The sequence below is a fragment of the Pyrgilauda ruficollis genome, unplaced genomic scaffold (genome assembly GCF_017590135.1).
Source record: "Pyrgilauda ruficollis isolate IOZ18807 unplaced genomic scaffold, ASM1759013v1 scaffold130, whole genome shotgun sequence".
Taxonomy (NCBI): domain Eukaryota; kingdom Metazoa; phylum Chordata; class Aves; order Passeriformes; family Passeridae; genus Pyrgilauda; species Pyrgilauda ruficollis.
In genome coordinates, this window is record NW_024511433.1 from 205,938 (window position 1) to 350,116 (window position 144,179).

Consider the following 144,179-nt stretch of genomic DNA (forward strand, 5'->3'; position numbering starts at 1 on the left):
TGGAGCGCTGTGATAGATGGCTGTAAACTTTTCAGAAGGGATGGGTGAGAAAGGAGAGGTGGGCAGGTAGCCATGTAGGTTAGGAAGAGTTTTGGTTGTCTCAAGCTCAATGATTGTAACAATAGGGTTGAGTGTTTCTGGGCAAGAATCAGTGGGAAGGACAGAAATGAAGATATCCTGGTAGGAATTCATTGTAAACCACCAAACAGAAGGGAGAGGCAGATCAAATATTCTATAAGCAGTCTCACAATTTCTTGCCCTTCCTCTCTAGGGGAACTTCAGCTTTCCAGATGCCTACTGTCAATACAATATAGCAGAGAGGGAAAAAAATCCAGGAAGTTCCTGGAATATATGTAAGACCATTTTCTGACACAGCAAGTCAGCGAAGAGGAGGCACCTGTTGGACCTGTTCTTTGTGAACAGAAAAGAACTCGAGGATGATACGAAGGTCTGAGGCAATCTTGGGTACAGTGATTATGAAATGATAGTTTTCAATTCTCAGAGAAAAAAATGAAGCGTGCCAGCATAACTGCCATCTTGGATTTAGGAAGGTCTGCCAAGTGCCCTGGATGTCAAAATGCCTTAGGAGGCAGTCCTGAATGGAAAAGGAGTCCAGGTTTTTCCAGAAGAAAGTCTTCAGGGTGCAGGCTGTTCTCATGTACCAAAAGACAAGCTGATGTGGAAGAAGGCCATCTTAGCTGAACAGAGAACTTTGGCTGGAATTCTGGGTAAAAAAAAGAAGATAACACCTTTGAAGGAAGGGGAAGGCAACTTAGGAGGACTACAAGGATGTTGTGAGGTTATGCAGGGAAAGAAATTGAAGGGACAAAACCCAGAAATTAATCTGGCTACTGCTGCAAAAGACAACATAAATGTTTTTATGAATACACCAAATGTTTTCATAAATACATAGAGAAGTGTTTGGACAATGTCCTCAAGCACATTATATAGCTCTTGGGATGTCCTGTGCAAGGCTAAAAGTCCCTTCTGACTCAGCATATTCTGTGATTAGGTGATCACAAAAAAAAAGGAGGGCTAAGGAGGATCTCCTTACCTCATAGATGTGGGGAGGGGGAGATGCATCATGACAAAGGATAAGGAAAAGGCAGAGGTACTTAGTGTCATCTTTGCCTCTGTCCTTAATAGCAAGATGGGTTGTTCTTTGGGTCCCCAGCCTCATGAACTGGAAGACAGGGATGGGGATCAGAATGAAGCCTCCATATTAAAGGGGTCATGACCATTGACCTGTTATACCACTTAGACACACCCAAGTCCATGGAGCTGGATGGAATCCACTGAAAGTTACCGAGGGAGCTGTCAGCAAAGCTCACCAAGCCACTTTCCATCATGTACCAGCAGTCCAGGATAACTTATGAAGCCACAGATGACAGAAGGTTGGCAAATATTATGCCAATCTACAGGAAAGATTGGAAGGAAGATTCAAGGAGCTATATGCCTGTCAGTCTGGCCTCAGTGCCAGAGAGGATCATGAAGTATATGCTTTCACTTGGCATGTATGGGGCAACCAGGGGATCAGGCACAGCCAGTCTGGGTTTAAGAAAGGCAGGTCCTGCTTGACTTACTTGATCTTCTTTTGTGACAGGATGACCCTACCTAATGGATAAGGAAAAGACTGTGGACTACCTGGACTTTGCTAAAGCCTTTGACACTGTTCTCCACAGCATTCTCCTGGAGAAACTGATTGCTCAAGGACGGGGCACTCTGCCCTGGGTTAAAAACTGGCTGGATGGCCAGGCTCAGAGAGTGAAGGTGAATGGAGCTATGTCCAGCTGGAGGCTGGTCAGCAGTGGTGTTCCCCATGGCTCAGCGTTGGGGCCAGGCCTGCTAAACTGGTTTGAATGCTCCCTCAGTCAGTTCAGAGATGACACTAAGTTGGATGGGAGTGCTGATTTGCTGGAGGGTAGGAAGGCTCTGCAGAGGGATCTGCACAGGATGGATTGATAGGCCAAGGTCAGTTGGGTGAGATTCAACAAGGTGAGGTCCTGGGTCCTTGGGCCACAACATGCAGGAGTTGGAGAAGAGTGGCTGGAGAGCTGCATAGAGGAAAAGGACCAGGGGGTGCTGGTCATCAGCAGCTGAACATGAGCCAGTGTGTGTGCAGCTGGCCAAACAGGCCATTGGCTGGTGGTGTAGACATGAGTACCAGGGCAGAGATTGTCTCCCTGTACCAGGCAAAGGTGAGACCACACCTTGAGTGCTGTGTCCAGTTTTGGGTTTCTCACTAGAAGAGAGACCTTGACTCTGGAGCATGTCCACATTCTGGAGTGAGCCCAGAGAGGGACAATGGAGTTGTTGAATGATCTGGAGCACAGGCTCTATTAGAAAAAGCTGAAGAAGCTGTGGGTGTTTATCTTGGAGAAAAGGAGGCTCAGGGGAGACCATATGTCTCTCTACAACTGCCTGAAAGGAGATTGTAGACAGGTGAGGGTTGGTCTCTTCTCCTGGGTACTAAGTAATAGGATGAAAGGAAATGGTCTCCATTTACACCAGGGGACTTTTAGACTGGATTTTAGGAAAAAGTTCTTCACTGAAAGGGTAGTCAGGCATTGGAACAGGCTGGCCAGGGAAGTGGTGGAATCACCATCCATGAAAGCACTCAAAAGGCATGTGGATGTGACAATTGAAGACTTGGTTTAGTGGTTGGACTCAATGATTTTAAAGCTCTTTTCCAACCTAAACAATTCTACGATTCTATAAAAACATCCACTACCAAAAAAAATCATCATAGGAATGTCTCCAATAGTGGTTAAAACACTCTGTTTGGCAATTGGATCTGGTGATGTTCTCTCATATACTTCACTGCTCCCCAAGTATCCTTTGACTTCTGCCAGGAGTCCAAATAGCCCACATCATATCTGAGCTATGTTTCTTAAGGTAGGTGGAAATCCTGCTGTAAGTCAGGAGTTAGGAATTGTTTCTAGTTCCAGATGTGCCATAGACTCATTCTAGATTTGATTGAACAACCAGCTCTTCAAGAAGATAAAGTTGATTTAAATTTACAAGAAGATGGCAGCCTTTGACATAACCTCAAGATCTGAAATGGACAGGTTTCAATTATCATCTATTTCTTTCTACTTTAAGGCAAAAACCTAAATAGTTTATCACACAGATTCCTGTGGTAAGGCTACATGTTACATTTTGTGAGTAATGTGGTTAATACCAGATTGGTGGAAATCCCATTGTTGAATTCATTTGAGTTACTCTGTGGTTTTTAAAATGCCCTCTGACTCAGTCACAGTCATTGCTAAACACAAAGTCTAAGAGAACTCCATCACAAACACACTTATTGTAACCTTGGAAATAGAGCACAGAACCTGAAAATAAAGCAAAGGTGGGAGCCAAGTTAAAGAAATAATAGGGCAGAGGCAGTTCTGCTGTGGTTTGAAAATTACCCTACTATTGCAATGATCCTACTAACTTTTCCCCAAATTCCAAATGAGCAGTTCAGAGTGCACAAGTATAATTCTATTAGGGCAGATGTACATAGGGAAGAAGAAAACATGTTGTACATATTTTTATAAGGATTGTGAAAGTTAGTGGTAGATACAAATAGCAACACAGTGCCCATATCTGACAGTTTTCTTAAGCAACTACATAATACCACACAGCATGGCATTATGGTTTTAAATCCCTAAGGAGAAATGGCAGAGAACATTTTGTAGTCTCTTGAGAGATTGGTTATGCTCCAGATGACATCAGATCATCTTACACCTTATAAATCAGTCTAAACAGAATATGATTTTCCCTATGGAATAAGTTTGGTCCAGAAAGCTGGTTAAGGGAAAACAGATCAATGAACTCTTCTTAAGGTCTGTGTGTCCTTCTCTCTCTTCCCAATTCCTCCCCTCCTCCCCAGATTATGCACTTGAAACAACTTGTGACTCCATGAATTTACTTTTCCTCTCTTTTCCTTGTCAAAGTGGCTGCTTTGCTACCAGTGATCCCATTGTGGCTTAAGGAAAGGGGAGTATAGATAGATACATATTGAACTACATCCTAAACTACGATACCATCTCTCAATCTCTCAATTCTCTGTCTAAAAATTGATTCAGTTTGTTTAATTTGAAATTATTGTGTCTTCCGCTGTATTTCCCTTGCTTACAATAATTATCTATCTGGAAGGAGATATTCACCTCTGCTTTATTAGATGTTATTACTACCAAGAAGCCAATCTCAGGGAAATGAACAGTGTATTCCCATATGATTTTTGCATAAGGATGCTTCTTTCCCTTCTAAGCTGCTATGTACTTGGGCATTGTCTTATTGGAGTTGTTTTAATTCCAAAGACTACAATGTGCATCTCCTGCCTTTTACAAACTTGAAAACTCAGAAAATAAAATGAGACCTATGCACAGCATCTTATTGTTTGCCTTCATTGCACTGAGTTAGACATCAAGCTAGGAATCTATCCACTAAAGGCACTGTCTATTTAACAATGTTTCTTCATCTACATCTGAAGTTGTCACAGCTCTGAGGAAAAAAACCACAATAGCTGTCCTTTCATATTGTATTTTATACTTATAACTGCTTCCACAACAAAGGCCAATTAAAAGGAAGTAATTATAGAATTATTACCATGTGGCCTGGAAGAGGCAAAGACAAGAGCCATTAAATATTATGACTTTTAAGATGTGAAAGTATGCGAAAGACCATGAACATCTGAGGCTTTATCGGGTGAGTTAAGAGACGGGAGTTTTGAATATGGCAGACCAAAGCTGTATTGGGGCACAAGGCTGGCTAGCTAGCCAGCTGTAGCAGGACCACCACTCTCTTGTCTGCCTCTATTTCTCTGCTCCTAGAAGGGACACACAATGCTGATTTTTCCCTTGTTTGGTATTTGCAAATACTTCATGCAAAGTTCCACAGTGAAAATCAGTATAACATAGCCCTTCTGAAACACAGACTAGGAGTACAATAGATCATAGCACTGTAAAACAACGGGCAGAAAATTGAGATCTTTTTTCCCAAACTAAGCTCCCACATTTTTATATAAAAATTGTTGTGGGATTCCTGTCCAAAATGGGGACTTAATATTAGATAACTTAAGTAAACCACAAGGTATTCAGTTTACCTTCAGTGCTTTAAAGCAGTGAGGAACAGTCAGTCCTGGCAAAAGTCAGATCTGTGGTTCCAGAAAGTCTACATATTCCAGTTACAAGACCACTGAACTGTTCCTCCTGGCTTAAAATGAACTTCTGCATATGGCACAGAGCTATTCAATCCCACTGCATCATTAAAGCATTAAAAAAAGAGAGAGAAAATAAAAAAGATACATTTTTGAATTCTTTTCCAGACAATTTTCATTAACCTTTTAAAGACCTCCTATAAGAACACAATTGGACTATATCCATCCACACTATGGTAGAATACAGATTTGGCTCACTTTAGGGCAAAAACCAAAAGAGATGGACTAAAGAAATATAGACCAATGCTTTCTGAATAAATATTCAAATATCCTTAAATACATATTTGCACCAAATGCCTTACAGTTGCTGCAGCTCTTTTGAGTTGGCATGGCAGGATAGGGAGATGAGAGCAGTGGATGTTGTCTACCTCAGCTTCAGCAAGGCTTTTGACATTGTGTCTCACAGCATCCTTGTAGGTAAGCTCAGGAAATGTGTGTTAAATGACTGGACAGTGAGATGGATCAAGAACTAGCTGAATGGCAGAGCTCAGAGGATCCTGACCAGCAGAGCAGAATCCAGGTGGAGGTCTGCAGTCAGTGGCACTCCCCAGGGATCAGTACTGGGTACAGTGTTACTCAGCCTGTTAGTCCATGACCTGGACGAAGGGACTGAATGCACCCACAGCAAGTTTGCTGATCTACAAAACTGGGGGGAGTGGCTGATCCACCCCAAGGCTGTGCTGACCTTCAGTGCAACCTTGATAGGCTGGAGAGCTGGGCAGAGAGAAACCTAATGAGGATCTAGGAGGGCAAGTGTAGAGTGCTGCACCTGGGGAGGAATAACCCCAAGAACCAGAACAGGCTGGGGGCTGACCTGCTAGACATCACCCGCTCTTTTTGTCTGTGTGCATACAAATGTGCATGTGCTATAACAAATGTGGGAGAAATGCTGCTCTCCTAGATTTTTAACTGTATAAATTGCTTAAGTTATAGGTTAAGTTAAATGCTGTTGAATTGAAGTACTGTTTTAAATGCTCTTAAATTAAGTGCTGTTGGACCTTTGGGCTGTATTCCCCTTTATCCTTCCCCATTCTATCCTCAGTGTGCCTTGACCATCGGGTAAGTAGTAAAGAGTGCCTATAGAATCTATTATATTTAACCTGTTTTCACTGATACTTTTGCTAGTGATTCTTTAAACAATCTTAAAACACTCATTCATGACATGGGTGCAAGTGCAAACCAGTAAGAGATGAATGGATGTCTGAGAAATCGCAACTTTTTAGTATTCCTATTTAGTAACAGAAAAGGTATTAGGATAAAAAGTGGTATAATGGTGCACTTGACTGCACCTTGTCAAGTTAGCTTCATTATTTATTGTTTCTAAACTATCTTTCCTGTGTTTCTTCAGTGAGGGTCTGAACACAGAATCATACATGGTAGAAGAAGCCTCCAGGGCCTACAAGTCAAGTCCAGCTGGAGCAGGTTGCCCAGTTGAGTTCTTAATGTTCATTCTTCTGATTATTCATTTTAAATATTCATTTGATGCAGCAAAGTGTGAAAGAAAACACTTTAAAATAGGTCCAAGTTGTAAAACCAGAGAATTGGCAGCAAACCTGAGCAGTGCATCCAATACTTGCATCAAATGGAACTTTATGAAATGAGTAAGCAATTGTTTAGGCTTCCAGACGCCCTTGCTCATTTTCCCTGAACAAACTTTATAAAATTCTGCTCTTGGGGGAGATTTCCTAGAACAAAAAGGTATGTTGGGTTTTCTTCAGTGTGGAGCAAAACACTAATTTTTCTTTTCTAGCCAAGTAAATTTCTTGCAGGAATATTGGGATTTTTTTTTTTTGTGTTTTATAAAAGCACAGAAAACCAGATGAAATAGTTGAATATAATGTATTTCATCCCATTAGCGTGAACAATAGCTTGAAAAATGTAATGGCCATTCATAACAGTGACTGTGGGTCCAGCTTCTTGTAAAAGTTTGTCTCAGTTTAAGACAATTTAAAAAGTGGACAATCTGAAATGAACTACCTCCCCTTATAGCTTTAATCAGTCAATTTCTACCATAAGGAGAAACAAATATGAGTAGGTGTAAGTGAAAAATGAATGGTTTACTAACATGTGGAACAGAAATAGGCAAAAAATATCAGGAATCACCACTAGATACGTAACTGCTAAATCTCACTGGCCCTCCCAGAATAAAGAGAAACTTAAAATGGTGGAGTGACCGCTCCTCCAGGATGGTGGCCCCCACAGCTGGCAATGTGGTTTGAAAGACGAAGGGAAGCTGGTGACAAACCTGTCCTAGGACGGCAGGAGCTTACAAAGCAGCTCTGGCGGCAGACAGAAATCACGGACATTGCTGGGGTGTGACTCTGGCCCCGCTGTGTCAGGCTCTGGTTTGCTGGGTGTTGGTGATGCTGTCTCTCTGTCTCCTGTCATCCACTGGACTCCGCTGGCATTGGTGCTACTATTCCTGAGCCACCGGTGTTTTGGGAGGGAGTAGCAGGGAAGAAACAGTGTCTCAGCACTGAGGTTGTGGCGACCTGACCCTCACTGGCTCAAGCTTTGCAGTTGACAGGTGTTGCAACTTTCACTATGAAACAAGTTCTGATTGTAAAATGCAGCTTTTTGGGTTGCGACTGTTGTGAGCCCAGAAAAACCCATCTGAAACAACATCTGCCTTGAGCAAATGCCATGAGGGAAGAGAGCACTTTGCTGGGGTGCTCCAGGATTTTAAAGGGATTGGCACCACCTCCACCTCCAGTGCAATTCTGTTTCTGGCTGTGGTGCTGGGCCTTAAAGTGTCAGTAACTATTTTGGGCACAGATAGATATGGAATCCAATAACATTTTGGGTTACCCAAGACAGAGTATAGCACAAATGTGTTTTAAGTCTCAGGCAGGAATTCTCTGCTTTCAAACTCCTGTTGGAATATGGCCATGTCTCTCATGTTTGTTTTTTTTTCTGCTAAAGTTGCTTCTGAAGGCCAAGTCTGTTTAATCAGACATAATCTTTTCAGATGTTCTGGCTGCAATGCTGACTATATTGAATTTTACCCTGCTGACTAAATTCCCTTCAGTTAGTTATGGCAGATTTCAGCATATATGTTTATAAAACATTTCTTCACAGCACTCACAAAAATTTCCAATCTTTTTCCACCTGTCTCTTGATGTTACCATAATTTATTACTATTTATTACCTTTGTGACACAGCTTATAAACCTTTGCAGCCACATTCTGAAGAAGTCTTCAAAAGACTTTTAACATTTTTAGTTGGTTTCCTAGGAAAACAAGGCTTATGCAGTTATGCTACCTGTTCCTCTGTTTGCACATCCCATTGTCTTTGATCCTGTTTTTCAATTTCAGCCAAATCTGATGGAAAATAGAGGTCTCACAGACATTACATCCATTCAAGTAGAGTAGAAACATGCAATTCAATGCTTGAAAGTTAACAATTCTGTTCATTTAGCTTGAGAACCTTGTGCTTAGCTTGAAACAAGGCACGGTGTGCTCTGTGTCTTATGCAGGGGAGTTCAATGGTGTGGGACGGGGTGGGACTTCAGGAGAATTAGCTGTGCACAGGTTGTTTGGGGAAGGCAGGAACTGTAGATTCCATGGCTGTTGAGGTGAACACTCCATGTCTGGAGACACGAAGTTTGACTTTATTTTTTCAGAAGGCTGATTTATTATATTATATATTATATTAAAATACTACATGAAAACCATACTAAAAGAACAGAGAGAAAAGAATGATCAGACGGCTACAAAGAAGGGAATAGAATAGAATAGCAAAATCTTGTGACTCTCAGAGTCCGATGCAGCTGCATCTGTGATTGACTCTTAATTAGAAACAACCAACATGCACCAATCACAGATGCACCTGTTGCATTCCACAGCAGCAAACAGTTATTGTTTGCATTTCTTTCCTGAGGTCCTCAGCTCCACAGGAGGGGAAAAATCCTAGCAGAGGATTTTTCATAAAATATCATAGCTACACATGGCCTCCAGAACAATTTGCTGTTGCTGTAAGGGCGACAGCTTGCTTTGACAAGCTCACGGCCTACAAACAAGGATGGTGCTGACAGGTGTTTTAGGGCTGATGGTGCTTTTCCACGTGGGAACAAATGTCCCTGTGGAGCCTGAGGGGCTGAACAGCATCACACGGTGAGGGCTCAGGGATGAGACTCAAGGATGAGCACTCGTCCCGGCTGCCTGCTGGTGGGCGGCTCGGGCCCGTCCAGCCGGGGGCTCAGCCGCAGCCCTTCGGCCGCCGCCGCTGCGGGGCCCCGGGGCAGCGAGCGCCCTCAGCCGTCCCGCGCCCGCCCCGCAGGGGCAGGCTCGCCACCTTCTCCCGGGCTACCAGCCACGGGGCGAGAGGACCCAGCCTCAGGCTGCGCCCGGCGAGGTTCAGGCTGGACCTAAGGAGGAGTTTCCTCACTGTGAAGTGTGATTCGACATTAGAATGGATTACGCGGGGAGGTGGTAGAGTCACCGTCCCTGGGAGTGTTTAAGGAAAAACTGGACGTGACACTCCAGTGCTGTAGTCCAGCCGACATGGTGGTGCCCGGTGATGGGCTGGAACAGGACGATCCCAGATGTCTTTCTCCAGCAAGTTCATTCCGTGATTCTGTGGGTTCGCGCTGTCCTCGCTGAGAGCGGCACGGCAGCGCTTGGCCCTGCCAGGCCGCCATCGAGGGCGGGCCTGCGCCGTAGTCATGGCGGCGCCCGTCGTGCCGGAGAGCGACAGGTACCGGCGCTCCGGCGGCGCCGGGCCGGGCCGGGCGGGGCGGGGCGGGGCGGGGCGGAGCAGAGCAGGTACCGCCACGATGCCGGGGCGCAGCGGGGCCAGGGCCCCTCTGACACCCCTCCCTCCTTCCTCCCAGCATCCGCAGGGCCGTGTCGCTGCTCAACGCCGTGGACCCGGGCCGGTTTCCGCGGCTCCTCTCCCGCCTTCTCCAGAAGCTGCCCCTGAAGGTTGGCGAGGCGCAGGGAGCCGGCTGGGGGTCGTGTGACGCTGGGCTGAGCGGGGCGGGGCGGGAGCGGGGACTCGGCGGTGCTGGAGGACGCGGGGCCGGGCCCGGCCGGAGTTTGGGCAGCGCGGCTGCGGAGCCGGAACGCAAGCCCCAGCCCGCCCCGCTCCTTCTTAAGGATTTTAGATCTTGATTTCAGTCGTCACTAGTTCTTCAGAACTGTATCGGGGGTAGGAAGTAAAAGCCGGAAACGCGTGGCGTGAGAAGGTGAATGGCATGCGAACTAGTGATGCCTGTTGTAGCCTGCCTCCTCCAGGCGCTGGTGCCTCCGAGAGCGCTGTCAGAGGACACGCGAGTTGCTTGGCTTTTTGCACAAACGCCCCCTCTGCCCTCACGAATGTTGTCCACAAAATTCGGATTTGATACCCGGTTTGCAAAAAGCCAGTGATTTAACACTCAAGTGAGACATTGATTGTTTATTTCAGAGTTGTGCAGGCCCGATTTTCAGTGGCATTCCCCAAGGCAAGTGCCCCAAGCATCAAAACTTTTTACCATTTATACATTTTAGCAAACAAAGGCTTTAGTGTTCATTGGCAACAAGTTACATAGTGCTTATTTGTTAATATTCTGTCTTCTGCTGGTTAATGATTCTCTCGCTTCCCATGCTAATTAGTCGGCATGCTCATTCTTTCTCTTCTCTTGAGTCACTGGGCTCCTTGGGCTTGTGGTCTGTGAGCCGGTGGTCGCAGATTCCCCTGCGGGAATTACCTTTTACCCAGTCGGAGCTGATTTCAGCACAGTTGTTGAATTGGCCTTATCAGTTTCTCCCTTATCTTGGGAGTTCTGCCAAATGTCCTTGAGGCCCATAAATTCTGCATTCGTTGTGTTCGCTATCGGTGGTACATCCTTCTTCCCAGGTTTTGTTACCCTTCCCCTAGGTCTGAGGTCACCGATGCATGTCAAGCCCTAAGACTTAACAAGGCAATCCTTCCAACAAGTATTTTGTCTTTCTAAGACCTGAACGTCACTCAGAGCTTGTTAGCTGCTCTATGTTTCATGGGTTAATTCACCTTTCTTCTTGATTAGGCTTGAAAGTATACAAAGATCAACCATCAAAGAACATCCTTTCTTAAGAAAATGTTACATGTTCTGCTTTTTGCAACACAAAGAAAACACTAAATAGATGTTTTATGTATTTTTCTGTATTTGTGGATGTCCATCAACTAAAAACACCTGTGGACTTGAAGATAAAAATTAAATACAGAGCTTTTAGTGAATATTTCTGTCATCTTTGCAGAAGATGATTATTGATTGCAGAATCAAAAGAAATCAATAAAAAAAGAGAAAGTAAATCAGTAGTCACTTTAATTTGAGCACTTTAAGTGCTCAAATGTCAAATGCAGACTAACTCTAAACTTCGTACTAAATATTGCATTGAAAAATGAATCTTACACCAGAAATTACTTTCTTAGTTTCATTGTCTTACTGTGTCAGATTTTGTTTATTCCATTGTTTTGTATTTAGAAAAAAGTATAAAAAGAAACACAGAATTTGTTTTCTATACACATATACATACAGACTAAATGGTAAAATAATGCAGAAGCAGCATGGAAAAAAATGCAAATATGTTAAAGATTATAAATGTGAGACTGTAAGGACTCATTGGTTCAGCTGCTGGTTTGTTTGGTTTTTTTTTCCTATTAACATCAGTAGCTTGGATGCCACTGTTATTGCAGAGAATTTTCTCTGTTTTGCATGGATATTAACTGTTAGGTAACGGGAATGCATCACCAACTTTTGTTTGTTTGGTTTGTTCTTTTTCACTACTCCATAGCATTTTAGTGGCTCTTCACAGTTTTAATTGGCATTTACATGAGCTGAAGTGGTTATTGTGGTTCAGCCCACTCAACTGCATTAATAGTTTTACTTTCTAAAGTACCTAAGTAACTAGTTAAATTGCTGGAAGCTTGAAATGATCTTCATTGCCTTAACAAAGCAGACACTGGGAATTCTGCAGTTTGCTTTTAACAACTAATGATTCAAATAATGTTTGCATTTTGGTACTCTTGTTATAAACGTTGTGATCATTGAAAGTTTTGTGTAATTGCCTCATTTTTTTATTTGGACAGCTAAATTGTTTTGCTTGTCTAGCTTTGCAGTTTTGGATTACTAAGGGGTCTAAATGTGGTGTTTGTTAGTAATTGGGTTTTAAAAGAAGGCAATATCTGAATTTTAAATTACTATTTAATTTGCTGTAGTATAGTAAATACAACTGCTGTAATTTAAAAGTACAACACATTTTCAATTGTCTTCAGTAACTAGTAGGCTATAGATTCAAATTTAACTTTCAAAATAAATATATATTAGGCCTTTATTTCCCTTGCAACAGCATGGGTGATTTTTAGAAGAGTATCCAGGATGAAAGACGCATACATAACTAACATAACTATAGTTTTGCTTTCTGTTTTCTGGGGTGTGATTTAAGTAATGCAGTTCATATTTACCTTATTTTTATTTATAAAAGTTTGTTGGAGATGATCTCATTACTGAAAGAATAATATTTCTGTAGTGTCTATGAGGTACAGAGAGAAAGCTTTTTCTTCTGATGTATGTCAGATAATCCTGTGGTGCTGTGTTAGCTTTTAATTTTGATTTTCAGTGAAAGGAATTGCATCTGCCTTGTAATTTCTGTTTATAAACAACTGTTTATAAAGATGAGGAGAAAGTTTTTGTTTTGATAAATATGTTCTTGTTCCTTAAATTAAATGTCAGGACTAACCATATTTGTGCTTCAGGCTGAAAGTACTTTCAGTGAAGAGGAGGAAGAAAAACTTCAAATAGCTTTTTCATTGGAAAAACAGGATCTTCATCTGGTTCTTGAAACTATGTCGTTCATTTTGGAACAGGTATTTTGTTTTCACCATTAGGCATTAATAAATGTATTTTTTTATCCAGCTATAGATTTCAAAAATAGGACGGTGAAGTTAAAAAGGAATTAGTGAAAATATATCTGTAGTATATTTTGTATGTTTTAGGGTTGTGATTTAACTGCTTTTTGTTTCATGCCTTTCTGACTTGGATGGAACTAAGTGCCTTTGTGCAGTGGTTTTTCAGCTAATGTAAATATTAATAATATAAGTGAGGTCTGCAGTTCTCAAGGGAACTCTTGATAATTACGAGATATATTATTCTCTCTTATGCATCGTATCAAGCCAGCCATGCATTTTTTAAGTTTTTGTGAGGAAAATCCTAGATAACAATACTGACCACAGCTTAACTTATATTAGGAGTCAGTGATGGACAGTTTTCACGCACAGAAGCCTTCTGTACTGAGGTGAACAGGCACAACTAATGCAGCTCAAGAATTTGGCGGAGTGGATGACTGCATGGTGTAGCGTGGTGCAGTCACCTTATAAACAGAAAAGGTTTTCTTGTTCTGTGGTCTACCTCTACAAAAGCTGTGAAGCTGTTGTATTACCCAGTAAATATGGTAACTGTTTTAAAAATTGTTACGCCTATGCTGTTATCCATCCATTTCATGCAAATATAGATAGTGGAGTCTTATACAGAGGGCATGCATAATGATGGACTTTTGGTGGATTTAAATCTGGTCCTTTCTTACACATGTCAATTTATGATCAGTTCACTTAATTAGCATATTCCACTGCATTGGAAAGAAAACAAACTGTCCTCCTTGTGGCTCCCATCCACCAAAAAATCAAAATAAGACCTAAGGTCACCTCCAGACTGGAATTTTTAATTTTCATCTCAGCAAAACAGGAAAATTGCTTGTTTACTGCCTTGTCCTGATTTCTTCAGACTGCTTAATTTGTATTATAATTATTGAAGATGAGCAGATAAAGCAGTTAGTTCTCGTCATGATTCTTTTGCATTAAAAAAAAAAAAAAAAAAGAGGGAAGAATATGAATATCTGCCAAAAAAAGAGTCCAAAGTGGACTACATGTTGTATGAGAACTCTTTGTTTTCCTGCTGAAAACAGCTGTGCTTCTTGGAGCATCTGCTTGTTCTGTCAGATTATAACTGTTTTAACAGCACTTTGCTCTGTGAAGGCATTATAGATAAAAAGACTGTCATACAGTCGTTGCCATATATGTTGCTTCTTTTTTTAACCTGACCTGGTGGTGACACAGTCCTGTTTTGAAAGTGAAGAACCATATAGAGTGTCTTCCACAAAAAAATTGACACTAGTAGGGAGGTAATATCTAACCCATTCAGTTTAGGCAAACTGTTCTTGGTTTTTCAAAATAATGCCTTGTAGTTTAGTTTTGCTTGAACAGTGTGAATTTGGAAAAGTTCTCCTTTCTTGATTGTCACAAAGATGGCTTCAAAGCCCATCTGATTTTCATTGATAGCTATTTTGCCATTCTGTACAGTGGAAACCTGTACATATACTCAGATCTGACTTGTTCTATATTTATTTGGTAGTGTGTCTATCTTGAGAGGAGTAATTTGTAACACATTTTTGGTACAAATTTGTTTGTTAATTTGTAATCACATTTTGAGATAGTTATAGTTTTTCATCTACCAGGTAAGAGGGTAAAGATGAAAAGGATGCAGATAGTTCCCCTAGTGGAGTTGCTAGTAAAAATCTTGTGTGAACACAGTGGTCAGCTGTGCTAATACATATTTGCTATGACTTGTAGAACAGCACTTAGCAACAGCAGTTATTTTTCCTTTAACAGGCAGTCTATCACAATTTGAAGCCTGCTTCACTGCAACAGCAGCTACAAAGCATTCACCTGGATCAAGAAAAAGCCGAAGCATTTGCTAGTGCATGGGCAGCTGCAGGTCAAGATACGATTGAAAAGTTCAGGCAGAGGGTTTTGACCCCTCAGAAGGTAATGTGTATGGTTTCTCTTCTGAGAGAGAATAAAGTTGTATTAGTTTGGTTTAAAGCAAAGAGTTTTAAACTAAGGTGCAAAGTTTGTGGCAAGCCAGGTCACTTATAGGTACTAGATAAATTTGATCGAGACAGTTGAATTCTGGTGTCTTAAAGAGATGTTACGTGTTAGCTGAGCTGCTGTAACTGCGGGAGCCCAGCTATATATGCACTATTAGCAGCCTGCATACTGTTTGTGAACAGGACAACATGCCATGGGGACAGTGTGTTCATGAGCATTTGTGGTGATGGAGCTCATCAGGTTGGTCATTCTGTGTGCTTGTATCTGAGCTTCTGCCATCTTTAGTTTTGTAAGCTGGTTATGTAGTGAATTTTGCAAAATACTTACTATAATTTTCTGGTGTTTTTCTATGATGGCATATAATTTTGCTTCCTATATGCCTGTTGCCACGTAAAACTTGCTACAAGCTTTGGAAGTCTCATTGTATCTTTAGACATAGATGTCTGTATCTATTACAAGGTATAATAACATCATTTTGTTGATTCATAATAATCCTTCAAATGCATAAGGAATTGTATATAGAACACAGAATTGTATATAAGATCAAATTGTTAGAATTGTGAAACACAGTTTCAGTTATTCTGAAATTGTTAGATTTAACAATTAAATTATTTTGTATAATAACTGAGTTAATGTTAAATTAACTCAATTATTCTTACTTTATTTTTATCGTTGCTTTATATCATGTTGGGATAAGATTCAGTTTGTTAATTAATGATTTGGTCAATAAGATAAACATAGAAAATAAATTGTATATATTAAGTATACATGATGCACAGAGAGAACTATAACAGTGTAATTTGTACCAGCCTGCTTGCTCCTGAATAAATCTAGAATTTCACTTAGGTGTAAAATTCACATTTTGAGAATTTTGAGAAGGTGAAGTATATTTATGGAACAGGCTGAAGATACTCTGAATTACATCACTGTTGATTTTTTTCAAAGTATTTAAACTTGATCCTTTGTAAAACTGGGTAATTTTAGACACAAAACTTACAGGATTCTGATGTGCAAAATTATAATAACTCATGAATCTAACAGTAAATGACTGATAGTATAAGCATACAAAAGAAAAAAAAAAGAATCAAGAATCAGCAAGATATTTTGTGTTTGGGTTTTTTTTTTTTTTTTTTTTTTTTTTCTGAAATAATGTTACCAGTGTCAAGTGTTCAAGTCCCAAAGTTTAAATGGTCAGTGGGCCAGTAAGTATGGTATGACGGTCCATTGAAGGAGGTAAGTAATTTGAAAACTTACCTCTTTGAATTGAAGTGAAATAATGAAAGATTATAAGGTAAATGTTTCAACATACAGAATATATGTGCAGAATGGAAGGCATTTCTGAATACAGCATGCAAATCAGATGTCTTTAAAAATTTTCTTCAGGCAGACTATGCATTAATACATGTTTTAGTGCTGGCTCCTAGGCCTATGAGAAACCGCTTAAAAAACCTTTCATCCTCTTTCATTTCCAGTTTGAACCATACGTATCTGAGGTTCTTCTGTGACCTACCTGGTTTGGGAATGACATTGCTCTGTTACTTGTCTCAGGTTTTGTCAGCCCTGCAACATACAATGTTTCTGGTGTATGTTACAGTTTTGGAGGTTCATTCTAACTTCAGCACCATCTGCTAAGGCAGTGGTGTTTTCCTACTATATTGCATCCCATATAAAGAAGTTTTAAACTGTGTCTTTAATTGAATTTGCAGGTAAGCAACTGCAAAAATATTGTAGTGCCATTTACTTGTTTTTTAACATGAAAGTGGGTTTAAATACAGGTGTGTGCCACTACATACGCTTAAATTGTCATTTTCACTCCTGCCTTTTTGCTCAGACAACAGGTTGAGTTTCAGTTTAAGTGTAATTTGAGTTGAAACTTGAATTTGCTTTCTCAGTTTGTTTTGAAAGTCTCTGAAGTATTACTCCTGTAGACTTGAAGTTTATGAGAGTTTTCCTTAGAGATTAAGTTCACAAAACTAATTGCTTAATAAATAATTAATTCTGCTAGCAAGAAGTAAAATATTTTAAAAATTGCATTGTAATGGAAAAACACCTTGCTATGTCCTTATAATCTTCTGAATCTCTTTGTAATATCTTACAAGTGCAGTAGGTGACTGCATTGTTTCCTTCAATATTGTCTGTAATTGTATATCTGCATGTATTTTCTATATTACCTTTCTGTACCTTGAAAAATAGTGGTCAGAATATTCTGTTACTTGTTGTACATTGCTGTACCATCCAATTTTCAGTAATGTTCATCATCATCTCTTCAACTGAAGTTAGAAAAGTTATAATCCTGACAAGTACTTATGGAAGGGCGATTGCTTTTTTGATTACGATAATATACAATCTAAAATTTACAGTTTTAGATTACAATGATATACAATTTAGGTATTGATATTGATTTAGAAATTATATTAACTTTCTTCTTTGTAGAAAGAGATGTGTAGTCAATTATTAATACCCTCTTCAACATGTAAAAATACAGGTGTAATGTATTAAATAATTGATATTGTAAATATCAGTATTTATTTACATGGCCATATATTAATTCCCAATTTACATTGTTCACTTCTCTTCCAGAAGCAATATTCTGAACAGAAAAAGAATGACTTCTATGTTATCACAAGTTCCAGCAACATAGTCACAGAATAGTTGAAGCTGGGAGGAACTTCTGGAATGTGTCTGATCCACCCCCTCTGCTCAAGCAGGGGCATTTAAACCCAATTGCTCAGGACCATGTCCAGACAGCACTTGAACATCTGTGAGGATGCAGATTCCACAGCCTTCCTGGGCACCCTTTGTCAGTTCTTGGCCACCTCTGAAGTGCCTAAATGTTTTCCTGTGTTCCAAGAGAGGCTCCCATGTTTTAGTTTGTGCCTGTTGCCACTTGTCCTGTTACTGGGCCTTACTGTAAAGAGCATGGCTCAGTCTTTACAGCTTTCCTTCACATAAGGAGTTAAAAAGCTCTCTTGTGGCTTCCTCTTAAATGTGAGGTGCCCTTCCCTATCCCTTCCCTGCCCTTCCTATCCCTTCATCATCTTGGTGGCCTTTGCTGTATTCTTTACAGTACCTACATGACTCTTATACTGTGGAGCCCAGCACTGATTATGCTACTCCAGGTGAGGCTTCACCATTGTTGAGTGCAGGGAAGGATCATTTTCTTCAGTCTGTGGGCAGTACTCCTCCTAGAGCAGCCCAGGATGGCTCATGATTGACTTGGTGTCCGCCAGGAGCCTCAGGTTCTTTTTCACAAGGCTTTTTGTCAGCTGGACAGCATCCAGCTTGTACTGGTGCTTGTCCCCTCCAGTGCAGGACATTTCACTTTCTCTTGTTGAACTTCATGAGGTTCCTGTCAGACCATTTCTCCAGCCTGTCCAAGTCACTCTGGATGGCAACACAGTCCTTTGGTGTATCAACCACTCCTCTCAGCTGTTCTCAGACCTCACCTGGAATATTGCATGAAGGGCTGGCTGAGGGGCCCCCAGCATGAGACAGACTCAGATCTGTTGAAATGAGGATCCACAGGAGAGACATTGAAGTGATGCAAGGGCAGGAGGACCTTTGCTGTGAAGACAGACTGAGACAGTAGGGGTTGTCCAGCTGGCAGAAGAGAAGGCTCCAGAGAAATATTATTTTAGCTATTCAGTACTTAAAGAGGGCTTACAAGGAAGATGGAGAGAGATGTTTTACCAGGGCATGCAGTGGCAGAACAAAGGGCAATGGATTTATATGAAAGGATTATGGATTTAGACTGGATTAAAGAAAGAAATTCTTGATGAGGGTGGTGAGATACTGGAGCAGGTTGCCCAGAGAGGTTGTGGATGCCCTGTCATTGGAAGTGTTCAAAAGACTGGATGGGTCATTGATCAACATGATGTAATGATCAACATGTTCCCAGTCCATGGTGGGGAATTTGGACTAGATGATTTTCAGAGGTTCCTTCCAATCCAAACCAATCTGTGAGTCTTTGAATGCTAGTTGTTGGTTGGTTTTTCTTTTCTCTTTCACGTTCTTTTAAAACGGTCTTTTTGGTTATCATTGCATATTTGGTATGGACTGCTGCTGACCTGTTGAGGTGGTGTGCAGCACTACGTATGAATTCAGAATTTAGTTCGCAGGGGATTCTTTTGTACTTTTGCTTACCGTGTGCTTCCTGCACATTAGTAACTCTGGATTTTCTTTATTAGAAGCTTTAGTGGGTGTGTAAAGGGTTTGCTTGTGTGGATCCAGGTGCAGAATCAGGGTCATGATTAAAATTACTGAGGTCTCAATAGTTCTGTCCCAACACATACACAGTGTCCCTGCAGACATTCACAAGACAGAGTTTATGAAATAACTAAGATCTGTTTGGAATTTTATATTGTGTTTTACTAAAGTCTGTGTGACAAAATAATTCTAAGTCTTTCCTGACACCTGATACTTAGAGGTTGTCTGTTTCAGGAGTATTGAAATGGTGGCAGTACAGTATTTTCTGTCATGTACACAAGGACTGGGCTGTAATCCATTGCTATTTCAAAAAAATTAAAAATGGCAGACAGTTTAATTTTTTTTTTATTAGGGGTATGGTTTACATATTAAGAGAACTTTGGAACCTGTATGATTGATTAGGTTATGGTCAAAAACTAGTGGGTAACTGAGTGTCCAAGTTTGTTGTTTCATAACAAAGCAAAAAATTTTACTTATGCCATATTTGAGAGTAGTCCAGTGCATCTTTTGGCTTGCAGAAGAGTTCAGGTTTGGACTCAAGGCCACTAGTTATTATGAGAAATAATTTAATATTTTTTTCTTTATTGATGAGCTATTTCTCTTAATTCAGATTCTTTTCTTGCCTGCAAACTACAAGTTGTTAAAAGGTAGTATTCTGAGTTCTGCATCTGTCAGTTCTGAGCAGGAGGTGTAGGTGGTAATGTGCTGGTTGATACCTTCATTAGGCTGACAAGTCAAATTGTGTTTATTAGAGCAGCAGAACAAGTATTTCCTAGAATACTGATTAGGTGAAGTTTTCTGTGTCATATTCAACACTATTTCTAATTGTTTGAGAACAACTATTTTCTGAACAGTGCAGACTGCTTGGTAGATAGGGATGTTACTAACTTGAGAAATTAATAAAAAGTGTGGAGTTAAAGCTGTACTGTTTAATACTGTTTCTCACTTAATCTTTTCATTTTTCTTTGCTGAATTATTGGCAGTCTTCAGCTGCACAGAGTTATTAATTATGTATATTCTGCTGTTGCATTAATTGGTTCTTTGGTCCTTACTCATATGGCAGTGCCTTTATTATATTATTCCTGTTGATGATAATACAATCCTAGTCAATTAAAATGATGGTATTTGTATGAGGTTTTTCTTTGAACACATTCTTAATCTGGCCTTTAAAATGATAGGCTGCTGATAATAGTTTGATAACAATCTGATCCAGTTTTTAAGTCTTTTCTTGGTAATGTACAAGTTTAGAAATGGGGGCATGCTGATCAGATTAAAATATATTTTTTCTTCCCTGTACAGAAGAGCTGGATTTTTGGTAGGTTTCGCTATGAATTCTCATGGCAGTTTTACATCAGTTTTGTTGCTTTTCTCCACTTCTCCTCCCCCTAATATTATGTTCTCTGTATGTGTTTTGGTATTCTGTGCAAATCTTTGTTTTAAAGGCAGATCAAGCTAAGTGCTTCATAGCTTTCTGGTTTTGGAAAACTATTCAGGGTATTGTTAAAATATATAATGAAAAAGATAAAAGTCCTATGTTGCCAAGCAAGAGGAGTTTTTTATAGCTTTCAGACAGCATTGCTTAATATAATGATGCGTGGGAATGCAACTAGTGAAATTATGTACCTAAAATTCTTGACAGAGCTGTCAGTTCTGTATCTTGATTGCCTGTTTGAAGCCATATGGGAAAAACTCTGAAAGTAATTTTCCCAGAAACTGGCCTTCTTGCTAATGGGTGTATATGTAATGTTAATGTGCTAAATTCCCTCTGCTAAATGCTGGCACATCTACAGAAATACTCTGAAACACACGCATCCTGTGGTTATGCCAAAAAAAAGAAGGGAATTGGTGTGCTCTGTGTGTGTATGTCGTGGCAGAATGTTTTTTCCTGATATCAGAAGAATGCAAAATAAGGAGGAATACAGCTCAAACTATAAGAAATAATTTTACAGTTTCTTGTTACTATCTGATTAACTAATTGTTCTTACAGTGACAAGCTGAACAGTGTTGTACCTGTGGGCATTGTCACAGTGAATTGTGAACCAGCTTGCATAATGTGATGCCAGTGCACACACAAAGAGACTGCAAATGATGAAATACAAAGTAAAAACACAGTTTTATGCCTAATGAGATTATTTTAATCACCTGCTGCAGCACATGTGAGTCTTATTCTTTCACTCACTCAGCTTTATTAGTAGAATTTTAATTATTTACAGTTTTTAGGTACTACTTCTTAAGGATTTTTTAATGAGTTGCTTCCTATCCTTGCCCTCTTCTGTTTTCTACCAAGAAGGCACAAGTTATGAAGGTTGGAAGAAGGTACATTCTGAGAAGGTTTCGAAGATCTGTAGGTTTTGTTCTGTTCCTACATGTAAAATAGAATTTTAAGAGATTATAAAAATGAGTACTGTCCTTGTCTTGTATAACTGCCTGTGTAATACAAAACATAATTTTTCCTCAATATGTAAAAGAGCTTTTGGAACAAGAGTGTGGTTGTGATTTCAAGGCTTGAAATGACAGGTATCTTCTGAGGGTTTTTTTGTGGTTACTAAAAATGTTTGCCTTATCTCTAATTAAAAACTGTCCAACTTAATCTTTCCTCCACTGGATCTTGTTATATTTTCTGTTAGATAAAAACACCAGTCAGCCATGACTTAATAAAGATGGTCATAGACTGGTGTATGTTTTTGCTGCAGCTGTGCCCACAAATTTTCCATAGACAGAGCACAACAGGAGTGCATTTGCCTTTTGCACTAAATGCTACAGTTTTTGTGGAATGTTGTTTCTAATGTTTATCATAGAGTCTCTTTCTGTTTGCTTTCAAACTAGCTGTTTATCAGTAAAAATCAGTGAAAGATGAAAACTTGCAGTAACTTCAGTTAGGGGAAAGTCTTTTGAAGTTGTTGCAGCTTAGCACTAGTTTTACTCTACCAATGTCTCTTGTATCGTTCCTTTTGAAGCATACTGATTCTTTTTTTCTGATTTTCCTGATTTCCAAGGTTAAAGAGCTGAGGGAGTTTGATTTGAATATTGAACAAAGAAGTCTGAAAATACCACTTTTCTTGGTATACATGCTAAGAAAAGTGTGCTGGAGAGAAAAATTATTTTATCCTTGAAGACAAAAATGGGAAATCAGAAGAAATTTTCCTCCAGCTAGTCTGAGATGAAGAGTCTAGTTAAACTTAAATATTCACTAATAAGGTGGATTTAGGTGCATAGCTTGTGCATATTTTCCTTTTAGAGTTAAATCCTAGCCTCTTCTATTTTTAATATGCTCCTGATATCTTCTCTGAGAGGTAAGTGAGGTACTGGCTCTTTGTTTTGCTCCTGTTGCTTTTTCTAACATTAATTACAAACTGAAATGAACAGTTTATAGAGATAAAAAGCTTACTGCTCTTATTTTTTTTTTTTTTTTTGCTGCCTTCTTAAGTTACTGATGTTCTTTGGGAAAGTTATGCTGGGGGTTCCAAGAGTTGCACAGCAAACGTGATGTGTTTGTTCACATTAGCGAAGATGCTTCACATTCAGTGCCTCTATCTTGCTTGCTTGGTTTAATCACTTGACAGTGTCTTTGACCTAACTTGTTTTCAGGCTCTTGATCATAACAGTGCCTTCTTTTGAGGCCAAGATACTTTTCTTTCCCTCTGGGAATTGTGCTCCATTTGATAAATATTTTACATGATTCTGTAAATTCACTGTCTGCCTAGCCCAATCCAACTCTTTCCTTGCCTTTATACTACGGCTACTTTTATGTCTAGTTATTCTTGTCTGTTGGTGAAAAATATAGTTCCTCCTTTCTTTTTTTTTTTTTTTTTTTTTTTGTTTGCCTGTTTGCCGATGGCCTCACAATATCAACAAGATTAAGGCAGAATCTGGTTTAACATTGCATTCTAGTATTGTGTCTAGGTAGATAGGATCCATCTGGTGAGTCTTACTTTCTTTTGCTTCATGACTGAGAAAAAATATCATTAAAGTTTCAAAGTCCAGTCTTAAAAATTTAGTGTGAGTCACTGCAGTTGACTATGCCACTTCTGCTTAACTTGACTGTGCATATGTGTTATGACTGACTGTAACTACAGACTTGTAGTTCATAAAAATCTTCACCTTATTGTACTGAATCTGTTATGTGGCTGAGTAGTTGTACCTACGGTTTTGTTGACAGTTGCATACCATTTTATGGGGACTGCTTTTGTGTTTATTTTGAAGATTTGTGTAATACTGTCAGCTGAAGATGCTAGTCACTCATTTTGTAATTCATATATATAGGTAAAATATGAATGTTACAAATTTTAAACCTGCCATGAAAGAGTACTTATCACTGAAGCTACAAAATGCCTGAGAAACTGATTTAGAAATGAGGATGCTGAATTTTATTGAAGTTGAATGTGTTTGTCCAGTAGAAGGACAGTTTTTTAACTACTGTATACTTTATTTTCTGTTTTCTATTAAAAAATAGAAATCTTTTTCTGTGATTGTTAAAAATGTGGTAGAGGACTGCAGTCAGAAATTTCATGCAACTATATGAAAATCCAGCGTTTCACAGTAGGATTGCTCACCTGTGGAGCAATTGTTGCAGCAAGACCTGCTTGAAAGAAGCTGCAGCATCCAGAACTCCTTCAGAGGTATTCATGCCACCTGAGTTCAACTGATGTCAGTAGCAACAATGGAGAATAGAAATCAATGTGTTTGTGCAGTCATTTCCCAAGCTCACAATGCTTCAGTTTCCTATCAGGAGAAAATTGGTGTTTGATCTGGGGCTTATATTAAAGGAAACACTCTCTTCCTGATTACAGATTATTTCTGTGATGAAGACCCTACCTATGGTGATTGGCAAATTTTGCCTGTCAATTATTGCCTTCTCTTAAAAATTTGCCTTTCTTTTTCTGTTTTAATGTTCATTTCCTGTATTGAGTACACTTTTGGCTGCATCCTGCTGCTATCTCCTCTGCAGTAATATTCTTTTCTTGAGATGGAGAGAGTTTTTGAAGGAGTTAATAGTCAGTCAATATTTTGTCACCTTTAAATCATTCCTAAATAATTTCCATCACCACAGCTGGCAAAATTGATGTTTTCATGTCTTATTTTGATTTTTTGATTCTGGAGTGCTGTGTTTGCTGATGAAAAGTGGAATTGGCACCTTCAGCTACAAATTTTAGGGAGAAGAATTAACGGTTTCCTCTGGTTTTGTGCTGGTGTGATTACACAGGTGTGAAGAAATGCATTGTAGACCAGTGGGTTTTTTTTATATATAATGCACATTTGGTCCTCTCCCATCATACAAAACTGATAGTTAATATATTAAAACTATACGTACATGTATAGTATACATACATGTATGTACATAATATATTAAAATTATACATACATGTTGCAATACTTTCTTTAAGAGAAAATTATTCATTTATTTAACTGTTACTTAGTGTATTTTGTCTAGTTGATTATTGAAAGGTGCGGGAAAGACATCCTCACACTTTAAACATGGGTATTTTGATTTTTGCTTTTTCCAATGAATGGAGGAATATTTTGTCTTCAGTGCAGGAACTAAGTGTGGCAGTTACGCTTTCAAGAATTAAACTGAATGAAAGGATGGCCATACTCGTTTTCTTCTAGGTTATTTGCTTAGAACAACCAAAAACATATAAGTGAAAGAACTGCGTTAGAAAACTTCTTATGTTGTGGAGTATTTATTTTCTTGAAATATTTTGTTGAGTGGAAAATGTTTTGTTGTCAGTGTGATATATACTACTGTAATAATATGAGAAAAAGATTTCCTGAAGATGTCTTTCTTATCCCATTGTCTCTTCACTGTTCATAACAGTTCCAGTTAGGGTAGTATCAATGGCTTAAATTTCATAAACAGCTCTTTCAATTATTCAAGGAAATGTTTCAATTTTCAAGTTGGACTATTCCTCTGAAATTAGGGGGAAAAATAACTGAAGTGAATGAGTTAATAGCTGAGATAAAATGACAAAATTATGATTTCATTTGTTAAAATCAGATGTAATTTCTCTCCTTTTGTAATTGTTGTATTTGGGACATTATAGTCCCTTGCTAAGCTACATTGGGCAGAGTCATTAAGTTGTTCATTTTCCCCATTACTGCAAGCAGCAAAATTATGAAGTGCACTTTTTCAGTTTGTCAGACTTCATTTTTAAGATATAGTTTTTGCTCACACTGGGGCTATTCAAGGATAGTTCCTTTTTTCTTCAGCTGTGAGAAATCTACTTCCTCAAGAATAGGCTGAAGGTTGGGTTTTCATCCCCCTTTTTTGCACTCTTCGACAGTGTTATTTATTCATTCTTAACACTAAAGTAGTAGGCAGGCATTTAGACTTTGCAATCTTAAGATGTCAATATTTACTTTTAACTATGAGTTAAGGTAGCCTGTTAAGTAGGGGTTCTTGATGTAGTGAAGCTGAACTTACCTCCAGAGTAGCTGCTGTGTGTAAACTGAAGATACACCACATTTAGCAGAAATAGATGAGGAAACTGTAAGTTTGAAAAATAGTGCTGTGCCCTTGTGCATTATTATGGTGTTTTTAATAGATAGAGCTTCAAGCGTGTCAATTTCTTTCTCAGGCTATGAAAAGCATAATCTGATGTTCAGTAACACCGAAGATATTACAAATACCAGATAATTTTGAACTAAATGGTCTCTAAAAATAAGGATTAAATTATTTGAAAATAAATGGATGAATCTGTACACCAGTGGAGCGTGACACTAATTTCTGTATTGCTGTAACTGACCTACTTTATCTGCTGTAGTTCGTTAGGCTTGAGCCTAACGAATGGAAGACTGTTTTCTGTGGTACCTGTAAAAAAATGAGCCAGTAAGAAGTTATTGGCATTCTGTTCCCTTTATGCAGTTTTAAAAAATCTCAGAAAAAATGAAGTCAGTTTCACTACTTCAGCATGTCCTCGAATTAATCAGACTCCCTGAGAATGGAAGTAATTACAGATGCACTTAATCTACCCTGAAGTCAGTCTTTGAGTATGGACATAAAGTCAGGAGACCTGGATGTTATTTCTTAGCTATGCAAGTCTACAGGAGCATTCTGTACCATAGAAAGCTGCTGGCAACTAAGAGCAGGGGTGTTCATGTTAATTAAGTCTTTCAGCACCACCAGTACCAGGAGGAGCTGACCCCACAAGGAGAGCCTGCAAGAGAGCTGGAGAAGAACTTTTCACAAGGGCGTGTAGTGATAGAATGAAGGGAAGCAACTAAAACTGAGAAAGGGCAGGTTTAGTTTAGATGTTAGGAAGAAATTCTTTACTGTGAGGGTAGTGAGGCACAGCAGCATGTGGCCCAGAGGAGCTGTGGATGCTCCATCCCTGGAAGTGTTCCAGGCCAGGCTAGATGTAACTCTGCATAACCTGGTCTAGGGGAAGGTGTCTGTGTATGTGTAGAGGAGAGGGGGATTGGAACTAGATGATTTTTAAGATTCATTCCAATACAAACCATTCTATGATTAGAAGCACTTAGCTTTCTGCCAAGATCTGAATATGCAGAAGGAATGGTAGGATCTATTTTCATTTGTGCTCATGTTACTGGCTTTTCATTCTGACTGTGGGCTACAAGCTCAGTTTGCTTTGAAATTCTCCTCAGTCATGTTAGAAAGCTTTAGCAGTTCCTTAGCAACTTTGTGGTAATGAAAATCTTTTTTCTACCTAAAAAGGCACATGTTGAGGAGTTTTCTTGCTTTAACAAAGTTCAAGCAGATGAACTAAACTGTAGCCCATTGACAATGGAAGAGATACTGAATTGAAATGATACTGTTGAAAAACTATTTTATACCGTTAATTTTCAAAGATTCTTATTATATGGTAATGTTACCACTTTTATTTACCAATTACCTTTAAGATACACTGAAAACATTTGTTGTGGTACTAGTAGTAGGCTTCTAAAATTGGATATGTTAGTTTGCCTATGCTATTTGTTCCTTTCCCATCCAGCACTTTCCTAGCCTTTTTTCTTTCATAAGCATGGAACTACAGGACACTTGCTGTCAGTTTAGAACTCCTTCTGCATTCTCTCCCCACCAGACTTGTTATGTGGTTCAGCCCAGAATTGTGTTTTTCTCCCTTTTTAGGTTTTAAGATGAAACACTGGTTTTGAGCATTCTTCTTGCTCTTTGCTAACTGCTAGTCAGCATTTATCGTTCTGCCAGTAGAAATGCTCCTGGTCATTTCCTTGCCAGAAAGACTAATACTGGATATGACAGGACCTTTATACTGTTTTTCTGTAGCCAGGTTATCTGTAGTGGATTGTTAAGTAGCGTTTAACCTGCAATGCTGATTAATTTTCTGCATATTTTGAATCAAGTATGTTTTCTGACTATAACATTTTATTCTATTTAGTGAAAGCTAGGTGTTCTGAAAGCAGCAAATCTTGCCAAGAAAATGGAGAGCAAGAGCCTGAACAAAAAAATTAAATCTTTTTAACTAGTTAAATTTGATCTGTAAAGTAATTTGCTGTTTCATAACTGTCTAAATGCCTGGTGTTATAAAAACCTCAATGCTGTTGATTTTATGTGTCCAAACTGGATTTGTGTAGTGTAGTTCTTGCAGGTTCATTGCTGTGTTGAGCAACTCATTTTTGCTCTTACTTTCTGTGAGTCTGTGCTTAAATCTCCTTCTAAGGGACAAACAGGTGCCAAATCATGGATGAGAAACAGTGGTTTGCAAGGTATTGTGGCATCCTGCTGGCACTGTGGTAAGAAGTAAGCTGCCAAATCAGTGAGTTCTGAGTGCCATATAATACTTGTCTTCTGTAGTTTCTTTAATGATATGTTACAACCCTTCTAGAATCAGGTAATTTACATGAAAATTGCAGTTTTCAGCTTTAAAATTAAAACAGATTTCCAGTCTTTATGAGTGTAGAGACAGACAGGAGGTGTGATCTCAGTTTATCAGCCAAGACCAACTGAAAAATATCTTCTTTTCCTCCTCTGGTACTGACTGAGTATTTAAACCCCTTTTTTCTGTTGTGCTTTAAAAATACTGGATCCTGCTCCAGAAGTTTGGCTGAAGTTGGAGGTATTAGGTAAGAAATTTTAGGTGAATACATATTTTCTGAATTCTGTTCTACTTCATTGTCCCTGTTTCACTATGCTTCCCCTTATTTTGTTCCTTCAAATTAGGCCCTTGCCAACCATTTTTTAGTGTCAGTTTCTTGTTCACTTGGGCCCTGTTCTTGCTCTTTCGGGTTGAAGCCCTGCAGAATGCCCATTATTGACGTTTGTTCTGCTTTCCTTCTCAAAATTGTAGTCCTTCATTTTAAGTCTGACAGCCTGTTTTTTTTATAGTTGAGATGATTAGTCTGAATTTCTTTGCCAAAGAATGTTTATTTGATTTCTCATTGAAGAGTGTAAAATAAATATATGTGTAGTTGAAAGAAGTAATTTTTGACAACTAATATAGAAACTTGTCCTATTTGACAGACTTCTTGAATTTCTTCTCAGTTTAGGTTTAATTTGTAATAATGTTTATGGGCAGCAAAAAGTGGAAGTAAGGAACTGTGGTGAAGATATGCTAGGAAGAGACAATAGAATATGTCAAAACACAATGGGTTGTAAGAGAAATGGTGGATTCTGTGGGTGTTAATATTGACTGTATGAACCTTGATTTAGCTGGAGATTGTGCTTCACGTTTATATCAGCTGTAAGGGTTGACTTGACATTTAATGCACTGGGCTTTTTCAAGAGAGTGACTTTCACACAAATGTTTTACCATAGTTATGTTAGATTGGCAGTGGTCTTGTCTTACTCTGTAAAATGCTATGCTCTACTATTTAGCATGTCTGCTGGATAGGGCTTGAGTTGGAAAATCCAGTGTCTTACACCGGAAGAAAATTACTGTGGCCATCACAGACAGACCGGATGATGTTTTTATGTACCTATAAAGATGCCGCTCATTTTCAGTAGAAGGGTCAGATCTTCTTATAGTAGGGGAACTAGCTGCTTTCCATTGTGGATCTGCCCTGGGACAGCTATGGGTCACCACTGAGAAGCACTGTGGTGAAGGAGTACAGAGCTGGTTCTTCATGCAGTGACATCTTACCTCTTCTACAGCCAGTACAGAGTGAGTGCTGGAAGGGGGAGGTACTAAAGGTCTTCCATGTCTGTGAGTCCCAAGTGCCATGGTAATCTCTTCAGAAGCCTCAATGAAACAAAATGGACACAACAACTGAGGATTTGCAGGGGTTGTTGAAAGCTTCCTCCTATCTTTATTGCCTTGACTTATTTGCCAGAGGGTTCATAGAACAGATCTGAAGCATTTTCATATGTTCTTACTATTGGTTTTGTTTAGTACTTATGTTTATTTCCCTTCCTTTTTTTCCAGCTTGCACCTGTTTACTTTTTGTTGTGTTTTTTTTTCGAAACATAACCTTGAAGTTAAATAAGTGCCAGAGATATCAGTGGGGATTTACAGCAATAAACAGTATATTTTCAACAGTACTTAGTGTTGAAGTGACAAGGTAGCTTGCATATTTCTAGCCTGCTGATAAGAAATTGTGAGAAGAAGCTAAAGGTCTACACTAGCTAAAAACATGGCTTTGTTCTCATGCTAGGCATGGAGAAATACTTCTCCTCTGCTCCAGTAAGTGCTTTTCAGTTAGTATATCACAGATTCTGGCACTATTCTTACATAATTTTTCTTTTCTGTAACAAGTTTTATACGAGAAGTAAAAATAATTTTATAGTCCTTTCATATTTGAAAAAAAATGCCCTAAAGTATGTACCACCTTGTGACTAATAAATACTTTGCCTTGACACAAATGCCATGCAGAAATGTGTCACTACTCTCAAAAGGTTAATTAACATTGCAGGATGTTGAATGTCTTCTAAGTAAACAAACACAAAAATTGCCAGATATATGTTGCATTTTTCTTTCAAGAAAATGAACCATTTTGATGCCTTAGGCAGCATGCTATTTATTAATTAAAACTTATTCTCATACAGCTATGTTTAAAACAGAAAACAGACTTAAATTGTACACGAAAACAAAGTAATTTTTAAGGCAAAGCAATATAAAACAAGAGTTACAGCTGCTCCTCAGCTATAAACTCAGGCCAGTGTGCTACCACATGTATTGTATTTGTTCTGAGCTCTCTACAGTATTCTGGGATAGATGTGTATTTGAAGTGAAATTTGATTTTTTTATTTTTGGTGGTTTGTTTTTCAGTCTACACAGAGTACACAGTATTTAACAGCTTCAGAAAAGTCTTAAAAGTCAGGCTTCTTTCTATATTGTTTTTGTCTCTAGTGGCATTATGGCATTGTCTTATGATCCTGGGTAAGCTGCTATCCTGTCTAAGGCTTGGTTTCTGTACTGGAATAATAGACTGTTTAAGTAGCTGGTAGAAAGTCCTTTCTAACTTGAGGAGCAGAGGGGTTGAACCATAGTGGTTTTTGTCCTTAGTGGTTAGGTGTTCTATCAATAGGTGGTACTATTACCAGTTTCCTGCTTTGGCCTCCTTACACCCCTATAACCCATAACTTAGGATCTGAGTCCTTTTCTGTTGACCATTATCAATTTTCTTGACTGAACTATACTTTTTTTTCTTGATGAAAACCAGAAAGTTATTTAGTTTGGTTTTTTTTTTTTTTTTTTTTTTTAATTTTTATTTTTAAAGTACTGTCTTTATGCTTCTGAAAGAGTCAGTTTCTTAATTTCATTGAAGCTTGTGGAGAGAAAAATGTTTTCTAGTTTTATCATTCTTGTATAATTTCCTGGAAAATACAGGCTAGCACAGGGACTTGGCAGACTTGTCCTTTGGTGTGATTGACTTTAGCATCTATGCAGAATACACTCTAGATTGTTCTGTGCTTTTGGGTGGGATGGGCTATGCACTATTATTTTCACTAACCAAGATGTAATCAAGTTAGAGAAACTCAAAGCAGAATTATGATTAAAAATTCAACTGCTTTTATTAGTTATGTAAATTTTCTTTAAAGCATCTTCTAATTCATAAGCTGTGGGCCTACTGTTATTAAAGCTATGCTCAAAATGAGGGGGACCAGGCTTGGAACATCTTCACTGGGTCCCTTTATGTGGTCTACATGCTTTAGTGGATTTTATAAAATGTAAACTTCCTTATTTTTATAACAAATTGAAGTTTGAATGGTGCATTGATTGCAGAGCAGCTGACAGGCTGCAGGCTGACCTGCTGAAGTTCTTCCTGCTGTCCTGTTCCTATAGTTGTGCACAAGGTCAGTCTGAGATGGTGTCTTTCCCTTATCTGTGGTCTTGACTAAACTCCCTAACCATCTTGTACTGGCCTTGGTGGTTAAGATATATCGTGATACATAGTTTTCCTTCTGGTATGCTTAGTTATGTGGTGGCCACTGCTTGTTACGTAGTTCTGCTATTCATCCTGCCTACAGATAAATGCAGTATAACATACATTAGTTTGTAACTGTAAATTGTATAGCTGCAAGAAATTTTGGAATTTCTTGTGTTTGAGCTGTGTCCATGGGAGAAGCTTTTTGCCACCCTTTCCTATCTTTCATCTAGAGATTACTGTCACTGTAGGATGCAGGGCATGTATTGCTATTCACAGTACAAGGTCTTTGGCATGGCTTTATTCTGTTAATGATTTTAGCTGAATTTAGCTATTGGATTGGTAAGAGATTAACGAAGATGTGGCACTCTTTTGCTTTTCTAAGTCAACTACAATATTTACTAGAAGAGGGGAGATGCTAGATTAAAAAGAATTTGTGTGTAAATTATCTTGGCAGATGGTAAGATTTTGTATTTCCACTTCTTTTTATTCACTAAGGCCAGGAAGATAATTTTGTGGAAGCCTTGTGGTTCTGTTGTTGTGTACTTCATTTGTGCGTGAGCTGTACCTTAATAATGCTTGAATATAATATCAGATTAATGATGAAAAAAGAATTTGAACTGTATTTTTAAAAAAAATTATATTAAAAATTTTATTGCTCACATGCTTACCTGGATTTTGTCCTTTCAGCATTTATGATTCAAAAAACAAACTTATTTTTGTTGTTAAGATCTGCATATGGTACAGCACACATGAGTAGATCTGTGGATTAAGAAATCACTATTTTTAGGTGGTTTACTTTTTTTTTTTTTTTTTTGTTTTTGTTTTTGTTTTGTTTTTTTTTAATCCTGAAAGTAAAATAAATATTAAATTAAATTGAATAATTGAATCTTCAACTTTGCTGATAAACTTCCACAAGAAAAGGAAGCTGCTATATTCTGGATCTGTAGTTGTGTTCTATGGATTTTGTCCATCAGATCTGAGACATAGGAAGTTGCTCTATTTGAGTGGTCGTAGGCAGTTTGAATGGTAATTTTGACAAGAGAAAAGCACATCTGTCCTGGAGTCCAGAATAATTTGAGGGAAATGCATTGTATACAAATACTTAACATTTGTAGAGTGTGATACTGTTCACTGACTCAGACCACTGGCAGTTCTGAGAGTTGATGTCAGTGGTTCTGTACCAACTGATTGTAATCTAAATTTGTGTTTTATAGCTTGAAACAGTTGGATGGCAGCTTAATCTTCAAATGGCAGAGTCCATGCAAGCAAAGCTGAAGTCTCCTCAAGCTGTGCTAGAGCTGGGAGTGAGCAATGAAGATTCAAAGGTAAGGAATATGTAAGTCAGCAGAATTGGAATGAATTGTGGTGATGGCCTTATGTTAAAGCTCTGTTAAAGGCATCCATTGGAACTCTTAAGTGTTGTTGTTCTTGTCATTATTTTAGTTTTTGTATTTTATATAGGTTATAGTAAACACTTGGAATTGTGAAATACTGATATAGTAGCATAAATATTCAGCAGACTGAGAGCTGTGTTACCAGCTCTTTGGACTGTAACAGGAGAGATAGGGAATATGGTTATTTTAGATCTCTAAAGTTTTTTGTAGATAGTTTATTTTTATCATGTAGCATGTGATTGTAGTTCTTATGCTTTTAATACATAGTAGGTTGCAGCCTTCTGCCATGTGTGTAGTTATGTAAGACATTGCTCATCGCTTACAACTTTTCTGTGCTAATGGTGTATATATTTGAATGATGACACTATGTGAGGCCACAGAAACCCAGTATTTGGGGATTTTAAGGTAGAGTTTTAAGTTCAAGGATTCTAATGACTTGGTGGCATATCAGAACCCAAACTCACTAAAGGACATAATTTTTTATTCATAAAATCTGTGTCTTTGGTTAGCCAGTGTGTTTCAAATTAGACACATGATTTGCTTTTAACCTTATCATGCTATGGAAATTGGAATTTAGTTCTGTGGTGTCTGTCAGAATGTTTGACTGTGTCAGTGTTTACCTATGAAAAATTCAGTATAAGGAGTTTGAGGGGGGAAACCAGAACTCAGTGCTGCTTTAGCATTGCATTTAATTCAGTAATTTTACTAATGTGAGTGGAATTTCTGATTTGTGGTGAAGTAAAAGAGAATACACAGCTTATGTTTGTGATTTGCACTAAGACTTGCAGCAGTTATATTTTTTTCAGCGTTTCATTGCTGCAGATACAGGAACTGGACAAAATTTTATGCACAAGCCACATTGGCGAGCATTGAATACAGATTCAGTTCTTAATGGTAAAACTATTAAAAATATAGATGGAAAAATGTCACTTTAATGTAAGACAGAAAGTTCTGTTTATTGTACAAACAGAATTCAGATAGTGGACTTTTTCTACTATTTCCTCTCTTATGTCTTTTTGTGGATATGTTTAGATACCAAGATCAGAATTACTTTGAGATAATTACAAGCTCAGAATAAACTTGTGGTGGACATTTAGATGAAACAATGCAACAAGAAAACTGATGCTCTCACGGTACAGACACTAAAATTTAAAAATCTGGATTGGTGTGATGATATCTACAGGATTATGTCCTAGTACATAAGATTGACTAATATTTACTTAGTGTGGGTAATTTTTCTGCTCTATCTTTCATCTTTGTGATCTCTTGGAGCATTAAGTATTGTGTCTGAAAATCGTAGCTACTGAATACTTCTTCTTTTCCTCTGTGAAATTATGTATGTGCCTTTTGTGCAGAAATGTGGTGTGAATTTAAAATGTATATTCTTAATGATTGGTTTATTTTTTCACTTTTTTTCATAATTCATGAATGTAATGATTTTTTTCAGGAATTACACAAAATGATGTTACAGAAGAGCTTTTATGGTCTGGCTCATTAGGGGGCAGTAGTGCTCTTTGTCACCCTGGTTCTTTGCTTTTTTTGAGATAATACTCAGAATCAATTCTGAAGTCAGTCATTGTGGGAAGTGTTTAAATGTTTACATTTCTAATCTGTATATGACAATAGAAGTTTCTTTTGTGTATAGAAAAAAAACAAAGCCTATTAATAAAAAAACCATACTGAGCAAGGTATATGAAATGGGCTATAATTTTCACTTTTGCTAACTAAAATTAATAATACCAATACATTTTTGTTTACTATGAATCACACTGCTTAAAGAACACTTAAACTGTTCTTATTCACAAGATAACATTTAAAATTAGTATTTAAATTATCTCGTCAGGAGGTAATCATAAAACCTGTGGCTATATGGATGTTACTTGTGTGTTGAGAAATAAAAAGAAATTATATGCTGTATAAATATTTACAGCATATACATTTTGTCAGCTTCAGATGAAATGCAGAGTCCCAGAGGAATAAATCCATCGCAATGCAAAAATAAGGTGTTCTTTATTTCTTTCAGGTGGTTCAAGCTGCTAGTGACATTTGTATTTCCCAGGAAATAAACTGCTTGTGACTACCAAGAGTTGTGATCAGAGCTCATGATTTTTGTTAAGCTGTTTTTACTGGGTTTTGTTACAGATTTGCTGTTTGCTTGTACTCAGACATGGAATTATGCTTGTGTTAACCCCAGTGTGAGCAGGGGGTGGATCAGGTGGGCTGCCAGACACAGCCTTCCAGCCCAAGTTGTCCTGTGATCTAGGCTGCTTTGGTTGCTGCTGGCATTTTGTATCAGAAAGAGAAAAAAGAAGTTTCCAATTAAAAATCCAATTAACAGTGTTTTATTACAATGATTATTTTTTCAAATGTTTAATTCATCTCAGAATCTGAGGGAAGTGAAATGTCAAAGAACGAGACATATGAAACAAACTGGTAGAATAGGAAACGTATTTTTGATTTGCAAGATCCCTTTGCTTCCCTTATAACATTTTGATGAGTTTAGGTGGCATTTGAGAAGTAACGTGTAACTTATCCACTGTGTAGAGGGGTTTTTTTTAATAGTAAATTTGTTTTCAGATTTTTGGGCTGTTGATTGCAACATGACAATCTGGAGATTCTGTACAGGGTATCATTGTTTTTATGGCTATAGGTTCAATTGACCAGTAGAAGGAGCACAAATTAACAATCCTGACAATCTGTGTTGCTAATTTAGATTTTTGATTTGCAAACAAAGACTGATGCCAGGAAGTACTGTGTTTTTTTAGTATTTCTTTCTTCCAGTAATCTATTTGGTAACTATGCACATAGACACACACTCTCACATTCCTTCCCACTGTTAGTAGCAGTAATTCCTTAGGCTATCTAGTCACAGACTTTTTTAAACTACTGTGATAATTTTTTATAACAATAGGAGAAGCCACACAAATAAATAAATAAATAAATAATATCAAAGCGTGTAGAAAGATTGAAGGGCTTCAGAAATGTCACACAACTGGTGCTGAATATCTTCACAAGGAATATGGGAAGTAGGAGTGTGTTCTTAAAGAGTTGTTGCTATTACTCATCATTAGGAAGATCCAGTAAGGCGCATTACTATATAAGGTATTTGTTACTGTGTATTTTCACACATGATCTGTAGTTACCATTTATGCTGAAAATCGTTAGGATAAATAAATTATTCTTGCCCAGTGTTGTCTCTCGATAGTTATCCAATTTTGTTCTGTAAATCCATTCCACAGATTTTATTAGATTCAGCTATCTAATTGCAGTTTGTCCTATGGAAAGCTTTGCTCTTTTCTTGTTTTCCTTCTCCTTATTTAATCTGTGAATTTATTCTTAACCATAAAGAACTTCTTGGGAGAGCTCTATTTTTAGAGAGCTATGTAGATATTCCTTGTGAAAAATCACTATTTTTGCTTCTTTTGTTCCTTCTTTATAGATGTATATGAAACATTTTTACAGGATTTTGTCTGCTAGTGCAAGATAAAAAATAACTGATAATTGTGCTGGTTTGTTGTATCTGCTAGTATACTTTTGGCAAATAATACTTTTGGCAAAAGACAGATAATATTATCTTGATTTACTTTTATTTCCTTTTAAATAATTTCCCCTAACATCAAGATGCTTTATCAGGGGAATGTAACACATGAGAGACTGCAACAAATTAGGAGAGATGGGTAATCACTAACCAAATTAATTTTAATCAGGACAAATGCCAGATTCAGCACCTGGGATGGGGCAACCTTGGATGTACGGGCAGACTAATGAATGAGATGCTGGATGGCAGTTCTGTGACAAGTGATGTGGAGGTTGATGGCAAGTTGAATGTGAGCCAGCAGTGCCCTGGCAGCCAGGAGGGCCAAACTTGTCCTGGGGAGCATCAGAGACAGCATCACCAGCTGGGCAAGGGAGGGGATTGTCCTCTGCTCTGCTCTGGGGTGGCCTCCCCTGGAGTGCTGGTTGCTGTTTTGAGCGCCACAATATAAAATAGATACTAAGTTATTAGAGACTGTCCATGGGAGTGCAGCAAAGATGAAGAGTCTAGAGGTGAAGTGATGTGAGCTGCAGCTGAGATGAATAGATGAGCTCTATTCAGCCTGGAGAAGGAGAGACTGAGGAGACATCTCGTTGCAGTCCAGAGCTTCTTTGTGAGGGGAGAGGAGGGGCAGACACTGCTCTCTTCTCTGTGGTGACAGTGACAGAACCTGACTGAACATCATGAAGCCGTGTCAAGGGAGATTTTGGCTGGATATTAATAAGAGGTGGTTCACCCAGGGGGTGGCTGGGCCCTGGAACAGGCTCCCAGCGAAGTGGTCACAGCACCAGGCCTGACAGAGCTCAGTAAGCTTTTGGACAATGTTCCCAGGCACATGGTCTGATTCCTGGGGCTCTGAAGGGCCAGGAGTTGGAGCTGGACTTTGATGATCCTTATGGGTCACTTCCAGCTCAGGATGTTCTATGATTCTATGAAAATCAAACTGCAGTCTGATTACGTTTGAAACTGAGGTGATACTACATATTCATCATTCTACAGAGGAAGTAGAAATCTGGAAATCTGGAATTATTATCTTTTACTTGTTAAAATAACAGCATATATATTGGGCTTTTTTTTTTTTCTCCTGTTTTTTACAGACTTTCTATATATTTCTGAACAGTGAACAAAATTTATAATTTTTTGCTCTGTTTACTTCAATAAGTACGCCATTCTGCTTTCGGAGTTTGCCATTGTGATCACTTTTCCCATCTCTTAGAAAAAAACCCAGAGTAAAGTAAATGAGAACTCTTCTATCAGAGCTACATCAGTAGCTGCACATTGATCAATGTGTAAGGAAAAATGGTGGTATGTCCCCTTCCACCTCAGTTTAGCCTTTGTTTTTCTCTGAAAAGAATTTGTGGAGCGGCACAACAGTGGTGGATGCTAGTAATACGATCCCACTTCTGAGATGTAGGAAGTGGCAGAATTGAGCATGTTCTCCTTTCATTTGTCATTTCAGTCCTTGCCTTTGGGGATGATGCATTTATGTGCTTTTTTTTTTTTTTTTTTTCCCAGAATAGAGGAGTAATGTTTATTTGTAGGGCCTTCAAAAGAAAGGACACTTGAAAGTAATAATGCTGAACTATGATGAGGTCCAAAGATGAAACAATTGTAAATTCCTTCCAACGTTCATCAGTTCCCTCTCAAGCACTTTCTTTTATGATGAGAACATCACCTTTTTCCTTCTCACAGCACAAACAGCCTTGTATGTACACCCTGGAACTGAGCTTAGTTTTCTCATCAAGCATATTTGTAAGCCTCTAACAATTGCAAAAAGAAAGTCGGACAGGCCTTGGATGAGTGCAAAAATATTTAAGGATTAGATTGAGAGAAAAGTTTTCTTCATTCCTATTCAGAGGAATTAATTGGAGTCCTGGATAGCCTCAGTCAGCACAGTCCTGGTTCAAGGTTTTTCTGTGCTTCTGAACAGGCAATGTTGCTGCTTTTGGCAAGGTGTACATCATTAAATGATTTTTGTTTGGAATATTAAAGCCCAGTAAGTAGTGCTGCTGTTAGGAAAGAAGAAAGTTCCCTAAGAGGAGATTTCAGAATATGAGAAAGGTCCTCATATTTTTAGGAGTGGTAGTAAGAATGACAGTATAATCTTGAGTGTGTGGAAAAATTCAGAAAAATGAGACTGCGATGTATAACTTGATTCCAACAGTCAAATTGCTACGGAAAGATGACAGAAATTTAATTGCTCCACCGTGAGTGATGGAAATTCTGCACTTATGATGAAGAGCAAATCTTGCATTAGACTGTTTAGTTTTGATCTATCGTAGCTATTACCTCTGATTAAATCCATTTAAATAGAGGAAAAAATGAAGCTGCAGTCCAGAATTTTTAAAATGCTGAGAGGACTTTATTTTCTTACTAGCATAGAAATGGATGCCCATATAACTTGTGTTCTGTAAGTTTGGAGTAGTTTGACATTTTTCCTAGTAACCATTTGTCAGATGGTGTCGCTCTAGGAGTATGCTCTCACCTCTGGGAATTCTACTGCAGCATGTACTTATTATCTGACTTCATTTGTGATTTTACATTATTTAATTATCCTGCTTATAGTAAGGATCTCTTTTCGGTATACTTACATTGCTTTCATCTGGCTATATGCAAAATTTATGAATACAGACTCTATCACATAAATTTACAAGCCCTGTAACTGGTTACAGCCTCTACACGTGCTCTGTTCATGGCAGAACATTCTTAGGACTTTCTCCTTGTTTCTTTGTGTCTTGGAACTAAAGAAGAAGATGGTGCCAGTTGACTGTTTATAGTTGGTTGCAAGCCTTGGGCAGCCTCAGCTTACAGTTAGAAATGAATCTCTTGTTTTGTGCAGGAGTAAATTTAATTGTCTGTAATGTGTAGCTGTACTGTTGTCAGTCCCAATAAACAGCTGAAAAGTAGTTCAAATACTGAAATTTAAACTTGGTGACCCATTTCATTGCCAGGCAGAGTTGAACTTTAGGGTGTTGAGGGAGTTTGAAAAACAGAAAGATCTGGTGAGCCTTTCTTATTTAATGCAGTTGTTTGTAACTTCTTTTTTCTTAGAAAACTTTTTTCCTGTTTGCCCCAAACTGGTTTTGTAGGCTTGGTACTTCAGTCTTTTCAGATGAAGACAAATCCCTGGGATTCATGACAAATTCTCAAGCATTTATATACTTTATTGCCTATTAGTCTCAGAAACTATGCAGTGCCTTAACAGATGAACTGTTGCTTTTATTTGTATGTAGCAATAGAAGATAACCCTATTTGTTCAGTACCTTTGCTATGCTTTTGCAGAACTTCTGAACATTATTTTTCCCTTTGCTTTTACTGAGACAATAAGCTCTGTGGTACCTTCACACATATGTTAAAAACCATAATCTCTCCCATGTCTGTTTCTTACCAGCTTTATGGTAGAAAGATAAGATAGTCTAAGAAATGGGTGAGGTTAGGGAGAGATGAATGTGAAAGTTGGACTTGCTCTAACAGCAAATCTAAAGTTACCAATATTGCTCTTCTGCCTTTTTCTCTGTCACACTGATGATGACTGCTGCCTTTGAGAATTGAAGGCGGAGGCAGAAGTGGACAAGGTATAACAAAAAGAATGGCAGCAGAGCTGGTGAGGGGTCTGGAGTCTGATGAGAAGGGGCTGAGGGATCTGGGGATGTTCAACCTGGAGCAAAGGAGGTCAAGGGGACACCTGATGGCTCTCTACGACTGCCTGAAAGAAAGTCATAGCCAGGTAGGAGTCAGTCTCTTCTCCCAGGCAAGATAGGATGAGAAGAAATTGTCTCAATTTGCACCAAGGGAGGTTTAGATTGGATATTAGGAAAAATACCTTCACTTAGAGGGTAGGCAGACATTGCATATGAATCTGCTTAATTTGGGTTAAGAAATTACAGATTCTGTTACTGTGTAAAATAAGTAAAGGAAAAGTACTGTGCAGCCCAAAGGAGAAAACCTGATCTGTATCAGAGCATTTGCATCTTTCCAGGGTCAGGCCCCACAGCTTACTTTGAGCCCACTTTGGGGCTGTGCATCCTGTACCTAGTCATGTTTTCTCCTCCGTACACAATCTGTCACTTGTCTTGTGGAAAGATATGTGCTTGTCTTTTCTTCCTGATAGTGTCAATGCTCATATCAGAAGAGGCTGTGGAAACAGTTGAATGGATGACAAGGAGCAGCTGCCAACCCAGTTCAGTACCGTGCAGATCACACCTTGCTTTTGTGTCATGTACCTTTAAAAAACATTATGGTGAGGAGGACCATTTCCAGTTACTCTATTGGTTCATACCTTGCCAGCAGTTCTGTCTTGCTTAGACTATTGCAAACTAATTAGGTGTTTTATGTGACAGGCATCTCACCGGGTCTGCTCAGAGCAGTACAGAAAGAGCCCACACTTCTTCATTTGCATTCAGTTTACATTTCTGTTCACCATTGTAATTCTCTCCTGTGCTTTACTTTTTCGTTGTCAGCTCTTTAAATTCATTGTTTTGTGAGTTTTGGTACAAAATGGTACTGTCAAGGAAAAGTAATCTTGTGGTAATGAGTTTCAAACCAAGCATCTTTGGGGGTTAATAGCATGGTATTGAATTTAAAAGCAATTTTATTGCCCACTTTGTCGAATTGCTGGACTTGCATTCCTGCTCATTTGCTAATTTTTCAGTCAGTTTGTAACTAATGTAATTGCCAAATCTGGCTTTCTGGAGAAATAGTATGTCTGTTCTTGAAAGAGTAGAAAGTTAGCATCTCCTGTGTTGCTAACATCATGTCCTGCAATAAAATGCAGTACATGCTGTCAAACAGTATCAACGCTGAGCATTTGACATCAAACAGGTGTCTAACAATGTTGTGACACCCTTTCCAGTTCCTCTCCAGGTGGAAGAAGGTAGGTCATCACCTCAATCATATGCAGAGGAGACAATTTTCACTTGTCTTGTTTCCTGTTGTTTACCAGTGATGGGAGTCTGGTATCTGAAACTCTGTAGAATCTCAGTTTGTGCCACTTGGCTTTGTCTGAATTTTTAACAAACTTTATAAGCTACTATGACAAGTGACCTTTTTCACTGGTTGAAATACATGAAATATGACCACAACCCACAGCATGACCTTCAGCTGAGAAAATCTTGTTCAGTGTGATTGTATAAAATTACTACTAATGAAATAAAACATATTTCTAGAAGTGCATGCTCAGTGGCAAGACAGCAAGAGAAAGAGGTTTTAAGGGAGAGAGAAAAAACATTTTTTTTTCCATATTGAGACAGATCCTGTTACTAAGAATACATTTGGAAGCCTTGGAGTAATGAATGGATAATACAAAAGGCGAAAGAGAGCCAAAGCTACTGAAAATGCTTGTCTCTCTTTTTTAGTAATGTGTGATTTTTGTATTACCTCTGGTGCATAGAGGCAGGCAGCAAACTTTTAACAAGGTTAAAAATACTAGATTATTTCTCTGTCCTCTTTTGCAATGTCAACAGAAACAAGAAGTTGGGAGATACCTGTGCTTGGAAATAAGTCATGTTATGAGACTGGGAATTTGACAGCAAAACAACTTGCCAATATGTAGATTACTATGGAGCTCTACTACTACTACTTCTCTCCTGTTGGTGTGCAGTTCTTTGATTAGGTACTTCAGCACTAAAGGGTTGACTTGTCTGCTTCATGACATGGAGTAATGTATTAAAGAATCATAGAATCCTTAAGGCAGGAAAAGACCTTCAAGATCATCAAATCCAACCAGTGACAGCGTTTCTAACCCGTATCCCCAATGCCACATCCACGTGCTGTTTGAACATTTTGGGAATGGTGATTCCACCATTTCTGTAGGCAGCCCATTCCGATGCCTGATCATGTCAGTGAAGAAGTTTTTCCTGATATCTTTAGGAGAGTCACAGGCTTAAGCTTCTGGAGGATGGACACATTTCCTTAGGGGCTCCCAACAGGCAATTTAGATGTGCCATCATACCTAGTAGTTCTGGAAGTTTTGCAGGCTGGAACTGAGTGTAGCATTCAGTAACTGCACACAGGAGTTAAATTTCATGTCATCTTTACTCCTCTCTTCTGAATCCTAAATAAAGGAATTTCAAAATCTACACACGTGAAAGCAAATATATATTTTGTTCAGGAACAAGTGCATTTTCAGGCAAACACTGCCTGAAAATACCTGAACTCACTACTGGAAAGTAAGTGCCTTTTATTAGAGGATCTTAAGAATATTCAGGAGGAGAAGGTTTATTTGAAGATGCAGTTAGAGGGGAAGAAAACCTTCTGTAGATTCTGGAAGGTCCTTCTGACTACAGAGAAACAATTCCTGAGCTGTTTTGCTACCTTGTTGTTATTTCTAGATGACTTTGCCACTTCACATTCCCATTCCTTCTTCTTTTTTGTCATCTCATCTTCATAGGAACAGATGCATTGTTCTCCTATAAAAGAAACAGATTCCTTAACATTTTTGAAATTCCTCAAGCATCAGGGTTGTCATTCAAGTGGGCCAGAATTCCTCAGTTTGATGCTATGTCTAATAAATTCTGTACAAACTCTGAAGGACTGCCACATATAACTAGTAGCTTTTTTTAATGGTTGTTTCTGTTTCTTTTATTATTGAATAATGGTTAAGTAATATATCATTATAATGCTTTATTAGATTGGCTTCCTTTGTTGTTGAGGCCTTAGAGCCCTTCTTATGCTGTAGGGTATCTTTTGCTCCAAAAGGATGTAAAGCACAGTGTTATATAAATGTAAGATGTTTAGGCAGTTTTTACACAGTTTCAGAGGTCCTGGGTGGTAGTATATTCCTGTCTGTATTTTTGAATCCAGGCTCTTGAGTGAGCGTTTTATTTTCCTCTTTCTGAATTTGTATCCCATTTAGTGAAAACGAAAGTCTTTCTTGTGAGGACCGAAATGGGTTGGTAATAATACCGATGAAATGAAGAAAAGCCAGGTTTTAGTATTGAAATTGATTTCTTTGATGTCTTTCCAAGTGCGGATGTATTTGAGACACCATACAGGAGGAAAAGGTAAACCTTTTCAGGAGAGCTACTTTGCTGTAGTAGCAAGGAGCTGTTCTGTTAGAGTGCTTTAATTTGCCAAGGGTACTGTAGCCAGGTGGAGTCAGGTAAGCTGGCACAGTGATGTTGAAAATGGTATTACACAGAGCAGAAGTGCATGAAATAGATATGGGGAGGTGGAGGTGGTAAGGGCAGTGAAGAGCACAGAAATGCAAGAAAATAGTGTTCACTGAGAGCTACCTGAAGTTGAGTTGAGCCTGAAAATGTTTTTTGGAGTAAAACTGAAGATAATTATCATGGAGGAAAATTATGCACTCTGAGAAGGGTTATGCAGCATGATGCAGTGCTTTTTTTTTTCAAGCACTGAACGGTCATTCTGAAAAGCTCTTGAAAATTCAACTCAATCATAATTTGATTTTACTTTTTTAGTGAAATTGGTTTAAAATTCACATTACCATTTCAAACTGCAATTGTATGCTTTTGTGGCCTTCAGGAAGTCACAAAGCACTTGAAACCATGCTTGACTTTGCAGTTGAGGCCTTTGATGCTTGTCTAGGATGATGGTATAAGTAAGTTGTGTTTGCTACTTTCAGAAGAGAAGAACATTTTTCTCAGGGACTGCATTCCAAGGGTGAGCCACAGACCAACAGCAGATCTTTTGAGGAAGTGTGGAAGTAGTAAGACAGAAGAAGGATATGACAATAAAAAACTCCAAAACCCCCCCAAAATTATCCAAAAAAGGCGTCTAATATGTCTGTTCTTTATGGATAAACAGATGAAATATATTTGTTAATGCAGAGTATGTGAAGTGCAGTGCTGTAACTTAAGCACCACAGTGAGGCATCAGATTGTGGGTACTTGTTCTAAATTCCTTATTTCCTTCTTTGCAATAAAATAATTTGTTTTCAAAACATTCTAGTCCAACTTGACAGACTGCTTGCTTTTTGGAGTGATGTGGCTTTAGATGCTGGAAAAAGAAATAAAAAAGGGAATTCTGTTCATCCCACTGTTTTATGACGCAGTTCAGTCATGTGCTTCCATCATTGGCCTTTTTCCTTTTCCCTTTTTTCCTCTTTCTTTTTTTATAATAGAGATGGAAACAAAAATTGTAGACCAAACATGGATCAGCATATAAAACTGCAAAAATAGCCTTGCCTGTCAAAACCAAAATGCTGTTATTTTAGTATGTGTTTTTATATGCAGATAAGCACGTCCCATTTGCAGACTTACGTGAAATCAATACATGTTTAATTCTGTCAAAAAAGGTTGCAGGAGTAGGGCGAGTTTGAGTGTCAGGAAGACTGCACATTAATACCACTGGAAACAACATCCAGTAGCGTGCTGTTCTAGCAACAGGTTTGGAACAAATACAAAAGTAATCTGTCATTGTATTTGTACATGTGTTAATATCTTCACATTACCTCAGAGCTTGAAAAATTAAATTATTCTTTGGCTTTGTGGAGGCAAAGTTTTTTTTAAGAAAAGTACCTGTTTACATGGAATCACTGTTTCCTTATTTGCATCTAATTCCTAAGCTTCCCTTAGAGTACTCTCTTCAGTTAGAGATTTGAGGTTTCTTATGTGAGTGGTTTTTTTTGGTGTTTTGTTTGCTTGTTTTTAGAACTTTTTTTGTGGGGGTAGTTTGGGTTTGTGTTTGGGTTTTTTGGTTAAATAGTACTAGTATCCTTACTGAATGTAAAAGTGTTGAGAAGAAAGCCTTTGTGGCTAGAAAAGTGTCTTGTAGCTTGTGCCACAAAATGACTTCCAAGTTTAATTGACCTAAACTGTATAAAAATCACCATTCCATTTCTACCAATGGTTTCTCATAAAACTCCTGGATTTTTACGCAAACATGAAGTCATTATGAGCATTCTGAGTTAAGGTCAGAACTTTGATGTCATTAAACACCACACTCTTGGGCACTGTGGGGAGTGCGTAGTCCAGGTGCTGGAGATAATGCACCTTGGAGCAGAAGAGGGATTGATGCTGCTTCCTTCCTGCCTTGAATCTTAGTACAGGGAAAATCAGCTGCCTTCTCTCCACTTTCTGAAGTTGGTGTATAAAATAATGTAGAAGATGATGGCTGATAATTCCACAGGTGGGTGAACGCTCAACAGAAAATAAAAAAATCCAACATTTTCAGGGAGTATAAAATAGAAAATATAAAACAAAGAATATATAAAATGACACACCCATACTAGCAAAAAGATGGGTGAGGTGACCAAAAGAATTCTCCCTGTAATTTTTTTGATTGTAATAAAAGAATTTATTAACACAAATTTTATATCTATATGTGAAAGTAGTAAGGGACTGCTTGTGTGCTAGTGACAGTAAAATCTGTGTTGCTGTCAATTATCTTCCTCTGTCTGTGGCCTGCATGGCACGTGGAAACTACTTCAAAATGGGGCAGGAAATTCTAGACCAAGGAGGAGAAGATTACCTCTGGAACAAGCATCGAGGAAAATAGCCTATTGTGGTGGGTTCAGTTTCCTTGACTATTATTGTTAGAATGTTGGAGATGTTTTTAATCCTTAATGATGCTTAAGTGGTATTTTTTTGCATGTGAAAGTAGATACTTTTGTCAGCAATTGTCAAGTATCCTTCAAGGCTAGTACAAAAGCAGTAGAACAAACTGTGATTGTAAATAGAAACCTTGGAAATAAAAACAAAGCTAAATCCCTTTTTCCTTCTGGCAGTTGAGAATTGTGTTGATTCTCCCTCTAAATACATCCAACCCCTAAGTGTGTGGTTTTTTTTCTGTAGAGGGTGAATGAAGTTCACATTCTCATAGTTGCACCTATTTGTTTATAAAGCTGTGCTGCAAAATGGAGCCCTGAAATGAATTAGAAAATGAAACAAAAGTGATGGCCTGAAGGTTTTTAGAAATTATGAGACCTTATGTTTCTGGTGGGATCTACAGAAAAATTGTACTGGTACTGAAAGGAATAGACTGCACCACTTTGCAGGTGGTTGTGAGTTGTTAGCATGGAGTTGGGTGTGACATAGCAAAGAAAATACAGCTTTAAGCTGTGCCCTGTTTTTAGCTGTTAACACTTCTTTTTCACAAAATAGCAGTCATCTCCCATATTTTAAAGGGCATTTAAAGACTATCATTCAGCTTTACAGATGTAGATAAAAGTGAGGCTCTTAAATATGTATGTTTGTCCCTTTAGTATTGCTACTAATGCAAAGATTAGGATGATTCAAACCTACTCTTTTCGGAGGCAGGAAAGATAAATTAATTGGATGGAATATGTTAAAGTTGAGGCATTGGCATTTCTTTTTGATGAAATCAGTTAGAAGGAGAGAAAACTAAGCATTTTTAAAATTCCCACAAATTGAAAAAGCAGGAAATTGCTTGGCACCTCTTTTTTTTTTTTTTTGTAATCATGTTGTCCTTGTTTATCTGAAGTGCTATTTGATTAGATTGTTTTTCTGCTATTAGTAGTGTTGTTCATACACTCAACCTTAAAATGACATAATTTTTACTCCAAACAATTCACTTTAAAAGATCTGTGTGTATAAACTTTTAGAGATGAACATATTTTGTGCTGCTTTAAAATAATAGCTGTTTTAAAATAATTTTCCATTGTGTCCAAACATAAGCCAAAGAATACAATAAGAATAATTTGATATTGGTACATAGAACTAAAAGGTACAGGTATGAAATAGCAATGGTAAGAAAGAAAAGCGTATGTGGCTGTAAACAGCATGCGTTATGAAAGAGAAAGCAGGAGAGGAAGAAGAATAGGAATTAAGGAAATGTCAACGTGGACCACATTTAAAGTAAATATTGGGCAAATTAGTAGTAGATAAGATAAAATGAAGCCAAAATGCTTTGGTTAAAGGATTAAGAGTGACATGAAATGTATGAAATTGATCAAGGCAGGAAATGAGTGGCTGAGAATCAAACTCCTCTTTGAGCTGCAGCAATTAGCCTACCCTTTGTTTTTGCAGCTAATAATCGGTGTGTATCTAAGGGAGCTAAAAAAATAATGGATGAGAAGGATATTGCTCATAATATATCCAGTGATTAAAAAAGAAAAAAGAAAAAGAAATTATAAAAGTGCCCGAGAAAAGCCAAAAAAGGGTTGCAGTGATCAGGGCAACTGCAACTGAAATGAAGAGATTCTTGTCTACGATTATGGTGATTATTATCAAAAGAATTTCAATGTATTCCTATAGTATTTTAAGTAACATTTTTGAGGAGGGGAAAAAAACTGAGAACATCACTGGCAATGGCTAAATATGGTTTGGAAGAAATGGTTTCAAACTTTGAAAAGTTTGAAATTTGAAATTTTCACACTGTGAAAGTGCTGTCCTCAACTAAGATGTGAGAAGTAGACATTTGTGGGGTATATGTTGAAAATTCACTGTAAAGCAAAATACTTGGACTTGCAGAGGTATCCCTGCTTTGAGCAGGGAATATGGGGATGGTTGGTCCAGATGGCTTCCTGAGGCCTGTTTTCAAGGTAAATTTTTCTTCAGTTATGCAGAGATTTCACTTATGAAAATGTAAATTGGATCTTAAAATGTAAATAGGATCTTCTAAAGAACCCTGGAAAAGAGGTTGAAGAGATTAATGCTAATTTTGTGTTTTATTTTCTCTGTTTTGCTTCAACAAGAATAGTGAGATAGAGTGTGTGGGTTCCAAAGATGAACATTTGTGGAAGGTGCCTAATTTGTTTTGACTCTTTCTAAAAACCATGTTGTACTGGTCAGTTGGTCACATTTTCCATTTTGAATTTCTTGTTAAGGTGTCCAACTGAATTTTCATTAGAAATGCTGCTTAATGGGAGATGTAAAAAAAAAAAAACCAGAAAAACAGCAACCTATAGCGTTGCAGATGAGTTCTTCCATTAAATTTATTCTCATTAAAAATCACTCAGTCTCTATTAGATAATGGAGAATAACAAGTAGCTCATAACCTGGCAGACTTGGGACCAATTTCAAACATATGATAGTTAGTGTAGCCTGGCATTATAGTAGTTATGTGAAACATGCACAATGAGGAGCAGTTTGACAAGAATGAGCACCTTAAGTGAAGTAAAATTTATCCTTTATCCTGTTTACAGGATAAAGGACCAAAGGCAATACTTGTTCTGTGCCTAGACTGCAAATTCTGTGGTATCCCATATTTAATGTTATGTGAAAATAGCATTTGGGTATATATTTATGGTTGCAATTACTCTGGGCATGGCTTGTAGTTTAAAAAACAAACAGCTTCAGACCTGGATTCTGATCTCTTGTGACTCTTTATGATTATGGACTTAGTTTATTTTTACTAGTGTAATACTAGGGCTTTAAGTTTGTTTAGTACCAATAACCAGAGTAGCATTTCAAAGAAACTTTTTTTTCTGTTTCTTCTATGAGTCTGTAATCTGATTCTGCATTTTACAGTGAATGAGGCGCGAAGGTTAAATATTAAAATTAATTAATTTTTTATCCCGGAAAATCTTCAACATTTTAAATGTTGACCTTAATTTTGCTGCATATTCCTTTCTAAACTCTGCAGTGTTCTGTGTGGAGAAAATACGTTGTTGTAATTGGTAACTTATATTATTAATTTCCCTTGGAAGGTCTGAAATTAGTGGTAGATTTGTTTTAACTTGTTACTTTGTGTGTAAATAAGATAAGCATGTGTAAATTCCTTGCAGCCATGATCCATTTTTGTTGTACTTAAAAATAGCAGATTTTTGCCACAATTGGAAAGGGTTCCTTCAGACTACTGCTAAAGGCAGTTATTGATTTTAGTCCAGCACTTTCATATTTCCTCATATCAGTGTTCTAGTCTGTTTACTGTTACACCTTGAATTCTCTCTGCTGCTTTCTTTAGATACTAATTTTAATGCTATGCTAATGCTCTCTAGAAAAAATGTGGAAATGCTGTGGAAGTTTTGGATTCTGCATAGCTTTGCCTCTCTTTTTCACAAGTAACAAACAGCAGCGTTCCTTATTTTAATCCACTGGCTGCTAAAATTGCATCTCGACCGTACTTCAGTGTGACAAGCTGCGCGCCCAGTTAACACCTGTGCCCAAGCTGGTGTGTGCCATGGGGTGGGTGGGCACACGCCTGTGCTGCGCTGCCAGCTCAGGGCTGCTCGGCAGACATGTCTGGTTGCTGAAGCCATCGGTGGGATGCGCAGTCCCAGAGCATCCTGTGGCACCTGGCACTGCACCTGTGCGTCCGCAGTGCCTCCACAAGCAGCTCAGGTGTCAGGAGTGTGCTAATGGGGTTTCCCTTAGAGGTGCAGCCAAAACATGTCACTTCTTTCAGTATGCTGCAAAACACCACCAGCTTGAGCATGGTGAGTGCGGGCAGAGAAGCTGGGCAGCTTGCTGGGGAATGTGGAATAATGCGTGGCTGCATTTCTGTGGCAATGATGGGTGGTGTATGTAGGATCACTTTTTAAACCTACTGAAGGTGTTTGTAAAAAAAAACTTACAAGTTGTAAAACAAATGTACGGTTGTTGGACTGAATTCACATTTAGTTTTCAGAAAGTGTAAGGAACAGAAAGATGGTAGTAAAATGTTACATTGCTATAGTTAATAAATAAAAGTTTTTAGAAAGTGTATTATAAAATAAAAAATATTGATTATTATATAACATGTATTGATTAGGCTGGGCTTGGATGCAGGATTTTGCTTGGTTTTTTTTTTTTTCTTTAACTGCAGTAATCTGCCAGTAGAAGGTGCTCATCCTAACATGCAATGCTTACTGGTGGTAAAGGTATGTTGTGCTTGTTACAATACATAGTGGCAATAGTAGTGCTGTTGCCTTCCTTACTTATTTATCCTAATAAAAATTATTTTTTATTTTAAGTAAAAAAAAAATCACATACTGAAATATGTGCCCTATATCTCTTATATCTCTTTGGTTACTGTTTATAGATTTATTTTATTGATTAAAATATAAAATTAAACTTTTCAAAAGTTTTGGAAATGCAAAATTAATCCTTTCTTTCTTTATCATACGAAATAACCTTTGCAGTGAAGGCGGAGTTGAGTTGTTTTTTTTTTTTTCTCTCTTAATACTCTTGTGAATTAATAATTGAATCATTTTTTTCTGAGAATGTATTTTTGCGTAAAGTCATAGATTCTAACGTTAAGTTTTCTATATTATTGCTATTTGTAAATGGTTAAAAGTAAAAAAAAAAAAAATCCCAAACCAGAAAAACCAACCTGAATTCTGTAATCTGAAACAGACTAATGCACAGAGGTAAAATATTAGCAAAAGGTCATGCTGCATTTTGGTGGTAAGTTCAGGAACAGAGCCCAAGCACTTTCTCCTGGGAAGCAGGATGTCTTAATTCTACTTCTTGTGAATAGAAGGGAACAACAGAGCCTCAACACAGTTTGACCCTGATTGGTCATTAAGTCAAAACAATTCATATGAAACCAACGAAACAGTCACCTGTTGGATAAACAATCTCCAACCACATTCCAAAGCAGCAATACACAGGAGAAGCAAACGAAGCAAATGAGATAATGTTTTCCTTTTTCTCTGAGGCTTCTCCGCTTCCCAGGAGAGAAATCCTGGGTAAAGGGATTTTTCCAGAAAATATGACTGCCACACAGACGTATATTTTAGTTTTTTCATGTGTATGAATGTAAGACTCTACACCTTTGTTTTCTTTTTTTTTTTGTTGGTTTTTGTTGTTGTTGTTGTTGTTTTTTGTTTGTTTTTTTTTTTTTTTTTTTTTTTTTTTTTTTTTTTTTTTTTTTTTTTTTTTTTTTTTTTTGTAGTAGTGGTAATGCAAAAGGTTAAGGAACATTTTACATCTGAAATTGTGTTTCTGATAAACTCCCATGTTCCCATAGCAATTTTAGTAACCACGCGCTATTTGACTGGAAGAGCAACTTGAGGATATTGCCTGGTTTCTCTCTACCTCCCATGGTAAACCTTCTGTTTGTTTTGTGAGTTTAGTAGTCAGAGGTGCATGGATAAAACTTGCCATCTCCTACTTAATGACATTTCACAGCCAGCAAGGCTGCCAAACTGCTATACAAGTTCCCTTTTTACTTCATTAAGCAGCACAGAGGAACAGAACACAACAATTATTTTCTACCATAATACCTCATGTTGACTGAAACATTTAAGTCTTAGAAATAGACCAGTACCATAAAATAAAAGGCTTAAATGGGAAATGGACATCTTCACAACTCCAAATAGGTCTAAGGGGAGAAAAAGTGCAGAGACCCAGGTTAAGAAAATTGAGCTTTTTCAGATGAGTGAAGCATGAATTGAAAATGGTGAGAAAATGTTAAGCTATGCTTGTCATAATATATTATATTAGAGATAAAATCTAAATTTTTTCTTTTGGCAAAACCACACTGAAGGAACAAAATGGAGCTAAGTGTTTCAGCTTTCCCTAGTGGCAACATTTGAACCGCTGTGACACTTAAAATGATCTGTGTGCTCTTTTGCAAAGAACATGATTGTATCAAAAGTTCTTTAGTAACTGACCAACCTGCATCTGTGATGCTCTAAGGGTAGAGCAACAGTAGTCTGATAATCCTCTTCAGATACCAAAATGGCTTGCAATATGAATTGTTTCCTTGTTGTTATGGAGTTTGTGATTTCATATGTGCATTTTGGTTTTCAACAGCTGTAATTAAAAAAAGAAAGAATACATATTTCCTTCTTTCTCCCTGTCCCTCTCCAATAACAAAAAATTGGCCCCCCATTCATCTGTAATAGTGGTTTTGACACATGGTGTTACGTTTGTTAAAAGGGAAATAGACTCAGTGCTTGTGTTGGCCTGCCTTCAGGGTTTTTTTCCTTGAAGCAGCAGATCAGACAAAATGTTCAAGAAGAGAAGATGAAAAGTGGACAGTAAAAAAGTGTTCTGTCTGCAGATCACTGTATCCATTTAAAACTTTTGTGGCCTTGGGAGTATCCTGCAAGTCAGTTAGAATAAAAGTTGATCTCCGCAGTATGTAATAGCAAATCGTTAGTACATATATGTGTCTCAAAAGTGTTTTTTCTGTTGTAGGTGGGCATACAGTTAATGGCTAGAGATAATGGTGGTGGTGGTGTTAACTGAGGTTGTGTCTTGCTGGGGACTTACTTTGCTTGTGAGTTCAGATATCACTGGAAATTGGGCAGTCATTGTGATTATGCATTTGCAGAAGAAAAATTGCCACTTCAATGGGCTTACAGGGTGATTGTTACAGCAGAGGATATATATATAATGGCTCCTTTTTTTTTTTTTTTTTGTCTTGCTCTCCTGTAAGGAGAGTAGGTTCTGGTGCTTTGTCCTTGTAACTTTTCATTGGCTGAAGACTTGTGTTACTACTTAATTTACATATTGATGGAAGCTCCCACCAGCTGCTTTCAGAGTTAAATCAGTAGCATGCAGATTACTTTGATAATACTACCTGAAAATACTCCAGAACATGCTGCTGTGGGATAGAACACACTGAATTAATCTTGCACTTGAAAATTAGTGCTCTACAATTCTGATTGTTTCTGTCCTTCAGACAAAGCAGGACAAACACAAAATAGGAGAACTGACTCTTACAGAAAGCAATTTTGAATTGTTGTCCCAAATTTCCGCTATTTCTTTATTTATGTTTGTTATTTTAACCTGCTTATCACTTTAAATTTAGGTGATGGTGTCTAAAGTAGTGTCTAGACTGTCAGATTGAGTTATTTTGATAAAATAATTTTAGCTCTGAAAATATGACACTTCATTGTCTGAGATTCTGTTACTTGTTCTGGCTTCATAAATTTTACCCTGATCATCTGGCCATTTCAGCTTATTTCTCCAACACAAACCTGAAATAATGAAAATACTGAATTATTTGAATTGAAAATGTAGAAATTGGGCTTTGTGCAGCAAGGTGAGCCATAACTTGATAAGTAATCAATTTCGCTAATTCTGCATTGAGTTAATTGTAGAGGAAACCACTGGGAATTCTCTTCTGTATTTTAGGATTTTCCCTGCATGATTTTCTGTAAGGAGTTGACAGAAATCGCTTTGTTAAGTAATGGGTTAATGTAATTAGTTGAGTAGACATAAGTTCTTCTTCTGCGTTTAAACTAATGAAACTGCAAAGAGGCTGATTGTATTCCCCTGCTGCAACAAGCAAAACCAGGAGATTTTTTGGTATGAAGAAAATATGTAAGTGCAAAAGCTCATTTCTGTTACTATAATAAAGGCATTACAGATGCAAACTCCTCATTAGTATGATACTCCATAAAGCATGCAGGTCTATACAAGTCTGTAATATGTGCTGACTGACCCAGTGATACCTTGGAGGACTCATGCAGTGTCCCAGAGCTGTGGTGGATAGAGTGGAAGAAGACACAAGCAATGAAGAGCAAAAGGGAGCAAGTTTTTTGAACAGATGATGTACAAAGCTTCTCCTGTTAAAATACTGGGCATCATTTGCCTACTGTGTGTCTTAATCATCTGCAAAATACTCAGTCATGCTTCTTAAGAAAACTGAAAGATGCCAAACCAGAACCAGACCTACCACTGAGCTTCTGGTTTATTTTTATTTTCTGGCTTCAGGAGGTTAAAAAAAATCACCTACTTCTGCACCAGGAAAGGAACCTATAGAAACAAGTATGCAAGAGCCAGTATAATAAGGGTTCGCAGTGCAGTCTGTTAAGTAACATGAGAGATCAGACTGAAAATGTTAAACTTTTTAAATAGAACTTTTAATATTCCATTGTCTTCTTAATTAGACTGTGAATCAGGAGTTGTTTGAATTATCACTAGTGGTTTTATAGAAAAAGTATGAGCTGATGCCTTATTAGTGTTACTGTGGTGGTTGACAAATCTGGAAGCACCAAGGACAAGTTGTAGAACCCCATTCATTATTAAAGACAAACTTAGTAGTTCGTAGGATACTATGAATGCACTACCAGTCAGTTTCCTTTGTTGTTAAGCTCAAGTGTATCCATTGTGAGTGTTAGAAGTGCCTTGGCTCTGATTAACTTAGCCTGTAGGGAAAGAGCTGTAAGGTAAGAGGAACAAGTACACAAGTGGTTCCTTACAGTTGCCAAGTTTTTCTCTAAGCGCTAAAGCTTGTTTTGTATAAACTTAAAGAATGATTATAAAGCAAAACCTAAAAATGAAGGCAGTGAGGATCTTCATGCTCAGACTTGGTCTTTCTTATGACTTCGTTGTTCTGAGCTTGAAGTACTACATGTTTTTACAAAGTAAAAGTGTTGTTTTTTTTCCCCACATTTGCTGGAATATTGCATTACTGAAGAACTTTTTTTAAAAAAACCCCAGCCCTATGAAAGGTGACTGGATATTGAGGACTAAAGTAACATTTGCACCACTGGTCTTTTACTTCCTTTCGCTACATTTGGGTTTGAAAGATTTCTGAAAAACACTATGTCTGAGAATCCTGGAATGTTTTGCCCTAATTTGATATTTGTTCAGTGCTTGCACTGTACAGTTCAATGTGAGAAGACATGATTTTGGGAGACCATGCAGTATTTGCATTAAGTGCTTTTAGTGCAACAAGCTTTGGTGTTTTTAACGTGAATTTTTCAATTTGCCTTTATTCTCGCAGGTTTCATGTGAGAATCTTAGATTTCATTTCATGTGAAAAGGAGGGAGCTCTTTTTGAACTGAAACTTAAGTGCCTTTTCTTGTTCAAAAGGAGTTTTTTTCCCATGGTTGCCAGACAGAAAGATGACAACCTGCATACTTGTTTGCAGTGTTTCTTTTAATGTTGACATAGCTATAACTTGATTACTCATAAGGATTAACTATTTGCCGGAAAATACAGAATCTTTTCTTTTATGAAGAGACTGGTGGATAAAAAGAGGTAAAATTGAGATGAGGATTTATTCCATCTTTTTAAAAGGTTGAAACTTTCAGATCAGAGATTCTATTTTCATGTTGTCTCTGAGTCGGTTCAAGAAAAAAATAATGTGTTTATAGCATCTATTAATAAATGTTTGATCAATTGAGCATTGTAATGTCTGGAAGTTGGATAAAATACTGAAACATACCTGGATAGCTATGCAGCCATTCTTTATTTTTTATTTACAATTTGAAGTGATGATATTTAAAGTGCAGATAATCTACAAGTAAAAATCTGTTTCTGTGGAATAATGTAGTCTTCTTAAAATAAATAAATTTATAGTAATGTGTCAAGACTGTATTGAGAAAATAGACCCCAGCCACCTTCCTTGAAAAGTAAGCAATAAATCACTCAGTATTACCATTTTTTTAAAAAAGTGAAAACAATGCTAATGTTCGGATCAGAGTGGGATTTTGTGGCACATGTCGCAATCATAAACCCAACAAGCTTCCATTGTCTGGTTTCTTCTACTTTCTTGTTATTTGCATTTAATTGGGTTTAATGTTTAAAGTGTAAAACTGGTTTGAGGGATTTTTTACATACTGTAATTTTGAACTGCACATGGGAAATACTGAACAGTACATAAAGAAAGCTGCATGTAGAACCCATTTACTTTGATACACCTAATTATTTGCACATAAAAAGGGCAGTTTTAGTCTGGAAAACTGGTATTCATGCTTTCACCTCTGTGCAGTGAAGAACTGTCTGCTGTTTCATTAATGTCTGTTTCAGACAAATGTTTTTTCTCCTTGTTTCAGTCATTGCTGACACTACCCCACAGGTGGTAAAGCAGTGGAAAGTGAACTTTCATCATCTAGAACCACTAAATACAGGAAAGAGAGAGAATGATGCATTTAAAATGCTCCTATTTAAGAAATGTAAAGCAGAATTAAAATTTGTTTTTCTATCAAAGTGTAAGGCTTCAGTGCCTGAGCTGACTCCAGAAGCAAAGCAGTGTATGAAGCAGTGCTGCTTTCAGGGAGGTTTAGCAACACACACCTAAGCTTCTTGTCTTGGTGTCTGCCTTTCACAAACGCATAGAGTGGCCTACTTAATTCTTCCAATTATTTTAACAGATTTCCAAATGCTTGCAAGCAGTGGCTGCTATGTGGGAAAAAATATTCACCCACAGCAAACTCAGCTGAAATGCAGTTACAAGTTCATCAGCTTTTTCCTATTTTAACATCTTTTACAGTATTTCAGCTTAATTAGTTTCAGAACTCTGTTTGAAAGAACACAGCTATATTTCATATCCATTGAAGCTTTCATATTTCTTTGAAGTTTTCACAATGTCTATAAAGAGTGGGAAAGGAAATACTTAATGAAATTTTGCAATGAGAATAAAATATTAAAAATACTTCATTAATTATAAGAAAGATTTTTTTTCTGATTTTTTTCTTTACTTTCATGTGTACATTTTAAAATTATAGCTTTAACTTCCACAGTGCTGTTATTAACAGTATTATTAAGAATGTGTAATAAACTATTCAATGGATTTCTGAAATACAGCAAGGATGTCCAGTGTTCAATACAACACTGATTTTAATTATATAGTGTTCTTGTCATGCATTTTATTCTAGCCTATCTTCTTGTTAATGATGTATTTGTTGGAATTTAATACCATGACACATGTTTTTGATTTTAGAGGTTTTTTTGTTTAGTTAGTTTTTCTTTGTTGCTAAGGAACAGTTTGGTGCTCCTAGTCAAATTTCATGGCTTCCAAGTTAAGTTTCATATGAAATGTAGGAAGGAAAGATCATTATGATGCTTATGTTTTCAAAAGAAAGAATCCTAGGAGGGAAGCCTTTCTTAGTAGCATCCAGAAAGCAGGAGGTATTGAATTCACATGTTTTGTGTTGTGCTGTATACCTTTGTTTTGGCATTTGTTATCACATGGCAGTAGTCTCCATCAAGGGCTATGATTTAAGGTTACTGGTCTGGATGCTGTTAGCCACATATTGTTCATCTCCATCTCTGCTATCTCAAAAGTATCACATCAGTCTTTACCTCAGAGGGACAGTCCTGGTCAGTCACTGTAGGAGGCATCACGTTGTCTACGCAACAGCCTCATCCCAGTGAGGGAGGTGTACTGGTGCTTCCTGTGCTTCCAGGTGCACAGGAACTACTCTGCCTAGAGGTTTTCTGTGCTTTAAGCCAGTGCTGTTTGGAGTAGCTTTACTGAGATGAGCTTTTGTCCTTTTATATTCCAGCTTGAGGAAAAGGAGTATTGCAAAGCAAAAGTGGAATTAATATATGTTTTACTTCAGGCTAAATATTGAACCATGATCTACGTAGTAATTACAAGTTGAACTCTACCACAGGTAGTCATGTTGGTCTTGCAGAAGAAGGACATTATGATTTTTTTCTGGTCATGGGCTTGTGCTAAGTTATGGAACAATTGCTTTGGGTGGAATAGCAGTAGACCAGGGCACTTGGGTGTGTGTTTCTATTGTTTGTAACAATTTGTCATTTTACCTGCACCATCACTTCATCTGAAAGTAATATATTTTATTTAAGCTGGGCATTGAAGTGGTGTACATAAGGTAGTACATACTCAGGCACCTTGAGAAAAGCACTGAAACTTGAAAATTGCAGTGGAGATGTAGCCAGTTTCTCAAAACATTTTGCTGAGTGTTTCAAATAGGAGTTCTGGACGGAACAAATTGTACTTAGAAAAGAGAACAAAAAAAGGCAGTCTGTTGTAAGGCTGTCATCTTAGGGTGCAGATACATATTTTTAGGCTGCTGGTCTGAGATTGTCCTGTATATAGCCACCAGAAGGTAGTGGATATTAATAACGTGGACAGTTTTAACAGATACTGCTTTCAGATAAAGCTGTCTTGCAGTTGTATTACACAGTTTTTATGCCACTGAGAAATTTAAGCACATGGAAGAAACCACCAGAGGGTGAATATCACAGCTCCTGATACCCTACCGATCCTTATTGTGATTTAAATAATTGTAAATGCCTAGTTGAATTGCCATAGGGCAGAGCACACGTATAGCCTGTATTTTTAACCTTGTGGTTCTTCTTGTGTAAATACTAAATTTTCTAGTTGTATTCTCTTGTATTGGTATTTTCATGTTTTCTATCCACAGATGTGGGATATGCTTTAGGAATTTAGGGAAAGAGCTACACAAAGAATAATTAGGTTTTTCAATGTCACATTTGATTTAGAAGTTTGCTATATTATTTTAGCCATTTTCCTCAATCATCATCTCTTTTCAAAGACTGTACCATTAAAATAAAATCCCTCTTCTTGATCTATTTCAAAACTGATGGACAAACCATACAACAGGAAAATCACATGTTGTCTTTTTGTAGCTCTTACACTAACGGGAATGTCTTTCTCAGATTGGCAGCAGAAGGAAAAATGACAATGAAACAGAAAATTAGTGTTGGTGTTACTTTTGAAAGGTAACTTTTAGGTGACAATTTCTAAGGAAAACATTTTCATTTAAATTATTATTATTATATCTTCGTTTGTTGTCATGGAATCATTCATAATGTTAATTTATCGAGTAACTTCAGTAATCAAATATTTCTTGTCAAATGAATGATTTTTAGAGAAACAGTGGAAATGCTGGTGTCTACTGAGATTATTGTATACTTCAAAAGAAGACTAAATATGTTTAAGCAGAGAATGCTGTTTTGCCTGAAAGGACAAATCTCACAGAGAAAGGTTATTGCCAAAGATACCTAATAGTCTGGTTATAGGTGAAGGGCTGCATGCTAGCAGAATGGAAAAGGAATCCAGCATGTATGCTACTCAGTCTAATTATAACATTACAGATGGCCATTACATAAGGAATGCCTCCAAATCAATATCATCCATGCAGAGAAACTTTTAAGTGTATACCTGATACTGAAAGAGGAGGAGCTTGCTATTTTTCCGCAGGAATGTGGCTCTTGAAGCAGCAAGTAAGACCTTCCCTCCTTCCCTTCAAAGTTACCTTCTTGGTTGTGTTGACTTGGTATTTACATTTGATTTTCTCTCCCTGATCACCATGCTACCTTCCTTAACATGGTTTTCTTTTTATTGTATGCATGCATCAGGCTGAACCATATATTAGATGGAGACAGTTATGCTTTATTAAAAATGAATTATGTATACCCTAGTTAGGATTTTTTCATTATAAAAAAGAATATGGTGATGCAGAGACTGAATTTCGCTGAAAGGGAGTAAACCAAGCTAGCAAGGAAATGAGGTACAGAGACAATAGTTGCCCAAGCTAAATATGTCTTTAAGTGCCTACAGAAACTGACAGTGAGCTTTCAATAACAGCAGTAATTAAGATTAGTGTGTTAGCGCACTGTCTGCAAGCACAAGCTCTAGCTAACTGGAAGGAAAAGTAACTGAGTAATGTAGCAGTAATATAACAGTGGTGGGAATTGGGCAAGCAAGGTGCACAATTTAGGTGATGTTTAGGCCTATTACAGAATTAGACATTGAATAATTTATCCTATTTTTTTATACTGAATGAAAATACCTCCTCATCGCTAGGTAAAGAGCTCATCATCTTTCCTGCCAGCCCTGGGCAGCACATGAAGAGGATTGTGTTTATATCAGTGGTTCATATAGTCCACATTTGTAACTAAGCATACACTTCTGTGTTTAGTTATGTTCAATTCTATTGCCATCCACTTTTAAAATGCCAAAATAAGTGCTAGTTTGATGGTGCAATCTGCACAGGTTTAAGTAGTGTAGTCTTCCACCTGTGCCTGCACAGTTCTAGAATATACTGCTTTTTTACAGCTGACTGGGTAGAGAATTTTGAAGGGTCTGAACACCAGGGATTCGGGATTTGTTGCACATCTGTCTTGCTGGATGCACGTTCATAAAGCAGCCAGACTAATACAAATAACTAATGTGCTAGATGAATCAAGGTAGTATTAGAGGAAGACCATTGCTAGTCTGCTTGGATTTCTGGATTTCTTATGTGTCTTTTCATAGCAGAATACTCTTCATTAGGATAATGTGCAACTTTTGGGTAAAACAAGCGGTGTTTTTACATGTCTACTGAGCCTGCTGTTTGAAAAAAAATAGGTGCCCTGCTAGGTTGCTAGGTGTAGGTTCAAGCAAGTATTACAGATTTAGCATATGGGCCAAATTGAACATACTAGGCATGATACAGATTGAAAAAGCACATTCCAGGTTTTTGTTGGGTCCCTGTAATTGTTGGGTTGCATGATCTCAGCTGCTTCTTGCTTTTAACTTGTTAAAAGTTACTAAACAGCTAGTACACTATTTCACATGTTACAACTTTTATGCACCCTCATTTATTTTTTTTTTCTTTAAATTGGGACCTTATTTTTTAAATGCATTATCTTTTTATCATTTAAATAATGAAATTTATTATCAGTATGATTCAGTTTTTATGTGTAATGATACATTGCATGACAAAGTTACGTTTCATGAAAGATTGAAACCCTTATATAAGTTCTCACAGTGCTACGAGCTTGCTTATATTAAATAGTGTGGTAAGAGTGCTTGGCTTGTTGATTTAGTTTGTTCTACATTGCAGTACAGAGCAGCTGTTAGTTTATTACTGGCTTTCTATGGGGTTACAATATAAGAATGGGGAGAAGAAGCTGGAATTGGCAAATTGGTTAATTATGCAAAACAGCATGAGCTATAAAGTTGTTGTCTGGTGCTGTTGCATTGGGACGTCTTGCAGACATCAAAAATACCCTAAGCTTTTGTTTACAGGAGAACCTGACAAAACCACCTTTAGATGCACCAGTGGTTAGGTCAGAAAAGGATAGTATTTTAGCCTTGCAGCTAGAGTCTTCAGGCTGAGGAATACCTCAGAGTAAGGGGGTTTTGTTGGCAAGTGTGTGCAAATGATTTTCCATACTATATGTATGCAAAGATAAGATATGAAACCAGTGGCTGTCAGGGTGGTGGTATGTGAGCTTGGAATATGAGTGAGGCACAGACCTATAGAAAAAAGGGCTTCTGAGATCTTCTGGCTTTCAGCAACAATTGTACTGTTTATAACCAAACCAAAAAAACTCATCTTGCACCTGTGTTGTTACTTGCCTTGACGACTGCTAGCAAAAACCATTCAGCATATTGTTCACCTGGTAATGAAGGCTTCCAGTTCCTATAATACCCACTTAAATAAGTGTTAATACCCACTTTTTGTATGCCAGTGTTGCTTATAGCTTAAGAGTTTTTCTCCTTCCTTTTTCTTACATGCCTGGTTTGTTTACAGAGAGTATTAATTGCCTCTCAGCTTTCATTTTACTAGGCTAATTAAACAACCACCAGTGGTATCCTCTTTATACTGTGGTTATCCTCACTTCTGTTGTTATTCTTGTAGTTTTCCTCTGCACATACTAGAGCTTAAATCATGAATTTTCTGAGAGGTGACCAGAACTATTCACAGAGCTCCAGATGAGATCTTACCAGTTTCTTGTAAAACATTCCCATCTCCACTGAAAATTTGTCCCTTGATATAGCCAGATTGCATATGTCTTTTGGAGGTCTTTGACAGATTGTATTCATCCCAATTGATTAATACATCCAAGTCATTCCCCTGCTCTATTATTTTGACTTGATTATTTGCTAGTAGAATTACAGTGGAAATTTGTCCTGTTCCCAGAATGCTTGACCTTGTCTTTGTGCTATTGTATTTTGTCATTATTGTCACTTTGGTCCTTGATGGCTATTCAGTTCTTGCAATATGATATTCTGATTTTATTCTGTATTGATACAATTTTATTATTTTTTTAACCATCATCAAGTATTATATTTATGATCTAGGGCTTTTTCTTTATTTTTTCTACAAGGTCATTTCTCACGATGGTTTGTAAGGAACTCCACTCTTAATCTTGTTTTCAGTTCAATGGTTTTCTTCCACATTGTAGTCTGACTTTTCTAGTAAAATCCTTGCTGTTTTGCATTCAGTTGGGTTTTTTGTATCTTACTTACTAGTGTGCCTACAATTTGGTATTTTAAGACTTAGTGAAGTACCTATTTTTGTAAGACACATTGATTTCAGTCGTCTAAAATATTAGTTACCTCCACAACAAGTTACCCTGGGCTATTGTGCTCCTGTGTGTGAACATAACTAAGTCCAGTCATTTTTTGTTTGGTTGAAAGTCTGTTCGTTAAAATGCAATATGAAGTTGATGAAAATGCTAAATGAAGAAAATGAGGTTCTTCGGCATCAGAAGAACCATTAGTGACTCGTAGCAGTCTCTTTGAATTTCTTATGAAGTTTTATGAATGTAAAGCGTGCTTATTTATAAGCTTGCCTTTTTATGAGACCTTTAGTTATAAGACTATGTAGGCATACTTTTCAAAAGTGTATTAGGTAACTGGGAACCCTGGTGACGCTTCATTTTTGGATTATAGAATTAATGTAGACTCAGAAATACATTAAGTTCCTGCTTGCTTCATGCTGTGAGAAAGAGGCAGAGCATTTTACAAAAATTTTCCAATATACTAAGTTTACTTTTTTATGATGAAAAGGAATACCAAGGATATTAAAAAAATCTATATATCCATGAATATTCCACTGGCAGGCCAACCACAATATTACAGAACATCTTAATGAAATACACTATTCAAGCCTGTTTTTCTTGAACGGAAACATACTATGCAAATCTGATGAAAAAGGCCTGTATTAGTGTATGCCTGCCTTAACCAACGTGACTGTTAGACATGATTGTTAGATCTTATCTGTGTCAGTCTTGCTAGCCTTCATGTTGATAGTACCTGACTGTCTCCTTTGTATTTAAAAATAGAAATGACATCTCTCTCCCTCTGCCTTTTTGGCTTGATTAGTTCGTAGTTGAAGGTGTGAGACACTTGAGGGAAAAGCTAAATTGAAGGGTTGAGGCACATTCTGCATGTGGTTAAGACGCATTGTTCTTCCAGGAGCAATTGCTGCCGTCTTTTGTCATAGTCACATGAAAGTCTTCAATTTCAGTACATTCTATTGTTTGTCAGTTGTGCTGGTGTGGAAGATTAAGGCTGTTGTGCTGATGGAGTAGGGAATGGAGAGGGAACCCAGCCTTTCAGCAGCCGGTGACATAAGAAACACTTAAGGCTGTGCTCAGGACACAACAAAAGCTGCACCAGAGCAATAGATGCTCACCTTCCTGTCATGCAGGCTTTCTAAACTCATTTATGTGTGAACTGTATTTCTTTTAATGTCCTTGCAGTGTTTTCTCACCACGATGATTTAAATAATTCAAGGCGGAGGTCAGGGGTATGTGGTACAGTTTGTTTTTTGTCTCTCATGGGCAGTGATGGAATGAAAGGTTACTGTCTATCGATGACTGTGAGTGGTCTTTCTCCTGTTTTTATCTTAGTATTTAGTGACACTGACACCATCACCAATGTGTGGTGCTAAGCAGCAGAAAGAAAACATTACAGTACATGTTTCTATGAAAAAGCTGTTTCAGTGGTTATACAACAGAAATTGATGGGATAGGCTTTGTGCTAGGTAAAGAGACAGTGTTTGGACTGAATGCTGTTCAAGGGCAAAAGGAATAGAACTTCCTTAGGGACATGAAAATATCTCTTCCTTCCCTATACTGTATAGATCCTATCCGAAGAAAACAAAGTGTGTGCTTAGTTCTTTCTCATGATTCCTTAAAATTATTTTAATGCTGGAAATTACACTTCTCATTACTCTCGGTCTGGCTCTAGTCAACATTATTATAGTTACTTGATATAATTAATGTTTTTTGTCATTCCATAATCTTGTGCAAGAAGAGTCCTGTTGTTTACATAGCATGAGTAGTATCTTATGAACAAAGAGAAAAAACAGATAAATTTACAGATAAACCTCATTAATGTGTTTTGAATTCTCTATATTGCAAAAATGTAATTCAGGGTTTTGTCTTTTTGGTAACTGAAGCTGTTTAAAAATACATGTTTTCACCATGGTAGCATCAGATGAGTTTAAATGCACTAGCGTGAGTCTGGAGAGAGTCTGGGGATTTTCTGCAGCTCGGGGAATGTGGGGGACAGTGTTTAAAAATGAGACAGTTATGAGAAAGAAACACTAAGAAAATGTGAATGTGTCACTTCCAGCTATATATAGAAATACTATCTATATCTGTATATATCTATATATATATAATATATATAGATATTCATCCCCTCCTTCAACCAAATATGCTTTTTTCTTTTGCCAACAGAGAGCCTTTAAGCGGCTGTGTATTGCTATATCTCTGTGTTGAAAATTATCCTACCCAGGGACAGGTTGTGATCCTTCAGTGCTGTGTTGGCAATTATGAAATGCAGGCCAAAGAGGGAGAAGATAAAAGAAGAGAGCTTGGTACATTTTCTCATGGGAGACAGGACCCAGGTCCCAATGGAAGAGGCATTACAGTGATGCCAGACAAACTTCTGGAGCATTCAAGATTGATTTATTTCCTCTAGTAACCCTGCTTCTGTGAAAATACTCCCAAGTGTAGCAGGGAGGGAGCATGGCCAACTTTCTTTTCAGGCAAGTCTGGTTTTGCCACTGGAATTGAATGTTAATAGATTAATTTGGAAACTTACTCAACCTGAAGCTTCATCTAAGAGAAAAAATGCAGAATTATAATATGACTGAAAATATTTATTCTGATAAATTTTTGCAGATGCTGCAGCTTAGTACCTTCTGAAAGTGATGTATTTAAGCCCTGTATACCTAGTTTTCAGACTGTCATAGACATTTAAGTAATAAGGCAGTCCTGCCCTACAGAAATATCCCTGTGTTGTGAGAAACACAAAATAAAAAACATAATTTCTTGAAACCGTATTAGCAGTGAGTTGCCTCTGTCTTGTATAAACTAGAGGACTTTTTTTTAAAGGATTTCAGAAGGCATAGGAAGTTGGTGCACAAAGATAAATATGGGCTTCTGTTTGTTTGTTTATCTGGGCTTGGGATTTTTCTTAAAATGTGAAACTTGATGTTTGTCCCTTTTCTTTTGCACCTGAAAAAAACTGTAATATTTAACCTATTTTTTCAAAGATCTCTTATATTAAGAGAGACTTTCTTCTGTGTTGTGATGTGCTTGAAGGCTATTATTTTTATCATGAATGATTATCACTGTTATTATTCAGATATGCTTGATCAACAAGAGCTTAGTTCATCCTATTTTGCAGTTACATCTGTTTGCAGTTAAAACCAGAAGAGGCCGTATATCCCTTTTTTAATATAGAAGCATCTTGAATCCTTCTACATTACACCTAGGTCATAAAATGAAACTTGTGTGAATCACAATAATGAAGAACATAATGAAGAAAAAGAAAACTACAAAAGAGAGGTCAGGAATAAAAGAGATGGATGTGTAGAGGATAAGTCTAATGAGTAGGAAGGAAATAGGTGTGCCAGAACTCCCAAGATTTGCTTCTAAAACCCCGTGTGCTTTGGAAGAAACTAACTCAAAGGGGATAGCCTGCAAAATTCAGGAAGTTAGTATGGACATCTAAGAAATGTGAAAAGTATTTTAATTTCCTGAAATCTTCTCATTATAGAATACAACTAATGTACTAGAGTTACTTGTTACTAGAGTTACGAGAGTTGTCAGACAGTTGTAGCTCAGAGCAGGCCAGTTGTATTTGTCTGTGAAATGAAGGGCTGGTTAGAAACTCTGAAGTGTTGTCACTCTTCATGTATCTAGGGAAGATATGATTATGTTTCTGTCTAATCCTCTACACATAGTAGATTATAGCATTTAAAATATTGACCATCATAACTGTATTAGTAAAATCCACTTAAGAAAGCCGTACAGCTTGTTCTTATATTTTTATTCCTCTTTTGGCAGGTCCCAGGATCAGTATTGTCCTTGGTCTTGGTGTCCAGTCATCCTTGCTGTTGATATTTAGGATATTCTTTTCAGAAATACTCTAGTTACCAATATATATCGGTAACTAGAAATACATTTCAGTGAAATTGTGGAAGTATAGCATTTAGAGTTAAGGGATGCAAAACTAAGTTATAATTGGAGGTTTATTTGGTTTTGGCTTAATCTAAATCTAATTAATTGTAAAACTAATATGCAGATGAAAGAATTCCTTACTTATACAGAAGATTTAATTAGTCTAGCGGCAATGTATTCATTTTCAGATAAATGTTACAGGTATACTTGCATATGCATTCTGGGCTGACCATGTGGTTAAAGTATTCATTAGTATTTTATATATTTAAACACTTGGTACTTGAAGGCACTGTTAAACATTGCTATATAAACATCCTTTGTGTAAATGTAGATGGAAAAAAAAAAGACTAGCTTCCAAGTTGGTCACTACATTATTGATATCAATCTAGCTGTGTGCTACTTGCTGATCCTGCATTGTACTATAAAGTACGTGTCATGATTACTGCCTGCCATTAGGTTGGAGCTGCTAGCAGTGATGTAATTTCATCTTTGTGTCATGGAATTGGATGCAACTACTTACTTAAATTGAAGGGTTTTTTTCCTCAGTATAGCTGAAAAGAGCTCCTTGTTTGATTGCAGGAAAATACCTACATTATAACAGTTTCTTTTACTGCAGTAAATTGAAAGTTTCTGTGTTAGTTACTTGAATCTGACCACACTGACGTGGTTTCTTCATGAAACTTGAGACACTTAACCTATGATTTATAGAAATACTGCTCCAGTACTTCTTGCTTCCTAGCTTTTTAAAGTATTCCTTTTAAAAATAAATGATTTGCTTTAAAGGATTTGCTTTAAACCTTCAAGGGTTCAAAAACTGCTTCCAGATTTTAAGTTGTCTCTGTGTTATTCATGAATAAGCTAAATAACTTTGTTCATTACCTGTATTTGACAGTGGAATAAGAGAAACAGTGAGGATTTTTTTATGGTTATAATTTATTTTTCTTTCCTTTTTTTTCATTTCTCAGTACAAAAATATTGGTAAATTATCTCTTAGAGAGCACCAGCAGCCTTCTCTTCTTAAATACATCTCTAGATAAATAGCTGTACAGCCAAAATGGAGTCAGGGTTCAAGGATAGTAGACTGACTATCAGCAGAAGAGTGAAAGAGATGTACCATTTTTAAGTGACTGATCTAATGGTGGAGGAGACTTAACTTTTTTACCAGACACTGATTTGTCCTGTATTTTGTGGTTTTGTCTGTGACATCTGTCACAGTGCTTTGTATATTTTTTATAGCATGATAGCAAATGTTCAATAACCTGATCTGTGGTGTTTAGGCTCCCTGCTACCAGTTTTCAGTTCAGAAAAATTGACTTAATTTTGCAGCATTGGATTTCTTTGCTGCTATACCTTCATCCACAACACATATATAGAACTAAAGCTTAGTCTGTTATAATCCAGATTCATCATTATTTGCAAACCAGTAGGAACCAGACATTGTGCTTGGCCAAAATCACTTATGAAACTCAAGGTCCTTTTTCACCATGCTAATTTGATCTTGTATAAGTGTCACCAAAACAAATGACAGAGTAAAACGCCACATGCAAGATGCACATATATGAAAAACTACTGCAGATAACACTGACTGCAGTTTTTTCACCACAGATGCTCAGCCTTGAGAGTCAGTGCACTTGTTTGAAGTGTTGCTGCTTGTGAGAAGGAAGATTGAGCTGTCATTTCATTGAATATCTAATTGTGGATTGATGGGAGAGCAGTCTGTAGAATTGATGCATGTTTCCTAAATGATCCTGAGTTAATTACTTGTATAGCACTGTGGAGTTTAAGGCCGCAGATTCAGGTATGTGTGTCTGACTACAGAACAATGTGCTGTTTTTTCAATAGCATTTCTGTCTTTGGAGAAAGTGTATAATGATGTAGGCAAAGGTATCAGGAAGAAGAACAACAGTCATGAGACAAAGAAATTGGAGTATTCCTTGAGAATTCTTGGAAAAGCTAAATGAATGTTTGCTAAAAATTAAGTGAATTTAAAAGTAAAGTCTGAGGCAGACAATTCCATGGAAAGTTTTAGCCCAAGAATTGTCTTGGCAATGTTGCCCAAACTCTCCTTGAAAAACCCCAATATCCTATGTATATTCTTAATGCAAACTGAGATTGGTGGAAGTAGTGTAGTGTATATGAAGATGTTAAATAACTTGAATGTATGTACATAGTCTTAAAGAGAGTTGACTTATTTCTTTCAGAAGTCAGTAGATCTGTAGTAATTTTTAATGAATTCCTCATACCTTGGGAGTTTAAATTGTGTGTAAGGCCTTAAATCTGAGTTAAAATGAAAATTTCTTACATGGTGGTCTACTTCTCCTAAGTTTACTGTTGCATGTGTGTGTGTTACTCTGACCATTTTTATGTCAGTTAATATCTTAATACATCTACTAAAGGAATTACCTTTGCATAGATGGCAGTAAGTGGTTATCTGAAAATCAAACTAATTTGTCTCTCTATCTGAAATAGGGAGCTGTACTTTTAAGTACAGCTGTCTTTTTGGAAACTATCTTTTTTTATTGTTTTTTATTTATACCTTTTTCAAAATTTACCAGTAAAATAAAATCTGCAATCTAACAATGAACATCGTTTCTAGACAACAAGTTTTTTGAACCTCCAAACCCTAGAGACAAAGGCAGGGAAATATGGAAAATTAAATGAACTTTCTGTTCTCAGTGCAAACTCAGCAAGCTTCCTGCCTGAACTGACACTGATCTGTGTACAACGCAAGGCAAGAGCTTTCTTGCAGAACTTTTTGGATACTTCTCCAAGATGTACTGTGGTTCATGCAGTTTAGAGAGAGCAGCTGCTACTTTTTGGGGACAATACATCATATTCTGCTGAGATTTGGTACCTTGTAGCTAGTGACTAAATTTAAGGCACTTCTAAATTTGTTCACAAAAAGTTTCAGAAATATTTGCATCCTATTTTTATTACTCCAGACATGTTTTTAAAAAAAGCACAAGACACTTAGTTTGAAACTGGGATCATGTTTTATTTTATGTTATTTTTGAAAAGGCAGGATTTTTAAAAAAATCTAATTGGAATATTTTTTGTTTGCTTACACAAAAAGAGTGCTAAGCACTAAACAGAGTCGCCGGTTTTGTAAATTTGACTTAGTAGACAAGAGATTTTAGTTTGCATTGTGATTTATGGGATCTGGGATTTTAATGTGGTAGTTGTGGACTAAGCATTTTAAATACAAGTCTAGAAAGGATTTGAAGCAGATAGTGATAAAATACTGCCTGTTATTAAAACACTTCTTAATAGACACTTCTTAACAGATATGTACCTATAAATATAGTTGCCTTTCATTTTTTATTTCATAACTATTGCATCATTCATTTTTATGACTTTTATGAGACAATAAATTGCAAAAAGTTTATCACTGAAGTCAAATCTTCCTCTAAAACTCTCTCTGCACATTTTAAGATAATTTAATCTTTTTTCTTGTCGTGTGCCTTTTGAAATACTTTTTTGACTGCACCATTTGTTACTTTATTTTAAAAAATACTAAATTTAATAAAATGTGAAAGTCTTTCCCTGCAGAATTGAAACCCCAAATAAATTACAGGTAGCACTTTATACAGAACAGAATTAGTGACTCCTTTATAATCTGTGCATTAGCATTTTCTGACATGGCCCTGTCTTTATTTTGGATTTGAGACCAATGCTTAAACTTAATTGCATGACATTACTTATCATAATTTTGCAATTATATTGCACTGATAGAGGTACCTAAAATATAAGTTGGCTAACCAAACACAATACAAGTTTATACTGTTGGATAAAAAAAACCCCAGGCTTTCTTAAATGTCTAATGGAATTTCTAGTGATGCCTGACTGCTGTGGTCTCATTGATGTGACTGGACAGCTCTTACATGTCTAGAGGCACTTTTTAGATGTTTAAATAACTTAACAACAGAATGTGTAAATTGGATGGTAATTTAGACTAAAAATTTCACAATTTCATCAGCTAGACAGTGGGATGTAGAAAGACATGTTATAGGAGAGAAAGTAAAAACATGTAGGGCCATGCCTAGGTAGAGGAGTACCAGAGGAGAGCAAAAAATAGAAGCTAAGTGAATGAAAAAGCTGCTCAGCTGAATTGCAAATTGTATGGTGATTTCATAGAAATCCAAGTTATATTTTTTATGTCCAATTCTGGTTTATGCAGTCCATTGTGCTTGCAGTATCTTGGTCCTGGGTAGATTTACAAAACATTATCTTTAGACTTCCTTCATTATACAATTGTAACCAGTTCTTGCAAAACCCAGATTTTTCTTTCCAGGAGCAGAGACTACTTTGCTGAGGATAAAATGCTGTATACCAGAAAGATACAACACTTGCTGTTCAAGAAATAGTGAAAGTGCAAGACAGCTCTTCAATTTCCACTCAGTTACAACTAGAAAAGCCTTTAGAATATTTTTTTCATTTTTAATTCTGTAGTGTTTTTTTGTGGCCTGTGTATGATGTGTGGGAAACACAATCATGAACAAATGCCTAGTTAGCACGTTTATTTTATGATCAGTTCATACATTGCACCTTCCTATACTTGCAAGATGGGCTGCATAACTGTGGTTATTATGGTGTTGGAATGATCTTGATGTTAAAAAACAGTCTGTGAAGACAATTGTTTGTGGTGCTGCTTTTTTACTGTGTTTTGTTGGTACGTAAAAGAAATGTATTGTTCAATTTTTTTCTTTCACTACATACTTACAACAGTGTAGTTTATTCTTCTTTCTTTTAGCTACGGTCATTCATTTAATCAAATGTAGCCTGAAATGATGATACATATGAAAATGTATACTGATTTGAGGAAGATAAATTTCTCATAATGACTCAATTCTTCATAAGGCATATTAATAAATAATTTCTAATGTATTAACTAAATCCTTAATTTATTCAGCAAACTTTTGTTTACCGTTCCCTTGTGGCAGATCCAGATTTTCAGTGTGTTTGGGAGTGACCAAACTTGTTGAACATGCAGATCAAGGTATTATGGACAGAGTGAAACCTCGAGCAGGGAGTTTGAACTGTATGTTCTCAAAAATCCTTTTCATCTTCACCCACTCTCAGAATCTGGAAAGGCTTCTTGTATTCCCTGCTTAGATGGAAAAATGTAAGGGGGGAGATGCAAAACAGGATCCTGCTCAATGTTGCTGGATTTGCATTAATTCGTCCTTACTGCAGAAAGTTTGCTATTTCTCTAGATACAGGAGTAGCTGGCTGCACATGTTTTGAGTGCCACATTTAGTGGTCTGACCTGAAGTGCAAAGCAACAAGATAGAGTCTTTGGGCTGCATCTAAAAATCCCTATGATAACTGCCCAAGTTCTTCTGGAGGGTACCCTACATTGCACACTTCTCTCAGTGCAATGGAGAAAGTGGCAGGTAGGAAGTAATTGCTAGAGAGCAAAAGCAAATTCATGGAAATTCATGCCTTTTTCAGGAAATAATTCTTAACTGTTGTTTGCATTTCCCAATGGCAGAGATTCTTAAGTTTCTTCTATACATTCTACTGGGGCACATTTTCTTTCAAGCTCTATGGATATTAACATTAAATCTCTCTGACTGCAATTTGGTCTCTTAAGTAGTTTTACCATGAAAAAGGCCACGGAGCACAGATCTCTCTTGTAACAGTCTTCTGAATGTATCAAATTGTGAAATATATGCCCTTGATTGATTCTTTTATTATAAACAGATTATTTTTTGAGTTTTTTAGTTCATAGTATTCTCTGAATGTTACTTCATGCTGGTGCTTTTCCCTGAATTCATTTCAGTTTGTGCACATTTGAAGTGAAGTAACTGAAATCAGACACAGCCGATGCTTTTTCTTCTTCAAAGAAAAAACCCTAAACAAAAAACCTGTGTCTGTATGCAGCAGTTCTCTTAAAGCGCTAGAGAGGGCAGCATCCTCCCACTGTTGATTCAGTTTGTGGTCTGAAGTAGGTTCAGGATCCTTGTCTACAGAACGGGGTCACCTCTGAACATTTCATCATTAAATTCCTTTCAGTAATGGTGGCATGGTTCCTTTGTTGGCAATGGCTTTGTTTTCTGTTTCCTCCAAATCTGGAACCATTTTTTGCTCTGTAGTAAAAGAAAAGAGAGGGGAACTATCTGCATTTGAAACACTTGATATCAGAGTTCTGAGAGGTTGATTGCTTTTTTTACATTTTTCTTCCTGTTTCCACTCTTCTTCATCCCCTCACCCCTACCTCCCAAAATCTGTCACACTGAAAAAGAGATTAAAGAACAGTATTAAAGACTCTGCAGAATCTGACTGCAGAGGTCACTCTTCTATAGACAAAACAATCTAAGACCTTTTTTTTTTTTTTTCCCAATGAGAAAATGAAAAAGTTTCAGGAAAGAAGGCCGTAATGCAAATCTTTCCATTGGAAAGTCTCTGAAAAGAACAAAAGCTGGCTTAGGAAGATCAGAGAATTCTTCATTCATTTTTATGGGAGCAAGCATGGCTCTTTAGTCTTGGGGCCAGAGTTTATGGAGAAGAATACAGCTTTTTTTTTTTTTTTTTTTTTTCCCCTGGGAATATTTGAGTCCATTCCTTGGATTCTATTTCAGATCCCATTTCCCAAAGAAACATATGAAGAAGAATGAATACATCTACATGTACCTCTATCATTCTAAATTGTCATTTAAAAAAATAAGCAGAGTCAACCCAACAGTTTCCAGAGCATCTAGTATTTTCTGCATCCTGTGCAGGTCTTGTCCACTGTGGCTAAATGATGCTCTATGGCAGGAACCTTGGAAAAAATAAAAGTGATGCAATGTTTGTGTGTTACATGGATACTGTGTGAAGGAGGGAAAGAGCAGGGAGGGTGGAAATTCTTTGTGTAAGTATCTTGTCTGGATTGCACTTCAAATATACTGTAAGTCTAAAGCAAAATCAGTGATACAGAATTGTTAGTCATGGTAAAATTAATATGCAATGACTTCACTTGTGTGTGGCATTGTATTAACTTCACAATACGTTTTTCCACAGAGAAGTGATATTCATGAAACAGTGGTTACAAGGCACATGTAATTTTTAGCTGCTCATGTTTGTACCAGTCAAATGTCTGAGACATGTCAGTGTAAATATTACTCTGAGTCCTCGTCAGAAACTTCTTTTTAAAAAGATCACTTCATCACCCTGTGTGGGTGGGTGAGGCACACTGTTAAGTACGGGTTAACTTAGTCCGGATAAAACCAAAATGTGATTGTATTTGGAGTTTTCATTACAATTACAATAAGATGCTACATTGCCTGATATTTATCATGTTGCCTTTTCTGTGGCCATAAGCACAGGATTCTGTGAGGATATAAAATTGCCCATTTTTTTTACTGGAAAAAAAAAATCTCTCAATACCATCCTATTGTTGAAAAAGCAAATAGCCTTGTATTTCTTCCCCTTTTACAAATTCTTTGAACTTCCTATCCTTTAAAGCTTGTTATCTAGCTATAATCACTTTAAAGGCTAGTATTGAGGGGAGGCAAAAGAAACAAGGGCATTGTTATATGAGTAAAATTGTGTTAAGAGTAAGGATAGTATTTATTGCAAAAATAAACTCAGTTACTGGAAATTCTTCCTCCACCCCTCAAGCTTTTGTTTATATGCAAAACAGATTTTAAATAAGTAAATTAATTAAAATATAAAGCAAGCAAACAAACTGACATGTGCCTCTGGCCCACTTTTAGTTTCAAATAAGTTCTGAAATTTGAGATGGAATACACTTTCTTTCCCAGAAAATATCTAGGTATGCTGGTTTATAACTTATAATTTATCATTTGTAACAGCTGCTAGGTTCTGAATTTTCATAACCCCTGAATGCCATGAATGGTGCAATTGTGGTTTTTTGAAGGTTCATAAGAGGTATTATTCTCTTCAATCTTCATGTTCTTTCATTAAAGGCAATGAAAACACTAGCCTGAAAGGCCATATGAAACATTGAAAACAATGGTGAACAGACGTATACTTATGCTACTATTCTGCATGTTTAATTTGCACAATGAAGTCTCACTAGTCTGTCTCTCAGAGCAGTATCTGTTTTAAAAATCAGATCTTTGTCTTTTTATTTCTTGACTCTTTTATTATGCATTGCTGTTGGACATCCCATCGGGATGGAGTTAAACATTTTTCTGGCAAAGACGAAGACAAATACTATCTTTCTTAAGTGTATTTAATGGTAAATATTTATGGACTGAACTTATTCAACAGTGTAGGCTAATTCTGAAACAGACTAGAATTTCCACTTTTGGAGTAATCAGTGCTCCATTGTTTGTGGTTTTTTTTGTTTTCCATGCGTCTTTGGATTCTACATATTTGTCTTCAAAATAACTGAAGAACATCATTGTTCTGAATTCCTTTTTTTCAACTTGAGTCCATTGTCACATCTTAAACTGTGATTCTGCTGTCACAAGAGCTTTTATTGCTGTTTCTGAAAACACAGAACTCCTGTAGTAAATCAGTGAAGCACAGCCTGGTGCCTTGGGAGGGACTGTCACACCCAGTGCTGCTGCCTGTTGCTGCAGGCGCGAGGGTTATCGTGACCTTGCTGTATACTGTGCCAAGGCCAGCCAGCTGAATACTGCTGCTGGACAAGGAGGAGTTGGCTGCTGCTGGCAGCCAGGAATGCTTCTTCTCATCTACAGAGGTTGCTGTCAGTCCCTTGTGTCTCTTCCCGTAGCAGCATGTAGGTTAAATACTCTACTAGTAATAAACCCCCACAGAAACTGCATAGATTTCTGTTGTTTATTAGTAATTATGTTGCAAAGATTTTTTTACCTCTTTCAGAAGCAAGATGAAATATGCTCCTTTTTGGAGTTGCTGAGTTTTATAATTCAGAGCGTATATGATAGTCCCAGTAATGGAATGATTCATGTGGCAGTTCTAACCTTTGGTTTCTGGAAATTATTTGCATTACCAGCTACTGTGGGCACAAGTGTGAGAGAAAGAGTAATACCATTGTTACAGAGCAGGGAAATATACACAGGAATTGGAGAGATGGGAATGGCTGAGAGAGTCCACAAGGTTATTATCCAAATCTTGGTCTTGAAAGTTTGTATTTCTTCACTGAAACTGACAGCAGAGATTTCACATGAGTTTCTATTATGACAGCTGCTACGCTTGTGGTTTCATTTTGTGAAGCCTTGCTATTTTGAACAATACTTTATATTTTAGTTCTGGAAGTTTTACTCAATAGTAGATATTTAAGGAGTTGTTCAGCTTTTTGTATGAACTGTACCATTCCCAGAGAAGTGTTGGCTGGTATATCAACACCGTATGTATTTCTCCTGCTGATTAATTAGATCTAAAATAGTTCAGATGTTGGAATAGCACTTCTCATTGCTAATGGATATCTGTCCTAACACCTAGTCTGAAAGGGAATATTCTGGAGTCTTTGGCATATATTTAGGGGTTACTGAGTAGACCTCTCTAGCCATATTTTCTGTTTAAAATATTAAAAGCTCATATTTTAAAAATCATTACCAAAGTCAGGTTTTTCCCTCCTGCCCCCAGTTATTCATGACCTGTAATTTTTGCTACTGTTATTCTGCTTTTGTAATCAGATTCAAGAGTTACTACATCATATACTGAAATAAGATCTTTTCATCTTAGGGGCTACTAGCATAGCATTTAATTATTTTCATAGCAAAATAATATACTCTAATAATTAAGGCCATGGTACTTTAGTGTATTTACTGCTGCAACTAGTATGGCTATGTGTTTGAATGTTTATGCTGGTTACCTGAATCATTTTGGCAGATAAATACTTTGACATATAAGTACTTAAGCACAAATACAGGCTTGGCAGAGGATGGAATGAAAGCAGCCCAGAGATTAAGGATTTGGGAGTGCTGGTGGATGAGAAGCTGGATGCAGTCCAAAAAACCAGCCGTGTCCTGAGTGGCATCAAAATGAGTGTGGTCAGCAGGGTGAGAGAGGGGATTCTGTCCCTCTGCTCTTCTCTGCTCAGCTCAGCTCTGCTCTGCTCTGGTGAGACCCCACCTGCAGTGCTGTATCCAGCTCTTGGGTCCTCAGTACAGGAAGGACAGGGAACTGTTGGAGCGAGTGCAGAGGACAGTCACAAAAATTGTCATAGGGCTGGGGCACCTCTCCTATGAAGAAAGACTGAGAAAGCTGGAGATGTTCAGCCTGGAAAAGAGCAGGCTCCAGGGAGACTTTATGGTAGCCTTCCAGTACCCAAACAGGGCCTTATCAAAAGGCCAGAGAAGGACTTTTGACAAAGGCATGTAGTGACGGGACAAGTGGGGATGGTTTTAAATGGAATGAGGGTAGATTATGTAAGATATTATCAAGACATTCTGTACTGTGAGGGTGATGAGGCACTGGCACAGGTGGATGTCCCATCTCTGGAGATGTTCAGGGTCAGGTTGGGTGGGGCTTTGAGCAGCCTAGGCTAGTGGGGGGGTTCCTTCCCATGGCAGGGGACTTGGAACTAGATAATCTTCAGGGTCACTTCCAAGATGTACCATTTTAGGATTTGATATTGAAAACAAAGTGTCATCTAATGGGAAAAATTAATAGGTGTAGAATGAAACTGAAAGAGATCTGGAGCTGTGTGAGTCTTATATACAGTTTTATTCTACTTAGGTGGTTTACCTTTGCTGTTGCAACTAAGTTTTTGACCAGTACCTATGCTCTGAGAACAATGAGCTTTTTTTTAATTTGGTTTCTTTTCAAAGTCTTCCCTCCTTATTTTTGTGTGTGTGTAAGAGTTATCTTTCATCCTAAGACTTTTCTGAAATGCTTCCTCTGACATTTAAAGAGCAATTTTATTCCTTAATTGCCATTGTATTGCAATCCTATGCAAGCCAGGCTACTTTAGTTGCTAATGTAAATAAGCTTTCCATTCCCAGAAATTCTTAGCATCCTTTTCCTGTTCTTCTGCCAGCTTGAATCATATTTTTTGCAAATGGATAACTGGATTTGCCTGTCTCAGTTCTGATGAGGTCTTTCTGGTACCCTATGCTGTGAGTAGCCATGTTCCAGCAATTTAATGGCTGGGTTCCTGCTCTTGTCCTGTACTTTACAAGACAGTAAACCATGTGTCATCTGTGCAGTCATTGTTTGTGTTCTCATCCCCTAGCAATCTGAACCTCTTATTTTTTTCCTTCCAACTTTGGAAAATAAGGCAGAGGTATCAAAGATAATTTCTTCCCTGCTACTCTTGAGAGCAGGATGTAGAGCATTCTGTAAATCCTTGACTAGATGAAAAGCTACAGAATGAGTTTACATACCATCTGGGAAAGAGAGTCCGTGCAAGAAAGAGAAGTCATAAATGCCTCATCTTACCAGGACCACACAAGTGTTGTGTGCACACAGGTGCATAGCCTATTAAGGACCACAATTAATTGTTATCAGTTCATTAGCTTTCAAAGTTTTGTTTTGTTTTCTTTACTTCTCCAAGAAAATTACATACTCACTCAGCAATATGAAAGATCTGTTTCCTTTCATTGCCATACAAGTTCTCAGATTTTTTGGTTGTTTTCCTGGTATGTTTTTAAAAAATGCCAAGATCTTCCCTTTCATGTCCTGAACTATTCAAGAAGATTTCACTGTTCTTACATGTTACTGTGTGGGAGCTCTAATCCAACAGACCGTTTACATGTGGTACAAGTTGCACCTGTGATACTTCTGTTTCCTTTCATGGGACTACTCAGATATTTGAAAATGATTGGAATTTGTATATCCTGTTGAGTTGGAGTAACCAGGGTCAGAAGATAAGAATTACTGCATCTGCCTCAAAATTACATGGGGGATGTTATGTTCGTATTTTCTTAAACAAGATTGATCCATTCATCACTTCAGTTGAGTACTGAGAAAAATGACATATGCTTTCTGGGTTGTTAAGTTTTGTTTTGCTTGTGGTTTTGTTTTGATTTGTTAGTTGGTTCTTTTTATTTTTTTTTTTTTTTGTACTCATGTTGGTACATCTTGTTGGATGGTGAGACTACTTCCTTGCCTGAAAGCAAGGTAGTCTTGGGTGCTAAATGCATATACTTAAGAGCACTCTAGGGTCACCTGAATGGTTAGTTTAAACAAATGACAATATTAAATAGATACATACTTTGATAAAAGTGGTTTATTAGCTATTAGAAGTGTTGGAGTATTGAAATTTGTAGTGAATATACAATAATACTGCAGCAACAAAAATTGCATCTGTTGATTTCTTGCGTATTTTGTCACTTTTTAAAATGTTCTTCTGAAACTATGGATTTGCTATATTTTCAGAAAAAATTGTCTTGGAGTAGCATCTGTCTTGATAAAATTCTGGTTGTGTGTGAGCCTATATTGATTCATTGGAGACATACAGAGACTTAGTTTTTCTCTCTGAAATTACTGATTAAGTGAACAGTAAAAGGTGACTGTTGTTGTTTAGGGTTGTTTTCAACTTTAGTAAATGGATTAGTATGTAAAGTCCACTTGAAATACATTAAAAAAAGCAGTCTAAATAAAGAAGTCAAGCTATTTAACTGAAATGTGATTGCAACTCATTACTTCAAGTACAGACAAAAGAAGTTGGTATTGGTCTCAGGAAAACAGGCTGTATGTGAGGCTGGCAATTTTATGGAAGTGACATTTGTGAACAATAGTGTTACAAGAACTCCTCTTACAAGATAAAGACATGTTAGCACATATGTATCTCATGGATATCGTAATGTTTAGGGAACGCTTAAGTCTAAGTGTACAATCAGTGTTTCAGATTTGCTCTACAGTCTTGCTGAGAGGAAATTGGATGACAAATATAGCCTGGTTATTTTAGTTTTAAAAATATTCCACTGTCCTCTGAATTGTTTCCTTTTTTTATTCTTAGCATTTCTTTGTATTCTTTATTCTTGGCATTTTGTATATTGACATGATATTATGGATACTAGGAGCTGGATTGTTAAGAAACAAAAATTTACCTTTATGAAGCTATCATGTTCTGAAATAAAGGCTTTCTTTAGTATCCATAAAACTCAAGATCACTTTTTCACCAAATTTCTAGCGCTTAAATTAGCTTTCACTGTGCACTTCAACATGCTGTAGGTCCCATGATTCTCATGACGTTTTTCTTTTATTTAAGTCTGAGCAGAGGCTAGAGAGCAAAACTATAATTTAACTTTATAGGGTAATCTTAAAGAAGCTGAAGTAGACTGAGTAGATGAAGTACTATTGGCAGTTGTTCTTGAAAAGGATACCTCTTTACTTTTGAAGATAAAATATACAACAGGGTGCAAATCCAAAGAAACTTACCTGTGTGGAATGAATTATTGTTGTCTGTTATCATTTAACTTTTCCTTGGACACTGAACACCCTTCTAAGCATGTTTTATGAGGAGTTCTATAAGTAATGTGATAAAATGAAAATGGAGAGCCAAGAAATGCTACTTTTAGTGTCCCTTGCCTAAGTGTGAAAAAATTTCTGTTTCTGAATTCCTTTGGAGTCCCTATTGTGGTTCCCCCAAGTAGCTGGGGAGGTGCATGGCTGATGACAGCAGCCTTTGGCTGCAATCTGGCTGCCAAGGAAAGCATCCAAGATTGTGGGATAAAGCAGTAGGAGCAGTATTTAATAAATACAGTGCTGTTCCTGCCCCAGCAAGCCTGAGTGTCCCCTTCTGTGTGATTCTTTATTCTTTCTTAGCCACCCAGCATCTCTCAAGCCTCCACTGAGTAAACTCAGGCTCTGGGATTTTCATCTTCCTCCAAGCTATATGTTGCTTTATAGTGCTGTAAATGATGAATCAAATCTTCTTGATGGAAGCTTTTTAATAAAGGTGAATTTTAGACTGTTACTGACGTGCTGAATTGTAGTGACCAAATCTGATAATTGGGTAAGACTGAGTGATACAGAAATGTAGCCAGGACGTAGGGATGGCCCTAAAAAGATGACTCTACTTAAGCAATTGGTATTGTGAAGTAAAAGAAAAGTTTCTGGAAACAGAAAAATTTCCCCAAATTGAGTGAAAGAATAAGGGAGTGAGAAAACTAATGAACATTTCCTTAATGAATTGCATTTTGATGGAAGGCTTTACATTTGTATAATGTGTCTCATGTGACTAGCAAAAGAACAGATCTTCACAGGAGTTGAGGTTTGGTGGGTGCCATAGTGTGTAATCTTTTACTAGAATTGTGCCCCTTATGCTGACCAAGTGGAATACTGCTTTCCCTAATGCCATATAATGGTAATTATAAAAGTTTTCTGGAAACTATACAAAAGAAGTTACCGTTTGGATGATAGTGCCATATTTTACAGGAATTATTCTTTCTTAAGTATTCTCATTTGAAAGTTCAAGGATGCTGTATCCTGCTAAGCCACTGGTGTTTCTATTTTCAGTACTTTGTGTGCTGCTTGAGTCATATTGATTTCCAAATACTTTTACAATGTACAAAACAGGAAGAATGTAATAGCCTCATACGGCAACTGAGTTGTTGGCGGTTTTTTCTGTAATTCAAGTATTTATTAAAATTGCAACAGGAATTGCTCAGTGTAACAAGAAGCTGCATTTTCTTTGTTTGCAGCCTAAGCTACTGCTTGAACTAATTCCAGCTGTTTCTTGTTATTGTTCAAGTGCAGGCATTATCTGCTGTGGAAGAAAAGTAAGAGATGTACTTTCTTTTAATGTCTTTTCTAAATGTAGGAACACACAATTTGCAGGTCAGAGGTGGTGAAGGCTAACAATACCAAATTGCTGATGAAATAATAATTTTCTTTGTGTCTGTGTTTTCACTGTTTGATCTATTTATTTGAATGTCATTATAGTAATTAATATTGTGGAACACCAACTTCCTGTAATTAGGGTACTTTTTGTCTCCCTTACCCTGAATATTCTAAAATACACAACCTGGATAGGATTTTAGTTGTGAAATAGTGTTGGCAATTCACATTTACATGTGGGTTTTGTTTAATTTTTTTTTTAGTGAGAATGCTTGCAGTATTTTTACTTCTAAAGTTGCAAAATGCAGGAACAGTGTTGGTGTTTTCTGCTTCTAATATATATGGGTAACAAATATTTCCCCTTTTTTCAGGCAAAGGAAATCCCTAAAGCACCTGTTTGGTTCTTCTCAGGAGGTTTTAAGTTCTGGGATTTGATGGTTCCACATAGCTGGTCATGTCCTAAGAGTGATCAACAGTCTGCCAGATTTCCTGCACAGACATTAACAAGTCTGGTGGAAATCATCCGGTAGGATTTATTTTTGTGCTCTTAAGAGAATTGATTCATTTTTTTTCCCTCATACACGCTTGCGATTTCTCTGGAGGGGAGGGACAAGTACCAGAGGCTGATGCCATCAGCCAGCAATGTGCACCTTCCTCCTGGAACGCAGAAAGCTTGTCTTTTGCTGATTGCATGATCCCTCTACTGGAGGGAGAGCTGGATTCCCATGTGGTGCTCAATGTTTTGGCTAACAACATTTTACAACTGTGCACTCAGCCTCTGTTTTTCACATACAACTCGTACGCTGAGTCATGTGTGGCTAGACAGATCTGTTGCATCCAAAGAAGAGCATCTGAAATCATTGAATGTTATAAGCTTAGGTCCCACATAACATATCCTTTATTATTACTGGTGGAATTCTTGGTTTAAAGAAGGAAGATATCAATGATAATGTTACATTTGTCAATATAAAAGGCTTCCGGAATGTGAGGAGTGGAGGGTAGTTTGGACCTTCTCCAAAGCTTGATGAGGTGACTGGTAGCTATTTTTGTAGCTACTTGTGAACTGTAACAATAGCAGCTTAAACACAGGAAAATCACAGGATAATTTTGAGCGTGGGTAGGTTTTAAGCATTTTGTGCCAAAATGCATAATGAACTTGTAAAAGCAGAATATGAAGTCCAAATTTCATAAGGCATAAACCCTGCATTTATCCATCTTCCTTTTGTACTGCTGATCCCTCTTCTTTCACAATCTTTTAAATACAGCCTTTTTGCTAGCTGGTCCTTTGCTATTCTTGAATCCTCTTCTTTTCAGTTCTTCGTACCTTTACTAAGATCTCTTTCTAGGAGAATACCTCAAGAGTGTGAACCAGGCTGTGCTGAACAGCAGAGAAATCGGAGGATGATGTAAGGGCAAAGAAAAGGGAAGTTAGAGCATTCTGTATTCAGAAGTATCTCCTCAAAGAATTCACATAAATGGAAAGAAGGATTAGGCCTCTGAATTAAGGGTCTGCCAGGAAATCTGTTGCTTTGAAGACCAAGAAAATAAATGAATAAAAGCTTCACTAACATGGGGTTAAGATTATTCATTGGTGCTCTGTAGTTTTTGAGGACGTAGAGAATAGCTAATACAAAGACTCTAGAAACCAGAAAGTGCATGATTTAATGTGTTCGGCTCCCACTACAGGATTTTAATACTGAATTTCTGGAATCATGCCTTGCTGTATCTTTACGTGCTCTACACAGTCTCTGCAGGTGCTGTAACAGCTCTGGGCACAGAACACCTAGGCTCTTTGCCTGGCAAAGTTTGGATTTTTAAATAGGTATGGAAAGTAGGGGCTTTTCCCAGCAGTGAGGTTACTCTTCACATATTATACCCGACTTGCCGGGGGTTTCATTCTGAGATGCTGCTTTCATTTACCCATTGCTATACTTTCAGGATTCATTGTCATATATGCCAGTAGGCTATTAGTAATTCCATGACACAGAGGCATTTTTGTTCATCTCTAGGGAACTTTTCCCACACAATCAATTCAGTTCAGCCCTGAAAGGAGGCATTCTTGATTCCTTGGGATAAATATATACTCTTTTCAAATCACAAGATGCAGCTCCTCCAGGCTGCTCTCACTAACAACTCCACTGGTTGCTACACTGAGTGTTAACATAGTGAATGCAGCTGGAGTGTTTGCAAATATGTGCCGGAATGTAAATGTGTGAATACAGCATAAACAATAACACATTGTTCTAGTTCATTCACATTTCTATTCATGTATCTTGTAGCAATTTCAGGCCCCTGAGAACCATCATCTAGTCTGGCCCCTTGGCTATCCTTTCTGTATGGATTTCTCAGACAGTAGCTTTCTTCAGGAATTCATCTTCGAGCTCCAAAGAAATGAAAAGATGGACAACCTCTGCTAATTGCAGAGGTTTTCCTATCCATGAACACTTGTCACTGAACCATTCCAAGAGATTGTTGGCAGCTCCCCGACTTCGTAACCAAGATCCCATTGCTGAGGTGATAAGTACATTATTTTTCATGGCCTAAGGCACAGTCTAAAAGCAGCTGAGGCACCAGTGGCGCGTTTGAACTGCAGTAACTAAGCTTTGTGAAAATTCAAAACATAGAGAGTTAAAGAGTGGTTTTTGTCATATTTCTTACCATCTTAACTTTTCATACGAAATTGTGGAGAAGAGCACTAGGCTTCTTAAAATACAATAAGTCTTTTACATCCAGGTGTAAGATTGCTGAAGTTCTCCTGCTTCATTCCTGTGTACATGGCTCAGCAAGTCCATATAGGCTGTAACTCACATGAGGAGGAGTTAGCACATGAGTTGCCTTAAGGGGAGATCTTAAGAGGAGCCAGCTGAGAAACAATACTTTTGTTAAACTTGAGTTTTGAGTACTCACTAACACCAAAACGTAACAAGGGTTTGCATATTAACTTCTGGACTTGGTTTTCTCAGAGTCTTGGCTATGCTCTTCCTCTGTTAATTTTCTGTATGTGATTGAGCCGTGTTTTGGGAGAGCCATAGTCTCTAAAGCCTTAACATTTTGTATTAATTTATCCGTGGTACTTTGCTAGCTTATTATGAGAATAACGCTTGCCAATGCTCTCTATTAACTTTCATAGTTATCCTTGCAAACAGTAATTGATCTTTTGGTGAATTTAAATATCCTTCTTCAAAGGCATGCTGGGAGATTTTTTTCTGTGACTGAGCGATAATCTTTATAATATTTACAACTTTTAACGAAGATCGGGTTTCTCAGCTAATTAAATTGTGCAGGGTTTCTTTCTTTTTTTCTTTTAATAGAAATACTTTCATCTTCACTGCTTTTTTACCTCTTGAGATATTTTTAAAATTAAAATGATAATATGAAAAAGCCACAAGACATATGTTATCCAGTCTTGGTTTAGACATTTGTAATGGATTCTTGAACCTCAAGTGAGAATGTATCAAGAAAAGTTTAATTTACTTAACCAGAATGATGAAGGAAGTTTGTTCATTTTGACACAATTGTAGTCACATTTTAATAGAATTAACTCATGATCTGTTGATCATGCATTAAGATTGTATTAATTTCCACTTCTTCTATTTGCTGTATTTCAAATACAACTTTTAAAAATTAGCTGTTGAGGGGTCCTACATCACACTCCTCTTCTTTTATCCTGCATATATACTGCAATATAACTTGCATTAGGAGAACTTACTTTATTTGAAAAAGTGTCTGAAAATCTGTAGTAGTATATATGTGTTTCAGAATGCATATTTTTATATATACACATATATTTTTACTTTCCTTTTAAATCATTGCAATGTTCACTACTGTCAAACCAGGTTAAGTAAGTAAGGGTTTTTTCAAATTTGGTCTGGGAAGAAAAAGTAATTTATGATATATTTTTTCTGGATCAGGAAACTATTTTTTAGTGCAAATGTGAGTTCTGTCTCACTAGCGTCAGTATTCTTTTATCAGTTTTACATGTATTCAGCTAATGCTGAATCTAAATCTAAATGCTTTTTTCAGCAAAACAAATCAAAGTGTTTTAATTAATAGTCTTTAGGGCCTTTTCAGTATTCTGTCCTCAGAGTTGTAAAGTGGAAGGTTTTTATTGGGGTTTTTTAATTAAGAAAATTAATTTTGTCTTTGTCTTACAATGTATTTTACCCATGACATACTGAGCAATGCCATTTTGTTCTGCTGATATGTGAAGTATTCTAGAACTTTCTTATGTGGAGCAATTTGGCTTTGTTATACTAAATACTTTGAACATGTGAGTACGTGCTTTGCTCTCCTTGATGTTCTGTATTTTGAGAGGTTCAGCAACTAAGGCATACCTGGGCTTCACAAAGTAGAGACAGTTTTTTTCAGACTTTTCCATGCTGGCTAGGGCATCAAGAATTTGGTTTAAACATTTGAATGTTTTCATTTCAAGGGTTAAATTTTGGGGGTTTTTAAATGAATTTTTACATGAGCTGGGTAAACAGTAAAAGGATGGTGGTATTCCCTTTCTAGAAGCTGCATTTGAGAAATCTAGTGGCAAGATAGGAGCTTTATAAATTTGAGTCAAGTCTGCTTATGTTGGGAATAGAGGAATAAGATTTTTTTGGTGAGCTGCATTACTAAGGGATAGTGAAAGGTTGCATCATATTAAAGAAAGGGTGCCAGAAATTGAAGGTTTTTTGTATTTGGGTGAAACCGTATTTATGAGGGCTCGGCTGCAGATTGAAAAGAAGGGACCCAATTTTGAAATGCTTGAAATAAGTTGCTTTTACTATCATGTTCCAGGTAAGCATGCTTGCTAAGGACAATAACCCCTGCGGTGTAAATGAAAATGTATTGTAATTAGAGATGTAGCAGGGGCTTTGGACTCTACAGTTAGTAGCAATAAATGTGCTTTTCCTGAGCACAGGACAGTGTTAAGGTGTAAAAGCTACTCACAATTTCCTTACAGAGCATGTTATTTTATAACTAGCTAGAATTTATTGTTCTTCTGCAGCATTGAATGGGTCTCGGAGTAACCTCATCTAGTTGGAGATGTCTGTGCTAATTTCCAGGGGCTTGGACTAGATGACGCTTAAAACTCCCTTCCAGCACAAACCATTTCATAATTCTATGATTTCTTCTCATCAGTAAGGCTAGAATTGAAAATATTTAAAAATCAAGCCAAATCAGTCTGATTACAGTGTATGAATTTCATCCAAAAGAAGCCTGGAAGTCCCTTTTCAGCATCTGTAGAGTGGAGGGTGGGAGAAGGAATGAAGAGACCGCTGCTGTTTGGATGTTTATTTTTTTTTTTTTATTCTGGTTGGTTAATACATGAAGACTGTGTTATGATACAGACTGTGCATAGGCTGCTGAGGACAGAATGTATGACTTGTGGGATAAGCAAGTGTGCCTGATCTCAGGCCCTGATTGTACTTCGCAGCATGTGTGGAGAACATTCTGTCTCAGTGTGAACATGTGTGATGCTTTAGTAGTTGTGTTTTGTGTTTGTTGTGTTTTCTCAGAGAAAGAAAAAAGCCTTTTACCATTTTTATGGTCTTTATTCAGGAACATTTTGAGGGAAAATGTAGTCTCTGATCAGCTGTCACCTAGGCAGCGTACTGGAATGTTCTTGCGGATTTTATGGATTTAGAAGTAAAGGAACTAAAACTGAGGGAGACTTTGAATTTTATCACTGCAAAAATATTCAGCAGTTTTTAGCCAGTGTACTCTTTTGAGCTGCTTTTCTCAATTTGATAAATTATTCACAGATGACTGCAAATTCTAGCCAAATTGTTTATTTAAATGCATCATTACTGGACCTCACCAGCTTCTCATCCATTTTCAGGACATTGTACTTCTACTTCATTTCAAAGCTTATTTTGCTTAAGAAACCACTCTATTTTTCCTGATTCACTGGCTTTGCTCAGAAACTTATGATTTTATTACTCTTTTTAAGCTGTTTATGTGTTGCTCACATTGCAACAGATACAATGCTTCACTGTAAGGCTTTTTTCATGCTTATTTGGACCAGTTTATATGATAATGTGTAAAATAATCTATTATTCAATGAACAGTTGTATATTCCATTTTACCATTCAGATTTGTTTGGTAGATATTTCATACAGAATGGGTCAGGATTTCTGGATCCAAGATGTCATGGTATATGTAGTCTTTTGCTATTCAAATATTTTAGTTGAAATATTTAGTTGAAATGTAAATGAAAACAGCCTGTGTCTAAATCCAAATTTTAAGGGGCAGACTGGTTCTCTTGGATGATACCACAAATGTGGTTAAATCACTATCCTTACAGAGTACAAAATTAAGTCCCAGTGAAGGGGAAAGAAAAGATTATTTGAGTGCATTTTCTTTTATACTGTTTTTATATTGTTTGAAACCCCACCAGCAACACAAATGAAAACCAGGTACTTACCGTGTTTTGTCCTTTGCAACAAAAAGCCATTGCCTTTATCAAACAGGCCAGGGCTGTAATAACTACAAAGCCTTTCCACACCTAACAGTAGGTGTGGGAAAATCATGCACAGATAGGCATCTTGGTTTCTTAAAAAGGAACTTACCAGATGCCAAGATAACCCCGATGACTTTGTAGGCTACCCAGTATGGCAGACTACCAGGTGTTTGGCCAGCTGCCACCCAGAAGCACTGGTAGCCTTGAGGATCCAGCTGGCCACCAGACAGCCTATTGGCCAGAGCTTCCAGCAGGTCCTAGAGGTGCTGCCTTCAGGTCTGGAGCTCAGAAACCCCAGTGTCTGCATTGTCCACAAGCCAGGGCTGTCACTGGTTTGGAAATCCCAGCCTGTGGCTGTCTCAGTATGCCTTGCTCTGCAGCAGCCCTCTGGACAGATTGGTAAAAAAGGTGGGAACCCTTGTGTCATTCCCAGCCTTCAGGCCCAGGGAAGCAGGCAGAAAAGCAGACAGAAGAGCAGGCATGTTTCTAGCTGGTCTTTTGTTAGAATTTGAATTTTTTTTCAGGGACATGTCAAATTCAGCATTTCCTATCTGAAAGTTACTATACTGAAATATTCTTAACTGGCTGTATTGAAACCTTAAATTCCTTCAGCCTGAAAAAGGAAAAAAATTAGGAGGTTGGAAGTTGGTGGTATCTTGCATATGTGTGTCTACAATAATACTGTTCATGAACTCAGGTCAGAAAACTAAAATAGCCAGAAGAGATAAGGATTTGTATGTTTGGTTTCCAGGAAGGAGCTTGAAACAGTATAAAATGTTTTGCAGTTAATTTAGAGGTTTTTTTAAATTTGAGGGAGGAGAAAGATATTGGGCATAAGAAAGAGGTTGTAAATAATTTCTAATAATTAATAATTTTAATAAAGAATATTTTAAAATTATAAAATAATTTTAATAAATAATTATAATAAATAATTTTAATTATTATTTACCCTGTGACAGATCACAATCAACCGTTTGCTAGGCAGTTTGTCACCCAAGTTTCCCTGTATTTAATAGTTAAAACCTCAAAACATTTTCATGCTTGTATTTCTATTCTTGAGTATTTGTTCAACTTCTAAGCTCCTGGTTTAGTTTTTTAAAACTTCTGAGTTTAATAGCAAACATTTGATCTCAATTAAACATTTTTATTTTAATTATTAGCATACCAGAGAATGGGAGAACAGTTTGTCCTGTTTCCAAATACATTTTAAAGCTTGATGAGACTTACTGGCAATCAGAGCATGATCAATGTGCATGTTCCTGACTGAATTTTTAAAAAGATTACCTTGAGCACAATAGTTATCTTTGTGTAATATTAATTAAACAATATATGCCAAAGCACATCAAGAGTGAACAAATAAAAACCCGGGTGGATTACTGCTCTCATTAGTTTGTCTTCTTTTCTTTCTCTTCCCTTGTCTGCCTAGAATTGATATTTCTATTTGGAAATGCTAGATCTTAAAGCAGATGTTTTGAAAAGTTACTGCTGTTAATGTGGCAGAGCAGATTTATCATGTAGAGAAGGAAAGATAGGTGAGGAGGCAGGAAAAGCAGGTTGCCAGAGGCTCCTTTCTTGTTGTGTGCTTCATTCTTGTGTGTGTCTCTGTGCAGATCCATTACTTCAGCACTAAGACTGTAATACTACATCATCCATTGTCCTGGCATTATGGTAGTTATGCAAACATCCACATTTAGCAGTAGGGTAAATTTTAATTTAGAATGAAGGGCAATGTTGAAATGTTGGTTCTAGAAAAGTAGAAATAATAACAGAATAAAACTTTGTAAATCCTTCACCACCAACTGCATGTAAAGACTGACCTTTTCAAGACATGTTCAGATTTTTCAAATTTTCTCACATGCTGGAACAGCTCCTTACTTCTGTATCAAATCTATAATGTATGCTTTACACATATTGCCTCTTTAATCTCCTATTTCAACACAGAGATCCTTGAAAGTTGCATGTAAATTTAGGCATTGTGTTTAGTGGCTTTATATTGTGGTAGCTATTGATTTGTGCTGAGAAGCACTGCTCTTTTTCAAATATTTCGACTAAAAAGCATAATCTCCCTTTTCTTTTTCACCATCATAAAATAAATTATTCAGACATGATCCTACACTATGGCTTCTATGAACCACTTAGCTTGAATTTGCATAGTCTTTTATTAAATTTTTCTTAGTGCTCATGGTCTCTGATGTATGAATTTACTATTTACTCTGTATTTGTTCATACAGATACACACCTGACAAGCAATTTGCTTGCTTTGTCATTTTTTTGTTTATAGCTCCTCTTTCTTCTAAATAAAAAAAAAAAAACCCTAATGATGCAAAAGATGCTACTACAAGTTACTTTTTTACAAATTTGCTTTTAGAAATCAGAATGTGCCTCACACATGTCCTCAGTTTTCAAAGCAATTTTTGAGGAATGGGAAACTTTTCTTACTATTTGAAGGAATTTTCATTAAAAACATTAAACTTGTTTTCACTCAAGTGCAGATTGTTTACTTATATACAATTATTGAAGTGTGACAGGATCCTTCTACAAAATCTCCTAAATTCAGCTTTTGTAGTTTAAATGTTCTTTTTATATCCATTAGCTGAATGAAAGCAAAAGAAGAAAATTAAAATTAGTTTCTGTTATGTACCTGAAAAAAGCATCAGAAGACTGCATTTAGAGATAAATTTGAATAAAAAAGCTTCAGGGTATTTTGGTGCAGAAGCAATTGGCTGTAGGAGATTAGATGGTATGGAAACAGATAGGAAGATTGGAGATTTTCAATTTGGACAAGAGCTGACTGAGAATGTTTTCTTTCTGTTGTGTGGAAATCAGTGCTATGATGGTGGAAAAAAATATTCTGTGCGTGTTCATTTAACTACAAATTGGCTCTTTCGGGACTCATCTCAAATGCAGGAGTAGAACAAACTGCTTCTGAGAGTTTTGAAGACTTTCTTTCCTGTGTGCCCAAGAGAATTAAAGGGAAAAAGAAGTAAAACATGGATCAATTAACTCCTTTTTCAATTATTTTACAAAACAATACAGATTGGAGTGAGTGAATCACCTAATGATATTTCACTTCTTAAAATTTTAATGAAAGAGATTATTTTCTGAAGTAACCTGCTGTGCCTGTTTCACAGTGACAACATACAATATTCCCTGAAGCTATTTCTGACATCACTGAGTCTAACATAGTTTAGGATGTTTGATGGAGAATTAGGTGTGGGAGAGATGCTGATTAGAGTATCCAGTATCTTGGGGATGATACACAATACTGAGGGTCTGGGCAGAGTGGATTTTTATCTTACAAGCTGTCACATATACTGAAGCAAAATAAACAAATGGACTGACAGTCTGATATGCTATTCTGTCACTTCACAGTGGTAGAAAACCTGCTTCTGAGATTTTGTACTTGTGACAAAGTTAGGGTACATGTTGCTATTGATGACGTGTTGGATGTAGAACTGAAAGCTTTATGTCATGTTGGGCCATATTAGCAACAGCATTGCAATCAATGGGCAGAGTGGGTGGCTGCTTGTTTGTTTTGAGCTTCATGATTTTAAGGCTCAGTGGAGGCTTGTGGCACTAGCTGATCTTAGATGTCAATATCCAGTGGATTTTTGGTTTATTTTTAATGTGGCTTAATATTTAGCCTGTTTTGAGAAACCAATATTCTCTAATACCTCTGAATTTACTTTGTTGTAATATATATAGTGGTATAGATACCTTCTGATTTAGGGTGCATCACTCTTTAGATGAGAATTTAAGACTCTGGAGCTAAAAAACTGCTATTATTTCACTTCTTTTATTAGATTGCTCTGTCGTATAGCACCTTTGTAAGTTCTCTGATCTTCATTATAAAATTAATTCAGATTTTTTTCCCCATTACTTTAATGGCAAGACTCTTCCAGTCTTATCTGTCACAGTGTTTAGGAACCTTCATTTCAATTTGAAGTGAATATTTGTCTCATTTATATTCGTATGTTTTCATTCCAATGTTCTTTTACCCTCTTCTTTCTCTCTGTTATATTTATGCTCTGCAATAAACTTAAGGAATCCTGCATTGTGAAAGAATTTGAGGGCGCTGAGGTAAACTCTCTTCAAGCATCTCAATTATTAATTACTTCTAATTTTCTCCCTGCCTTTATACTGGTCACTCTTCTCTACATTTAGGGGTGTAGCATTATACCACTGGCTTGGTTTTAAATGCAAAGTTTTCAGTACTCCTTAGGATCTGTATTCCCTTTCTCTTTCGAGCCGCCCTGTACACTTCATGCTTGATGATGTAGAATACTATGTATAATATTTCCTGCATATATTTGCACTAGATTTGCTGAACTTTCTAAATATTCAAACTAGCTATTAAAATATAATTTTGATGTGATATTCTGTGCAGCATTTTATTTTCCAGCTATGGTTACATCAGTGTCATCAGCACAGATTGCTTTTGTTCAGTTCCTTTTGTTTGGATGGATCTCGGAAAAGTATCTATTATATATGACCTCTGCAGATGCACTGTGAAATCAGAAGCTGTCCAAATGTCGAGCTGCTTTTTGTTGCACAAGTGCCAGTAAATTTAGAGTTATCAAATGCTAAACTACTGTACAGAAGGGCCAAGGCAGTAATGTGCATTCAACAAGTTCTTTGTTTTCTTCATTGCTGTAAAGACAAAGATCAAAAAACCATGTTATCAACAAGGAAAGCTGGCTAAATGAAGAACAGAGATTGTCTCTGCAGCCTGTATTTGAGATTCTTACAAAGGGAGCTGATGAGACACAGCAACATCTTCAGCTAGAATTGTACTGCTGTTGTGCTGAATTTTATAACAGGCTTCATCAGAAATTAATTTAAATAACTGTTAGGCTAATCTTAACAATTGCTTATCTATACTGTTCCTGAAAAATGCTGTGACTCATACTCTGAGAGAGAAAATCACTTTCAGCATCTTTAAATATTTCCCTATTTGTAGAGTACATGTCTTGTAGACTTTTTTCTACTTTTGTACTTAATTTCTCTGCTTTCCTGCAGAACACTAAACATTGAGTGTTATTTTATGACTCAAGATTCATCAAGTCATTGCAGTAAATTATGGCTTTACAGTGTTCTTGCCTTTTTTTTCTTGTATTATGAGAACAATGAGCTTGCTTATTGTTTACTTCTGTAAAAAAGCAGTGGGCATATGTGTCTGTTGAAAACTTTAGTGTTAATTAGAGTTGTGTTAATACAATCACCTACAAAAATCACATAATTCTGTTAAAGATGATGAAAATATTTCTTTGTTCTTAATAGCTAATAAGTTCACATGATAAGCAGAAGCCTCAGTGAAAGACATCACACTCTTATGGTGGAGAAGAAGATACAACCTTAAAAAGTAGAGAAATTGTTTAAATGTTGACATATGTGAATGCTACAATTTTTTTCTTATTTAGCTTACAGTAAACTCTAACTAAGACTAAGAAATTTGAAGGGTCCACCCATATGTCCTTTAGATAAAATTTCAGCTGCTTAAGTCCTAAAGCAAAGAATCAAACAAACAAAAGGAACCCCAACAACAAACAAAACAACCCCCAATCCAGTAATAAAGTGTTCTTGATTGTTGTAAAAACACAAAGCAATGTAATAGGTACTAATGCTCTAAAAAGTATTTCCTGTGCTATAAAGGGTATTTGGGATTAAATACTTTTCAAGAAATATGAATTATTTTACTTAGTAAATTCAGACAAGTTGTTGCTTTACTATTGAAACAAACCCTCTAGAATCTTGGTAGAAGAAGGAAAATCTGCTGCACGCTCAGTTTTGGGGTGGCTCATGCTTCTTACCATGCGGCTGCATACCAGCTTTGCAATGGCTTGAAGCGGCTAAGTGACTATGAGAATGTAACATCTAACTTCATTCTTCTGCCTGAAAGTCCTTGTAGATTTGAAAAGTTGACTCACATTACCCAGTTTGCTCCTTATGCATAAAAGTATGTCAGCTGAACTCTCCTGAACTGTTCTACTTTAACCAGCTGCTTATGCATAGAAATCAGCTGTCTTTTAACGTAAGCTGATAAACAGTTGACAACTATAGCAAGTCATTATCAGATTTGTCTGGGTGGAAATCCTTTTTTACGTTAATGTGCTGTCACCTAAAGCTCTATGAAATCTTGAAGCGTATTTAGACATGTTTGGGGAGAGTCTAGTGTTTAGCAGCAGGCTAGGAATTTCTGCAGTAGAGCAACAGACTACATTTTAGTGAAATAAAGGGAGTGAGTAGATGAATTGAAGTGATAGCCTTGCACAGGGGGATTGCACAAGGAAGGAAAAATATTTTACCATCTAGAGAAGCAATAGGTTCTTTTGCAGGAAAAAAAATTAATCAATTACGTACTTTTTGTAGTCTGAATAATTTTCTTAGTATTTTTGCTATAAATTTAATGGTCATTAATAGTTAATATTTTTATCCAATATTTGATAGAGGGCTCATTGTGTTATTAAATTTGTAAAGTGTGAGTTAGAGAAAATAATATATACAAAATCTGCAGAAGCAACAATTAAATCAATTACTGTACTTTGTGTTTACTTAAAAAATAATATAATATTCTGGTATTCCTAATTCTAAAGGGCAACAACCATTTTATAAAAAAGGGGGCTTTAGGAATGGGAATGCAAAATTGAAGGAATTGTCCAGGTGTTGAAAAAAACCCCCATGTTTGCAAGAGGGTTGATGGTGAGCAATATTCTCTTTCATTACCAATGTAATTTCATAATAATATTGATACTATATTTTTTCAGAATTCACATGGATTCTTACTTTTAAAAATAGAATTGAAAGCAGGACATCATGCTTTTCTGAAGTTCATTTACATTTCAAAGTCATGTTTGGCTTATTCCTGGAGTTAAGCATGGGGTTTTTTCCCTGAAAGGGAGTGAAGACCTCAAAGACTGTGAGTTCTGTGTATAGAGAGAAAACTAGATTCTTAGGAAAGGGAAACTGGAATAAAGGTGGGGGAAAATGGAACTGAGAGTTAAGGTACTTTGGGAGTTAAAGCAAATTCCTTCTTATTGCATTACAAAATATATCTTTCTAAAACTGACTGGATAAAATGCAGTATAACCTTTAAGCAGCAACTTAATATATTCTCCTCAATTTGACAATGGCATGACAATTAACAGCTGAAAGGAAAGCATTTATTGAGATTAGAAATATGACTGTCATTGACTCATACTAACTTTATAAACTGGGCTGATACATCAGGAAGTGTTTTTAATTGAAGTGAAAGTGTTGGTATGATCACGGAAATAACAATCCTTTGGAAAACTGTGCTCAAAAATGTGGTTGCAAACTTTTTATGTGAGTTTCAGGAAGGATGGAACAAGTCTACGAACAGTGGTTGAAGGTTATTAGACAAATAAATTCACATGAGACTGAAGAAATCCACCTGAATTATGAAAGGGTGTCTGATGGGAATGCACAGATACTGCCTTTAAAGCCATTGTTTTCAGAGTGTGCACAGTGAAACAGAAGAAATTTGAAAATATTACATATATTTTAATCTGGGAGGCTGATTATCTTTTAAGGGAAGCTCTGTCTGCACATTTCTTTTATCTTTTTCATTCCAAATCTTTGCTCCATAATTTCTGGCATTTTGGTCCATGGGGTGACTTGCTGGAGAATTTGTTAGGTTTTGTGTTCTGACGTGGAATTAAATTGAAGTGCCATTTGGTCTAATTCTGTAACACTAAACAAAAATTTTAATGACCAAGAGTATTTCCAAGTTAACTTTGTCAATTAAACCCATGCACAGAAGAGTTATTTTGATAATGTAAGTAGATTTGTGGAAAATAAATTAGCATTTGATTACTTTTGAAGGCCAGACACATTGTTTCAAGAGTTAGTTTCAAGGAGCTTTGACAGCAATACCAAAGTGTTTGAAATATTTACCCTGCAAATGCATGAAGGAAGAAAAGAAAGCCTGAAGAGCATTCACCAATTAAAATTGGTGGAATTTAAATGGTGTTGCAGTTCTGGTTAGCAGAGTGTGATGGATGTGTTTCTTTCTGGACCATTGCATTGATTTCAAATTTGAAAAGTTTTTAGAGGGCTTTAGGATCAACTTGGATTAGGAATGGAGTCAAGCATCAAATATGCCTTTGATTTTCAGAATTCTTTGATTTTCTTATATTGCAAAATAAAATCTGTTGCACTTTCTATCCCTGGCAGTGTTTAGGGCCAAGTTGGATGAATTCCTGAGCAACCTGATCTAGTGAATAGCATCCTTGTCCACTGTGGAAAGGTTGGAAATAGATGATCCTTAAAGCCCCTTCCAACACAAGCCAGTCTGTGATTCTACAATGAAAATAGCTTCCTTCTCCAAGATTGAGTCTCTGGCTTTCATGGTATTACTAGATATTCCTGTAACATGCTTCAAAGTCTCTTGTTGAAATAATTTATAACATGGGAAAAAATGCATTTTCTATCTTAGTTTTGTTTAATGGTAATTTTTTCCCCATTTATTTTTTCTGTCCTCTGCCAGTTCTATTTGGGCAAAACCAAATACAGCTATGCATTTTTAAAGTAATGACACTTGGTTTATCCTCACTGTATAAAATGCATGTGTCACAATTTTCAAAAAAGTAGTTATGGGACAAAAGATTTGCATATTGAGAAAATTTGTATTGTCAGTCTCCTTGCTGTACAGGCATGTGACCTGCTCAAGTTAAGACTGGCATTCTGGTTCTATGCTAATAGGCACATTGTTATTAATATATGCTGCCTGCTTCTGATCTGCTCTGCTTAGAATGCATGTGGGTTTTCAGTGTGTGTGACATTTAAGGGTTATGGATTAAAGAAATTAAATTTTCCAAAACAAAAAATATCTCATACATTTTTAACGGAGTTTACAAAACAGCTATTCTGCATTTTCCCTCTAGCAAGATGGTACAGTATTAAATTAAGTGTTGTTATTTCTATGGCCATGTAAGACTTAATGTTCTGGGCAAAGATATTAATTGTCTTTTGAAGTGGACAGATGGTTTTGCCTAAAACCTGCTTGTTAATTAATTGGATTTTTTGAAAAACAAGTAATTTTCAAATGAGGTTTGAGGCTCAATTTTTTGATAGAGAATTTTTCATATTGTAGGCATGAGGGTTTTTTGAAGTACATTGTGTGATGTAACATTTTCTATTGGATTGTGAAAGTAGAATCTAGGTAGGATGGGAGTTCACATCATCACTCATGCAAAAGATGTCCAAACCTGGACTGAAAATAAATAAAAATAACTCGAGAGTCAAGGTGTTACAGCTCTTCATTACAACATGAGGAAACTGAATTTACTGATATATACAGATCTGCACTTTACTCTTAGTAAAAAATATAAACTGCTAGTAGGAAATGATGTATGAAACAAGTTACCACTCTTAGAATCTCCTAAGCTTTTTCAGAAGTGCCACTTTTAAAACTTCAGCTGTTAGTGTGAAGATCAAGAAGAAGATGAAGTCAGCAGTGTTTGCAAGTCATTTCATCTTTCTGCAAGAGGGAGAACATCAGAGCTGTGGCTAGGTAAACTTATCAAGAAAGCATTAGACTGTATAGCCAGTCTAGTCTCATGCTGTGCTGCAGATCACACACAAACCTGTAAATAAATGTAATATATCTTTGGTAAGTTCTCGGGGATGCTGGAGAGCTCACTTTTGTACATTTTTATACACTTGTACACCGTTGCTGTTCTTTTATTCTACATTGGCGTAGCATTAATTCAATGAACACAATAAAATCTGGTACTTTTACCCTGTTCCATTTGCCCCTTTTGTCCACTGATATTTATCTTAACTATAACAAAATGATTTCATGCTAAGCATTTACATAAGATGTGGATGCCCTTGAGCATATTTTATTTTTGTTAGAAATTATCTGTAAAATGAGTTTATTTATTTCAGGTGCATTTTTCCTCGCTGTTATTAAAAAAAACTTGAAGTGAAAAAAATGTTTTAAAGTACAGAACAGAAGATTTTAAGTAATGAATGCTGCATATATGCACCTAATATTTTCCCACAGGTTTTAGGGCAAGATTTTTATACTAGATAATGGCAGTACAGAAGGAACCATTTCTGATCTAGCATGGATAGGCTTTGTGATAGGGAGCCCAAAAAAAAAATTAAAAGGCCCAAATAATATATTCACTGCAGTTCACTGGAAAGCAGCTACAAAAACAAAAAAAAAAAAACAAACAAATTTAATAATAAAGCATTTACTACAGTTAACAGAGAAGTAGCTATATGGGCAAAAATACTAGGCATACTTTGAGATTTAACATCAAGTGAATGAAAAATTCTTAAAATTCGCTTAATTAAAGGTGCTTAAAAAATTATTGTACTGATGGAACAGAAAGTTTTTATCACTGCAAAACATAATAATTTTACTTGACTTTTAAAAAATATATTTTAAAAATGTCTCTGTTACTAGTGAAGCACTCTAGTCAAATCCTTATTCAATAGGAACAAGTTGATTGTAGGTACATTTTTTAAATAGATGGACTTTGTGTTGGTCTGTAACTGTGGTCCCTCAAAATTGCTTTTTCCACGGAAATGCAGGGGCAGACTGTTACTGAAGCCCAGGTATCTTCTAATTGGGTGTTATGGGGATGGCAAAAGAAGGACTGTCTTTCCCTCCTTGCTCCTAGAACACAGAGTGATGACAGGGCTGGACAGAAGCCACTCTTGCAGAGTCTTGATCCTGAGGTCTGTCTTTTCCAAGGTCTTTGTTGATGTCTAGATTGATCTCCATGCATTAATTACTTTCTTTGTAATCCCCAGTCACAACTGATTTCTCACATTTTCTTGATTATGAAGCTTTTTAAACCACCATGGTCAGGGTGGAAAACATGATTTGTTACAAAGTTATATTTAGTTTTTAAATTCTTGCATTATTTTGTACTTTCAACTGTAGCTGTTCAACTGGAGAAGATTTTGGAGCTTTTTGTAATCAGCAACTGGAAGCAGTGCGATGCTGGGATTATATGAAATAACTGAAGTAAATTGCCTTAAAATTTCATTAATTTGTGTAGGTTTTGATTGTGAGTCTCTGTCAGTGTTTCTTGGTTTCCATAAAACAGTGTTAGAAAAACATATTATACTGGAAATTGCAACACTAGGGAGATGATGTCATGCTGCATTAGAGAGTGGTGTAGAAAATACCGCATTTTCTAGTAGCCATTGTTATTATTATAATCTGAATAATGGCCTGTGAGATTCATTCTGGTATGGCTTCAGAGTAATGAAATATTCCAGGCAACTTTTAAGAGTAAGAGCGTTCAGCAAGGTAATTTACAGCCCCATTTTGATATCTATCTTTATCTCTTCAGTCTCTTGTTTGCTTGGAAGTATGGCCACAGACTGGCCTGTAAATAGCATTTTCAGTTCAATTCATAGCCAGTCAGTACCCAGCTGTGAAATAAACAAAGTCGAATTTCACAATTAGTTTAGCGCCACGGAGTCAAGGCATGATTTCACAATCATTAATACTATATCTCTGCACTGCTGGATTGCTCACAGTAGAATTGTAATGCCGGGTACAAGATAGCCATTCTGTCACATTAACTGGAATATATGCAGCTAATACAAAGTTTATGCCAGCCTTGCATTTTTATGCTATCTTAAATTCTAAGAGAATGGGCTGTGCAACCACTAAAGCAAAATTAATGTATTGACTTTCTATTAAGCACAATTTAGTTGTTGGAGGTAATCTAGCTCCTTGTATTATGTGACCATAACATTTTACCTCTACACCAAGAGCCCTATGGCCCAGTGGTGCTCTGAATGGTAGTGTCTGGAGAGGTGTAGCTGACTAATAGCGGCAATTATTTATTCAAGAGCTCTGGACCCTTTGGGTATTGACTCTTATACTTGCTCTTTGTGGATGTTTTACGCTCGCTTTAAAGTTTCAGAGTTATTGAAGTTTGTGCTGGAATTCTTTAATCACACTTCAGTTGCAGCACTTTCAAACTGCTGGGGATAAACAAACCGGAGGTCAGTAAGTCTTCAGATCCCAAGACTTGACTGTTAACAGCCTTGTCTCTTGTGAACTTCAGTGGCCTCCTACTAAGTTATCTAGATCATCTTTCTGGCTACTGTCACTGCTTATCAGTCAATATCTGTTGAAATTACTTGTGCATCCAGATCTAAATCTTTTAGGAGTGAAGAAAAGTGGCCATCTAAAAGAGGTAGTTGCCAACTTCTAGGGATGTTGTTTGGATCAGCTCCCTGTGAGAATTATTTGGAGAAATTGAATGGTCATGAATGGATTGAAATTGTATTCCTTGTCAATTCTTCAGGTAAGGAATGGTTATTATTTGTTGCCAAACGTAATTCTTTGTTATGATGTGAACTCCCTAAACTGGTAAGATCTCTAGTATTTAACAGAATAAACTAAAATCACCTGTCACATTTTAATGCTACAATTGTTACATATAGGTGTATAGATTTGAGACAGTTTAAAGAGGTGGGCAGTTTGAAATGAGTAACTTCCTCCTTGTTTCCAACTAATCCCTTCCCACCAGTAATGAATGACATACCAACAGATGTAAGTGAAAAAATAACAGTTTAGTAACAAACAAAGTGGCACCAGGCAAGAATAAAAAAAGGTAACAGTAAATAATGGCTAGATAGTCAGCTGCTGCAAACTCAGGATCTGCTGGAAATGCCCTTCCTGAGACCGTGCCCAGCAGGGACAGCCTCAGGCTTGGACGAGATGGCAACAGATCCCTGCCAGAATGCAGAGCTCACGGGGCAGGTGCAGCAGCAGACAGAGACTCCGATGGCTCCCCTGGGCCAGTACCATCCCCCAGAGGCCCAGCAGGGTGGGCGGCATTTGGTGTTCCCTGTCCCCTCTGTCCTGGGGCATTTGGTGTTCCCTGTCCCTTCTGTCCCAGGCCCTCTGTGCTCTGTGTCCCCTCTGTCCCGGGACACTCGGTGTTCCCTGTCCCCTCTGTCCCGGGACACTCTGTGTTCCCTGTCCCCTCCATCCCGGGGCAATCAGTGCTCTCTGTCCCCTCTGTCCCAGGACACTCGGTGCTCTCTGTCCCCTCTGTCCCAGGACACTTGGTGCTCTCTGTCCAGCGATGGCTCAGCTGGAGCGGGGCTGCTGCTCCATTGCGGGCCAGTGCCTCGGCTGTGGACAGGCACCTGCGGAATCCCACCCCAGGGCAGCCCAAAACTCCTGCTGCAGCCCCTCCAAGATGAGGAAAAAGAAAAAAAAAAAAATGAAAGGAGAACCCAAAAAGGAGAAAATCTCTGCTTAAATGAAGACCAAAGAGCCAGTGAAGCAAATACCGTGTGGCAAAAACCAGGAAATGGCATGCAAGAGATGATTGTAAAAGCACCTGCGATAGCACACTCCCCACCCGGTTCTTGTTTTTAGGGTCTTAAAGATACAGTGAGAATTTTTTGTGCACAGGTAGATATGGAATACAGTAACATTAAGGATTATGTGAGGACAACAAGACTGCAGGTAGATTCCCTATTCTTAACCCTGTTACAAATCTGGTATATCTGGATATACCAGGTGTGAAGAGATACTATAAGTATCATACATCTGGTGTATCTGGATGATTACACTCCAGTTATTAACTCCCCCCAGTTTCCAAACATCTGTCCTGTACTGGGGCAGTGCAGGACTGGAAGCAGTGTCTTAGATGAAGCCTTACACGTGCTGAACAGAAGAGAATTGCTGTACTGTGGCTGATGGCTTTGTTTCTGCTAGTGGAGAAAAACACTTTTTCTTACAATGGAATATGCTTTAAGATAAGAATCTCTTGTCATTCATGTATTAATCTTGAAAGGTGTATTTCAGAAAGGAAAGTTTTAGTTCCCGGTAGAAAAGAGGAATGGAAAGTCTTTCTGTATCTTCAGTATTCTGGTTCTTCTTTCACTCTTGTACCAAGGATAGCTATTGTTAAATGGCTTGTAGCTTTTGACCTCCCATATGTTTATTTTCACATTTCAATATTTTCAACACACAGAAAATATTAACAACTATTGGAGAAACATTTTAGTACAAATACAAAATCTCATTTTGAGTATTTATCCTGCTGATACAGACATGCAGTTTATTTGGTTGTCCCTTTCTCTTATAATATCACACTTTGTTACTGCATTCTAGAATTTCATATCTCTGTAGGCGTCAGCTTTAGAAGGATATTATATGGAAGGATATTATATAGAAGGATTTAGAGGGTATCACCAATGCCACAAAACCCCAGGTACTGTGTTTATCATTTTGAGAAGTAGATTGCCAACTGCAAATCAGCAGTTGGATCTATGTATTCCTTAGGTAGCCTCTAATCCCAGAGAGCCATTGCCTGACCATTGAGTCCTGCCTAGTTTATGGTTGTAAACCAGTCAACCTGTTTATCTCTAAAATAAACAAAACAGTCCAAATAGCATTACTTCTCTGTCACAATAGTGTTTTAATCCCTTCAAAATAATGCTCCCAACTATGTTAGACTGTTGTTCTCGTTAAAGAAACTGGTTTGCAATTTGAGCAATTCAGTCTTCTGTGCAGGGTTTTGGAATTACTTTCTTCAACAGATACAAAACATTTCTCATGCCTGGAATCCAGTGGTGTCTCCCTTTAGTGTGTGTTCAACTGTTAATTCTGTAACACCAGAAAGAAAGCACAGATACTCTTAATATGCTCTTTTATAAAGACTGCTCTCACCTTTATTTGGACTAGGATCATCAGGCTATCCTTCCGGTTCACTAGTTCAGGTGTCACACTTTCATTCTTCTAGTTCATTTTCTGCTGCTCAGAGACCAGTTTTGCACCTCGAATGCAACTAAACACTGCCTTGGTACTAACAGCTACCTCAAAGGAGGTTGTGGAAAGGTAGGGAATTAGCAGCAAGACAAGAGGAAATGGCCTTGAGCTGCTCTAGGGGGGTTCATGTTGAACATCAGGAAGAAATTCTTCCTGGAAGGGGTTGTTAAACATTGGAATGGACTGCCCAGGAAGGTGGTAGAGGACGTGTTCAAGAAATGATTGGGTGTGGCATTTAGTGCTGCGGTTTAGTTGACATAGTGGTGTTTGGTCAAAGGTTGGGTGGGCTCGATGATCTTGGGGGCTCTTTTCCAACCTTAATGGTATGTGATTCTAAGAAAATAGTGTTTGCAAACTGACCTGTAACATCTTGCTATTCCATTTTTCTCTTTGAAGAACTCCTATGTTAAAAAGACGAAAAAGACATTAAGTTTAGTTTAAATATTAATTTTGTGTCTATCTTTGTGAAAAGATTACACCACATACACTTTATTGCTTGCTCTACCATTTATTTTTGCATCACGCAGTGTTATCTAGAAAGAGAAAAATGTAATTAATTGGGAGCTAAACGGATTCATTTTGAGAGAGAAGCATAAAAAGTGTCTTGGTTTTGATACTTACTGAAACCATTGCAGCCAGCCTGAGTACCGGATTGTGCTCCTGCCATCTGTAAAATAATCTGAATCTAGTACTATATTCCTTCATATTACTTACTGTCTGTATAAATGGTAATTCAATAGCGCACAGATTTGAAGAAAATAAAATGGGCTTTGATACCCTCTTTTGAGTTGCTTATGTTAGCCAGAAATTGTTTTTTTCTTTCCTGAGAGGATGTTTATTACACACTTATGTTCGTAGTCTGGCTTGGAAGGAAATTTGGGCTGAGAGATCTCATTTCATCTTTGGTGTGTGTGAAAACACACAGAACTTGTACTTTCAGTCCTTAACATTTTGTCCAGTTTTCAGTAAGCAGTGAGAATTCACACCACTCCACTGCATCAAGGTTTGAATAATTTGTCAGCAAAAGCAGTAAAGCAAAATCACTGAAATTCCATTGTCTGAAATCCAAAATAGTTAATTTTATGTAATTAGAATGTGTGTAACCTTCAGTGATAAATGAGAAAGCTGTTGCTTGATGGCTTTGTAGTATAGTGGTTGTTTCCACATTCTTATTAATTTTTTTTTGTGGGGTTGTAATAAGAAGAACACATAATCTATTTGTAATTCTTGTAAAAAGGCAAATATTTTTTGTCTAATTTGAGAAACTTTGGTTTTAATAACCTCTTCCAATTTTGCACTGTGGCCTGTTGTCTGAGAAATGTTGGTGTTTACTTGGTCAGGCTAGTGATGCAATGTAATTTTGTTCACATCAGTGAGACATCTGACATCAGTGTGTCCTTGACACAAACAGGTAGCTCTGGTTCAAGGCTTTGCTGGGTTGCTTATGGCAAGGAAGAGGTACCAGCAGTTATTTGTAGATTATGAGCATTGTAGCAAAAGCTGCAGATATATTACAACCTTAAAATACAGCAAAAATAGTAAGTAGGTGACTTCCTAATAAAATTAAGTAAATTTTAAAAAGGATAAAGTATGTATTACTTTACAAACAACCTTATTCCCTAAGAGTTTTGCTTTTGATCCTGTTGGAGACTAGACTGCTAGTTAACATCCCTCATTCCTGCATGACTTCCCTGTCTTTCAGCAGCTGAGATTTGTGTGCAAGTCCCCAGCTGCTAGCTGCTAGAATGATTTGCCCACTGGAGATCAAAAACATACTTGCTGACAGCCACTAGCATCCCTTTAGCACAGAAGAAAACAGCCCCAAACATTTTCTTTCCTGATCTGCCTAACAAAATTCAAATTTGTGATACTCTGAGTGACCCATTTCAAACAGAAAACCTAATTTACAGATTATCTAATCTCGACATTTTGTAAATATTTGAACAGATTTTTGAAAGGTGTTTTCACATCAGTTACATTGATTTCATGTGGATCTGAACTTCCTTAGATCTTTCCTCTCACTGCTGGCATCTTTTATCCAGCTGCTTTTTCTTGTGCCTCAACAGAAACAATAGATACTTTCAGATATTCCAGTGATGAAGGCTCTTTGTGGTAAAACAATACAGCATTGCAGTTCCTTACTGAACCAGCTAGGCTCAGAAGGTAAGAATTCAAAAATATGCCTGCCAGCTTCCTCCATTCCTAAATGGAGGTATAAATCCTTCTTAAAGTGTCAGTCATGTGCATGACATCACCATGTAATAATATTTCTGTCAGATCTGTAGCTCTAGATGTGGATGCAGATGATAACAACCCAGGTTTCTTCTCTGGACAGAGGAGGTTTGATGTGGCTTTTTGACAAGAACAAAGTGGTGGTTTCCTGAGTAGTTTGGATGACAGGTTGAGCTTCCTCTAAATCCAGCTTCAGACCCAGCATTAGATGTATAACTGATTAGAACATAAAGTATTTGTAACTCCAGGTTAATTACATCAGCTGCAAGCAGGCTGTGTGAGAAGCTCTTTAAAACACTTCGTACATGGTGTTGAGCTGCTCTTCTTGCTAATAGGGGGTTTTGACCGTTGTATATCTAGATGCAAAGAGTTTTCAGTCTGCCTTTGATGCTGTAAGCCGTGCTTCACTGTTCCAAGGCACCCAAGGTTCATTGTTCGCCATTTAAGCTCATAATCTTAAATTGGTGGTTGTCAATACTAGGCACTTAATATTTATACTCAGTTCCGTTAGTTTCCTAGAATTTGATTATGTTCTGATCACAATAATGAAAATATTTCACAACTGTAGCTATGTGACATCTTTTTAATGTAGCGTGAAATCAAAATGGCATCAGCTGTGGTCAGATCTGGTGAACATGTGAGGTCAGAAAAGCTTGAAAGCATTTCTGATGCCAGCATGCCTAGGCTTTCCATTTCTTCAGCAGAGATTATCTGTGAATGCAATAATAAGAAGTGAATTCCTTATCATTTGAGGTGAATGTAAGACTGTTGTGTTGGTTTTGATGTGAGCTATCTTTAGAGTGGAAATGTGAACTCACTGGTCTTCATGGCTTTGAAGACTTATACATGTTAGCCCCATTGGAAATAAAAGAAACACAGAATCACAACTGCCTGGTTTTCCTTGAAGCGTTCCTGAACTTAATTTTTTTAATATCATAAGTTCTGTGACAAGTGAGATGTACAAAATGGGAAAGATAAGAATTTAATTTCTTCTGTGGAATAAAACCACTTATCACATTATAGCTCTGATTAAAGAAGAAAGTTGTATTTTGATAGTTACAGACAGTATAAGCGGTATGAACAATGAGGGTGTGTGTGATTTCTCATGGACTCTTTTTTCCAAAATTGATACAGTGAAATTTAATAGGAAGAAAGCCTGTTTGGTTGGGTTTTGGGTTTGTTTTTGGGGTTTGGGTTTTTTTTGGTGTGTTTTTTTTTTTTTGTTTTGTTTTTTGGATTTGGGGTTTTTTTTGTTTTTTTGGGGTTTTTTTTGGGTGTGTGTTTGTGGGTTTTTTGTTTTGGTTTGGTTTGGTTTTTTGTGGGTTTCCTTTTTAAATTTTTAGTAAGACTGCCTCTTCAGAGAGCTTTCTGCAGTATTTGGAGTACAGCAGAATTTGCAAAATTAGGTGAGAGATGAAACAGGAAAATAATAATTATTAGTACCTGCGTTTCTCAATTAATCTGTGACATTCCTAGTATTTGTGGCAGCCTTTCAGTGAATGAACTGATTTTTAAAACACATGTCAGAACACGTTTGGCTATACTGTTTTTAGAAATTTTGCATGTTTTGCAATTGAATCCTGAAAATACAACAGCATTCATGTGGATGGAGGCTTGTTGCTCGTAATGACTGAATAATCCATGTGGAGTCTAGTGAGGAATCAATCAGGAGCTTGTGCAGTGTGTATAGTTATCTTCAAAGAAGGAAAGGGCATGTGAAGGTAAATAAAAATATAGAACTGACATAAAGCAAGTCAGCCTTTCAATAGATCTTCTATGAGCCATTTCCTGTACCTGCAACATACAGGGAAGTATCGATATAAAAGACATGCTTTTAAGTGGTAGGCATACACTGATACACATCTACCACCCTTTTCTCCAAAAAGCATGTTTGTTCATTGTGATGTTTTTCTGAAAGTGTATTTAACATAATCTGCACAGAAGTGTCGACCCTCATCTCTAGATTTCTGGTTTTTAGAGGTTTTCCATGCAGAAGTATCGTTGAAAGGCCAGCCAATATAATGATGGTACTTACATGAATGTAAATTCCTAGGAAACTTTGCTTGGATATGGCTATTAAAAAAAAAGGCTTTTTGATCTCTCTTTTCTTTAGCAGGATGGTATTTACCCTGACACAATGTACTGAGATGGAAACTGTAGTTTTGGAGGTTTTTTTCTCAGATAATTCTCTCTCAGTTTTAAAAGTATTTTTCTTACTTACTTTGAAAAAGGGACCTGTCCGTCTCTCATGCTCTGTGATCTTCCCATCCTATGTGGTCTTTTTAGTAGTTGTGTCCCCTTTCCTGTCTATAGTTTTGCATCAGTTCATTCAGCCAGCAATTGATATTTTTGTGAGGATGGGGAGGAACAGGAGTAATGAAAATAGTAGTGACTGACAATTCTTACTGAGTTTGGGAGTATGTCAGGTCTTCTGTAGGTCTCCAAATGACTGCAGAATCTGTTCCTTTATTACCAGATTGGACAACAAATTAATTCTTGCCATCTTCCATGCAAACATGTTTAAATGATCCTGAACCTACTGGAGTGAGATTCAACATTTATCTGTATGTATCTCCATAAATTCCAGTAACACATTGGTTAGATCTCAGGAATCAACACAGGCCTTTGGTTAGGATGCTTACATATAGATTGCAAAGAGAGTAGTGCAATGCAGGTCTTGATCTCTCTGAATCCACAAGGAATTTGAGTTTCTTAAGCTTATATGAAAAAGAAATGCAACTTTGAAAGGTAGAATGCAGTATGTTTATGAACGAAATGTTAATATGTTGGTCAGAAAGTGCGGGTTAGTATCTTACATTTTATAGCAGTTACACACTGAAACTTGAAATGCATGTAATTCATAAAACAAGATTTTTTTCTCTTCAAAAATAGTAATTTGGTATTGCAAATGGAGATAAGCTTGGGAAAAGAATGAAGTTTGAAAGTTACATTTCTGATGATGTGAAAGAAGTTTAATTAAGAATATATTAGTGTGTATTGTCCCAGTGTTTTGCTGAATCCCTGAGCTGAATTACATCCATCTACAGCGGTAAGAATATGAAGACGTTTTAATTAATGTTTCTTATATGCAGAGAGTTAACAAACAGGTGTGCTTCTAAGAAGTGCTTCTAAGAAAGGTTTGTTTTAATGCATATGCTCTTGAGATTGATCTTCCTGACCAAGCAGCAGAAACTTTTTGATAAATGCTGTGAGATTCAAGTAGAAAAAGGGCTGTGCCTAGGTGAATACACAGTTCTCCGGGATCCAAGCAAGTTTAAAAGAAGTCTGAATTAATGTAGCACAAAAATTGATAGGTCCAGAGGGAAATGTAGCTAATAAGAATCAACTGGAGTCTGTTTAGGAATGAATCTTAATTTATGCATAAACTGATTAGCTTAGTTATCCATATAATTCTGTTATATCTGAGATTTTAAGGATATCTAATAGGAGTAAATTGGAGAATGGATAGCAAATGTGAAAATATTCTTCTCTCAAACCTAATGGAAATGTGGCTCAAGATAGTATTAAAGGTAATATTAGAATATGAAGACTGGGGTGTATGTTATTTCACTTAGTTACTATTAAAAAGCTTTGCTGAATATACTGTATTTTTTACATGTGCTCAGTCACAGAACATTATCATTGTCAGCAGACATTTAGCTTATAAATATATTATATAATTCAGCTTATGCCTCTGTTTGCTTCAGAATACTTGGCATTTATTTTTCAACATCATTGAAGCAGCTGTAGCTTTACAATTTAGAACAGTAGTATCTGTTTTTTTGTATTCAAGTTAGCTTTAAACCAGAGGTTTAGCTTTAATTTATAACTTCTAGTGCATTACTTTATGCTTACACATGGAGTTGGGGACTTAAAAGTGTGGAATAGCTGTGTAGTATGTAAGGTTGCAAAATTCTGTCATTAGTAATAAGGCTTTTCTCAGTAGCACATTATGGATATCTAGAGCACTGTATTAAAAACACCCAACAAACCACTACAAACACATAAAGATCCCCACTGTGAAACCAACCAACCAACCAACCAACCCCCTAAAAGCAAAACCCAGTCCTTTGGTTATAACGAGAAATTTGCGTCTGCTTTCTGAAGTATTTTAAGGAGACAATTTTTGCTTGGTTGCCACAGAAACGTTTTGCAGTAAGAAGGTATTTGTGTTTAAAATAGTTAGCCAAAATGACGGGAAATTGGAGACTCTTACATATCCTGTATATTTGTATCCTCATTATTGTATGCTGATGATCATGTTCAGCTAAAAAATTTCCCTGTTTGGTGGTGGTTGTAAGCTAAGTGTATATTGAAAGACTGTGGCTATTCTGTAGAATTAGCCAGACATTCAGAAGGGCTGTTTTGGTTAAGATAGCATATTAATATTGACTGGGAATACAATTTTATCTTCATTTTCCTCTCATTTCTCTTTCCTCTTCCCTGCCCCCCTTCCATCCCCAAAGGAAATTTGATTTTAGAGACTGATGAAGATGTTATGTTTTTTAAAATAATAGCAGACAGTAAGTGAGAAGATACTTAAGGGGAGAAAACAACTCTAATCAGTTAAACTTATTAGAATTTCACAGTTCTCAGGAGGCTGTAAGTTGTAAATTGATAAAACCCTGGGGTGAGAGAAGAGGTGAAATGAAATCAGATTTCATTGAGATGTATGAAGGCAAAATGGCACTAAAATCTAATTTTTACATTTAAAATACATTCACTAGTGATACATGTCCAAACATGTTAAACCACACATTTCTGAAAGCTTATTACCGTATTCCTTGCAGTGAATTCAGAGTGATATAAAGATTTTTCTTGGTGACACCTGCAATTCACACATACCTTTCCAGTAGTAAATGCAATGGTTTGTCATGTTTTACAGTAAATGAGCACACTGAACTTAACAGCAACTTTATTTAGCTAATGTGCTGCACATACTCTTTAGCTACACTCATTGAGCATGTTGTTCCAGTGCAGTCCCTGCCACCCTTCATGGATATTTTATCAGACAAAAAGCCTGTCTCCTTGTTTTCAAAGCAGCCCAAAGAATATTGTTTGGTACTTTAGAGATTTCTTTGTTTTCATAAGAATAGCATATTCAGCTATGTTTCTCTGATGCTATGAAACTGTCACACTCAAGGTTAAAACTCTAAAAGTAGGATGTAGGAGTTAACACTGGCACAGCAGCAAAATTTGGGATGTAATTAGAAAAACTGTTGGACTGACAAAGTGTGACAATGGGAATAAATTCAGTTTAGTTTTCTGGTCACTCAATTTAATTTTGTTTCACATGAAGGTGATAAAAAGAAAGAGAAAATGAGATGCCAAAAATGAGGGGGAGTGTAGTGTGAAGGTGAGGGATGGGAAGATATTTGTGAGGTAAGAGGAAAAAAGAATGATACGTTTGATAAAAAGAGGAAGAAGTTAGACATCCAGCAAATTGCTGGTTTCTTATTTCTGTCTGGGAAACACATACTAGATCAGAGGCAACATCTGAAAACTTGTATGTGCAGATAAAAGAAGTCAGCTTAGCTTTACTTTTCATAAATAGGTTTAGGCTCTGTCTGCACACAGTGACATTTAATTAAGTAAGTAAGCTGAAAGTGACTTTTTTAATCCTGTGTTTTAGTTACAGTTGAAATATTATTGGGGTTTGTAATTTTGTATGCTTATCTGAGTAAAATTCCATTAAGTATATTAGGAATTTGCCTGCTCTGGGGGGGTAGCAATATTCTATCTATACAGTAATTTTTAAGACAATTTTACTGAGTAATTGAAGGACTGGGTGGTAACCTAGTTCTTGTGGTGCACAGTTTTAATTGCACTTGTTTGTATTCACACAGAATAAAGCAAATAATGGATATCTCAGCTAAAAATGGGGGGCCATCAGCTGCGTGAGAAGTATGTTTTATTTGTAGGGATATAGTTATGGTACAACATTTTTGTAATTTGTATAGGAACTCCTGACCACACAATATTGATCATTTGTCACCATCCTTAATGGACTCATGCTAGTGAGAAATTTAATATAGTAAAGTAACATTTTTAACTGGTGCTATACTTTTGCATGGGTTTTTTTTGTACACCACTCTCTGTTGAAGTGGTGTAGTAGATGTACCAGGTTTTTACACATACAAACAAATGTGTTTTAGCAGACAATTAAGTGCAGGTAAACAACATATTTAATACAAGATTGTTACACCTCGTTCCCATTGACACTCCTACTCCCACCCCAGATCAGAAACGTAGCCTAGCATGCCATGCTTTCTTTTAGATCTTCACAGATATTTGCCTGCCACAATCCAACATACATTTTGTCCTAGTTATCAGAGTATGACTATTAAATAATAATGGGAAAAAGTGTAAAGAGAATCTGAATTAAAAGGCCTTCTTTTTTTATTTGCATACTCTGTCTTTTAAATAGCAGTAACTAATGTAGCTAGAAAATATGAAAAACAAGCAGTGAGAGAGAGAAGGAGAATTGATTGTGCTTGGTGATCTGAAGTAGTACCAGAAGATGCCCATTTTGAACGAGACACAGAGATTGGAGAAATGAGATCTGCTAGTCAGAGGTTTTTCTCTGCCCCTATCTGGAGGCATTGCAAAAGTATCACATCCAAATGCAGCAGACTCCCTTTTCAGAAATCATTCAAGAAATTATCCTAGCTATTAATTGTGACTGATAAACTTTGAAGATACAAGATATCTTCCTTTTGCTGAACCTCCTCTTTGCAGTTCTGATTCCTTCCATTCAGTCACCAAAATCCTTCTGGGATGTCAAATGCCAAGCAAACATCCCAGCTGAAATGGTCAATCCCTTTGCTATTAGTGTATTTTTCTTCTTTCCTCTACCCACTTGCTCTTCTGAAAAAAAACCTTGTTTGCTTTGTTTTTTGTTTCTTAGCTGTTAGAAAGCCTTTAAAAATGCTTTTTACTTTCCTGTCATGGCATTATGCTCTTGGGAGGGAGGATCAGCTGGAGTCATGGCAAAGAAAACTGCTGTCCTGGTAGTTTTATTTTGTATTCACGATACGATTCACAGTATTGCATTGTTCCTTCTCAGAGGGGAAAGATTGGTCTCTCATGCAAATCACTGGTCCTTTTCTACGCTTTTATAGCCGTCCTGAAATTGTTGGAAGGGATCCTTCTTTCTGCAGAGTGAGAAGGAGGAATTGCACCAGACAGGCTGGCCCCAGTTATTTTATCTTTTTCCTGTGTCTCTTACAACTCCTTTTGAGGAGCAGGCACCAGGCTGTACCTATACTGTGTTCCCAGGGCTTCTGCTGGCCTTGTGTATTTGGTGGGCCAAATTCAGTGACATTATTTGGCATAACTTGAGACTTGCATTGCTTTGAGTACACAGAATCTGGCCCTCAGCCTTGACTGTATGCAAAAGTGTCCTTGCTCATTTAAGCTGAGTGGATAAACGAGTGTTTTTCTATTGACCCAAGTGGTACATGAAGTTGCTACCAGTTAAAGAAATGTGGTGTGTGTACATTATTTCAGCTAATAATATTTTGTGAGTAGAGGTGTCCAGAGATTCAGCTTTCACGGAGCCTCGTTATTGTTCATGGTAGTGCAGCTTTTATCCTCAGGAATGCCTCTAAAACTTGAAAAGTCTAAGAAAAGTAAAGAGAATGTGCAGAAATAGAAATCTACTTTTAAATAAATAAAGTCACAAAGTGAAGTAGAAGGAATAAGGCTAGGTAGAAACTGTGCGCATAGGTCTGCAGTGTGATTGAAGGTTGCAGGCTCCAAGCAAGTTAAGCAGGACAGAAGTTTTAATTTAACTCCCATCTTCACAGACTTCAGCACATGCATGCAGAGGATTATTACCACCATCTGTTTTATCTACAGCAGTTTTCATCAGTTGTGTTATTTTGTGGGTTTTTTTAAGTGCTTAAGCACTGCTTTGAAGCTGTTGTGTTAATTGTTAAGTTTGGCTAAATTTGCATGGATGCCTATAGCAGTGTCAGCATGCTAAGATTGGAACTGTTAGATTAATGAATGGAAGTATCAGCTCTGTGCCTGTGCAGTGCATTAATAGCTGTGCCAGTTCCATCAAATACACTACTGACTTTGTCACTGTGAAATGGTATTTACCAGATCTTAGATGGACTGCTGAGAAAGATGAGTGCAATCTTTCATTTTAGTCTGACTTAAAAATAAGGTGACTAAATTCTTCACATAGATTATTTGATTACTGTTCTTCACAGGAGGAGAATAGAATAGACTGGTAGATTTGGATTCTTAAATGAAATATACATGTATGAGGAACATTGTATTGAATAGAAGGAAACTAATCATTATCTTTCATATAGCTTAATCTCATATTCTGATTTACTGGAGTTAATGTTGGAAAGAGAAAAGAGAAATTAAGAAAGAAAGGAAAAGAAGAAAAGAAAAGAGAAAAGAAAAGAAAAGAAAAGAAAAGAAAAGAAAAGAAAAGAAAAGAAAAGAAAAGAAAAGAAAAGAAAAGGAGTATGCTTATTCCTTAATTTTTTTAATTTGTTTTCTTTCTTCTTTACAGAACCTGAAGAAGGTGTTTGTAGAATTTAGCCATAAGGAGCTATTTGAGTTCTACAACAAGGTCTGTAGATTTTACAATACTATAGTTTCTTTGTAAACACATGATGCTGCTCAGCCAGGAGTGTTGCCTATATTAATTACATCTAGTAAAACTGGAAAAAAGGGATCCAACTTAAATCAAGGCTGTTGGAATCCTTTGATCACATAAACCATTTCCAAGAAGAGCCTGTGCATTCAGCTTTGGAATAGGCGGGGCTTGGGTTACTGTAAGCATATCTGTTGGTTAGATCAGGTGGAGTGGCTGATGATTGACAGTGGGGATCTCTGTGGAAACAGCATCTTTGTGTTACATCTTCAGTCAAGATGCTAGGCCCATAATCCAGTCAAAATGAACTATATTATTTTTTTCCTTGTTATTATGCATTGGAAATTCAGAGGAAAACATCTGTGCATGCTAAAGAGGTAGTATTTAGAAAACTGTTTCTTTAAAATTTGAATATTTAAACTACAGCAATGAATTCTAATAGCTTCATGTAAAAACAAATATTCATGAGTACAGGATTTTTATATTGGTATGCAAATATATTTAGTATGCATAGTTGAAGATACTGGTTATTTCTGTTTGCATGTTTCTAAACAACCCTTTATGAGTGGAGTTTTTTTTCTCTCTTTTTCTTTCCTTTAAATAGCTGGAAACTATACAAGCACAGCTGGATTCCCTTATGTGATGTTTTTGAAGACTTATTTCTCCATCACACTCCTATCACCTCATTATTTTGAATTGAAGATTGATTGCCAAGCTGTGTTTCCTGAAGGATTCAGCAGGTTGCTTCTTGTAAAATTATATGGCTTATCTGCTTTTCAGATCAGTACCACTAGCCAAGAGTCTTTGTCAAGGATCTGAAGATTCTAATGGACTTTCTCTTCTTTGCTTAGCAGCTGTGAAAAATGTCTTCTTTACTTACAGTGGGGAAACACCCTGCCCATGCCCTCCCCCCCACCAAAGAATGCTACCCTGCTTCAGAAATAATTTTTTTTATTCTATTATGCATGTTACTTGATTCTGGTAGAAATTTGCATGTTAGTGAGAGACAAGGAAAAAATTCCTTTTTTGTAGACAAATGTAGAAATTATAAGAGAATACACAGCTAATAAAATCTCTATCCTTTTTAAATAATATTCATACAATTGATAATGCTTCTTGCAGATTTGTCAAAATAAATTCAGAATTTTGAAAGTTTATTTTGGGGCTAGTCAAACTTCATTTCACTATCTTCATTCTATTTTACTTTGGTGGGGGTTTTTTCTTTGAAATAATCAACAATGTCTTTGATTTCAGTGTTTACTCTTGGCACTGAAAATAAGCATGGCTTCTTAGCACTGCCTGCCCACTAATGAATCTCAGAAGTGTGGTGTATAACTGAGGGGAGAAGTCTCAGAGTATAAAACAAAAAAATACTGAAATGATCTGACAGATTTCTGAAAGCTATATTGATCCTTCCTCATGCTCTTTTTTCCGCCAGAGTTTTTACATTGAACAGGAAAAATTGAAATTAAAGGCCGACTTAGTCATACTTTCACCCATTAGTTCCAGATGATTCATGAGCAGCAGGAGAAAGGTGAAAGTCATCTTAGTTCTTGTGTGTTGATGTTTGTTGACAGGCAACTCCTTGCTGCACAGTGTAAGCTCTGGGCTCCAGGCTTATAGAAGGCAAGAGGAAATTTTCCTTTTCAGAGATTTAAAAGTTTTTTCTTCCTGATGATTACATCAGGGATGGTTAATACCCAACCGAACAGTTTCCTTCTGTAGGTTGTTTGCTCATGACTGTAGATATAAGTATAACCAAAATGTATGTTTTGAATACCTGGTTTCTCCTGAATAGTTTAGGTCCTCCTGTGCCAGATTTCCCACTTTGTTGCCTTTTTGTGCCTTTTTGTTGCTTTGTTGTTAGGGATTGTGCTGTCAGCTCTAGAATACTGTGAGATTTGCACAAGTTGTCCAAGCTGAAAATTATTAGATTCTGATGATAACAGCCTATGTGTGAATAAAGGGCACTGAGGAGAAAACACACACTTAGCATAGTCCTTAGCTTTTTAAGGAAGTGCCAAATGATACTCTACTGCTCTGGTACAGTAACACTGTTACTGTAGAAGAAGAAGAAAGTCACCTGGAAGAAGAAATGAGTCACCATTGCCCGGCAGAATATCCTCAGCTATAAACTGTAGCTTGTGAGGCTGGCTGCTGAAATCACGTCTTGTCATAAGCCCCTGGCACATATACCATATTGTCTAGAGATGTCACCTCCTCGGTCTGGCTGTTCAACAAGAGCTTGGCAGCTTGCTCATCTCACCCTGCATAGACTGGTGCATGTCTGCAGGTGGACACAACCTCACCATTCCCTCTGCTTGCTGCAGTGCTTTGTAGTTAGTGCAGCTGAGGGAATCCCCTTCTGCATGACATGTCTTCTCTACCAGTCCTGTGGCACAGTGTGCTTTGTACAAGAACAGTGCTCTTGAGCCTTTTCACTGAGTTTCCAGAGTTTATATTCTGAAAGTCAGGTCTGAAGTGAGTTCAGACCTTCCTGTGTAGATACCGGACATACTAAGGCAGTTGTGTGAGGGGTTTAAGTTATCTTTGTGAATGTAGGCAGTGATTGATGAATCCTGGAGGAGGAGGTGAAGGCTGGACTAGTTTGGAAAGCAAGAGCCATTGGACAAATCAGCAGTCACATCTTAGAAAAAGAAGTCAGAGTAGGAAGAAATGGGGCACAAGAAAAATGAAGGAGAGGGTAGAGAAACGGGTATTCCCAAGGATGGAATTTGGGTGTTGGAAAATACCAGGAAGAGAGCAGAAACACTGGAAAAGATGGCAAAAGTATATATACAAAGAAAAAATTAAACAGCGGAGGAGATAACCTTGTAGAAGAGTGAGAGGAAAAGTGGGGAATCAGAGTAAACCAGAATTAGCTATGGAAACTAGCCAGTTGTATAACTGCATCTAGTATTTCAAACTAACCCAGAAGTGCCAACCTTGGTGCAAAGTTGACCAAGATCAAAGTGTAGCTAGATTTTAAATCTAGCTTTAATAGGAAATATTTTAAGATTATAAAATTATGTTGAGAGGGAAGAAAATGGCTAAGGTTGCAATAATTTTGTAAAATTCATTTAATATTTATCCTTGTTTGCAGATGGCTGAAAATATTTATGGCTTCTTTACAGTGGCTGCCTTGTATTTTTCACTAACTGTACTGAATTCTTAGTATCAAAAGCTTTATTGTAAGAAGTACAGTGGTTACCTTTAGTCAAGGACTGCTGAGAAATAAACATTTAGTTTAAAAAGACTTTTCTGTATGTAGTGGGAAGCTTTGGGGTTGTACATTGTTATGGAGCGAGGACATAGCCTGTACCATCTTAGAGAAGAACACTGCCACTTAAATTTAAGTGCTACTGACTAAGGAGAGAAAATTGGCTAACTGAGAAAGAGCAGAAGACTTTAGGGGGTTTTGTTAGGTCTTGCAGAAAAGAAGGCTTTTATCCTGGTTGCTTCCCTCTGGGTGTGAGTGGACCTGGAGAAGGAAAGATTATTCTTCTCCTGAGAGAAGCTGTCTCTGCTTGGTTTGTATAGAATCCTGGTGTCTCAGAAGTGTCAGTGAACAAGAGGAAAAACAAGCACTGGCACAGACTGGGTCATGCATGGGTAAATCTGCCTGAAGCAGGGACTCAACCCGGTGCCTGAGGTGTGCCAGAAAGAAAAACACTTCTGGGAGGAAGATGGCATGAGTGAAGAATGACACAGAATGACCACACCAGGCTGGTGTGAAAGCCTAGACAGGTGTGTGCATTCTGAACGCCTTCAGGCTTTGGTTATGGGTACTGGTGAAAAACAGAACAGTGAGTCTTGGGGCTATTTTGAATAGCCCCAAGTAGAATTTTGAAAGTTTTTATTGCAGGAAAAAAAAGGGATGCATCCCATGCTCTTTCCAGTTCAGGATCCTAGAATACTGGCCTGTAATGTCTCTTGGACATGATCCACATTTGAAATTACCAAGGCTTCACATTGTGTTGAAGGAAGATATTTACAGAGATTTATTGAACTCTAAAACTGGAAATTGGAATGAGTAAGAATTACTAAATCTTCTTTCAGGTCTTTCAGTGCATTTAAAAAACATTTGATTACTCTTTGTTCAGACATTAAAGACTGTATTTTCTGTGACTGTACTTCTTTCAAAACTATAATGTCAAAATCTGCCTCAAATGGACTGTTGGCAAAAGAAGGAAATCTTTTGATTCAGGTGTAACAAACATCAGTAATATTTTGATGTAAAGATTTGGAGTTCTGGACCTAAGGGAAAACCAGTTCTTAAACTGCCTCAAAACCACCAAATTACTGGTGAAGAGCAACCACTTGTACACCACTGAGCAAAACCAACACTAACAGCACATTAATGCTTATTGAGTACAAATGCATTAGATTATCTTTGTCCAGTTCAGACTTGGCAATGTAATTGCTGTTTTTTAAGCAAATACAAAATGTCTGTAAATTTTTGCATTTTACTTTTGTTGAAATAAAATACATAGTTAGACAAATATAGCTTTGCTGTCTCAAATTTTGACTAACTACCAAACCTGTTTTGGCTCTTCAGAGGAGGGTTTCAAATTCTCCTTTAATTTCTGGGTTTGCTGACACATAAATTTTGAGTAATGACCTGCAGCTTCATTTCTACAGTCTGGTTTTAAGGACTCTGAAGTCGTGATCTTTCAAAGCATGAAGAATTTACTGACATGCTAATTCTTACCTTGGCCCAAGGAAGAAGAATGGTTATTGTTATAAAATAGCATAAGCCCCCCTTCACACTTGTTCATATTCTCATATTCTTGATTCCAGCATCATCAGTAACATTTCATTGCTTGGCTGTATTGGCGTATATGTTCAAAGATTATGAATTCTCTCACATTATGGTGGAATAATGACAAAGCTTAGTAATGCTGACCAGTGAATAAGTAACATAGCATCTTGTGTGATAAGCTTTTATAGCTTATTTGACCAATGAAAATGAGTGACATTTTGAGCTACTGTGTGGAAGTTCCTTCTCTGTGGAACAGATATGAATAACAGTGATTTTGAGTAGGTGTGTGAGCCACAGTGCTGCTGACTGGTACACTATTGATGGTGTCTCATTAAGATAAACTAATAAGATGCTTTTATCTGCAATTGCATAAGTTGATTTCTAATTTCCATAGAAATTAATCCGTTTTGTTGGATCTTCCCTTGGCCTCCTTAATTGTTGATCAGATCAAATTATATGCTGTGATTTTAACTGAAATGAAGTGTTTAGACCGTCTCTTCATCCCCTCATTATTTTGTTTCTCAAGAGATAAAAACTACTGGTCTGTTACAAATCAGATACTGTTAATCTGTATTCAGCTATGCATGCAGGAAGCACTTACCCCTCTCTCTTAGAGGGATTAGTCTTTTTCTCTATTGAGGTCAAAATATATTTCATGGTTATCCAATGTTTTCTCCTATTATTGAAATAATAGGAGGGTGTTTGGAGTCCTACACATGCTGGAAGCATAACTGTCTTGACAAGGTGTTCTAATAAGATGATCACATTTTTGGAACACTTTTAACTTCTTGTCATTGGTGTTAAACATTAATTTCCCCTTTACGGTAATATAAAACATACATTCAAGAAAATGTGGATGCATGTAGTACCTGTCCCTGAGATGGCTGTGCAGATCCACAGCGGCCAGCACAGGCAGCTGTGGAGTACTAGTTCTGGGACTGGACACACTGGAGTGGCAGATTAGCTCTTTTGGAATTCACCCTCTGGTCCTTCAGGACAAGGGAAGGGAGGAGGAAGCAGCACTCCCTGGACAGTGCTAACAAGATTCCTCATATCTGCACTGTGTTGAAAGGATCATCCCACAAGGGTTAATATGAAGAGCTCCTCATCCAGGTGAGCTGCCTTTATTTCATTTAGTTCCCATCCATGGTTGCAGTAGTTATGGCAGCTCTTTAATAAATTGCATTTGATGAGAACACAGTGCTTTTTCTGTCATGTACTTGTCTGTTTTTCTGCTTCCAGGGTTAAGAAATGCTTCTTTGTTAAAAAAAGAAAAAAATCAGTTTGATTTAAGAAATTATGCAGTTAATTATGTAGCAAGCATTTTAAATAAAGTTTGCATTCTTGTGTTTGTTTCTAATTTCAAAGTGTTTGTCATAGCCAATATCCTTGCTGGCAGCAGAGAATGAATCTCAGGGAGGTCAGTGAAGCCCAGGGACAGAAGAAAGGACTTCCTGTTCCTTGCACTCATCCATGTTGAGCCCTATGGGGCAGCTCAGGCTTTTCCTTTGTTTTCACCTCAGACTGCCAGTTAGCTGAGTAGTCACTACCTCTTGCCTGGATAACAGTGCATCAGGAAAAGGTCAGAGATGCTGACTGCAGTAGAAAAAAAAAAACTTAAATCAGACTAGGTGTCATTAGCTTAGCTCTTTATTCTGGAAGGGATGAGAATATTTTCTTCATGCAAGCTGCAGTTCTGCCCGGGTCTCCTCCCTCTAAGGAACTGAGGTCAGAGTAGTGCTTTACACATCAGATGAATCCCTGATACCTCTGTCAGGAGCCATGCCTTGTGATGGTAGATCTCCACCATCTTCTCCTCTTGTAATTCCTAGCAAATTCTTGCTAGTTGTAGCTCATACACAGCTTGGAGAGAGGTGCCACAGGCCTCAAGAACAGAAAAGGATCTTTCTCTTGCTTCATCTCTGCTCCCAGGAGGATGTCTACTCCTCTCAGGCTAGTGTTCAGTACAGTTCCAGGTAGTATCCTACCTGTTGAGGATTTTGTTGATATTTTCTCACCACCCCAAATTTGAAATTCACTTTGAGAAAGGTTCAGAAAAGAGCTGTATGAGAGGAGAAGTCAAACAAGACCAGCCTTTCAGGATATTCCCTTTCAGGGGTATTATTCAGTACTTGACCATTTCTGGAACAAACTCTGTGTTCCACTAATCAATGATAAAATTTATTCTTTGCAGCCAAACTGCCTACTTGAATAAAATCATCATTGTTTCCCCACATCATCCTTATGAATTGCAGCAAGCTAAAATATCCTTGGAATCAGATTTAGGGCAACAGAAGTGAAGTATGTCAGATAATTGTAGAAAAAAATGAAACCTATAAGTGTGAGCTGATACCTTTGGAGCTGTGCTCACTTACTGTCTGACAGGATGAATGGCAGTGATCCCAGTTTCTTAGGTAATCTGATACTAGATATAATAAAAAAGCCACCCTAGTTAAAATAGATATAAAGAGCCAAAAAGTGCACAAATAAGCAGAGCAGAATCTCCTTTAAGCAAGAGAACAGAGTATGTCACTGAGGATGCTTGAAGTGAGAAGTTTTCTCAGGTCTTGCTTGGGGCAGCACAGACTGTGTGTAATCCTCATTGCAGTACCCAGTAAGTGTGCTGGAGTGCTTTTATGTCCTCCTGCAACTGAGCTGCATCTCCCCATATCCTGTCAAATGTCACCCCTGCATCTACCCACTAAAATCTGTTTGACAGCCTACTGATTGATTCCTTTGGGTCTGTAGTCATAAGAAGGACTGTCTGGGTGCTCTTCTGTATGTCAGGACAGAAGATACAAGGTACTGAATTACCTCAAGCACTGGTGGGCAGTACTGCTCTTAACTGCTTCTGCAAACAGCACCCAAATAGGAATGCAAAGTATCTCAAGTAATTTTAGTGTCATTCTGTCTGAATGAGCTGTGTTTGCTAGGGTTGATAGACAAGGTTTTGGGTGTGTGAGTGTCTCTCTCAGCACTGAAGTTGGTACGTTTTAAGATCCATCTTCTGTCTGAGAACAGAGAAGTTTTAAATTAATATTTAGTTGAAATACTCAGTATGAAAGAGAAGCCAAAGGTGGAGCTTATTCTGCTGCCTGGAGCAAAGTTCGTGCTTTAGCTAGTATGTTAGATGAATAAAATCTACCCTTGAGTTCCTTCCATATGGGCCTGGATATGAATGTGTAAAATTATCTGAGCAAGAGGTTGTATCCTTGTGGTATAATGATTTCAGCATGTTGGAAGAAAGGAAATCTCCTATTAATCAACCTTATTCCAGTGTGCAAGGTCACAAAGCATGAACTTGGTACCTTATTCTGTGTTTCATAGCCCTGCCTAAATCAAACCCAGGCTGCAGACATGACTGTACTTTTTACTTGCCAGAGTAGCCCTGTTGTCATAACTATCTTTAGTCAAGTGATTTTGGTGGTTTCAAATCAGACAGAGCATTCAGCTGCCACATTAGCCTACTTCTGCATCCAAGGTATTAGTCCTTGAAAATTCAGCCCTTCAGAGTTCCATCAACCTCCAAATAAAGCAACCATATCTCTTGTATAAAAAGATACAAGGGATCTTATCACTTGTATGAAGATCTACTCTACGTCTTGACTATCAATATATGTGTGTGTGTATGTGTGTCTGTATATATATATATATATATATATATATATATATATATGTATATATGTATATATATAAGCTCACATATCTTTACAGAAGAATTCTGATGACTTGGTGACCAGTCAAAGATGCTATAGATTTCTTTGCATAACCTTTTCTCCTTATTTCTCCCTTTCTGCTTATATTTCTCCTGTATTTAAAAGCTGATTTTTTACCCAATTTGGGAATACAGTGCAGCAGTAATCCCCTGGTATATGAAGGTATATGAAGAAGGATGAGGAAGAACAGGAAAAAACTACTGTGCCAGCTTGTAAGAGACTTTGTCTTCTAGGAAGAGCCTGCTTGAAGGAAAAAAAAAAAAAAAAGGATTTGATTTCCACAGATTTAGATTAGCTTGTTATAAATTGAATGCCTCTCCCCAGGTACAAGTTAGCTGAAATCCTGCTGTTATGCATCATGCTAACAGCACATTATCTGAAAAATGCAGATACTTATCTGTAGTCTCTAGTTTTTAATCCATCAGATTTCATTAACTTGATCTCTGAGGACAGTTATAAGCCCCAGTAATAAAAGTTATGCATCTCACGAAATCATGAACTGGAATTCTGGTTCTCCTTTGGATTTTGTGAAAACCTTCCTCAAAACTCACCAGTTTCTTTTTTGACCTCTTTGCTGATGGATTCTATCTTTTACTGATTTTACCTTAGCTCACTCAGTTAACTGGTTTTGCTCACAACTTTCCCTACACTCTTTAAGCTGAAATTAATGTTTTGCCATGTTCTTTCCCGATTTGCTACATGTGTACTCTGTTGACTTTTCAAAAGAAGGGTCAGGAGGTGCCATTTTTCTGTCAACAATCCTCTGCTGGTGTGCACTTTTGAAGGACTTAATACAAATCTTAAAAGTCAGTAAAAAAATCATTCACAAATAGATTATACTGTATAAAATTGCACTATTCATCACAGTGACACTCAAGGTCACTACTGGTGTTACAGGGAAGTGTTGAAATAAACCAGATAAACAGCTGAGAAGATCAGAAAACAGTAAAACACAGAAAAGAGGAAAGGAAAGGAAAGGAAAGGAAAGGAAAGGAAAGGAAAGGAAAGGAAAGGAAAGGAAAGGAAAGGAAAGGAAAGGAAAGGAAAGGAAAGGAAAGGAGGGAAAGGAAAGGGACATCACTGGATATTTGGACACATGGGGCACGTATCTAATCCACCTTTGTTAGATAATCAGTCCTGCTACAAAACTAATGTTTCCCTTGCTTCTTTAAGTGATTGTATAAACTTTTACTCTATGGAAATTTTACTGCATTAGCAAGAAGATCTTTCTGCTGTCTGTAAGTACAGTCTGTTTATCTGAGTACACAGTGGTTTTCAGTCACTTCATTGAGAAGTAAATAGGTCTGAGAATGTCCGAGGCAATGTGGAATAGCCTTATGGATTCATTTTTATAAGGAATTGTGGGAGCATTATGTTCAAAAGTACAGGAGGTTGAAAACATTGATGCTTCAAAAATACCAGTAGTTGAAACATATTTTTATAATCAGAAGAAAAAAGGCAGCATGAAACATAGCATGGCAAAAATTACTCAGAGTCTTGTCTACAAGTCTGGTGAGATTTATGATCTATGGTACTGGCCCATGCATTTTTGCAATGCTGAAAAAGCAAACACAAGGTAATGGAAAACAATTATGAGTCATTCCTTTACTTCAGAGGTGATTAATGTGACACGGTCAAGTTAAATCCTCTGAAGAGACATCAGCTATGTGTTCCACTGATGGGTTTTGTAAGCATGGGTTTGATACTCTTCCACAGGAGATTTTAATTTCCTGTTAAAGGATATGTTAATGATCAAAACCAAGGTATACATAAATACTAGCTGCTCAGCTTGTAAGACTGATGGTTTTCTTATCAGCAAATGATAAGAACACAGAACATCTTTAGTTTTATGACACAAACAACTCTGAAGAAAAGCATGTGGAAGTGGATTGAAATATTCTAATGGACTAGGCTGCAAACGATCTAATAGCATCCCATCAGACCACCATATTCCTGGTCTTTGTGTACTTGCATTTAAAATCTGAAAATATTTGCTGCTCTGAGAAAGAAAGAGTGGCACTCAGAAATATAAGCAACAAAAAGGATGAGCCCAAAAAATACAAAGATCCTTGGAAGTGCTGCCAAATAAAAATATCTAAAGCCCACATCCACACAACTGGATTGTCACTTTGTCACTGTGTTTGCAAGCATTATTGAGCCCTGATCTGGCTCCCTGTGCATATTTGCAAACCTGCTGGTGTGACTGCAGAGGGCACAAAGTTGCATTTAGTCCCTCAGTAGTTTCCCTTGATGGATGTCACTTAAGGTGTTAATCCAAGAGCTCAAGACAGTCTTTCATTCAATTTGTCTCCAATTTCTAATGGGAAACATGTCCTAGGGATGCTTTGCCACCACCCCCAGCACTTCAGTCTCCTAAAATGCCTTCATTCAGACCTTTGATTCCACTTTTTTGTTTGCTAAGTTAGCCCAGCTCTTCTATTGCCTTTCTCAGTTGCAGCAAATCCTTAGTTGGAGCAGCATCTTCTCTGGATGGGAGCTGAGTACAGAGGTTCCCTCCAGTGTAACGGAGTCTAGTTTTGTGGCTAGGCTGGGTGGAAGCATTTTGCAGAAGTTATTTCAAATTTGGATTCTCACTTCTCCACTCACATCCCATTTCCATGCTTAGAGAGGCAGAAGATACAAAACTCATTTTTGATGTATTGAGTGCAGTTGTATTCTAAGGTCACAAAATTAGGTATTGTCCTACCGCTCAAAGCTCCTACCACTCAAAGCTTGAAGTGAATGTGTTCCTTGGGATATGAATGCCATCCAGGCAAAGTCTGTTCACTCCTTGTTTCCCTCCATTTCCTTAATATCAGAGACAGGTGAACTCAGGACTGTGTACATCCACATACACAGATGTGTCTTGGTTCACCATGCTGCTGCACAGGGATACATCTGTATTGAATTAACCATTTGCAGAAGTATTTAGCACTTTTATGGTCAGTTTGTTCCTAGGAAAATATTGGGAAAGCTCAGTGATCTCAGTGTTTACCTGACACTTAACAACAGCTTTTTGGACACAGTCATTTTGGTATTTGGAAATGGATGAACTCATTTATAATAAATTTTTAGGGTCACTTCAGCAAGTTGTTCCCACCCTATCAGCTCTGACTTTATCATTCTTTGCATCTTTGCCCCCTCCACTTTTCACAGTTCATTTTTTTTCCCCCCAGACTTCACCCATAGCTACCTATATCCAGACTCGCCATATAGATATGTGTAGTGGTTGCTTGGGTTTCATAGGGTCAATGCTGCTCCATTCTGTGTGGCAAATGAGCTGTTGGTGGCACTTCAAGAGCAGGTTTTAAGCCCGGAAAGGGGAGAGCTGAGCAAGCAGGTGGGGCTCAGCTCCTTCTGGCATCATTCTGCCATGTGGACTGTGGTACTGTGACTCCTGCTTAAACCCCTACTAAAAGCCTGTGTTTGTTCTGTAGGTAAATTCCTTTTTCAAGTCACCATTTCTCAGATTGCTCTCTGACACCTACTTGTTGTTCTTCCCCAAGGAGAGCTTCTGATACTAAAATTCTCTCAGTCAAGGCACATAATTTAGTACATTCTTTACACCAGTCCTGAATTTATTTTTGTCTTTTTATCAGATGACTCACTTACAGAGATAAGGGATTCTTATTTTCTATCAGAATTATTTTCCAGGAACACATAGTGTGACAGATCTCTGAGGATTAAATTCCTAGGTAGTCTTCCAAGTTTTCTTGGTTTCCCAGTTCTCGGTTGTAGATAAGGATCAACATGCAAATCAGATTTTTTTTCTCAGGTCCATGTTAATCTCAGCTCTTGGGCATTGATTTCTTGCTTTGTGGGGAAAGTGTGAAGTGGGTATGTCCTCCTTTATTCACCCAGCTATTTCTCTTATCTGGTGTTTTTAGCATCCAGACAGTATAACTGGAGTTTTTTCCTATCCTCATTTCTCTTTGTTGTGTTTTTGTTTTGTTCTGTCGTGTGGGTTCGTGTTTTTGTGTGTGGCTTATTTTTTCTTCCCTGTTTGTTTGTTTCTTTGGGGATTTTTTACCAGCTTTTGGTGTTGCTATTTATGCAAACTTTATTCTTAACTTTGATCTGATTGTTAGGAAGTTTGCCCTATTTTTGCCGGATTCCAAGCATCAGATGTAAGCCTGTACTTATTCCTCTAGTACTGCTCTGTTACACTGACTTCTTCCATAGAAGAAGAATTTAAATGTGCTGCCCACTAAAGATAAAGATAACTCTTAATTCACCTTTTTCCCAAGAGACATCTTCAGGCTGTGAAAACTTCTACAGAGATATAAAGTGATAGAGAGTTTCTCATAAAAGAGAGGCCAAAGGCTACTTGAACTAAAGCAAAGCGACATGGCAATTCAGTCCCAAACATTTTTGCCTCTTCTTGCTAAGACCTGAAATGAAGTCAAAGGATGAAACTGAATCTTGAATTTATAGACACGTTTACTCACAACTTGCAGACAGAACTACAGAATATGGCCTTACTGGTGAAGCTTGAAGATAGCCAAAAGCATCCCTCTGATGTGATGCCCCAGAGGGACAGCTTTTTTAATTCAGTAGTGTCTGAAAGTACTCTGGTGCTTCTGTCTTTTTCTGAAGGACAGATAGTTTCTTGTGCTCACCTAAATTGTTTTTTATATCTTTTCAAATTGATATGAATTCATAACCTTAGTCCTTGGGGTCTGTTGCTGATTTGGAGTTGGGACCAGGGTCAGAGGTGAGAGGATAGAGAAATTTTATTTGAGTGGAGTTCATTTCACCACAAAGTGCTATCAAATTATTTATCAAGTGTCACATATATGAACTGAAAAGAACTGTAGTGTTCCAGGGATCTGGCAATATCTAAGAGGGTGACAGAAAGGTAATAGATTGGACAGGGAGCTAAACTATTACATAATCCTGTCTACTGCCTCTGTTAAGATGCATTACATTAGCTTAAATAGAGGGGGTACTTGCTCACGTCCCTTGTTGGGTCTAGCAAGTTAAATGGTCAGCAGGGGCAGGAGACAGAAAAAAAATTATTTGCTTCTTTGAATTCCACTAACTTTCATCTGTGGAGTTATCTTAACCATTATAAAAACCTTAAAAAGTCAGTATGTGAAGTGGTGTCTAGTAATTTAAGTAAAAAAGAAGAAGAGGATCTATTCTCTGACGGTAATAAAATTCACATATCATGCAGTTTTTATTCTTTGATCCATAAAAGCCAGGTATTCAAAGTACAGCTTCAGTGTCTGCCTCATTAGCTAAAATGGAGCCTAAATTGAAAGGGAAACAAAGTGTTTGTGTGTTTTGGTACATCTTTTAATATAGATAATCTATTCAAGGGAAATCGACTAGGCTGGCTGGATTTGGAGAGTGGTTGTCTGAAAGGAATAGCACTCACTTCCCAAGACTTCTGTTTTATAATCATACCCCTCTTTGAATACTAGAGATGTAGCTAATAGTGATAGTAAAAATAAATAATTGTGTAAGAGTTGTTACAGTATGAATAATAAGATTATGGCCCTTAAATTCAGTTGAGATCCAGATTTGTTATGTAGAGTCTATTTTTAATAGTGTTTGTTATGTCTTTTGAATCCAGTTTTGTCCTCCTTAAGGAACCTGAGATGCTGTCACATAAGATTTCTTGGGGAAGGGATATCCAATGTCAGTTCCACAGCAAATGAAAACAAAAAACAGGAACACAAGCAGGTCAAAGCAGTGGTATGCAGAGATACCTGGGCTAGGTGGGGTGCTGAAGTAGCTGCAGAAGATCAGCTCACTACACAGGACAATATATTTTGCTTCTCAGCAGAGTTGTGTAGACAGAAGCAGGTGAAAGTAGCTCTCAATAGGCCTGCAATGAGCCATGAGGATGTTTCTCATTATTGCAATGTAATAAGAACCCTTTTCTGAAATTATTTCCTCTGCTGTGTTGATGTAGGGTTCACTTAGTCTTGGCAGTCTGGAAGATGTTGAAACAAGATTATTTTAGCTAAAATAATGGTTTAAGATCACAAATTTTTGGAGACCAGTGGTGACAAATGATTCATTTAAAACTTTGAAAGAATCATTTGTATTCTTCCCTCTCTCCTCTAGTGGCCTCATCTTCTAGTACTTTGTAAGTAATCTTAAAACAATTTCCATTTTGTTTTCTTATATAGCTGGTCACTCATGCAAGATTGAGGATTCTGTGTGGAGCAGTTTTTATTTGCACTTGATTTTATCTGACTTGTATCTGACATTTTATACTTTCAGTAACTTTTAGAATAGGATTGCTTGTACAATGACAGGAGTAAGGCAGTCCAGATTCTGAAAGGGGCCTGTGGGTACTACTCTCCTGTGAACTGAAATAATTCTGGTTTGCACTGAGACTGCTTACTTATTTGTCAAGCTTCCAGAAGGGAAGTGGCAGAAGCAAATCCTCTGACTGCTAAACTTCAGCTGGGTGCTATTCATCAAGATCATGTCATACTATAGAACTGCCTCAGAGCTCACTGTTAAGGTGACTCCTATACCCATTATTTCCAAAACTAGCACTGTCATAATTTCTGTCTGGACCATACACATGGCAAACAATAACTAAGGTGTGTGTCAGCTGTCAGAAGACTTTTAAGTATATCTCTAAAATGTACTTAAAGAAGAAAACCTTCAGATGTTTCAGACTTCCACTGGCTGTGTTTATATATCTGCATGCCAGATTCTGCCCACACTAGACAGCGACTTAGAAATCACCTATCTGAAGCCTATAAGGCAAAAGAGAAATCTCCTGCAGAAGTGACGGAAGTCCCCACCAGGCTTTATTTCCAGGTGTCTTGGCTGATGGAGTGTGCTCTTCCTCAGTGGGAATCTGAAAGGCAGTTACCTGTTTTACAGACCAGTATAAGTCTGCAATGTTCAGCAGATGTGGTTTCTGGAAGTAAAGACTCCTTGCTGTGATATCTGGTTAGTCACTGTACATTTAATCAGCAATCTGTAGGGTGCTTGCACAACTATTTATGCTTATCTTTAATGGGAGGAATAACAGCTCTATTTATTCTCACTCTTATCTGTTACTTCTGTGTAAAAACAGTATGTAGAAAGAAGCTAAGTTAGGAATGCAGGTGAAAAAGTTCAGGAGTTCTTCCAAAAGGCTTTTTTTCCCCTCTCAATCTATTTTTTCGAAAACTCGTTTTTTTCCCCTGGAGAGGGAATGATGTGCATTGTCAGTAAAATTGCACCTCTCAGCATTGAACAGGAACATGGAGGAGGCTCATCTGTCATGTCCCCCAAACATCACAGTGAGAAGATGATGTACTCTTGCCTTGGCCATCAAAGGGAAGGGATGCTTTTCATGCTGTGTAACTCATGGGCAGCTGACAAGGTTAAAAACAAGATTTCAAATCTGGCATGTTAGATTACAGATTTAATGCTCACTTTTAACTTTTAATCCAGAGTTTTCAGGGAACTTTCTTCAGTAACTTTGCTGTGAAAATCCTTCAGACTCATTACACAGTCTGGCAGCTCGAGCGAGATACTGTCACTTGAGGTCATGAGTACATTAGGCAGAGCAATGAAGGACTATATATATACATATTTTGGTCTATATTTACTCTGTTGGGATGTTTGCTTTCTGTTCTATAAGCATTCTTTTGATCAGTCTCAGCTGCATTTTCTTGTAAAATATAAAGATCAGAAAGCTGACTCGTACTCGGATTCTTTGTTGGAATGAGATTACCCAGGTTATTTCAGAATTTCCAGAAATTAGACAGATTCCATTTGTTTCTTCTCAGAACAGATGGTGGAGTAGAATTTGAATCACTGAAGTGATAGTGGGAGAGAAATTAAAGTTACAGTGGGGGAAAAAAGGGAATTTAAGTGAAACTTTTCACACTTTCCTTTTTTTTGCTGATTCCCAGCTTTTATTTTTTATTTTAAGAATTTAATAGATCCAGCTTTCAGATTTGTTTCTATTGTTCAGAGAACTATAAAATCAGATGGATACAATCTAGAATATTCTGTACTTTTACTAGATACTAAATGGACACTCATAAAGTGTTAGACTTTCACCTCATGAATTCAGTTCAGATCTATTTTAGTGGGCTGTTTCCTTCTTCATTCCCTGAAGTGACAGAGCTAAAATCAGGATTAATTCTCCCACTCTTTAAAAGGAGATGGATGTATGAATTTAGCATGGAGTCTGAAGAAGGCACATCAAAGCCACCATCACTACCAAAACTGAAGCCCTGGATGAGAACTCAGTCTATTCCTAGATCATCCCTTTAAATTATTTCTGTGGAGATATTTTTTATTTATGCTTCTGTGTTTTCTGCAGTTGTAGGATCACAGACCAGGCTAACTCAAGGAAATAGCTGGCACAGGGCAGTGACAGAGATGGAGGGCTGCACTCTGGATACCGGCAGAAGAGGCAAAACTGAACCCTAAACTGCTCTCTGTTGGGTTTGATTTCTTTTTATCAGTGGCTCTTGTACATGGCAAAGATGATCCTGAGAGAATACATGAATCAGTGTGCCTTGAGTCTCTGTGCCTGCAGCTCTCGCACTGACACAACAAAATCCCAGAAATGCCTTGCTGCAGATGAGATGAATGAGAGATTTCCCCACGCCCCACACCATAAGGCAGTAAATGCAGTGAGGGTTTTTTTATTGGTTTCTATCATGTCTGTTGTATTGAATGGCTCCACTCAATGTTCCATGCACAGAGCTGCAGAGGGCTGAGAGCTCGTGTGCCCTGTGCTGGGGGCTACAAGCTCCTGCCTTCCACAGGCTTCCCTCAAACAGGTTGTGGGTGGGCTCTGCAGGCTGACCAGACATTCACTGCATGTTTAACGTTTACTTCCTTTTTTGCTCATGTCTCAGTCTGCTCTCTCTGCTATTATGTGCCTAAACTCCTATTGTATGGGGTAAGAGGTCTACACATGGTTAAAAAAAAATAATCTATAAGCTTTCAGGGACAGATTCAGCAAAGCACTTACAGAAAGTGCCTAAATGGAGAGATGTGAATAGCCCTACAGACTTCAGTGGGATTATGGATGTAATTAAAATTATACCTGTGATAAAATGCCTGGCTGCACTGAAGTCTAATAAGGGGTTTCTCAGAGTTCACCCATCCTGCAGCCCAAAACCCTGGGGGTTTCCAGGGGCTCATCTGCAGCCCCAGTGTGGTGCAAATGCTAACAGCCATGCTGTGCCATTGGCCTCCCCAGCAGCAAAATTTCATTTCAGAAACCACAGATCTAGGCTGGGAAGCAGGCAGAGGTGAGAGCACGGCTTTGCATATGTCTCTCCTCTTTTTCTGTTGAACGAGCAGCACTGCCAGAGTTGCTGGCTCTGTGACCTGTGATGTGCTGGCAGATGCAGCCTCAGGGCTTCAGATCCTGAGTTACCCATGCCCGTCCCTTGCCAGTCTTCCCAGTGATTTTATGGCAGAGAAGAAAAGTGAGCTAGATTGATTGACTTTTAGGCAGCATTCACTTCAGGAAACATGGTTGTGGTCAGTTTTATCTCAGTGCCATCTAGTACATGAAATAGCATAAAGAAAGAAGGACAAAAATGTGGAATCATAAGAGGAAAATGTAGTAACACAAAAAAGAGCAGAATTCAGAGAAGGACTATAATAGTAGTACAGGAACATAAAGATAAAGGTGTCATAGTTCATCATTGTGAGGATAAAAGGTGAAGTTATTTAGTTTAACCCACTGCATATATCTCACATGATTTTCCATCTCTCAGATGCTTCGAATTGCTTTTCAACCTCTTTTCAAGCACTTCTAATGATAAAACATCAATTACAAGGCTGTTGTCACATTTCCTTTATATTTAATCTTTCTGACTGCATTATTGAAATATTTTAGCATACCACTGTCACCTAAAATACCCATGGTGCATTAAACTGTAGGTGTTTGTGGGTTACTGTAAATGTCTCTGCACATATAGGCATAAATAGCTCTCTTTTTATTCCCTAATTCAGAAACCACTGCCTCCTCCTCCCCCTGTCTCTGGTCTCTCTGATTTCACATAACCTCATTAGTTACTAACTTTTAAATGCTCCCCCCACCCCTCCAGGTCCAGGCCACTCTCCACTAAAAAAGACAGAGCATACAATTTGAAGCTTTTTGCAAGAAATGGAGTTGTACCCTCAACTCCCCTAGGTTTCATTTCCACTTAAGTAAAAAAACCAGCCTGAAGACACTGGTGTCACCAGGGATCTTGCTGTGAGCAATGGTGGCGTCATGGGTGCCTGTGGTTGGACTGTCAATGGCAATCTCAGATGGTCATGTGGAAGACCTAGGGCTTGGCTTTTCCACGGAACAACTCGGTACTTCTGAGTATCCCGTCTGCTCCTCTGTTCAGAGCCGTGAATCATCTCTGGGGAGACTGATCTGAGACCCCCATTTCACAGGCATTTCCTCAACAGCTAAGGTGAGGACTTAGTCCTACTTTATATTTTTTAAATCAATATTTCATTAAGCAATGCTTTCATGGCATTTCAGTATTCATCTATAGTAATTAATATAAGCCTTTTATCTGTGTAAATCAAAACACTTCGTGAAAGCTGAAGTGCATGAAAACTCTGTATTAAAGATGAAGAAATATGAATCATGCAGAGGGATTATGTACTTTGCCCAATTGCCCAGCCAATTAACAGATTAATTCTTAATTCAGTTCCATATCCACAGGGCCATGCTGCCAGATTTTATCTCCTAAATGTAAAATATTCTACATCTGAAAAAAACTAATCAACTTAATGTCACAGTCACTTTGCAATTCAAGTATTTCTCTATTTTTAATGAACTTAATGAAAAAAAAATTGTTTGATTAGGGTGTTTTTCTGAAATGTCTGTATTTCCACCTAGTGTAAGATTTTCAGTTAATGACATGTTTAACACTCAACTGTCTGGCAACATGTTTCATTTTCCTTATTTTAATGTTTCACTCTTATTGTCTGCACATGCAACTGGAAGGGAAGTCTGTGTCACAGAGAAACCTTTTTTCTAGGGTGTTTCATCACCAAAACTTGGGTGAAGAATATAAGTGAAAGAAGTGTTTACACAAACTTGATGTTCCCTGGTTTCCCTGTGCGTTTTTTTTTTTTTTTTTTTTTTTTTTTTTTTTTCCAAGAGGCTACCAGCTTTCCACTTCATAACAGGAAAACAACTAAACCAGAGGGACTTCACCTACACAAATGCATTTTGTGAGGTAATTATCCGACTGGCATTACAGAGCTTAAAAACTCTCAGACTTCATGGTCTCTGAAGACTGAATTCATTATATCTTAAACAAGGCAAGATTCTCCTTTGGGAATTTTCTGTCTGTCTGCTTTTCTTATATATATAGTTTATCTGCTTAGGAATGAGGCAAGGAGAATAGATCAGCTCAAATTTGTTGATACATTTGACTTTTTTTTTTCTCCTAAAAAAACAAAAAGAAAAAAGTTGTTTGTTATTAGAAACATAACCTACTTCTCTTTATGTAGGCAGGCACATGCTTCTCTCCTCAGCTGAGACACAAGGCCCTATTCTTAGCTTCGCTTTCATTTACATTGTCCCTTGAGGCAAGATGCACAGGATGTAACAGCTCTGCAGTTAGGACTGGTTTAAACTAAGCAAAATTAGAGCCCTCTCTAACATTACAGGCAATTTAAAGGTAAAGAAAGATGAAAAATGTTAGAAACCTGTTATAGAAACCCTATCCAAGGATATGTAACCCTGACAAGCAAGAAAGGAACATTAAAAATATTTGGAAATATTTGAATGCAGTCACTCAGATGGGTGCAGAACCAGCCTGCTGTTTCATCCTCATGGCAGCTGAGAAGCAGGAAATGTCTGCAATAAAGGGTCAGCTCCCCAGTGGATGAAGCTTATTCAGTTTCACTGATGTTGATTTGCACAAATTGACAAACTAGACAGATCGGAGAAATTGACAGACTCAGAGCATTCACCTGTGATGGATGCACTCAACCTTCTCAACCAAACAAGCAGCAGTCTGGTGCAAACTCCAAAGAAGGTAAAGGCCTAGGCCATAGGCAAGGCACAATCTCCCCAGGGAAGCCACAAAGGGGCAGAGTGACCCAGGGAGCACTGATGCATGTGGACTTGGAACACCAAGCATGCTGTTAGTGCAAGGAGAGCAGGCGGTTTTGCCAAGACCCATCTGTGTGGGTACGAGGAGTCTCATGCTTACCTTTCTCGCTGTATGCTCTTGAACTGTGAGCCAACTGCTTTATCCCATAAATATGACAGCCTAATTGAGCTCTCCCTGCTAGGCAGTGTGGCTGCATATGTGTGATGTCCACTGGAGCTGGAATGCTCTCAAAGTTTGAGATTCTTTACCTGAGATCAAGACATCCTTCCTTACCCAAGGCAGAGAGATACCTTCATAGCAACAAATCCTCTGTAAGTGACTGATAGCATGCTAAATTAATACTAATGAAATCATTAATTGATTCCTTTGCAAACAAATTGATTCCTTTGAGTCAAACAATTGTCCAAGTCTGAGACTAAGATTGGCCCTAGGTGCAGTTAGACTTCATCACGAGTTTACAAAGCAAGGGGGTTCACTCTGAGCCTCATGACTCAAGGGGAGAACCTTTCCTGCTGGATATTTGGTCTCTGCCACTCTAAATGGATTCTGACTTATTTGCCTTTGTATGTTTCATGCATGTGGTAGGTAATAGAGTGAACCTTGCCATTGAATTTTTTAATGCACATTTTTATAAAGATGTATTAAATCTATTTTTGCTAATATCTTTGATTTCTTGAGTGACCTTAAAGTATGCATTTGTGACATCACTACTTGTTGTTTCTCCACTGTTGCTTCAGCACTACCCATTACTCCTTTCTTTAAGATCTGCACCTTACCTATCCCTCCTGTCTGTATCTGGAGGAAAGGAAAGCAGACTAAAAACTGTCCTTGGAATATAACCTTCATTATCCCAAATTAGTTCACAAACGTCATGGAGTATTTGGTAAAAGAGTCAATCTTCCCAGTAAAAATTCAACCCACAAGGTGCTGAGCAGAAGAAACAGTATGGAGACACTTCTTATTCAAATTCTGAAAAGTAGGTGTCAGCTTGGCTGGTAATGGCTTTGCAGTCCATCCCACAATATCCAAACCAGGAGTCTGCTTCCACAGAAGCTTAGCTAGTTAACGGTCGTGCTCTTGGGAGGTAATGTCCAGGGTGCTTTGACCTGGGATATGTGCAGGAGACACGTCACCCTGCTGGTGGCGAGGCCAGGCTGCACTGTGGAGGTGCCATGTGTTCCCCCTAACACCAGGGTGAACATCCATCGGCTTTGGAAGCTGCGTATGTCTTCCTAGCCCAAAATGGGTAGCAAGATTCCTCTCCATCCTCATAAACTTCTTGCAGCTTCCCTTGAAGCCCCTGAGCAGAGGAGCAGCTCCTCCAGGTGCCTTGAGGGGGCCTCGCCCCATTTTGAGGGGAAGACAAGAAGTGAGAGGAAATTATTTATTTCTCTTTCTCCCTCACCACCTCTCCAAGTATGCTGGGGAGGGCATGGATAGACTGGCATCACTCCCTTCACGCACAGCTTCTGCAGAGTTTGGCACAAGGCTGAGAGCAGTCTCCATGGCTTGAGATACTGACACTGGTGCCAGCAGCAGCTATTCTGGTTCCTAGTTTAGGGATTTGGAAATAATTTCCCCCAGGTGAGGAATCTGGGAAAAAAAAAATTTAGGCCTTCAAATGACAGGCATTTGCATTTTGAATGTTGGGTGTGCAAAGAGTTAGAGGGGACTTGATGTGTGACGGTGTATATCCGAGGGCTGATTAAGCCAGTTACTGCAGGGGCATGTGTCTCCATGAGGAAAGACTCTGGCTTCAAATCAGTATCCCTGGTTGTTACTGAAAGTGAAGATAAAGCATTAATTTCATCACCACAACAAGGTTTTCAGCAATTAGACCCTTTGGCATGTCTTGCAGCTGGTGCTGTAGCAAAACTGCCAGAGATCTGGACATTTCTCTCCTCTGGGTAACAATGATAGATAAAGCTGTAACTTCATAATTGACCAAGTGGAGATTTATATGCTTACTGGTCTTTGTTCACCATGTTTCCTTGCACAGCACAAAATTGTCACCTGTTCTCTGCTTGCTCATTCCCTTGTTATACCTGAAGATCTGTCAATGCCATAGGAATAACCCTGCACTAAAAAGAAGCCAACAGAACCAGTTCAATTTCTGCTGCCAGGGCATATGCACAGAGCCTGGAGCATCTACTTGGGCCAAGACAGTGACATGACATGGCTGCATGATGACAAAGGCATCATCAAACCTTCTTTCTCCCCGACTTCTTTCCTTCACCTCTTACTGCAAACCCGTCTGCTGTGGTGTTTTGTATTCATTAAGTAGCTCTCCCCTTCTGTGTTAGCTCAGTGCCAAGACTGCTGAATGGTGTTGGAGGAACCATTCCACTAGAAATTCATTGTTTGGGATATTCTCTGACAGATCAGATTAAGTAAAAGACCCTTTGGTAGCATAGGTGCAGAGTCAAAGTTCAGGATGTCAGGTGACCTGGTATTGATGTACCTCACAGCTTTTTTTGTAGGTTGGTGGTTCCAGAGTCTGTTTTGGTTGCTAAAAATAGCTGTGCTGCTGCAGAAATGCAGTCTTCAGAAAGTAATTTTACAAAGCATTCGAGTGGCTCTGCCCTGAAAAATAACCCAGGAAAAAGTGTAATATATGGGTCTGTATTTATTGTTTTTCATAACTGGTTGGGATCCATACATGAAACCCTGTCTTCTGCATCATTCTGCACTGTCCCTGGTAAAGGAAATGTGAAAGCTGATGAAATAGAGAAAACCTTTTTCTCTTTCTCTTGCTCTCAGTGGTGTCAGTTTTATGCAACTAGAAAGCAGAAGATAGTAAAAATCTATTTCAGTCACCTGAAATCAACAAAAGTGAAAATTCACAGAGTGAGCATGTTGGTTATGTGAGAAGGTGCTGCATTTGCAGTCAGTTTTCAATGTGGAATTTCACCATAATTTCTCACTGACATGAGAACACATGACAATTTGGAATAAAGACAGGCATTTTTTCCCCCAGGAGTAACAGCTGCCCAGACACAGGGAGGTAACTGCCAAGGACCTGACTGCTGGTCTCTGGTGTTTTTTAGGTAAGGACCATTACTGCTTGCTAACCCTCCCAAACTGGAACTCAGTCCCCAGACTTGGCTGGGGATGTTGTCTCTGGTACGAGCATTCCCTGAAAGTGAGATGCCACCAGAACAGTGCAACATCTTCCCCACCGTGACCCATCCCTGCATGCCCCTGATCAGTAAGAGGGCCCTCCATCTTCCTTGCATGTTTTGTCTCAAATATGAATGTGCTTGCATGATGGAACCCCTCAGTTTTCAAAGAGGGAAACTCCAAGATAATCTTTATGAAATCTTTATTTGGGGCAGCCAGAAAGAGTGGAAGGGGTCAGTCTTGGGTAAGAGCAGCTGTAATTAGCCTGAATCAGAAGTTGAAGCAAAAGACAGCAATACATTTAATGGGAACCTCTGTTTTTTTAGTGGTCACTCTGCCTCCAAAACGCTCGTGATCTACAGGCAGAAGTGGAGATGTGACACCAGTGCTGGGCTCACGCTGTGTCCTCTGACCCACCAACACCCTGTTCAGTCCTCGGGGACCAGACTCCAACCCAGACTTCAGCAATGTGGGCTCCCTCTGCTCTCCAAGTCACAACTGAGGTGTCATTTCCCCTGCTCACATCCATTCTGCAGCAGTGGTGATCACTGGGGAGCACAAATGTATCATTGTTTCCATAGAGCCATGGGATGCTCCAGGAAAAAAGAAATCATAGGCTGGTGCCCTGGGAAAAATTTCCAAATTAGACTTCAAAGCTGGATTGGGTAGGGCTGCTGGCAATGACAACTGGAAAAAAAAAAAAAAGTGTTCTTTTTCCCTGTATGTGTAGCTCAAAGTGCTGCCTCTTGGATAGTAATTATATTGATCCAAGTTATTTTACTATTCCTCAGGAAAAAGAAAATTAAAATTCCTTAAAAATATGTTTTTTGTGCTAATCAGGCGCTGTGGCTTTTCTGAAAAGAAGCTGTTAAATCCAATTTATTTTCAGCAATGGATGGTAGGGTTTTTTCCCCCTGACAATAAAGCAAAATGGTCAAAATTAAGTCAGTCCTTGGAATTAGTTATTGGAATTAGTCTCAACTTTACATTTTATTAGGCCTAATAGAATATTCATATTAATTCTTAATTGTCATTTTGTCATCATTAAAAAGGTTAAAGTTTAGTAAGTGATTTTTTATTAACTATTCTATGCAAATGCTCTGTCAAAACTTAATTGTAATTTTGCTTGTAGTTTATTTAAGGCATCTCTATAGTGCTGAATATTACATGTGAATTGACCTGTCCTTACATTTGTTCTTATCATTCTTCATAGAATCATGGGATGGTCAGAAGGGACCTTAAGGATCACTTCGTTCCAACCTCTGTGCCATGGACAGGAACACCTCACACTAGACCAGGTTGCTCACGGCCCATCCAACCTGGCCTTGAACACTGCCAGAGATGAGGCATCCACAGCTTCTCTGGGTGACCTGTACCAGTGCCCTACCACCCTCGCAGTAAACAATTGCTTCTTAATATCTAACGTAAATTTATCCTCTTTCAGTTTGCACCCATTACTCCTCGTCATGTCACTGCAGTTCCTGAGAAGCCTCTCCAGCTTCCCTGCCGGCCCCTTCAGATCCTGCGAGGTTGCCATGAGGTCTCCACACAACCTTCCCTTCTCCAGGCTGAACAGCCCCAGCTGTCTCAGCCTAGCTTTGTAAGGGATGTGCTCCAGTCTTCTTATTAAGTCTGTGGCCCTTGAGTTGCTCCAACAGGTCCATGTCCTTTTGTTGGGGACCCCAGAGCTGAACGCAGAAGCGGAGTCACACCAGAGCAGAGCAGAGCAGAGCAGAGCAGAGCAGAGGGGCAGAATCCCCTCCCTCACCCTGCTGGCCATGCTGGATGCAGCCCAGGACATGTTTGGTTTTCCAGGCTCTCTGGGCTGCCCCCCAGACCCTCATCCACTAGCAATCCCAAGTCCTTGTATGCGGGGCTGCTCTCAATTACTTCTCCACCCAGCCTGTAGATGTGCCTGGGATTGCCAGATGCTGTTACACCTTGATAATGAGTCTGGTGAGAAAGCCTGGCAAATATGGCATAAATGGGCCATGTACAGATTGTCAAGACTGAAGCTGAGAAATAGCTAATTAGACTTCTCCTTTGCTAAAAATTGCTGTAAATTTGTTGCTTTGTCCTGGACAATAGTTGGTACTCTTCTTAAGAACAGTGCTAGCTGAACTCAGTATGGGATCACTTTGTAAAGAAATAGAGTATCGGGTGTTTTTGAGAGGAAAACTTAAAAAACTTGAAGCATTCTTCAGCTTGATTGAAAAGTGAAAGGCTACATAATTTATAGTACTATATTGACCATGCTCCACTGCTGCTTCATTCATAAGTACCTATATTCAATGTGGTTTTCAAGCAGAAACCAACCTTTGCATGAGTAAGATCTCATTGGACAAGCAGCCAAATTAAGTTTAGAGTTCTCAGACCAAAAACAATTACTTTTTTGAAGGAAGCTGAGGAAAATGTGCAACTTATTGCCATTGAGCCTCTTGACACCAGTTCAGATTTCAAGCCGACTATCCACTCAGCATGAGATATATTTGTTGAAAATTAAACATGCCAAGAATCAGACTTCAAGGGGAAACAAGGCAAGTTTGTTGTTTCCACAGTGGAAATCTCTATGTCAGCATCAGTGAATTTTGGCTCCCTATTTCTCCTACTTAAATTGATTGCTAACCATGCTAAAGCAGAGCAATTAGAGCCTGAAAGCTTTGGTGCAGTGGCTCTTGGTGAGGAACCGGGGAGTGGGACAGGGGAGGGAAGGGTAACTAGCAGCAAACCAGCCTTTATCAGGTTAGAAAAATAGCAGGAATGCAAGAGAGCTTGGGAAAATGAGGTCTGGTCTTTTAGTGAACAGACTGTTGGGCTCAGGTACAAAAGATTACTGTGTGAAAACCTGGGATTATGCAGTGGGATGAGGGAGACGAGCCTTGCCCCAGCACGCCTCTCGCAGCTGCGATGGACGTTGTAGCTCGAGAGGTACCTGCCAGGATGATATCTTCATGTCTGTGTTTACAACAGGATTAGAAACATCCATTTCAAGGGGTCTGCAAATCAACTGGAAAAATTGGCTTAGATCAGGAGCCTGGCTGACAAAGCTGTGGTCTTAAAGCAATTGTAAAAAAACCCAGATCATCTGCTTTTCAAATCGCAGCAGGAGAGCAAACAAGTGGGCCTATTTTCTGTTTGTTTGTTTGTTTGGTTTTTTTTTTAATATTTCCTTAGTTGTGGTTGCATAACACAGGATATTTTTTATATTTTAAATTAAACCATTGGTTGTTGTTAACTAAAATTTGAGATGTGTGAGAAACAAGTGTGAATGTATTTAGTAAAAAATAAACTGATTAATACTACAGTGTAAGCTTTTATAAATGCAGAGCTATATTTTGATGTTGTAGCCAGATTGCAATATAGTATCAAGGTCAACATAATTTGAAAACATCCAAATAGATTTGGAGCAGGAATTGGTGGGTGAAGCAATATTCCCAGGGTGTTTGGAACACCACACTATATTTTATGATGGTTTATCTGGCCTTTAAATGCACATTCTGTGAAGTTTGCCTTCCCGTGCAGAGAGCTCTGTGGCCCCAGCATCCCTGCATCACCAAAGGGGCTGGATGTGCCCCTCAGGAGGTTCATATCACTGATGTTATCTTTCCCTGAGCATGCACTGGTCTGGAGAGTGAGGTGGGATCAGTATGGAGTGCTGCCCAGCTGACACTACAGCTCCTGCTGTACATTACTGCATTACTGCATCTGGGGCAAACGCCCCTATGAATATGCGCTTCTTTTTCCAGCACAATAGATATCTGTAACTGGGATGCTTGCAGATGAAGAATCTCTTTGTTCATTTAAATTCTCTGTGTGAGACCTCAGGTGGGCTCTGGTGGGGTGTCTGAATTGGAACAGGGTCCCATGACCCAGCGGCTGAGTGCCCGCAGATGGGTGCACTTGCAGGCGAGGTCTCCTAGCAGTCCAGCAGGTCACTCAGCTCCTTGGTTTGGTTTGTTTGGTTTGGTTGCCTTTGGCAGAGTGGAACTCCAGGAGGCTGCAGCTTGTGCTGTAGCAATAGTAAGTTTCAGAGGGCCACTCATCTGTGAAATCAGCATAGCTTGTGCCATTACAAACAGCAGTAAAATCTGGGACCTTGAAACAAAGCCAGCTGTTTCTCCCCATTGCTGGCTGAGGCCTGCTTGTACAGGGAGAAGAATGGCAGCATCAAATGAGCAGGATTATTGGGGGAAAAAACATAGCAACAGCACAGCCTTGTCACTTAGTAACAAGGTAGAATTACGATGAAGAAGGAAGGAACATATATAAATAAAATATTCAGGAATATACATATTCATTAAAATGTTACCCAGAAAACAGAAATAAGAAGGGCAATAGCCAAGCTTCTAAAAATGTTCTTTAATGAAAAAGAATTTTAAATATCTGTCTCCACTGCTCAGAGCTCTGTGATGATATTACCTTCCCACATGACACTATGCTATTTCAGGTTCCCCGGTTTCCTTCCCCCATCTCCTCACCTCAAGTACATGAGAAGTCTGACAGATGAGCTTGAAAGTGTTGCTTTTTTGTTCCCAGACATGTGTTGCTGGTTTATTACCCTTACTGTGTCTATGTGAGTAATGTTCTTTATGTATTGCCATGCCCAGTGCTGATGAATACCCAGTGATATATTTCAGCTCTGAACAGCATCCCAATTAATTTGCCTGCTACAAGAGGCAAATTTGCTGTGGGACCAAGAACATGTTCCTCATTGTTTTGATTGCTTTCCTTACCTCCTGGATCAGGTGAAGAGCAGAAGATGAAAAAACAATGGTAGTAACCAAATAAAACTCTTTCTCTCCTTTCCACACCTCTACACTTAAATGTATTTATGTCATCTCTAATTCAGGAAAAATTTAAAAAGCGAACAAAGAAAAATCAAGCCCAAAATAAAAGCCTCAATAATCTAAAATTCAAACCACTTTCACAGAAGAAAAAGTGGGACCTTGGAAGCTGTTGCAAAGCAAGTTTTTGTGTTTTCAGATATTGTTCTTCTACCTTGAATATTTAATCAAATGCCCAAGTCTGTTCCCACACAAAGTGAAAGATTAATTATTGCCCTTATAAATCATTCTCCTCATCTCCCTCTCACTTGCACTGAAAGCGCTCTCTTCTCTTTCAGTGCTGTAGAAGCTGCTACCCCTTATCACCAGCTTCACTTTTTCTAAGGGCTTCAGCTGGGATTGTTAAGTAAATGTTAAACAGTCACCTTTATTGCTTATTTTATGTACGGTAAACTGATTACAAGGCTTTTGTCTTCAATCCACTGCTTTTAATAAATATTTTACCTTCCACTGCTGAAACACTAGTTATGAATTTTCAGGAGCAACTTCACATAAATCTTCTTAACAACTCTCCACATGAAGAGGGGCTTCAAAAGCACTGTGCTGGCCAGGCAAGGGTCATCTTGTATTTAGTTTCTCTCTCTCCAGTAGAGTACTTTCAGGGATTCAATGGAACATTTAACACAAAGAAAGGTGTTGTTCCAGGCTTCATTCATCTCTGTTGATAACAAATGTTTGACATGACTGGAGGCTACACAGTGTGCTTGTGTAGCAGTTAGTTTTGGAAGATCCCTAAGATAAAAATTGCTCCTGTTTGGGAAATACTCAAAAGAATTCACATTTATATTTGGATGTGTACCAAGATCACATTTGGTGTTTTCCATCTGAAATTTTCATAGTAAACTTAGCAGCATGTATGTGAAGTATAGATGCATATAAAGTTTATCTGATTTATAAATATTAATGTGATCAGTTTGTCTGTGCAGCACCTGTCCATTACTCATAGAGATGATGAGGAGCTACTGGGGCCAATAAATGACCCCTGTGTAAAAAGATCCACTGGCAGACAGCAATGGCATTGTCAAAAAGCTGAACAAATTTTTTGCATGCATTGGCATTCACTGTGATGGTGACACCATGAATGGGGAGGGAGTCGGAGGAACCACCTCAAATGGAGGTGGTGGGAAAAAGCATGTTAGGACAAATTGATAAACTAAACATTAACAAATTCTCAGCACCAGATGGTGTTTACACAGGAGTCCTGAAAAAACACACACCACAAATAAGAATTTTCTGAATTGCTAACTATGTGTGATCTGGCACTACTATCAGCTCCGGGTTTAGAGGGATGTAAAGGAACAACTTGATGCCAAGTTTTGAACAGGGCTTCAGGACTGATCCTGAGAAGTAATGGTCGGTCAAAGATTTCACTTGCAGTGGTCAGATTTGGTTGGAGGTTTGAGAAGAAACACAGGCGTGAAGAGGAAGGTCAGGCTTGAAAGCCACAAGAACTCTTGGAAGGATACCATGGGCATACATATTGTGCTTGTTCAGGCTATGTAGCTTTCAACAGAACCTTAGGGAAACAATGGCTCATAACAAATGACACTTACTATGGAACAGCAGAAGTTACTTGTGGGCTAACCCCCAGAAAGGGGAGGGTTGGAAGAAACTGGCACCTCACACATCAAGAGGAGGTCCAATAGACACAAGACCTAGATCTGGTGTTCAGCATCTTCCTAAGAGGCCTGGAGAAGACAGTGCAAGCAAATAGTGACAATGGTTACAACTAATGAAATATTGTTCAGGATAACCAAAACTAGTCTTGACTCTGAAAAACCGCTGAAATTATTCACTGCACTAGAACGAAATTCTGTGTTAGGGGAAAAGTGACTACTTATATAAAATCATGATCTCTTACCTCAGGAAAAAGTGAAAGACAGCTTGAGTCATTGTGGAATGTTTGCTAAAAGCATCCAAGCGCTGCTCAGTGGGCAAGCTGGCTGTTGGATGTGGAGCGGAGGCGGAGAAGTGCCTTTTCCTGTGGTGCAGAATTGCACTTTTGCTTCTGCATATTGGGGATGTCAGAGTACCAGTGGGGTGTGAGGGAGCGGGTGATCTGAAGGAAGAAGGCTGTGGGGAGCAAGTTAGGCTGGGCAGCATGGCTACACCTCCCGGCACTTGCCCTGTTTCACATAGCCCTTCTGAAACCCACACTGCAAGCCTTGGATGGCTCTGTTTTTTGGGCTAAATGGGACTTTGGTATGACATTTCTCAAGGCAATCCCAAGTTACCAGGCTTTCAAGGGTTTGAGATGAGTTATTACACCCAGGAGAATAGAAGCGAGTTGGTGGTGGGTAGCAGGATGTCTGTCACAGCTTACATTTGTGGCTGGGCAGTTACAGTTGAGACACACTTAGCCAGCTCCTAGTCAGAGGGGTTTTTTTGCCAGGACTTGTTTTATGTGCTGGTATTTGAAACTTGATTAGGTATACTCAAAGTTGTCCTGTCTTATCTTACTTCCTTCCCTCTCTGAAAATAACATTGTTTTTTTTTTTTCCCCTGGAGAAGTAGGACGTGGCTCTTTACTGTCCTAGAATTGCCCACAAGAAGAGAAAATAAAGACCAAGACGAACATGAATGTAGCTGTTTCTCCCAGTTGTTCTCTATATGATTTATTGCTTTATTTTCAAGACATGAAGAATGTTGTTAATGCAAATATATTGAATGGGCACCTTATTGTTTTTATTATGGTGACTTTCTCTTTTTATCCTGTGGGAGAGCAGTAGATTTGCATCTATCTGACATTTGAAA

At 37.8% G+C, this 144,179-nt stretch overlaps 1 protein-coding gene across 2 annotated transcripts; it reads left to right on the forward strand.

The window, feature by feature from the left end:
• Nucleotides 1–9,539: 9,539 nt before the first annotated feature.
• On the forward strand, nucleotides 9,540–117,419 carry COMMD10 (COMM domain containing 10). Of its 2 annotated transcripts, XM_041459104.1 has the most exons (7): nucleotides 9,737–9,901; nucleotides 10,038–10,128; nucleotides 12,920–13,030; nucleotides 14,828–14,983; nucleotides 32,749–32,859; nucleotides 112,841–112,900; nucleotides 113,529–117,419. In XM_041459104.1, the coding sequence occupies exons 1-7, from the start codon at nucleotides 9,870–9,872 to the stop codon at nucleotides 113,565–113,567; spliced, it is 600 nt and encodes a 199-aa protein (XP_041315038.1). In that variant the 5' UTR covers nucleotides 9,737–9,869; the 3' UTR covers nucleotides 113,568–117,419. The 2 variants fall into 2 exon arrangements, with proteins under 2 accessions (XP_041315037.1, XP_041315038.1); XM_041459103.1 differs by lacking the exon at nucleotides 10,038–10,128 and having other exon boundaries at nucleotides 9,540–9,901.
• Nucleotides 117,420–144,179: the final 26,760 nt, after the last annotated feature.

Coding starts and splice junctions, on each gene's coding strand:
- COMMD10 (XM_041459103.1), top strand. CDS start 9,725: ATGGGCTGGAACAGGACGATCCCAGATGTCTTTCTCCAGCAAGTTCAT. Junction 9,902..12,919: donor GTCGTGCCGGAGAGCGACAG/GTACCGGCGCTC, acceptor TTTGTGCTTCAG/GCTGAAAGTACTTTCAGTGA. Junction 14,984..32,748: donor GGGTTTTGACCCCTCAGAAG/GTAATGTGTATG, acceptor TGTGTTTTATAG/CTTGAAACAGTTGGATGGCA.